General features: G+C 37.9%; 5 protein-coding genes across 7 annotated transcripts; 1 reads left to right on the top strand and 4 right to left on the bottom strand.

Annotated features, from left to right (window-relative positions):
* Positions 1-4,290: 4,290 nt before the first annotated feature.
* Positions 4,291-15,223, bottom strand: nucb1 (nucleobindin 1). The gene is made up of 13 exons (XM_052139569.1): positions 15,116-15,223; positions 14,644-14,767; positions 14,419-14,526; positions 13,006-13,138; positions 12,494-12,597; positions 11,849-12,034; positions 11,632-11,722; positions 11,468-11,526; positions 8,963-9,055; positions 8,610-8,699; positions 7,739-7,912; positions 7,460-7,586; positions 4,291-6,025 (listed from the first exon to the last, which is right to left on the bottom strand). The coding sequence occupies exons 2-13, from the start codon at positions 14,755-14,757 to the stop codon at positions 5,937-5,939; spliced, it is 1,368 nt and encodes a 455-aa protein (XP_051995529.1). The 5' UTR covers positions 14,758-14,767; positions 15,116-15,223; the 3' UTR covers positions 4,291-5,936.
* A 1,764-nt stretch (positions 15,224-16,987) lies between these two features.
* Positions 16,988-40,168, bottom strand: tbc1d17 (TBC1 domain family, member 17). 2 transcript variants are annotated; one of them, XM_052139550.1, is made up of 20 exons: positions 40,107-40,168; positions 39,229-39,324; positions 39,030-39,107; positions 38,718-38,835; positions 32,238-32,424; positions 32,041-32,152; positions 31,776-31,946; positions 31,532-31,657; positions 31,341-31,444; positions 29,559-29,653; positions 28,389-28,505; positions 28,188-28,288; positions 28,008-28,107; positions 27,405-27,502; positions 27,100-27,216; positions 26,902-26,936; positions 18,250-18,496; positions 17,736-17,951; positions 17,259-17,579; positions 16,988-17,128 (listed from the first exon to the last, which is right to left on the bottom strand). In XM_052139550.1, the coding sequence occupies exons 1-20, from the start codon at positions 40,143-40,145 to the stop codon at positions 16,988-16,990; spliced, it is 2,619 nt and encodes an 872-aa protein (XP_051995510.1). In that variant the 5' UTR covers positions 40,146-40,168. The 2 variants fall into 2 exon arrangements, with proteins under 2 accessions (XP_051995510.1, XP_051995511.1); XM_052139551.1 differs by lacking the exons at positions 16,988-17,128; positions 17,259-17,579; positions 17,736-17,951; positions 18,250-18,496 and adding an exon at positions 25,330-26,743 and having other exon boundaries at positions 26,850-26,936.
* An 8,340-nt stretch (positions 40,169-48,508) lies between these two features.
* LOC127653069 (uncharacterized) lies at positions 48,509-55,225 on the top strand. Its single transcript, XM_052139579.1, has 6 exons — positions 48,509-48,649; positions 49,303-50,035; positions 50,184-50,454; positions 50,556-50,639; positions 50,979-51,148; positions 54,028-55,225. Exons 2-6 carry the CDS (start codon positions 49,661-49,663, stop codon positions 54,163-54,165), a joined length of 1,038 nt encoding a protein of 345 aa, XP_051995539.1. The 5' UTR covers positions 48,509-48,649; positions 49,303-49,660; the 3' UTR covers positions 54,166-55,225.
* Positions 55,226-55,961: 736 nt separating this feature from the next.
* Positions 55,962-76,397, bottom strand: LOC127653075 (tripartite motif-containing protein 16-like protein). Its single transcript, XM_052139587.1, has 4 exons — positions 76,338-76,397; positions 63,012-63,074; positions 60,866-61,005; positions 55,962-56,671 (listed from the first exon to the last, which is right to left on the bottom strand). The coding sequence occupies exons 1-4, from the start codon at positions 76,357-76,359 to the stop codon at positions 56,255-56,257; spliced, it is 642 nt and encodes a 213-aa protein (XP_051995547.1). The 5' UTR covers positions 76,360-76,397; the 3' UTR covers positions 55,962-56,254.
* Positions 76,398-91,285: 14,888 nt separating this feature from the next.
* Positions 91,286-96,896, bottom strand: LOC127653074 (ER membrane protein complex subunit 10). Of its 2 annotated transcripts, XM_052139586.1 has the most exons (8): positions 96,746-96,896; positions 96,511-96,577; positions 96,313-96,425; positions 96,093-96,206; positions 94,532-94,716; positions 92,935-93,028; positions 92,194-92,292; positions 91,286-91,561 (listed from the first exon to the last, which is right to left on the bottom strand). In XM_052139586.1, the coding sequence occupies exons 1-7, from the start codon at positions 96,839-96,841 to the stop codon at positions 92,206-92,208; spliced, it is 756 nt and encodes a 251-aa protein (XP_051995546.1). In that variant the 5' UTR covers positions 96,842-96,896; the 3' UTR covers positions 91,286-91,561; positions 92,194-92,205. The 2 variants fall into 2 exon arrangements, with proteins under 2 accessions (XP_051995546.1, XP_051995545.1); XM_052139585.1 differs by lacking the exon at positions 92,194-92,292.
* Positions 96,897-101,167: the final 4,271 nt, after the last annotated feature.

Here is a 101,167-nt window from a genome sequence, read left to right as displayed (position 1 = left end):
TCGCTAATGCAAATGACTCGAACAGAAGCCCTCTTTTACACTATTCAAACTGAATACTCGTTTCAGCAGACTCTTCCTACACCCTCTGAGTCATCTTTCTCGGCTCTTTATTTTATTCCTCTTGTCTTTTACAGACTACAGTACTCAACACATAATTATTTCCTGTTTGCTGATAAACACCTTTTTGTCATTGTGAGAAAACATCAAGCTGCCTTTATCACAATAGAAAACTATATGAATTAAATGTGGAAAAACACATGTCAGTTGTTGTTGTTGTTGTTTTTAACGTTTATATATGGGTAAAGATTTTACAGAAGGTGCTCTTTGGTTGGGTTTCAAACATATACTCTAGAAAAAAGTCCAAGGCACATCTTCTGGTCCCAGAAAATGAAAAAGCCTTTATTCAGATCATGGCTATCACAATACAAACATTAAAATGACTAAAACACTGCACACTGATGCATTTCGTCCTTCAGCCTCTATTTACTTTCTCAATCCTCCTATATAAGAATGGCCGCTTTGCTGTTTGCAGTCATTTTAAACAAGACACAGTACAGGTGTAACTTTTTATTTTTTAAAGAAATTATAACATTTCTCCTTCCCTGAAGTAAAAACAATAAAATGATGTTCTTAATTTGGGATTTTATGTTTTTTGGATCTTATTTAAATATACATTTATCGATTTCACCATTCATTTACATATGCAAATAAGCCTATTTATTTAACTTCAAAACCATAAAAACCATCACTTCTATAAGCTGAAACATGAAGAAAATATGCAAATGTGTCATGTTTTGGTGCAGATTGCTGCCATCTGGTGAAAATCACAGTAAAAGCCAGTAGATGGCTGTTAAATTTTACCACAAGTACTAAAGGATTATTAGGAACACCATACTAATACTGTGTTTGAACCCCTTTCGCCTTCAGAACTGCCTTAATTCTACGTGGCATTGATTCAACAAGGTGCTGAAAGCATTCTTTAGAAAAGTTGGCCCATATTGATAGGATAGCATCTTGCAGTTGATGGAGATTTGTGGGATGTACATCCAGGGCACGAAGCTCCCGTTCCACCACATCCCAAAAATGATCTATTGGGTTGAGATCTGGTGACTGTGGGGGCCATTTTAGTACAGTGAACTCATTGTCATGTTCAAGAAACCAATTTGAAATGATTCGAGCTTTGTGACATGGTGCATTATCCTGCTGGAATTAGCCATCAGAGGATGGGTACATGGTGGCCATAAAGGGATGGACATGGTCAGAAACAATGCTCAGGTAGGTCGTGGCATTTAAACGATGCCCAATTGGCACTAAGGGGCCTAAAGTGTGCCAAGAAAACATCCCCCACACCATTACACCACCACCACCAGCCTGCACAGTGGTAACAAGGCATGATGGATCCATGTACTCATTCTGTTTACGCCAAATTCTGACTCTACCATCTGAATGTCTCAACAGAAATCGAGACTCATCAGACCAGGCAACATTTTTCCAGTCTTCAACTGTCCAATTTTGGTGAGCTCTTGCAAATTGTAGCCTCTTTTTTCCTATTTGTAGTGGAGATGAGTGGTACCCGGTGGGGTCTTCTGCTGTTGTAGCCCATCCGCCTCAAGGTTGTGCGTGTTGTGGCTTCACAAATGCTTTGCTGCATACCTCGGTTGTAATGAGTGGTTATTTCAGGCAAAGTTGCTCTTCTATCAGCTTGAATCAGTTGGCCCATTCTCCTCTGACCTCTAGCATCAACAAGGCATTTTAGCCCACAGGACTGCCGCATACTGGATGTTTTTCCCTTTTCACACCATTCTTTGTAAACCCTAGAAATGGTTGTGCGTGAAAATCCCAGTAACTGAGCAGATTGTGAAATACTCAGACCAGCCCGTCTGGCACCAACAACCATGCCACGCTCAAAATTGCTTAAATCACCTTTCTTTCCCATTCTGACATTCAGTTTGGAGTTCAGGAGATTGTCTTGACCAGGACCACACCCCTAAATGCATTGAAGCAACTGCCATGTGATTGGTTGATTAGATAATTGCATTAATGAGAAATTGAACAGGTGTTCCTAATAATCCTTTAGGCGAGTGTATATATAGACATACTATTTAACAGTTTTGACATTTTTGTTGTAATGCCACATCATGCTTACAGTCATACAAGAACAGGTGTTACAAAGAGAAGACATAAAATAATAATTTTGTTACCAATCATTCATTTCAAACATCAAAATATAATAGCTTAAAGTAAATGTCAAGAAAAGAAGTAATAACAGTAATAAGAAAATTCAATTACTGCATAAAACAGAAGACTCAGATGTGTGTGTGTGTGTGTGTGTGTGTGTGTGTGTGTGTGTGTGTGTGTGTGTTCTGCATTGTTGCTGATTTATAGATTTTATTTAACAAAATGAAAAACAAAATGCTCTGTGTTATAGGGTCACCAGTTGATATTTGTATTTGTGTAAGTGTATGTATGTGTGTGTGTTTTGTACTGTGCATGTTGTCAAGTCTCACCCCTATATTTATTGTGTTTTTTCTGCAATGTGGATGATTTATATTTTGTATAAATAGCTTTTTTGTCTTTCCCATTCATTTCCCCTGGTTTGCAGCAAAGGAGCAAATGTGTCGCTTTTTTCAACCACTTAGACTTTTTGAATCAAGTCCAAAATTATTTTGTGTGTTCAGATGGCAAGTGGAGGAAGAGCCATTAAGTCTTGTACCACTCAGATAAACAAAACCATTTTTATTACATCAGAAAAATATTTCAGTCAAAAACAACCAAACAGAATAGGAAGGCTAATACAAATTTACACTGTTACTACTTATGGTCTTACTGTGAACAATTCATTCATGTTATCCAAAAAAGAAAAAAAAAAAGATTTGTTTTGATCTTTCATAAAAATTTCTTTTTGAATATCTTTTTGCATTTGGAAATGTATTATGGAGGTATAATTGGTTTGTGATCTACTGATTCATGTAGACTCTTGGAGCAAAAAGTAGTGGTTGACTGATAAGGGTTTTTAAATGGAAGATGCCAATATATGTACCAATAGGAGTTAGGGGTGAGATCAGGGTGGCCAATAAAATACTGATGTATAGAATAAGAGTTTTAATTTCTGCAACTTATATTATTTTTCATTTGCAAGCATTATATTGTGTATTATATATATATATATATATATATATATATATATATATATATATATATATATATATATATATATATATATATATATATTATACTGTATATACTGTATATTAGTTTAGTTTATATTTATTGTGTATTATACTGTGTTATTTACATACATACACACACACACACACACACACACACACACACACTGGTGGCCAGATGTTTGGAATGATGTAAATATTTTGCTCTTAAGGAAAGAAATTGGTACTTTTATTCACCAAAGTGGCATTCAACTGATAACAATGTATAGTCAGGACATTAATAACATGAAAAATCACTTTTACAATTTGAAAAAAATATTTCAGAACTTTGTAAACTACAACAGAGCTCTCATCAAAAAATCCTCCACATGCAGCAATGACAGCTTTGCAGATCCTTGGCATTCTAGCGGTCAGTTTGTCCAGATATTCGGGTGACATTTCACCCCACGCTTCCTGTAACACATGCCATAGATGTGGCTGTCTTTTTGGGCATTTCTCACACACCTTACAGTCTTGCTGATCCCACAAATGCTCAATGGGGTTAAGATCCATAACACTCTTTTCCTATTATCTGTTGTCCAATGTCTGTTTCTTTGCCCAATGTAAACTTTTCTTTTTGTTTTTCTGTTTCAAAAGTGGCTTTTTCTTTGCAATTCTTCCCACAAGGACTGCACCACTGACTGCTTCATTTAATGAATCAAACAGCTTTCAACTGTGTTTGATATAATGAGTTTGATATAAAGTGATTTTCTAGTACCAAATTATCAATTAAGCATGATTCCTCAAGGATAAGGTGTTTAAAATGCTGGAAATGAGGCCAGTCTAGATTAGCGATGGTACTGTTTTTTACGGTATTGTCCTGACTATCCTCTGTGATCAGTTGAATGCAACTTTGGTGTACCAATTTCATCTCAAAACACCAAAATCTGTACATTATTCCAAACTTTTGGCTGCCAGTGTGTGTGATTTTTTATATATATATATATATATAGAGAGAGAGAGAGAGAGAGAGAGAGAGAGAATATTACATACACAAATACTACAATATAATGTGTATATAACAATATATAATGGTAAATGAAACATTCAAAAATTTTCAGAAAATAGATGCATTCATTTCTACAAATTTTTATTATACAAATATTCACTCAAAATGCACAAAATATTTGGAAAAAATTAAAAGTGTACTATTACCACTTCTGTTAATCGGCCGAAGCTGATAATCTCAACATGGCTAAATATAAGCTCACTAATCGGCTTGACAGATGTAATCACTAGCAAACACCTTGTCTATAAGGTAAACAATCTCTGTGAGAACGGTTTAATATGTTGACAACATTCGTTTTGGAGCTCCATGCTTGTGTTTGAGTGCAAGGACATTATTTACATTTCTATGGCAGCATCATCAGTGATTGAAAGGTGACAGCTGCAGCACAAGAGGCGGAGCAACCAGGTCACTGGGGTTAGGTAGTGTCAGATAGAATTGGAATGGAATTTACAGCAAGTATGTGCCATGTGGCAAGGAGTGTGAGCAAACCACACTCAATGCAAATCAGTAAATACCACAGAACAATGCCACTGTCACAACAAAAGAGATTACAGACAAGAAGAAATTGGGAGTTTTCAGAGATGCAGAAAAACTTATTGACTTATTGAAAGAGAAATGCAGAATAGCTGACAGTGACATTTGGCGCCAATAAAGTACATTTAAGTTAAGAGACATATGGACTGAGTTATCCTGTGACATTTGATAGTATTTGTTGAAGATCACAGTTTTAAAGTTTATAGTCTCATGCTGCCACACACATAGATTTTCTTCAATGTATTTATTACATCAAGCAACCCACATTATTTTTTAACACCTGAAACTGATGTAGTTAGCAATATTAAAATTGTGCCATGACAATGTAATATGCACAACGAATGGCAAGTTTTTTTTAAATATAATTTATTAAATGAAAGAAATACAATACTGTTATAAAATTATTGGGATTTTGTATTACATCAAGAAAATAGAGTAGATTCATTGCACGTATCTCAATAATAGCCCTTCAGAGTAGCACCATATTTAGTTTCTTGACAGTAATGAAAACAAGGCTGTGAAGGATAGACTTACAATCTCTTCTGAATAAAGCTGTTTAAATGTCCTAGATCAAATCTAATTTTCCCAACTCGAATTTTCTTAGTTTTTGTCTAAAGAAATGTTTTTGGAAAGAGGTTTTTTCAGTGTTTTGTCAGCTGTATGATCAACACCAATTTAAATAACAGTACAACGCATAGAAGACACTGTAAGTCTATTCCTCGTAGCCTTGTATTCCTGTCGAAATGTTATATGGTGCCACTATGAATAAGCTCCATATGTTTGGTTTATGGATTTGTGCTACTCTATCAATAAACCTCATATAAGAAAAACTTGTGATCCACACTATATCATTAAATTGTTTTCAAGAAACAAGCTGAAGCTTTTTCCGAGTATCACTGTTGCACATTAAAAAGCAAATCAAGATGGTAAACCTTAACAAAGAAACCAGGGCAAAGGTGACATTTACCAAGAATTCTTTCTCTTCTCACATCAACTAATACAGTAAGCATACATTTTCCCATGAGAGACTATAACGGTCTTTAAGTTTACCACAGTTTTAGGGATTGCAGCAGATTTGGTTGAGGCAGAAGACAACATGAGAGTGTGGGTTTGAGGAGTGCATACTGAGGAGAGTATGCTATAAAGGCTCAAAGTACTTTCATGTTAAAAGCAGGTAGAAGTGTGTGTTAGGAAGTGTGCTGAAGCAGATTCTGTGGTGGCTCAGCTGGCAGCTTATTCTGAACATCTCCATTCTGATCAACAGGGACTTTAACCACTGAAAGAAATTACAAGCATTGCTTACTGAGCTGAAGCATGAAGTAACTAAAGCAACACCAATGATTCAGAACCAGTTTTATTATAAAAAACAACAAAAAAAAAAACACAGGAACAGATTGATATAAATGACATTTGGTTCCGTTAACAGTTCTTTACCGTCTGACAGAGGTCCCTGGACTGTTCAATCTACAGCATCATGGCAAAATAGTTGTGAGCTTGCCGAGTTATGAGCTTGCAGTCTGAATTGAATATTTTAAGGGAGAATGACTGGTTCCACCATGACAAAAAATAGTAAACAAATCCATTCTATATTCTATAGCGTCATCCTGAATGTTGCTGAAAATGCATTCAGCACAACCAGTGTAGTTCGATTCACAGTAAAAGGACTCTTATGAGCCAGTTCTAATACTAAAATGGCTCATTCTCTCACTGAATCAGATGGAGAAGTTTCTGAATTAACGACTCTTTCACTGAACTACAAGAATTTGCTATCAGTAATATCAGACTCAAAATAAACCACGAATTGTTAGTGTTCTTTTGTAGCTTTATGAGACTGACTGGTCATTCATATCACAACATGTAGTTAAAAATACAGATTTTTAAAACATTTGAAATGTTTTACTGTAATAATTGGTACTTTAATGCTTTCTTTAAACATATTATTACCAAAATACTATTGTTTGTTTTTGTTCAGAATGTATAATAAAATATAGTAAAGCCTTTAAGGTAAATAGTTAGGATAAATTATTTGCCGTTTCCTCAAACGCACTAAAGAATTGCTAATGGAATCTTTATGCAACCACATTTGGAATTTGGAAACGGAACCAGAATCATAAAATTCCTTATGAATATCATCCCTCGTTTAAATACCATTCTTTGTCAAACTAAAACTATTTTGCTAATTTATGTTAAAGGGTTAGTTCACCCAAAACTGATATTTCTCTCAACATTTACTCACCCTCAAGCCATTCCAGATGTTTATGACTAGCTTTCTACTGCTGAACAAAAATGAAGATTTTTAGATGAATATCTCAGCGCTGTAGGTCCATACAAGCAAGTGAATGGTGATCAAAACTTGAAGCTCCAAAAAGCAGATAAAGTCAGCATAAACAGTTGATTTATCAATGTCTCCTAAAGTGATCCAATCGGTTATGGGTGAGAACATTGTTTAAACCACTAGTGTCTTATGGATTACTTTTATGCTGCATTTATGTGCTTTTTGGAGCTTTAAAGTTTTGGTTACCATTCATTTGCATTGTATTGACCTACAGAGCTGAGATCTAAAGATCATTGTTTGTGATCTGCAGAAGAAAGAAAGTCATTGGGTGGGATGGCATGAGGGTGAGTAAACGATGAGAGTATTTTATTTTTTGGGTGAACTAACCCCTTTAACAAAAGCCTGATTCATGGACTCATGTTCATATATTCTCACCTGGACTGTCTTCATTTGTTGGTTTCTGGATCTCTTGTTGAAACAGAAGTTCGCCATTAGGCCCAGAGGGAGGTTGTCTGTTAACTGCCTGTTGCTCCATTTGTTTTTGTGACATCTCCATTACTGCCTGATTAAAGATCAAATCAAATAATATTAAACCAAAATGTAAAAAAAAATTATTAGATTATTAGGAATTGACTTATATATTTAAAGTTAGTTTATATGTTGGTAAGCACTGTATCCGAGGAACCTCTGACAACATTTATTGATGTTCTTTACCTGCTGATATTCTCTTTTCTGAGCCTCCAGAGCTTTGCTTCTCTCTTTAAGAAGTTCCTGTTCCTGTCTTAGCGTCTCTGCCCTTCTCCCAAGATCCACCTCCTTATCCCGAAGTTCTGCCTCAAAGCGCTGCAGCTCCTCTTCTGTGTACACTGGCTTTGTGTCATCTAGTGTCTGGAATGAGAAGTTTAGAAAGGTAATGAGTTCGTACAAAACACCAGTCTTTAAACACTGCCATGTAAACCCAGTATAATAAAGGCAATTATAATTACTTCTCTCCTCACTCTCTCTCAAACATCCTCCTTTTCTGACACACATACTATAGGTATGGCTAAACCATTTCTCTTTCATCAGCTGGACATACAATGCTGTTCAAAAGACAGAGTCCACTTATGAAAAAAACTATATTAGAAAAATGCTAAACTTTTCACATGTTATATTATCAGCATTACAGTTTCAGTGAAAAGCTGAATTGAAAATGCAACACGAAATTCAGACTTTCTTAGTGTTTAGTATGTTCCCTTTTTGCACTATTGGCAGCATGCACTTAAGCTTGCATGGACCCCACAACCTGATGATCCATGTTACCCCAGCATGATTTGAGAATGTTCCAAAGAGCATCTTGTGTGCTTCAATGGAAGAAAGGAAATCTGACTTTGTAAAAATCCAATAACATGGTAAATGTATCAAGTTTTCTTATTTGATCATTTACCTAGATTGAGTCTAGACTCTTCAAAATTTCTTATACATTTTCTGTCTTAATATTTCTTTGTTTTAAATTTGTCAAGACCCTAAATTCTTTGATTATCTGCAGGTTCAAATTAGACTTTGAATGCCAAATTTGTTATGTAAACTGCATTATAAATCTAACCTCCCATTCCTTTGGGTTGTTAAACTCTTTCTTCTCCGTTGATTTGAGAAACTCTTCCAGGCTGACCAACCTATCACGATTGATATCCACCTGCAGCGAGGACAAAAAGCTAAAATGAGCAGTTACAAATTTTTAAGAGAGAACTGAATTAAAAACAAAAAAAACAAAGACACCAGCGCAGACAAGAGAATCACCAAGCTTATTCTTCATCTTATGAAAATGAAGGACAGAACAGATGGAGTCACTGCTGCACCACACATTGTGAGAGAGTGTTAAAAAGCTGAAGTCTGATAGAGACAGACAAAACGGAAGAGAGAGAAGAAGAGAAAGATGATTAAGATAAAAGGTTTTACGTTTTGCATAACATGTTCTCGCATTCTCAGCCTCTCTTCCTCCATTTCCATCATGTCATCCTCTTCATTCTTTGGATCATACACCTTTTCCAGCTACAACAACAATAATAGCGCAATAAAACAACATGAACAATGTCAAAAGGCAAGGGCTTGTGTCATTTCAGTTATTCGTATTTGCATATTAAAAGTAAAGAGTATTATTTTATCTGTTAAAATAGTTTGTCCTATTCTATCTCCTATTATCTTCAGAGGAACACAAAAAGAGTTGTTATGCAGTATGTTAGTCTCAGTCACCATTCACTTTTATAGCATGTCTTATTCCATATAATGAAAGTGAATGGTGACTAAGGATGTCATTCTGCCTGACTTCTCCTTTTGTGTTCCATGGAGAGAGAAAAACGTAATGTGGGCTTTGGAGCAACATGAGGGCGAGTAAATGATGACAGAATTTTCATTTATGGGTGAACTATCCCTTTAATCTTGGATAAGGAAGTCCTTCACTGAAAAAAGTGAAAAAATTGTGGTGCTATCAAAATTTTATTTAAACTTTTAAGCTCTGAGGGCATTTTTTGAAGATTTCCTGCTTCAGTGCCATACCCAAAATTAAAGGCTTATAACTTGAATCAAATGTTTTTTTTAAATGATATAAATTATGATAAATTCTGAGACTCTTGGCCTAAAGGCATGGTCACACATACCGTTGCACTGCGAAGTTCCATGGGAAATACAGTCATCTCAATAGGTATCTGCACAATTGTGAATTTCGCGCAATGGACTTCCGAACTTTCGCAGCATTGACCAATAGGATGTTGGTTGGTTTGGCAGTGACCTCTGAGTTGGTGGTGCTTCGTACACGGCTAAACTGAATATACACAATGGACAAGGATATAATCCTTGTTAACCGACAAGTTTCTTTTAAACTTAACTCTGCCAAAACATGATGTGCAGCATAAAAAAAGGCTGCTTGGCAGATATTTTTTGGTGAATTCACACACACTAAGCATCCGCCCACACCACTTTGGCCTGCAGAATTTCGCTGTACAAAAGGTATGTGTGACCACGCCTTAAGAAACTGCTAAAAAATATATATATATATATATAAAAAAAAAAACTTTTTTAACATTTTTTTTCACATTTTTATGATTTGACATTATATCTCTCTGGGTGTAAATAAGGTAGCCCCAAAAAACTGCTTCATCACGTCACCTACAACCGAGTAAAATGTAATATAGATACGACACAACAATCAAATGTTATAGCATTACAAAAAGAATTATCCTAGTGTCCAAAAACGTCTCCAAATGTCCAAAAGTCCAAAATGTGTAAGAATTACACATGCAAATACAATGACTAAAGGTATGCTCTCTCTCCAAAGCATGCAGGCATGAGTAAAGAGATCTGGCTTAGTTCCATTCTGCGTCATTTGAGCCATCACTGAGTCTGTCATGTATTTGGCGCCATCTCCTGGTGGCCATAAGTAATTAGAGTGAAAGATACTCTCTGCCCATATCTGGATGACTTCCACCTCTGGTTGCAGCAATCTAAATCCTAATACGATTGGTTTAGTGTTCCATGATGCTGGACAACATACTACATCAATTACGATTAAGTCATCTGATCCAGGAAAGCTAACGTGTTTTTAGCCAAATACCACATTATGTCCTGTGTGCATATTGTGCTTTGTGTGTATTATCTAATGATCTATGCATCCAATTATTTTGTGTGTGGGCTGTGTTGTAAAGATAATTGCCACCTCCAAGTAATTGTATGTGACATTTTATGTTCCGTTATGTTAAGATATAAGTGAAAAAAGAGCCATATAAGCAACACCTGTTTACATGTAATATGTATGTCAAAGACATATACTTAGCTATTACTCACTATATTTTTTTTCTGTGAGTAAAACAAATAGGCTAATAGTATTCTACTCTATGAGAGCTTTCCAACAACATGACACGTGGCTATTGTTTTATCATTTTGTGTTTTTACCGATTACAATAAAATGTGCAGTGCAAAATTATTAATAAATGATCAAAACGGAACACTTCTGATTTGTCAGAAAATTTCAAAGCACTTGTTCAGTTTTGGTCATAATGCCTACATACATTCTAATGTACAGATTCTAAGCTTTAATACGACACCTATTTTGTGTTGGTCAAGACTGTAGGTAGTAATATTTTGATAATAATTTTTTTCTCTGCAGGCCAGACCAGAGTGGAATTCTTCAGAAAGCTTTTCAAATTCCACTAGAAATTGCACAAATTACACACTTCAGCTTTAAGAAGAATTATATAAGAATTGATATGCCCATTATATTCATTATATCAAGAGTCATCATGGATTTGTGTGTTTTAGGCATGTTACTCACGAGAACAGGTGAGAACAGCCACTAGAGCCCACCAGAGTCTTAATTGCAGATTCAGTGATGTCACAAAAGAGGCCTCGATCACTGTCAACAATAGATTGTCATTATTCACCAGCCTCAAAGACTGAAAATCTCTTTACCTCTTTAGTGAAGAGGGACTCAAGCTCTTGTTCATCCAACAGACCATCGCCATTTGTGTCTTAATAAGGAGATGCAGATTAAATACATTTTGTCAGCAGTGACTGATTACAGACTAGCTGAGGACAAAAAATAAATAAAAAAACAGATAAATAAAAAGACTGACCGTGCAGCTTAAAGAAAGTTTTGGGATTAAACTCCTGTGGATCCAACCCATCGGTTTCCTCCCAAACCTCACGTAACTGATTCACACTACCCTGAAAAGATAAAGACATAAAAAAGATAAGTTTGAACAGTAAGAGGACTTGTCAATCAAAATAGATTTCATCTTATCTAGGTCTATCTTCTCTTTCTCACTCTCTCTCTCTCTCTCTCTCTCTCACCGGAGCATTAATTTTAGGATGTTGCCGGTGTTTTTCTTTAAGCTCCTCAATTCTCCTCTCCTCCTTTTCTCTCTTCTCCTGGTCCAAACTTTTCAGGTACTCTCTCCGCTCGTGTTCCTTCAGCATCTCATACCGCTTAAACTCTTCATGACGTTCTGCATCGTAATTCTCCAGGTCTTTAGTGGCCTGATAAATAAGCACATACACACAAACAAAAAAAATATATATTACAAGTAAATTATTTATAATATAATCTGAAAGAAATAACAAAAGAAAAAAAATTGTGTTATGTTTTTGACCAGTGGCAGTGCTTTGATTTGAACTGCTTACATCACTTACATTAGCAAGAGTCAAACGTCTTGATATGAACCACATATTACGTTGCAGTTCCTAATAAAATTACTGGCTAACTGGCAAGTTTTTATTTACTTGACAAAGCTTTTGCTGGCAATTGCCAAATGTTTATTTGGGACCCTGAATTAAACCAAGCTGTTGAACAAGTATTCACTGAACACATTATGTCGAGTACTAACAGCGATGAGAACCTATTAGACTCGCTAATACTTTCTATTCATTTCTATTCTATTCAACCTGTTATCTATTCATAGTGTTGCATAGTGTTTTAAAGTTAGGAATGTACGTTACCGTGGCAATAAGAAGCTCTAGGTCTTTGGCCTCAAAAGTGTTCTGATTGTGAGCATCCAGATGTTCAAACTGCTTCAACAAAGAGGCATGATCCATCTGAACACCTGCAACCACATACAAAATTTGCATGAACATAGGCATAAGAGTTACATCAACAGATTTCCTTGCTCAGAAGGATTGCATGAGTAATACATAGGATGTCCGTCACTCACTCACTCACTCACTCACTCACTCACTCACTCACTCACTCACTCATTTACATTTACATTTATGCATTTGGCAGACGCTTTTATCCAAAGCGACTTACAGTGCAATTATTACAGGGACAATCCCCCCGGAGCAACCTGGAGTTAAGTGCCTTGCTCAAGGACACAATGGTGGTGGCCGTGGGGTTTGAACCTGTGACCTTCTGATTACCAGCCTTGTGCTTTAGCCACTACACCACCACTCACTCACTCACTCACTCACTCACTCACTCACTCACTCACTCACTCACTCACTCACTCACTCACTCAGTGCATTGGTGCTGTCCAATTTAGCCTTAAGCAGCATCCTGAGGCGTGACACCTCCTGTCTCTTTAGCTCATCCAGTCGTGTCCTCACATGATGCCCCACCAGATCCAGCTCCTTACTGAGGCGCCCATTCTGAGAGACAGCATTTTCCATTAAAGTCAACATTATATTGCATTCAAAACCCATTTTGTTATTCCATAATGTTATATGTTTCAGAGTAAAAGAGGACACATAATGCATACTGCGTGTCTGGTTGTTTACAATGCAACCTTTTCTAATTTCCCTGTACTTGTTGTTTTATATGGGGTACACTCTGTTTGAAGAGTGGATTGTCTAGCTTCTAATGCAGCCCAGCTTTTCACATAGGATCAATCAATAGTTAAAAGTAAGTATCTCTATGCATCTTTAACGTGGAAATATACAGGACGGAACTAGATTTTTTTTACATCTGGACTTCATTGAATTGTGGAAAGTTGTCTCCTCATTACACCTGGTTGGAGGGAGGGGTTAAAATACAAGTAAGATTGGTGACGCCATCCAAAAAGTAAAGTCATTTCAGAGGTGGAGCAAGTTTACATTTTGATGAAAGATTTAGACAAATGTTTTTTGGAGAATACCAGGCACCAATTAACCATGTATGAAAGTAAATAGGGCCAATTATGATTCCATGTTGATTTTAAAGTTTTTCACTTTTCAGGGAAATCAACCAGTGAAGGAATTCCTAATCCAAGATTAAAAGGATAGTTCACCCCAAAATGAAAATTCATTATTTACTCACCGTCATGCCATCCCAGATGTGTATGACTTTCTTTCATCTGCTGAAAACAATACAAGATATTTGAAGGATATTTAAGATCTTTAGGTCCATACAATGCAAGTGAATGGTGACCAGACCTTTCAAGCTCTCAAGCAGATAAAGTCAGCATAAACATAATCCATATGACCAAAATGTAAATCCTTTTTCACTGTACATATTGACAGCAGTCTCCTTGGTGATCATGATTTCAAAGTTGATTGCACCTCCTATTGCGCCATCTTGTACTCTGCGCATGAGACAAGCAGACAAGCACTTGGAAGAGTAATCGAGCATGAAATCATGATCATCCCTGTACAGATAAAAAAAAAAAGTTACATTATGGTCATATGGATTATGTTATGCTGGCTTTATCTGTTTTTTGGAGCTTCACATTTCTGGTAACCATTCACTTGCATTGCATGGACCTACAGAGCTGAGATATTCTTCTATAAATCTTTGTTCATGTTCAGCAAAAAAAAGTTTTACACATCTTAAGATATGAGGGAGAGTAAATGTTGAGAGAATTTTCATTTTTGGGTGAAATATCCCTTTAATAGCTACATGCAGACATGCCATAAAAATATTCAATGCACAAAGGCAACAGTCAGTGGTTTACCTTGATATCCTCAGTGTTGGCTGTCTGGAGTTTTTCTCTAAAGTGAGGGTCTGTTTCTAACACCTCAATCACCTCCCTCAGGTAGCGATCATAGTACAGACCAGTGTCCTATGAAACATGCACACACCATATTCAGCAAAGACCCGGGTAAAGGTGAAAAAGTTACTTATGTTTAACCCCAGGAGTCTGTTGTAGCCAAAGAGCATGAATTGAGACGAATCTTACCACATTCTCTTCTGCTTTTTCCTCATGAATGGTGTCTACGTTGCGATCTATTGGGACTGTCCACACCACCAGACACAGAGAGAGCAGCAGCAGCCCTTTAAACCCCCCTGTCATCCTCGTATACCTTGAACAAGGCACTTTTACTTTTTATTGATAAGGATGAAACGTAAGACTTTCTTAAGTCATACCTCGATATGAAATAATCTTTATCTGATAGTGTATTTCCTTTATATAAAAAGTACACATCGACCAAGACAAGACGAGAATGGGAAGCCTATGGCTGTTCAAGCCAGTTAGCGAGAAAACATTTTACTTTTCATAGAAAACAATACGGTCATGGACTTTTATAACAACCGCTAAGGCCGTTTGGAACAAATCTCTTTAGTCTATATCAAATCAACACCGTGTTCTATGGAGTCAATTCCACGCCACATATATTTGCAAAAATAAAAAGTAATGCATAGTCTCTTACCAGTGTCAGATCCTATAGCAGCATCAACAACGAATACCTACAATGACAACTACACATTACTTAGCATCGATGCTTGAAAAAGAAAAAATAGCGGCCATGAATTATGACGTAATCCAAATGCGACGCTCTGGTTTCAAAACAAGCATGAACTTTTCTGAAAAATAATTAAGAAATCATAAATTTGTCTATTGTTTGGAAAACACTTTTTGGCAAAAAAATGTGAATAAATGGCAATAAATAAATATAAAAAATTACTTATTATCATTAATTTAATTTACCGAAATATAATAGGCGTACTACTAATAAAAAGTAATAAAAGTAATCTTAAAAAAAAAAAAAAAGAAAAAAAACATGTTATTAACTTTAATAAAGAAAAACAACTCATCATTACATTACATTACTTAAGTTTTGACCTATTATGATAATTTTCTGAAGGTGATGCAGTGAGCATCTGGTGACTTGTCATGTAGGATTATTGAATATCTGAAATAATAAAGGTTCTAATTTTTTTATTATTCTAATTTTTTTTTTTTATATAAAGGAAACCTCAGACATATCTGCAGTATCTTTATGCAATTAAAACACTAAGTGAATGAATGCAATCGATTGTGCAAGTGCCAAGTTAAAACAAATTGTCAGTTGTGGTAACTTTCTGTGTATGGAGCGCAGATAGTATAATTTTTTCAATGTTTTTCTCCTTTTTGTCTGGTAATGGACTCTTGTATTTTGGATTGATTTGTTCCACGTTTTAAAGGAATAGTTCACCCATAAATTTTGTCATAATTTACTCACCCTCATGCCATCCCAGATGTGTATGTCTTTCTTCTTCTGCTGAAAACAAACAAAGATTTTTAGAAGACTATTTCAGTTCCATACAAAGCAAGTGAATGGTGACCAAACATTTGAAGCTCCAAAAATCTCAAAAGGTAGCATAAAAGTAATCCATAAGACCCTAGTTATTAAATCCATATCTTTAGAAGCGATATGATAAGTGTGGATTAGAAACAGATCAATATGTATGTCCTTTTTTAACTATAAATCTCCACTTTCACTTTTACATTCTGAAAGTTAAAGTAGATATTTATAGAAAAATATTGAAAAACTGTATCTGTTTCTCTCCCAAAGTGATTGCATAATTTCAGAAGACATATACATTAAACCACTGGAGTTGTATGAATTACTTTTACTATGACTGCCTAGGCTTTTTGGAGCTTCAAAGGTCTGGTCACCAATGACTTGTATTGTAGGGACCTAGAGAGATGAGATATTCTTTTAAAATCTTATTTTGTGTTCAGCAGAATAAAGAAAGACATACACATTTGGGATGGCATGAGGGAGAGTAAATGATGAGAGAATTTTCATTTTTGGGAGAACTATTCCTTTAATATGAGGCCAGCTAAATGGACAATGAGAGATTCAAGCACTACTGACAAACTATTGTTGATAAATATAGACAATTAATTCGAAAAATAGATTTTAATTTTATCATACACTTCGATTACAAACCGGTTGAAACACTGATAAGCAAAACAAATTAAAATAAAAAAGAATTGCACACAATAAATAATATGATAAATTAACTATAAAATGTGGAAACGCAATACATAAAGTGAAGAAAATAAACCTAAAATACATAAATAGTCACAATTACAGTTATGGCAATAGAAGTAATAAATATGGCACAATTAAATCTTCTCAACGTAAATAATCCTTCAAATAAATAAATAAAATTGTTATAAATTAGATCACTTCAAAAGTTACATAAGACAAAACATAAATGTCACATTGTGTTTAAATCAGTTTTACTGATAAATTAAAGTGAGACTGCAGACAAACAGGCACAATAAATATCACTCATGAATTAACCCTGCTTTAAAAGTCTATTTCTCTTAGGTCTGTAGGAGTGCTGACTCTTTCATCTTCAATATCAGCATCTTTCTCTTCTTGTGCTCCATTTCTCAATCTCTCCCTGAGAGCTCCCTCAATCAGATCAGTGCAGCACTGTAGAACAGCCTGTAGACAGACAGTAATACAGTCAGCAACTGCCACACACAAACATAGAGATACAGTACATATAAATATTGACACACACAGACTAATGATATATATCTCCTACTCGCTCGCAAATAAAAGTTTTGCTTACCACATCAGTCTGACAGAATGTGGCCAGGGCAGAGGTCATGACACTCAGTTCTCCTGCACTCTTGGCCCTTAAACCGCGAAGGGCTGAGTTTAGGGCGGCTGCAGCAACCAGCGAAGGAGGCGTTCCCAGAAAACGAGAGTCACACACACACATGGCAACAAGTGTGTCACTATGACGTTTCAATGTTGAGAAAAAGTCTCCTGTGTTTGTGTCACTATCTTTCAGTTCCCCGATTATGCGAAGAAAGTGTGGTATAAAGTCTTGAGGGGTCACTGCTGCCACATCCCATCGCAGGGTCGCCAGGACAACACGCTCCATTTCCTGTTAAAATATAATATAATATAATATAATATAATATAATATAATATAATATAATATAATATAATATAATATAATATAATCATTTGTAAACCCAGAAGGGTGACTTAAGTGGGGTTTCCTAAAAAACGAATTAATAAGTTAACAAATGAAACTCACCCGAATGTTTGAGGATAGGAAGTCATACTCTGCTGCAGCACAGAGGGTATCTGCACTAACTGTATCACTTTCTGACAGTTTGGAAGCCACCAGGATACAAGCTGCAGCCAGACAGGATGGAGAGACAGGCATAGATAGAGTTGCTGACAGATATCGATCCAACAGGGAGACAGCCAGGGGGAATACAGACTCATTGCAGTCACATTCACAGCACACCTATCACAGAAACACAGAAAAAGAAGGATTTAAACAACTAAACAGAACAGAAAAGCGTTTAGCCCCAGCACACTTGCAGTAAAAGTGCCCCAAGCTTTTGGATCAGAGCAATGACCTAAAGTCTTCAAATAAAGTATATGGATACAGTATATGTAGTATAGAGAGAACTATTTCAAGATACTGTGAAGTGATAAGATGGTAAACCGGTCTATTTTCATGCATAAAAAAGAATTTGAGGCACAAACAGAACCTTTCAAAAAATATCACAAACTTTACAAATCTTTAAATACAAATGCACCTCCATGGTCGACTTAGCGAGCTCCTCTCTGCGCTGAGGTTCTCTCTGGATGAGGGAGATGTAGAGTGGGGAGGGCAAGTACCTCTCCTCTGACTGTAGAAGTCTCTGAATAACCCTCAATCCAGAGGCGCTTGGATCCCAGGGGGCTCTGACCAAAGACTCCCGACACTGAGTCCTGTCCTGGCCCTCCTCCTCTTTACACCACAGAGACACAGACATCACTCCTGCCAGCAGTTGTGATCCAAAACTGAATGTGTTTAACCCAAGTAGAAGAGATGTTTGGGCTGTCTTGAGAATAAGCTGTGTTTATGAGTTTAAATGCACTCTACTACTAGTTAGAGAATGTAAATTTGACTGTTAGAGCAAGTGCCAATTTCTTCTGACTCCTTAAATTGCTTGAGTTATGTGTGAGTGTTTCTCCAAAGTACTCGTGTTGTGTTCTAACCCTTCTTCTCTCTTCTCCCTGTTATATATCCTCCAAGAGACAGAGTGACTGATGACAAAAAAGTGAAGAATAAAAAAGGGGTGTGTAAAATGAATTAAGCAAAAAAGAAAACAATGCTGGCTGAGCAACAATGGCATCAACAGGTGGAGAGAGGGAAAGCGAGAGAGACAGAAAGAGAGAGGGAGGAGAGAGGAGCTCAGACAAGAGAGGGTGTTGCCCAGAGAGACAGAGCAACAGCTTGTCACCGTCAAGTGAGAGAAGAAAAGAGAGAGCAATAGAGAGAGGAGAGAAAAAGGTAATCTCCAAGCTGTGTCAATGGAAATGAATAACAATAAGTCTTGGATGTTTGTTGACCGTAAAGTGTATCAGATAATGTATATCTGTGTTTCAACTAAAGATACAGTACTTCATGTATATGCAGTAATTCATGGACTTTGATATACTTTGTCATGGACTCTGTCAACTGATTCTGAAACGTCAAACAATTTTTGAAGGTCATGGTTTTTTAGAAGTTCAATTTACATATATATATATATATATATATATATATATATTAATATTATTATAAATACATATAGCTGCAAGTAGCAATTAAGGGGCCAAGCACATCAACCATTATTCGGCATAACGATGGCAAAAAATAAGTAATTATAGCAATCTTGTCTTAGGCCAAATGGTTGAAAAACCATGAATACTATCAATTGCATTGGGACATAAAAGCTTATTACTTTTGACCAAAATGTGGCACTGTAACTAAATCGATATGGTGTGGTCAAGGTACAGTCATGATGACACATATAATGTTTAATTTCAATACGCAAAAGCGTTGCCAAGTTAGAGCCTGAAAACCATTCTGGTGCCATGCCATCAAATTCATTGTTGTATTAAATAAAAATGGTTTGGTCTATCAACATGAAATCCATAACTTTTTGTCAGCATGGTCTGAAGGTGGTCTGATTTGATTTTGGTTCAAATTTGACAAATGCTTTAGGAGGAGTTCGAAAAAGTAGGTTTTTAAAGGATTTAAAAATGTTGGACGGGAAGTTTGATTGATCATTGCATAATTGGTATCCACATTCTTGGCAAGACCCATGGAATCTACCAAGACTGGTCTCATAACAATAGCACAAAGTAATCAAATGTTATTAGCATTTTATTAAAATGGTTCTTTTGACCAGAATGTTTCTTTTGACCAGAACATCAGAAAGTGAGAAAGTGCTGGTTTCAGCTCTAACCAGACTTCTTAACTAGCTTAACCAGCTAGATATACTTGGTCAAAAATATTTACCTGAAAGTGATGGTTTCAGCACTAACCAGACTTCTTAACTAGTTTAACCGGTTAGATATCCTTTGTCAAAAAGCTTTACCAGAAAGTGATGGCTTCAGCACTAACCAGACTTCTTAACTAACTTTACCAGCAAAAAATCATTGGCCAACCAGCTTCACCAAAACTGCTGGTTTTAGCACTAATCAGACTTATTAACTAGCTTAACCAGATAGATTTATTGGTCTACCAGCTTCACCTGAAAGTCCAGGTTTCAGCACTAATCAGACCTTTTAACCAGCTAGATTTCCTTGGTCAATCAGTTTCAACAAAAATGACTGGTTTCAGCACTAGACACCTTAACCAGATTAAACAACTACAGGTGAAACTCGAAAAATTTGAATATTGGGCAAAAGTTCATTAATTTCAGTAATTCAACTTAAAAGGTGAAACTAATATATTATATAGACTCATTACAAGCAAAGTAAGATATTTCAAGCCTTTATTTGATATAATTTTGATGATTATGGCTTACAGCTTATGAAAACCCCAAATTCAGAATCTCAGAAAATTAGAATATTGTGAAAAGGTTCAGTATTGTAGGCTCAAAGTGTCACACTCTAATCAGCTAAACACCTGCAAAGGGTTCCTGAGCCTTTAAATGGTCTCTCGGTCTGGTTCAGTTGAATTCACAATCATGGGGAAGACTGCTGACCTGACAGTTGTGCAGAAAACCATCATTGACACCCTCCACAAGGAGGGAAAGCCTCAAAAGGTAATTGTAAAAGAAGTTGTATGTTCTCAAAGTGCTGTATCAAAGCACATTAATAGAAAGTTAAGTGGAAGGGAAAAGTGTGGAAGAAAAAGGTGCACAAGCAGCAGGGATGACCGTAGCCTGGAGAGGATTGTCAGGAAAAGGCCATTCAAATGTGTGGGGAGCTTCACAAGGAGTGGACTGAGGCTGGAGTTACTGCATCAAGAGCCACCACACACAGACGGGTCCTGGACATGGGCTTCAAATGTCAAACGTCTTACCTGGGCTAAAGAAAAAAGAACTGGTCTGTTGCTCAGTGGCCCAAAGTCCTCTTTTCTGATGAGAGCAAATTTTGCATCTCATTTGGAAACCAAGGTCCCACAGTCTGGAGGAAGAATGGAGAGGCACACAATCCAAGATGCTTGAAGTCCAGTGTGAAGTTTCCACAGTCTGTGTTGGTTTGGGGAGCCATGTCATCGGCTGGTGTTGGTCCACTGTGCTTTATTAAGTCCAGAGTCAACGCAGCCGTCTACCGGGACATTTTAGAGCACTTCATGCTTCCTTCAGCAGACAAGCTTTATGGAGATGCTGACTTCATTTTCCAGCAGGACTTGGCACCTGCCCACACTGCCAAAAGTACCAAAACCTGGTTCAATGGCCGTGGTATTACTGTGCTTGATTGGCCAGCAAACTCGCCTGACCTGAACCCCATAGAGAATCTATGGGGCATTGCCAAGAGAAAGATGAGAGACATGAGACCAAACAATGCAGAAGAGCTGAAGGCAGCTATTGAAGCATCTTGGTCTTCCATAACACCTCAGCAGTGCCACAGGCTGATAGCATCCATGCCACGCCGCATTGAGGCAGTAATTAATGCAAAAGGGGCCCAAACCAAGTACTGAGTACATATGCATGACTATACTTTTCAGAGGGCCGACATTTCTGTATTTAAAATCCTTTTTTTATTGATTTCATGTAATATTCTAATTTTCTGAGATTCTGAATTTGGGGTTTTCATAAGCTGTAAGCCATAATCATCAAAATTATATCAAATAAAGGCTTGAAATATCTTACTTTGCTTGTAATGAGTCTATATAATATATTAGTTTCACCTTTTAAGTTGAATTACTGAAATTAATGAACTTTTGCACGATATTCAAATTTTTCGAGTTTCACCTGTAGATTTCTTAAAGTGCAAAGGAACTTTTGCACTTTAATCCAGTTAAGAAGCTTGATGGGACTCCAGAATTCAAATTTTGTCACCAGCATCCAAAACATAATGGTGACCAGCAAGTGTACTGCATGTTTTTAGCATGAGTTAAGCATGGTTGTCTTTCTTATATAGAATAGGTTATGATGGTTCAAGGGAAAAAAAGAGAGAGAGCGAGAGAAGATAAACTGCAACTGATACTCCAGAACACCTGGTTTTTCAGGTCTTAAATGACACCAGGCTCAAAGCAGATGGAAAAGCTTTTTGGAATATGATACAGGAGGCAAGACAGAGGCTGAGACTGTGGGGTAAAACTGGAGTGTGTAACTTTTGTTTTTGTCATACTGAAGTCACACTTACTCACGTGCCACCTAATCGACACTTTTTGTTTCTCTTTGGAATCTCATTGTCAATGCAACTAGTCTCCCATTATGCCTCTCGATCTCACACAACATGCAATGAGCCCCTCCCTGGGCCTGTGGCAATCTGTTGTCCTGTTTAAAGAGTGCTGAATCCTCATGGGAGGGCTGGGCGAGGTATGTGCAACAGACAGTGGAGCCAAGCATGTCAATGAGGTGTATTGTCTCTCTTCACAAATCACTGTCAGACACCAGTGCCTGTCCTTCTGCTCCCACTCACCCAAACACTTACATTCACACACCAGCACTCGACTCATGGATGGTCCACACAGTCACAGCAAGCCATTAAAATGAAGTACTCAAGACTGGATTTTTTCCAGTATGCACACAGGTGTTTGAACATTTAAAATGCTAGAAGTTAGGGTTTTGTAAAAAAATTAGCCATGCAAAATTTATTATGATTTTGTTCAGAACAAATTTATTATTATAATTTTTTTTTTTACTTTTTAAATGCATTCATTTACAGGATAGTAGTTCTTGGTGTGAATTTCATGTGCTAGCTTTTGTGGCCCCTAACATTTGGGATAAGACCTAACATTTATCTATGAGAACTCTAAAAATGAAGTAACCCTAAATAAAATGTGTTTTTAAATGGAGGTCAAAACTAAAATTTGAGAGTTCGGGATTAAATGTTCTAATCTAATCTTGTTTAATCCTGTCTATCACAATCAGTGTCAGATGTAATCTAATTACAAAGTAATTAATTACTGTATTACGGTATTTACTTTTTAAATTAGAAATGGCATTACTTTTTGATTAACTAATCAGTAAATTAATCCGATTACAATTACAGTGAAGTAGTAATTTATAGTTAATCACATTTTTGATTAACCTTGTCAGTGAAACATTTTATTGCTCAGAGGTTGTTCTTTCATGGCTCAGAACAATTCAGTTCTTATTTTTGATTTAAGTATCAACTTCGTCTCAGATGCTTCTACAATTCCTTAGGAGAAACAAAAACAGAGCTCATGTACAGACAGATCTGTAAAAATTATTGGACAGCATAGCCCAGAGTGTCTTGGAAGACAGATGAGAAATGTTCAAGTTCATTTTTAAATATCTGACATTTGATTGTGTAGTTTGGTATCTTGGCAAATCTGAGCACAGTTTGAGACTTATTTTAAAAGTCCAGAGGAGATGCATGTGAGATAATGTTTCTATTTGATTTTGTTTCCTTAGGAGACAGCAAAAGTTTCCATTTATTTCTATTTATTTAATACCATTGGTGTAAAGGAAAAACTATTCAGATATTATAAGATATATTTTTGCTTCATGGACATCAAGCCAAATCTGTTTACCTTCATCTCACGCAAGCATTTTAGAAGCATGTGAACTTGTGAAATAATGATCATTTCTGAGTGGAGTTGGCTTAAGTCATTTTTACAACAGTGGCTAGATAGTATTCGTCTTTTTCTAGAGCACTAAACACTAAATCTAAACACTGAACACCTGATTCTTGGAAAATTGGAAATTAAATGTTGCAATAAATGACCCCACTGCAAAAAAATCATTTTCAAGACAGGTATTTTTGTCTTGCTTTCCAGTAAAAATATCTGAACATTCTGAAAAAAAAGTGATTTCTTTACTTGACGAGCAAACTGGCATAAGATTTTAAGTCTTGTTTTGAGAGAAATCTAATCAAATTTAGTGAGATTTATGCTTAAAACAAGAAAAAAAAATTGTCTAAGGAGTTAGAAAAATAAAAATTCAAAGAGTTTGTTTTGCTTACCCCGTTGGCAGATTTCTTTTTCTTGTTTTGAGGCTAAAGTTCACTAAATTTGATTAGATTTATCTTAAAACAAGACTTAATTTCTTATCCCATTTTGCTTGACAAGTAAATAAATCACTTCTTTTTTTTTTTTCAGAATGTTCAGATATTTTTACTGGAAAACAAGGCAAAAATACTTGTCTTGAAAATCATTTTTTTTTTTTGCAGTGGGGTCATTCTGTTAGACTGCTGTTTACTTCTTAATTCACATTAATTTCTTCCCCATTTTGTTTGAGAAAGAAAGAACAGAGCATAGAACTTTGTGAAAACATCAGGAGTCTGATATAACTCTCACCCAGAGACATATCAGCCAAAGAGCCGCAATCACATGACAATAACCTATTATAAGTGATGAAGTTCTCAAATGCACCAAGAGCGACTTCACTTTGACAACACAAAGCTGCTCAAACACCTTTAGGCAATGAAAGCTAACTAGAGCCTAACTCACAGCAGATTGAGTTAGAATGAGGCACTCTTTTTCCCCTCATCCCCAGTAAAGTGAGGTCATGCTGGTTATAAAGGGGACAAGATGAGTCTCATGAGTAAAAATGTGTTTGTGTATGAGACAAAGAAGGGTGGCAGATCGCAGGGCTGTTTAAGTGCCATGCTAAATTCATATGTTGCAGCTGTATTCAAACAAACAGTGGGAAAATGAAAGAAGGGTGAAAGAGAGACAGAGAAAAGAAGAGGCCGAATGATGGTGAGGAGGCGTGGTTCTCCACCCCTCATTTTCTAGCTCATTTGCCAGGACAGTGGGTAACAGTGACCCCATTTACCCTGATCTTTTAACCCCAGTCAGACACCTGCTGATGGAGTGTGTGAATGTGTTTGTTTGTGTGATGATGGCACTGGTGGTGACTTCTTGGCATATGGGCCGTATCGTTCTGTGCCAAACATAAATTTAGTGGTTAAACAAAACATATGTCAAACATTAGAAGATTTTCCGCTTCATTAATTTATCACTTTACTCTGAGCATTGCATCTCATTTAAAAATAAAACAATTATTTAACTTCTCTACTATAAAAAGTACTAAAAAACTTAGTTCTCATCTCCCAGTTATTACTTTCATTACATATTTTTTTCCTGTACCATTAAAGATAATGACTGATATTCTGCCTAACATCTCCTTTTGTGTTTCACGAAAGAAAATAGGGAAGCAATACTGGTTTGGAACAACATGACAAATTTTAATTTTTGGGTGAATTATCCCTGTGCAAAGATTTAAATTAAATAGGTTTATCTAGGGTAATGAACAAATATAGTGGGAAAGAGAATAAAGAACACATTTAGCAAAGAACACGTTTGACAGTTTTATTTTAGATGCATTAGCAATATGAAACACACAAAAAAGCACCTTGGTTAAAAACAAACAACAAAATATGTCATTTAAATTGTAGTTCATGCTACATTGCATGCAAAATGGTGCTGCACAGCATCATCTAACTGTCATTGAGTTTAACTTTTAGTTATCTTAATGGATGCAAAAAGGTAAAAGGGGAAGAAGCAGACAAAAGTAACAGGACAGAGACATAAAATAATGAATATACATTTAATACAATACATACCTAAATAATAACTAAAACATGTATACTTCAAGAGCTGGGAACACATAACCACACAAGCAATGAGATATACTCTTAAAGGACTTTTCTGGGTTCAATACAAGTTAAGCTCAATAAATAGCATTTGTGGCATAATGTTGATTACCACAATGTAGCATTTAGACTCAGCAACTTTTTTAAATATATAAAATAAAAAAACATTTTACAGTGAGGCACTTACAATGGACGTGAATGGGGTCCATTTTTGGAGTGTTTAAAATGCAGAAATTATATAATATAATTTAATAAAAGCACTGCAAATTTACACAGAGAAAATAAGGTTAGTAAGCGATTGTATCTAACTAAAATTATCTTAACACGCATATTGTTTACCTCTTTTGGCTATACTTTTGAAAAAGTTAGTATTTTAACATCTAACGTTCACTTACATTGTAAGTGCTCACTGGAACCCAGATGTCTTTTTTCAAGAAAAGAAGGAATGAGTCCATAATTTTGGTGGTAATCAACATTATGACAGAAATGCTATTGAGCTTAACTTGTATTGAACCTGGAATATTCCTTAAAGCACAATAGTATCAACAGATGCACAAACAAACCATTACAGGGTGTCAGAATTCCTTCTCTTTCTGAATGTTTCCAATGCCATTCACAGTCATTCACACATCTCAGTTTGAACAGCATGTTGAAAATATTCTGCCCTTCTTAGGAAAATATCACATGAAACAGCTAATCCCCAATTTATTAGATTGCTGCAGCTGTTGATCTGAATCTCTGAATTACAATCACCAATATTTCTGAGGAAAAATGTTAATCATCAATCTTTTGGAATATTCACGATTACATTTAAATTAAAATCCACTCTCTTCCTTCTGCCAATCAATGGAATTAAGGGTATGTAGGACGTGGGCACTGTGGTGACTGCCCATTATATTGCTGGCAGGCTGTAGCTCCCCTGGCTTCTGAATGGATGAGAAGGGCATCAGTATCTCTAGGCTCAGAATCTGGGCTTTCTTCTGAAGAACTTAAGGGGACAAAGAGTCCAAGAACTTCCTGCACTTTCACAGGCAGCTCCTGCAACAAAGCAGTTATCAAGCATTATGTAGTATGTATGACTATGGTTATTTGTCATACTATATCAGCAGTCCTATCTCTTCAGCAGAGCTCTGTCCCATCTCACCTTGCAATTAGCTAGCTGCAAATAAATGGCCTCAGCTCCACAGAGCACTGACTGCAGGTCCAGCTTCATGGTGAGCTCATTAATGTGCTGTAAACAAAAACACACACGTTTACACACATGTAAAGGCATGATTGAAACTGGTTAAATTATTTATAATAATTTTTATTCAACTGTACTTTTTCCAAAAAATACTTTTTCTTCTTGTTTCCATCGGCTACAACACTTTATAAGTTATGTATAGAACACACACCTTAAGAATAGAGTTAAAGTCATGATTTGAGCCAATCAGCTCCTTTTTCTGTGACTCAAGAATGGAGCAGGCCATCAGTAAGTGAAAGTTTTCACAAGGCAAACGGGTCCACATTACCTACAACAAGAATACATTAAGATGTTTTAGTTGAATATTACAGGAGTCTATAACAATATTAAGAACCCAAATAGAACCTTGTTTTTTGCTCAACTTAACATGATTGTTTGTGACACTTTCACGAAAATAAACTGCAACAAACAAAAAAAGTGCTGCATGTTGACATTTACCCATTTGACTTATCTTACCTCCCACAGACTCAAGATGTCTTCAAAAGAGAACTCTCTCTTAAACCAAATCAGTAACCATCGAAAACAGAAGCAAAGTGAACCACTATCCTGAGAGTCTGTGACAGAGAAAGAGAAGAACTCAATAATATTGAACAGGTCATGCCCCCAAACAAGAAGAAATGTACATCATAATAAAATTGTACACATAACTTGTAAATGGTTGTTCATATTTTTATTACTACTCACATTGAGTTATCTTATTTTTCTTTTACACCACAAGCATATACCACTTTATAAATGTATTAAGTATATTTGATTGTTTTTTTTTTTTTTTTATGTAGAAAATTATATTTGATATAAATTATTATAACCGGTTCGTTCTCATTTATTTTTAATGTTGATTTAAATGTTTACATGGAAGCTTGATTAAAAAAATACCTGATTGTTAATAATTTAATTATTAACAAGTGCTGCTGTTGCCATGTACATTAGACAAATAAAACTTTGACTTTGAGACAGCAGATGTTGATACAGAGAGAGAGAGAGAGAGAGAGAGAGAGAGAGAGAGAGAGAGAGAGAGAGAGAGAGAGAGAGAGAGAGCGCATGAGCATGTGTGTTTACCCAGGTAGTCACATAGCTCAGGATCGAGCGCTCTTAGTAGGAGGCTGAGCTGAAGGAGCTGCTGCTTCATGGCCTCTTGAGACTCCTCAAAGTTTTGGTGCTAAAAACAGAGAAAGATTTAACATCCATAGCTTATGTATCCATTAATTCAACCTCTGAAAACAAAGAATGTCTACTTACCACTAGATCCATAAAGCCCGTCAAACACCAGAAGGACTCCACCTCATTCTGGGTGACAAAGAGGAGTGGAGACAGGAGATCACTCATTCCCTGAACATATCCTGAAAAGACAAAGTGTAGGGAGATGAAGAGAAAATGTTAAAACAGCATCCCCTGTTGGATAGAAGTAGAGTTACCATGACGTATGGAGAACACAATTACCTAGATCAAAGTTATACATGCAGTATGTCATCAGCACATCATGGAGCAGGGCAAGTCCTGGGTTCTCATTCCCAGAGAAGAAGGAATTATGCCTGTCTGTTCGATTAACATCTCGTTCTGTCCAAACAGAAAACAATAGCAAATCAGATGTAGTGAATGACCGATTAAGGCCTCCGCATACTTCCCATGAAATCAAAGAACAAATGGGTGTGAAGTCATTTAGAACTAAATCTGGCCAAACAAAAAAGGTATTTTTGATTTTGTTTTGGTGGTTCATAACAGCTAGCCTGGGCAGACCTTTAGGAAAACTTCTTACTGGCTGCTAAACACCTTACTGCCATTGGTCCACATAATAGTTAGCTTGAGGCCGAAAGCTAATTCCTGTTCAGCCAGTCAAGATCAGTCAATATAAACACACTGTGTAGAGTTTTTAGTGAGCTGGTGCAAACTTATCTACATTTGTTTGATCAATCGCGTAAAAGATGTTTCCCAAAACCACGTTATGCGATTTTTTTGTTTAATTTACGAAAGGAATCTAATTTAATCTTAAGTGAACATTTACTCATGTGCTAGTCTCAGCCTCAGACAGCAAGGCCACAGACCGCCCTCAGTCCGTGCACTAACTGTCTGACACCTATAGCATGCAACTTTTTTAAATGCTTCCTCGATCAATCAGTGCAAATCAGATTGGCTGGTTTGATGGAACCTCTGTGAGTAGGCGCACACAGGACGTTTGGCCAGTCTGCCCTGAAGCCGAGTAGTGTTCCCAAAGTTCTGCATTGATAGAATGAGTGAATTTGAGGACAAAATAAATCACAAAATTTTCCCTAATTTTGCCAAGTTAGTGACACCAAATCTTTTAAAGAGTTTTGTTTTCTGCTTTGTTTACTTAGTTATGTCTGTGAAATTCTCTACAGTTCTCTACAGAGGTTTTCTGTGCTGTATTTAGACTAGAAATTGTCTACTACATTCCTGTGTGATTTCTGTGCAATCGCTCACACACCATTTTAAAAAAACATTTTCCCCCATGTTGGTCTTTTATTATGGTAAGATACATCACCAATAATCCTGCCCCTAAACTACTGACTGCGATTGCTCACACGTCAGTTAGATGCACCAGCACTGCCACTGTGTAGGTGGAGAAGGGATATGAAAGACAGCTGAACTGACCTATGAGGCTTCGGTATCCTCTGAAGAGAGAGTTCCTCAATTCCTGCTCTTCAGTAACGGATTTCCACTGAACTTTCATCCTGAAATACTCATCTCTGAAACAGAAAAGATACACATCGTTAAACAAAAGGAGAAAACATCCATCTAAAATCTCATAAAAGCTACGCTCCTGTCTGACAAAATAATATACTATTTTTTATTTTTTTAATGTTTTTAGTACATTTTTAGACAGTTTTTAGACTGAAGTGGGAATGTACACATCTCATAAGCATATTTTACATAGATAGCTAAAATGACATGTAATGCGTTGTGGAGAGGTGAAGAGAATGCCAAAATAACACCAGAAACCACCAAAAGAGCAAATAGATCAAGTCGCTATAGGAGGATCTTTGTTGACATCTTTGTACGCATGCGCGAGTGGTTGTGTGGCAAAAAAACAAACAGTATGGCGGGCTGTAAAGACACGACGAGCACTTTCAAGAGAGTTAGCGGGCGAAATCCACAATATATAAGAACTTTAACATCTGAAGACCGGAGGAGGTTTGGAGAGAAGCTCAAAATTTGTATTGGTGACAAAATCGAAGTTATTCAAAGCCCATATGAGATCTGGGATGACAAAAAACGTTGGTCCGACTCGCCCGTGTCTTGGCCACCAATCTGCTGGGGAGACATTTATTCTTATTTAATAGAAACCCCTGGACCCTTCACTCATGAAAGATTAAAGGCTTTCAAAAGTCTGGAGGCCTATGATTATTTTGTTTCTCGAAAAGTTGGGCCGATCTTTTCTGCCAAACAGAAAGCAGTGATCGTGCTAAAAGCAGAGGTTAGACCTGGCCAAGCAGAGTCACAGCGTGATTCGCATCTCCCGTGGGTGATCGCCAAAGAGAACGGCGAAATAATCACTGCTCACTGCGACTGCAAAGCCGGGTAAGTCTTCATTGATCAGTGTTCTTATTTATTTATTGACAATGTATTGACTGTTGTACCAATTCAATTGTGTTCAGTGTGAGACTTTCAATGGCGTCTGTACTATGGTGAAAAATTGTATATCATACATTTACATTTACATTTATGCATTTGGCAGACGCTTTTATCCAAAGCGACTTACAGTGCACTTATTACAGGGACAATCCCCCCGGAACAACCTGGAGTTAAGTGCCTTGCTCAAGGACACAATGGTGGTGGCCATGGGGTTAGAACCAGCGACCATCTGATTAACAGCCCTGTGCTTTAGCCACTACGCCACCACCACTCCAATAATGCAAAAATGCTAAATGCTGTGAAATGTGTATATCACAGCTTACACATTTCTCCTTCTTTCAAATCCAGTCTTGGAGAAACATGCAGTCATGTAGCAGCTTTAATGTTTGAAGTAGAAGCAGCTGTCAGGATAGGACTTACAAATGCTGCATGTACTAGTGAGGCTTGCAGGTATCAAAGCACAGCTACAGAATGTAATTGCACACAACCATTTCTTTCGTTTTTCGCGATCCTTTTCGGAGGGAATTTGAAAAAACTTTTTATCAGGCCCCCAACGAGCCGTACAATCGACCACACAGCAAGAGTGAACCATCCTCTTCTCTAAATCCTCCTCCAAACGTGCAAAACAATCAAATTACAGGTATCTAGCGGTGTTTCCTGCCACACGATTCCCATGATGCAACGCGACAAACATAAACAATGACGTCACAAAAGATCCGCCTATAGACAAGTCTCTAAAGATGGGTTAAGGGAATGGGGGGGAGGGGGTGTTGTGACAAAACCAGAGGATGGTAAGCTCACGTTTTGACTCTAAGGATTTCCTCCCGCTCCATGGTCGTGCTCTTCCATGGGTAAAACCCTAGCAAGAACTTCCACACCTCTTTCCGCAAAGATGGAACAATGCCCTAGATTGGCAGAAAAGATTCTTTAACGAAAATTACATCACTGGATTATGGCATCTAGAAGTATATGCATTGAAAACATGGACATACCCCTCTAAACACAAGCTCTTTAACTCGCTGTGGATCTGTGACACATCCGTCTGAATCCAAAAACTGATCCCAATTATCCAAAGGTTTTCCTCTTTTGACCTCTGGTCTAAGACCGAGCTCCGCCCCCTGGTGGATTTTAAAATGTTTTCCATTTTCTCATATTTATACTCTTAATTTAGCATACATATTTACACAATACAAAAAGACAACATGAAACAGATAACCAGAACACTCAGTGACTTACGCAGTTAATGAGCTCAAAGCCTGGCTCCTCGTCAGCTAGGCGTGGTGAGTGAGCATCCTGAGGCAAGCGGTTACTGAGGGGTGACTCTGGAGGTCTAAGGGCTCCCCGGAAGAAGTTAGTCACTTTGGAGAACCCCCCAAACGTGGTTTCGTAAGGGTCCTGAATGAACCTCTGTAGAAACGACCAGTAAGATGGTGTGTTTACAGCCAAGTTTATAACCTTACAAAACCACTCTAAAAACACAGCAGATGTGCCCTAGACTTACAGAGACAAGGTCTGAACTGGCATCATCGAAGAGGTGAAGCTCATCAAACGATTGAGATAGTGCCCCAGAATCATGTGGGTAAGCCAGGAATAGCCTACCATCCAGGGGAGATCTTAGACAGAGCAGAAAATTATCACAAAAGTGCCACATGCAAAAGTGGCATTAATATGAAAGAGAGATTTTTTTATTTGACTCACGGGGCAAGTCTTATGTACCGCTGCATGGCTTTCAGCAGCTCTCTGGTGCCCCCTCGATGGAAGTGCAGTGGAGGGAGTGGATCGCCCCCTCTGGTGGTCAGTACTAGGAAGTTCCTTCCCAAAGAGAAGCGAGCCCTCCTTAGGGAGTACAGCTCTGACAGGGGCAGAGAGAAGGAGCCCCACTGACCTGCCAACAGATGGGAGACATAAACTTTAAGGGATTGTTCTAGTGGTCGTCTGATATAGGTTATTTTAATGGTAGATTCAGAGTTCCAGAGAAATAACATATAAAATCACACAATTGTTTACAGTAAATGTCATAAACATAAATTTGCTAACAAAATGAATTCACTTTTATTTAGTACTATATTTACTCAAGTTCATACAACTTTAACTACAAATAATGTTGGTGTTTTAAATGGAAGATAGCAGTTTCTTCAGATGTATGCTTTCATTTGATTTGTTTGTTCTATGTAAAGCTTTTTGTTGTATTTAAAGCTTTTTAAAATGTTTAAACTTAATAATCCTTTCAAGTGATTTTAATAAAGAAAATTTAGGACATTTTACCAAACAACTTGGGCAAATTTGCTTCAGAAAAGGTTGCTGCCAGCATGCTGCACAAGTCTGTGTTTGTAGCTTGCTAACCTGCTTAGCATTGCTTATTCACGTTCATAATTTTATAATTTGCCATTTTTCTACTAGCTTCGGGTTCTTGCAATTTTCTACCGTTTCAACTGCGTGTATTTTACAGCACGCACCAGTTTCTCTCTTTTTTTCTTTTCTTCTGCTTGTCTACATCTCGTGTCTCCTCAAACATCTGCTGATTAGGAACCCTTGCCACTCAAGAACAACCATATCAACAACAACAAACAATTGTGGTAAATCATGGCACTCGCTCATCTTATTTCTTCCTGCATTGCATGCCACATGTTTAATATAGCTTATTTTGTCAGCATGGAGGGATTTACATTTGATAAAATTAAGGAATTAGTCAGGCTGATGGAGAAGATTAATGAGTTAGAGACATGCATCCGAATGCTAGTAGAGGTCAGTGAGAAAGAGAAGCCAGTAGATACGGTTTCTGATGCGGGTAGCACAGCGAGCAACACACACACTTTGGTTCAATCTCTAGAGCCCCCACAGCTGGGTGTTTGGGTGACATCTAGGCAGCATACTCGCTCAGCAAAGCAACACCTCTCTCCTGTTCCTGTTAGGGTTTCCAATCGATTCTCCCCATCCCGTGATGCACTCACTGAGAATCATGTTGAAAGAGCCTTAAAAATAGGTGATTCTGTAGTAAGGAATGTGGAAATAGAGACTCCAGCCACTATTGTAAAATACATTTTTGGGGGCTCGGGTGTCTGACATCAGATCAAATTTACAAGTGCTGTCTAATGCTAAAGGTAGACGTTCTAAAATTTGTATTTATGTCGGCACTAACGATGTCCGGCATCATCAGTCGGAGATCACTAGAGATAATGTTAAAGAGGTGTGTGAACTTGCAAAAATGATATCAGACAGTGTAATATGCTCTGGCCCCCTCCCTGCTCGTCGTGGTGACAAAATGTATAGTGTCACTGAATGGCTGGATGTCTGAGTGGTGTCCGGAGAAAAGCATAGGATTTAAAGACAATTGGAAGAGTTTTTGGGGTAGACCTGACCTGCTAAAGAGAGACAGACGCTTTAGTAATTTGGCTCATAGTCTTAATAGTGATAGTATTTCTATAGTATATAGAGGTATTTCGTGGTGCATGGAAGGACAGTGTCTGTAGATATAGACAGGCGCTAAAAGCTGCGAGGTCAGCATATTTGAGCATACTCCACAACAATCCTAGGTGTTTATTCAGTACTGTGGCTAAATTGGTTAGGAATAAAGCATCGACTGAACAAGATCTTCCATCGCAGCACAATAGTAATGACTTCATGGAGCAGTTTCCCATTAATTGACTAGACTATGGTGGCCCTCCACAGTCTAATTTGCCCTGCTATGGTCTTTTAATGAAACGAAAATATTTTTGCACTTCTCAGTCTCATAATGTAATAAAAGGTTGTGTTTTGAGCTCTCTCTCATGCCCCAGTCAGCTCTTCCCCCGCTGCTGTAAACTCATGCGCGCACGCACGCACACACACACACACACACTGGAGTATACCTGGATTCGTCTAACGTTATTTGCTTGAGGAGGATGACACATTTCTTAGGTAAGTAACGTTAACCAAACCTCTACATTGTGAGTATATCACTCGCATATGCGAGTAAATTTCGCATTATGCGACCAAAACATTTCTGTTATTAGCCAATGGCAACAAGTAAATATTAACATTTCACTCGCCAGTGATAGAGTTCAAAGCACAGAGTCCCTTTTACTAAATAAAAAGCAGTTGATTAAGAAGCTGGATTCAGCCTCGTCTTTCCCTGCATGATGTCTCATGCGTGCAGGAAAAAACACTCAGAGCATCTCAGGGAACCACACCGCGGACGTCATGTGATGAACCACTTCTCAAGCGCTCTGATATGCACGCCGTCTACAGAGACTTGATCCAAATTCCCGCAAAAATATAAACAAGGTAAAGTTATTAATTTTGTGAATGCAAAGCACTCCAGTTTCACTTAACAGCCATGTAATGTCAAATATCCATGGGTTTATTCATGCAGTGTTAATAACAGGCAGTGAGACAGAGGAGATGTCCTGCTCTATTTCTGTGGAGATAACATCCAAGAAACAGAATCTCGAAGTCTTCCTTCAGGAGAAATAAGGGCTTGTGAGTTAATCAGAGAGCCTTAAAATAATGTGTGAAAGTGAATAATTAAAAGGCAGAAATATTTTACTATTGCATAATATAATAAATTGTAATGTAATATAATATCTATACAGGTTGGCTAGGTTACAAACGAAGCAAAAGAGAACTAAAAAAAGTTACAATCATGATGATAAACGTAAATTAAAGTTTTACTAGGTTAATTGGCATAACGTTACACTGCTTACGGCTTCACTAGCTAGCTATCGTTAGCAGTCTGAGGTAATGTTAAAAGATCAAAAGCTGAAACAAACATCACTAGATGGTACCCTGCTTTTAAAAATGGTTAGAGCACGAAATTGTTAAAGCTACAGTAGATAGTATTTATTCATTGATAAAATTGTTTTCTATATAAACATGGTGTCTAATGAGGACCTTTGAGAAATTAGCACCACAGACTCAGTGAAAGGCAGGCCTTGGCTCTGTTTGTGAACAGCTGTCAAGTAACCCTTGCTGGGGGTGAAGAGCATCATATATATAAGGAAGAATTGGCACTGTTTCTCACAATTAAATTTATTTCAAAGTTGCCTACTGTAGCTTTAAGAGCACAAAACTGTTTACAAGAGCACAACACTAGCCTTTTAAATTTGCTCTCAAAGTGCACCAGATGGAGGTATTTAACTTAAAATTTTTGTACAGGGCAGCATGCCCCTGGACCCCCCTAGAGGGTCGGAGGTCCACCCCCCATAGTCTCACAAAATCCTGTGGGAAACACTGATGAAGTTCTTTACCGATAACATTTTAATAAACTTTGGAACTATGCAATCAACTGCCACAGCACCTCAGAAAACAGTGTCTCATAATTTTCCAGCAACTTCAATCCTTTGCTGTCATAGGTCATGAAGAGCTAACAAAATTTACTATAGTTCCAACACCAACTAAGCTCTAAGAGGTATTCCCTGTAATCTCAGAACCTCTTCTTAATATTAGCGTTAGGTAGCGTCCTCCAACTATGTTCATTTCTACAGAGAAATAGTATAGTCAGGATTTAGGCCCCATCACAATACACTGACTGCATTTATCAGAGTTACAAATTACTTGCTCTTATCATCTGATCGCAGCTGCATTTCTCTTCTAGTGCCTTTAGCTCTTAGTGCTGCCTTCGACATGATAGATCATGACATTCTCTTGAATAGGCGAGAGAATTATGTTGGCATTAGTTGACTTGCATTAGCATGGTTTATGTCCCATTTATCAAATCGCTACCTCTTTGTATGTGTAAACGAAGAATTGTCAAATCAAACAAAAGTCAAGTATGGAGTGCCACTGGGATCAGTTTTAGGGCCTCTGTTTTTCTCCTTATACATGCTTCTCCTGGGAGATATCATCAGGAAACATGAATAAGTTTCCACTGTTATGCCAGTGATACACAACTTTATATTTCTTCTAAACCTAATGAAAATTCACAATTCTCCAAATTAACAGTGTATCAATGAATTCAAAGATCGTATAGCCAGAAATGTCCTACAGCACAATTCTGACAAAACAGAGGTACAATTTATTGGACAAAAAACCTTTAAAAATAAGCAGCTAAAATATAATTTGATTCTCGATGGATGCACCGTTACATCGTCTTCTACAGTGAAGAACCTAGGAGTTATATTTGATACCAATCTGTCCTTTGAAAATCACATTTCCAATGTTTGTAGAACAGCATTCTTCCATCTCAGAAATATAGCTAAGTTATGACACGCGCTCTCTGTTCATGACCTCAAGACTAGATTATTGTACTGAATTACTGGCAGGATGTCCACCGAGTTCAATAAATAAGCTTCAATTAATTCAAAAAGCAGCTGCCAGAGTGCTGTTTTCAACCAAGAAATATGATCATATTAGCCCAATTTTATCATCGGTACATTGGCTACTTGTTAAATGTTGTATTCATTTTAAAATTTTGTACTACATACAAAGTTTTGAATGGTCTAGCTCCACAGTACTTTACATATTTGGTTCCTAATCTATGGAACAGTCTCCCTAACACTGTTTGGGATGCAGACACACTCACTCTGTTGAAGTCTAGACTAAAGACTCATCTATTTAGCCAAGCATTCACCTAATTTATCCATGAACTCACAATTAGGCTGCTTTAGTTAGGTCTGCTGGAACCAGAAACATCTACCATGATCTATAACTCTGCATAAAATTGAATTGCATCTACACTAATATTATTCTATTTGTTTCTATGTCTCGGGATATGAATCCCAAGGTTACCAGAGCCGGCAAGATCCAGCTCCGTTCCTGCTTGGTGTCGGACTCCACTGCTATGTGTCGCTGAGTGATGACCACAAACTAAAGCTGGTGCAAGCCAGACATCACTTCAGTCTTTTGACTTCAGAGGATGAACTGATGCCAACTCCAACTGTAAGACATTGGACACTTCATATGCCACTGCCTGAAACTTGGACTTCGGATGGACCCCACCGAACCTCACCGAAATGACCTGCCGGTTGAACTGCAATGTACCACATTGATTTCTGCCTGCATCACCTTTGCCTATTGATGGACTACACTCTTGAAATGGAATACATAGACTAGCATTGAATTGCCAACAAAAGCCTTCATCAGCCAACTAACAATGCACAATGCATATATGTGAACATCTGCAGTTAATCCAGGATGGAGTTCAAAGACATTAGTCATTAATCTTAAAGTTCATACAAATCTTCTTTTCTTTAGACACTGGACCTTAATGCTTACTTAATTTACAAATTTGAAACCATGACTTGCACTGCACACAAATAACTAATACTGGCATTATATTCATGGTGGTTAGTCAGAGGGGAACTGGCCCTCACAGTGAGCCTGGTTTCTCCCAAAGTTTTCTATCCATAAACCAACATCTTATGGAGTTTTGTGTTCCTTGCCACAGTCACATTCAGCTTGCTCACAGTGGTTCTAAATGCAATTATTATTTAATTACTATATACATTTTACAATAATTTAATCAAACTACACAATGATCACTCTCAGACTTTATAGATATTACAGACATTTTTTTTTGTTAATGCATGATTTCCTGTAAAGCTGCTTTGAAACAATATGTGTTGTGAAAAGTGCAATACAAATAAAAATGACCTGACTTGACTTGACTTGACTTTAGCTGAAAGGTGAGTAGTTTATATCCCTGATAATTGTAGTAACACAATGGTACGTAACAACAAAACAAATTGTGATTGGTCATTTACATGTCTCCGATGACTCCTTCACATGCAAGCAGGCGATTCTCGGAGCCCTTGCGGCTTGAAAAATTAATTGGCCAAATGAGAACATTTATTGGCTGATGACGATCATATAAAAGTAAAAAAAAAACTGTTGATTTATCGGCCATTGCACAATATTAACCGAACACTAGATTATTCACCCCAAAACTTACAATTCTATCAACATTTACTCACCCTCCTGTCATTCCAAACCCCTCCGACTTACATGTACGAACACAAAAGGTGATATTTAGCAGAATGTCCAAGCTGCTCTTTTCCATTCAATAAAAGTGGATGTGGACCAGGGACAGCTATTGTCACCAATTTTACAGCTATTGTCATCATTTACTTTCGTAAAATGGAAGAGCATCTTGGACATTACAATAAATAACTCCAACATGAAGGTAAGTAAAATATTAAAACATTTTAATTTTGGATAAACTATACATTTAAATATAATGCTGATAAAAGTGTAGCACAGCACCGGTTTCTCTGACTGGTGGACACTCTTCCCGTCTCTCCTTCTTGACTGTGCTGATGACGGCCCAGTCTGGCTCATAGCCTTGGTCAAACTTAGTCTCCTCTTCCCCTCCGTCCCCATCCTTTCAGGGAACACACAGTTCAGAGAATTGGGAGAGATTTAGGTGGCATATGTTTTTAATGTCAAGTTCAGTGTTGATATTAAAAGCATTTTGCTGTCTTCCCAAAAGTGCATGTGCTAAGTGAAACTTTGATTTCTGAAGAGCGATTAGAGTTTCCCATGGTGAAAATCTCATTATGTCTTTCTCTTACCAACCTTTTTGGTGTAAAAGACAGCTGGAGCGTTCCTCACATCCTCCTCAAAGGGACTCCATTCAAGTGATGGCTCTCCATCCTACACATGTTCAAATGTCATAAACAGATATCAACAAAGACTCTGTTTTAAGACAATAATAATATATTTTTTTAAAAACTTACTACAAAAGTATTTTAGATAGACTATATACAGATCTTACCCGCTCAACTATCCGAATAAAGCCAGGGATGGTTGTGTCCTGATTGCTTCTCTTGGCATTGGTGTGGAGATAAACCCCCTCCTTCTCAAAGATCAGCTGATTAATGACATAAAACATCAAACTTTTAGAGTATGACCAACTGTCAACCAACTATATAGATAATCTGAAACAGCAAGCCTTTGTATAATGATTACAATAAATGGTTTGATCATATCAAAAACACTGAAACAGATATAATCAATGTAATGTTTGTTTTTCACGATAATACACCCATAAGGCATTATTAAATACTAAGATAATTTTAACTGGTAAATATCCTATGCTCCAATGGTTTGACAATTCAGCAGCTTACATAGGATTTATTTCTGAAGTCAGATCTGAAACATAAATCTGTTCAAATTTGCTTAATATTTTATTAGATATAACAGCTAATTACGACGACATTCATGTCATATCAAAGGGAGAAAGCGGCAGTGGAGATCTATCTGATGTGTCGAGAAATACATCTAATAGCTTTTCTTTAATATCGAGTAACTTGTGACCAAAGCTTCTAGTTAACTGGTTTAACCAGTAATGTCATGCCATGCAATTCCATTCCGCTGAGCTGAAAGTCTTACCCAATACATGACAGTGATATTGTAAATGTGAGTCCATCATAAAGACATAATGACAATGCCTAAAACATCAGAACTGAACGAAACCATGTCAAAGCCTGCGTACTCGCTAACTAGCTACAGCTGTGGAAAACTGTTAGCCATAATCCAGGTAAAGTAAACAGTTTAAAAGATAATATATATTATACAGAGGTTCGGTTGATGTCATGTCAGATATTAAATCGACGACATAACTCAATAATACTGATAACTATTAGTACTCACCTTGTGACTCTCTGGCTTCGTCTCCATTCCGTTGCTCATGTAGTATGTCCAAAACAATCCCACATCCGTTTTTTTTTGTGGAGGGCACCGCCTACTTTCGCAGCAGCCAATCAGATACTCAGTAGTTATTTAGTTGTCTTTTTTTATTGATATTGGCAACTAGCATATTTTGCATGTTCAAAGTTCAATACAAATAGAACACACACAAACGTCACAATATTCATGGATATAAAAAATGTATATATAAATAAATAAATAAATATATATATATGTTATATATATATCAGATCTGTGATTAGCAAATCAAATCAATCAAATCACTTTATTGTCACACTACCATGTACACAAGTGCAACAGTAGGTGCAATTCTTGTGTGCAGTTCCGAGCAACATAGCAGTCATGACAGTGACGAGACATATACCAATTACAGTAAACAACATATTTACACAACAATAATTTACATATCAAATGGACACATACTTACACAACACAATAATTATATACAATGTACAGTAAACAATACACACAAATAATAATACACAATATACAATAAAGTAAAGAGTATATGAAATATATATATATATACACTCACCTAAAGGATTATTAGGAACACATACTAATACTGTGTTTGACCCCCTTTCGCCTTCAGAACTGCCTTAATTCTACGTGGCATTGATTCAACAAGGTGCTGAAAGCATTCTTTAGAAATGTTGGCCCATATTGATAGGATAGCATCTTGCAGTTGATAGAGATTTGTGGGATGCACATCCAGGGCACGAAGCTCCTGTTCCACCACATCCCAAAGATGCTCTATTGGGTTGAGATCTGGTGACTGTGGGGGCCATTTTAGTACAGTGAACTCATTGTCATGTTCAAGAAACCAATTTGAAATGATTCGAGCTTTATGACATGGTGCATTATCCTGCTGGAAGTAGCCATCAGAGGATGGGTACATGGTGGCCATAAAGGGATGGACATGGTCAGAAACAATGCTCAGGTAGGCCGTGGCATTTAAACGATGCCCAATTGGCACTAAGGGGCCTAAAGTGTGCCAAGAAAACATCCCCCACACCATTACACCACCACCACCAGCCTGCACAGTGGTAACAAGCCATGATGGATCCATGTTCTCATTCTGTTTACGCCAAATTCTGACTCGACCATCTGAATGTCTCAACAGAAATCGAGACTCATCAGACCAGGCAACATTTTTCCAGTCTTCATCTGTCCAGTTTTGGTGAGCTCTTGCAAATTGTAGCCTCTTTTTCCTATTTGTAGTGGAGATGAGTGGTACCCGGTGGGTTCTTCTGCTGTTGTAGCCCATCCGCCTCAAGGTTGTGCGTGTTGTGGCTTCACAAATGCTTTGCTGCATACAGTTGTAACGAGTGGTTATTTCAGGCAAAGTTGCTCTTCTATCAGCTTGAATCAGTCGGCCCATTCTCCTCTGACCTCTAGCATCAACAAGGCATTTTCGCCCACAGGACTGCCGCATACTGGATGTTTTTCCCTTTTCACACCATTCTTTGTAAACCCTAGAAATGGTTGTGCGTGAAAATCCCAGTAACTGAGCAGATTGTGAAATACTCAGACCGGCCCGTCTGGCACCAACAACCATGCCACGCTCAAACTTGCTTAAATCACCTTTCTTTCCCATTCTGACATTCAGTTTGGAGTTCAGGAGATTGTCTTGACCAGGACCACACCCCTAAATGCATTGAAGCAACTGCCATGTGATTGGTTGATTAGATAATTGCATTAATGAGAAATTGAACAGGTGTTCCTAATAATCCTTTAGGTGAGTGTATATATATATATATATATATACAGTGAGGAAAATAAGTATTTGAACACCCTGCTATTTTGCAAGTTCTCCCACTTAGAAATCATGGAGGGGTCTAAAATTGTCATCGTAGGTGCATGTCCACTGTGAGAGACATAATCTAAAAAAAATCCAGAAATCACAATGTATGATTTTTTAACTATTTATTTGTATGATACAGCTGCAAATAAGTATTTGAACACCTGAGAAAATCAATGTTAATATTTGGTACAGTAGCCTTTGTTTGCAATTACAGAGGTCAAACGTTTCCTGTAGTTTTTCACCAGGTTTGCACACACTGCAGGAGGGATTTTGGCCCACTCCTCCACACAGATCTTCTCTAGATCAGTCAGGTTTCTGGGCTGTCGCTGAGAAACACAGAGTTTGAGCTCCCTCCAAAGATTCTCTATTGGGTTTAGGTCTGGAGACTGGCTAGGCCACGCCAGAACCTTGATATGCATCTTACAGAGCCACTCCTTGGTTATCCTGGCTGTGTGCTTCGGGTCATTGTCATGTTGGAAGACCCAGCCTCGACCCATCTTCAATGCTCTAACTGAGGGAAGGAGGTTGTTCCCCAAAATCTCGCAATACATGGCCCCGGTCATCCTCTCCTTAATACAGTGCAGTCGCCCTGTCCCATGTGCAGAAAAACACCCCCAAAGCATGATGCTACCACCCCCATGCTTCACAGTAGGGATGGTGTTCTTGGGATGGTACTCATCATTCTTCTTCCTCCAAACACGGTTAGTGGAATTATGACCAAAAAGTTCTATTTTGGTCTCATCTGACCACATGACTTTCTCCCATGACTCCTCTGGATCATCCAAATGGTCATTGGCAAACTTAAGACGGGCCTTGACATGTGCTGGTTTAAGCAGGGGAAACTTCCGTGCCATGCATGATTTCAAACCATGACGTCTTAGTGTATTACCAACAGTAACCTTGGAAACGGTGGTCCCAGCTCTTTTCATGTCATTGACCAGCTCCTCCCGTGTAGTTCTGGGCTGATTTCTCACCTTTCTTAGGATCATTGAGACCCCACGAGGTGAGATCTTGCATGGAGCCCCAGTCCGAGGGAGATTGACTGTCATGTTTAGCTTCTTCCATTTTCTAATGATTGCTCCAACAGTGGACCTTTTTTCACCAAGCTGCTTGGCAATTTCCCCGTAGCCCTTTCCAGCCTTGTGGAGGTGTACAATTTTGTCTCTAGTGTCTTTGGACAGCTCTTTGGTCTTGGCCATGTTAGTAGTTGGATTCTTACTGATTGTATGGGGTGGACAGGTGTCTTTATGCAGCTAACGACCTCAAACAGGTGCATCTAATTTAGGATAATAAATGGAGTGGAGGTGGACATTTTAAAGACAGACTAAAAGGTCTTTGAGGGTCAGAATTCTAGCTGATAGACAGGTGTTCAAATACTTATTTGCAGCTGTATCATACAAATAAATAGTTAAAAAATCATATATTGTGATTTCTGGATTTTTTTTTAGATTATGTCTCTCACAGTGGACATGCACCTATGATGACAATTTCAGACCCCTCCATGATTTCCAAGTGGGAGAACTTGCAAAATAGCAGGGTGTTCAAATACTTATTTTCCTCACTGTATATATATATTTATATATATATACAGTGGGTACGGAAAGTATTCAGACCCCCTTACATTTTTCACTCTTTGTTATATTGCAGCCATTTGCTAAAATCATTTAAGTTAATTTTTTGCCCTCATTATTGTACACACAGCACCCCATATTGACAGAAAAACACAGAATTGTTGACATTTTTGCACATTTATTAAAAAAGAAAAACTGAAATATCACATTATAAGTGTTCAGACCCTTTGTTCAGTATTTAGTAGAAGCACCCTTTTGATCTAATACAGCCATGAGTCTTTTTGGGAAAGATGCAACAAGTTTTTCACATCTGGATTTGGGTATCCTCTGCCATTCCTCCTTGCAGATCCTCTCCAGTTCTGTCAGGTTGGATGGTAAACGTTGGTGAACAGCCATTTTCAGGTCTCTCCAGAGATGCTCAATTGGGTTTAAGTCAGGGCTCTGGCTGGGCCATTCAAGAACAGTCACGGAGTTGTTGTGAAGCCACTCCTTCGTTATTTTAGCGGTGTGCTTAGGGTCATTGTCTTGTTGGAAGGTGAACCTTCAGCCCAGTCTGAGGTCCAGAGCACTCTGGAGAAGGTTTTCGTCCAGGATATCCCTGTACTTGGCCGCATTCATCTTTCCCTCGATTGCAACCAGTCGTCCTGTCCCTGCAGCTGAAAAACACCCCCACAGCATGATGCTGCCACCACCATGCTTCACTTTTGAGACTGTATTGGACAGGTGATGAACAGTGCCTGGTTTTCTCCACACATACTGCTTAGATTTAAGGCCAAAAAGTTCTATGTTGGTCTCATCAGACCAGAGAATCTTATTTATCACCATCTTGGAGTCCTTCAGGTGTTTTTTAGCAAACTCCATGCAGGCTTTCATGTGTCTTGCACTGAGGAGAGGCTTCCGTCGGGCCACTCTGCCATAAAGCCCCGACTGGTGGATGGCTGCAGTGATGGTTGACTTACTACAACTTTCTCCCATCTCCCGACTGCATCTCTGGAGCTCAGCCACAGTGATCTTTGGGTTCATCTTTACCTCTCTCACCAAGGCTCTTCTCCCCCGATAGCTCAGTTTGGCCGGACGGCCAGCTCTAGGAAGGGTTCTGGTCGTCCCAAACGTCTTCCATTTAAGGATTATGGAGGCCACTGTGCTCTTAAGAACCTTAAGGGCAGCAGAATTTTTTTTGTAACCTTGGCCAGATCTGTGCCTTGCCACAATTCTGTCTCTGAGCTCTTCAGGCAGTTCCTTTGACCTCATGATTCTCATTTGCTCTGACATGCACTGTGAGCTGTAAGGTCTTATATAAACAGGTGTGTGGCTTTCCTAACCAAGTCCAATCAGTATAATCAAACACAGCTGGACTCAATTGAAGGTGTAGAACCATCTCAAGGGTGATCAGAAGAAATGGACAGCACCTGAGTTAAATATATGAGTGTCACAGCAAAGGGTCTGAATACTTAGGACCATGTGATATTTCAGTTTTTCTTTTTTAATAAATGTGCAAAAATGTCAACAATTCTGTGTTTTTCTGTCAATATGGGGTGCTGTGTGTACAATAATGAGGAAAAAAAATGAACTTAAATGATTTTAGCAAATGGCTGCAATATAACAAAGAGTGAAAAATTTAAGGGGTCTGAATACTTTCCGTACCCACTGTATATATATATATATATATATATATATATATATATATATATATATATATAAAGTAGTTGTATTAAGGAGAATATGTTGACAGTGCAGTGTGAGATTATAGATTATAAAGTGCAGTGCTAATTATTGATCCTGATAGATCAAGTGTTCAACAGTGTGACTGCTTGGGGGAAGAAGCTGTCATGTAGTCGGCTGGTGCGGGTCCTGATGCTGCGATACCGCCTGCCTGATGGTAGCAGTGAGAACAGACCATGACTTGGGTGGCTGGAGTCTCTGATGATCCTCCGAGCTTTTTTCACACACCGCCTTTTATATATGTCCTGGAGGGAGGGAAGCTCACCTCCGATGATGTTTCTGGCAGTTCGCACCACCCTTTGCAGGGCTTTGCGGTTGTGGGCGGTGCTATTGGCGTACTAGGCGGTGATGCAGCCAGTCAGGATGCTCTCTCCAGTACTAGTGTAGAACCGTGTGAGGATGTGCTGGTTCATTCCAAACTTCCTTAGCCGTCTCAGGAAGAAGAGGCGCTGGTGAGCCTTCTTCACAACGGCCTCAGTGTGGACGGACCATGTGAGTTCCTCAGTAATGTGGACACCGAGGAACTTGAAACTGCTGACTCTCTCCACCGGTGCTCCATTGATGGTGATGGGGCCGTGTTCTCCGTCTTTCTTCCTGAAGTCCACTACAAGCTCCTTGGTTTTACTGACATTGAGGGAGAGGTTGTGATCCTGACACCAGTGTGTCAGAGTGTGCACCTCCTCTCTGTAGGCTGTTTCATCATTGTCAGTGATCAGACCTACCACCGTCGTATCATCAGCAAACTTGATGATGGCATTGGAGCTATGTGTTGCCACACAGTCATGTGTGTATAGTGAATACAGGAGTGGGCTGAGAACACAGCCCTGCGGGGCTCCAGTGTTGAGGGTCAGTGATGAGGAGATGTTGCTGCCCATTCTAACAACCTGATGTCTGCCTGACAGGAAATCCAGGATCCAACTGCACAGCGAGCTGTTTAAGCCCAGAGCCCGGAGTTTCTCATCAAGCTTGGAGGGCACTATGGTGTTGAATGATGAGCTGTAGTCTTCAAACAGCATTCTCACATATGTGTTCCTTTTTTCCAGATGGGAGAGAGCAGTGTGCAGTGTAGATGCAATGGCATCATCAGTGCAGCGGTTGCGGTAGGCAAACTGCAATGGGTCCAAAGAGGGGGGCAGAACAGAGCAGATCAGAGCAAAAAAACTGTGTCTTTGTATGACCCGACCAACACATATAAAGCATTGATTAATTATATTTCTATTAGAGATGTGCATGAGTAATCGTTTGATTGAGTGCTAGTTCAGCTTTAAATATTTGACTAGTAAAAAAACACTACTCGAATATTGTAATTTGATTATTCTGTGTATTGCCTTTTGTGGGCAGCATTAAAACTGCTTCTCCACCTGCCTTTACAACAAATGCATTGGTTGGTGCTGTCTGTGGATGCATGACATTGTGAAAGAAATAGTTCACCCAAAAATAAAAATTCTGTCATTATTTAAAGTAATTGTCGCTTTAAAAGACTTGGAATGTATGTTTCTACAGTGCACCGGAAAGTATTCACAGCGCTTCACTTTTTCCACATTTTGTTATGTTACAGCCTTATTCCAAAATTGATTAAATTCATTATTTTCATCAACATTCTACAAACAATACCCCATAATGACAACGTGAAAGAAGTTTGTTTGAAATCTTTTCAAATTAAAAAAAATAAAAAATGAAAAAAATCACATGTACATAAGTATTCACAGCCTTTGCCATGACACTCAAAATTGAGCTCTGAGCACTGATCATCCTTGAGATGTATCTGCAACTTGATTGGAGTCCACCTGTGGTAAATTCAGTTGATTGGACATGATTTGGAAAGGCACACACCTGTCTATATAAGGTCCCACAGTTAACAGTGCATGTCAGAGCACAAACCAAGCCATGAAGACCAAGGAATTGTCTGTAGACTGCCGAGACAGGACTGTATCGAGGCACAGGTCTGGGGAAGGATACAGAAAAATGTCTGCACCATTGAAGGTCCCAATGAGCACAGTGGCCTCCTTCCACTCTTCCTAGAGCTGGCCGCCCTCCACTCTTCCTAGAGCTGGCCGCCCTCCACTCTTCCTAGAGCTGGCCGCCCTCCACTCTTCCTAGAGCTGGCCGCCCTCCACTCTTCCTAGAGCTGGCCGCCCAGCCAAACTGAGCAATCAGGGGAGAAGGGCCTTAGTCAGGGAGGTGACCAAGAATCTGATGGTCACTCTGACCGAGATCCAGCGTTTCTCTGTGGTGAGAGGAGAAACTTCCAGAGGACAACATCTCTGCAGCACTCCACCAATCAGGCCTGTATGGTAGAGTGGCCAGACAGAAGCCATTCTTCAGAAAAAGGCACGTGACAGCCCACCTGGAGATTGCCAAAAGGCACCCGAAGGACTCCCAGACCATGAGAAACAAAATTCTCTGGTCTGATGAAACAAATATTGAACTCTTTGGCCTGAATGGCAAGTGTCATGTTTGGAGGCAACCTCATCACCTGGCCAATACCATCCCTACACTGAAGCATGGTGGTGACAGCATGATTTTGTTTCTTTTTTTTTTTTTTTAACTTGCAAATATTTCAAACAAAATTTTCACATTGTCAATATGGGATATTGTTTGTAGAATTGAGGAAAATAATTAATTTAATCAATTTTGGAGTAAGGCTGTAACATAACAAAATGTGGAAAAAGTGAAGCGCTGCGAATAGTTTACGGATTCACTGTATATGTGAGTGCAAATGGGTTGCAGCATAAAGCATTTACCCATGTTTCTGGGCAGGTAACCTCTCCCCATCCCCATGGAATCCGCATCTACGCCCATGCATTGTGCTAATTCTTAAATAACACCGGTTCAAAAGTTCATGGTTGAACTTAAATTATACATTTCAAGTAATCGTTTACTAATTTTCTTATGTTAGATTTATTCGACTACAAAATTATTTGAAATGCCCATCCACAACTTCCATAAACACTATATATACCACTCCTGCTTATTTTCGGACATTGTGTGCATTCTTATGAATTACAAAAAAACTAAAAGAGCATAAATCCCTCCAGCAAGCACCGGGACAAGCAAATCCTTGGAGAAATGGCAGCAATTTGTGTGTGTCATAAATATCTCCACAATTAAGTTGAGGTGGCGTCTGAGGTATTGCAGATTATTATGTATCACATGTCAATGTCAACCCTAAAATGTTTATTGTTCATTCTGGATGTGTTGCATCTTTCAGTGTGTTGACGCATGTGCGCGCGCACGCCTGCTGCTACTGTAAACAGCGCTGTGCGCGTCGCAGCGCTGGAGTCTAGGGGAGAGACAGGCTCAGGTTGTTGAGGCGCTGAACAAAAGAGGGTTTCATTAAGTTTGCAAGCGAAGGACGGTTGTGACAGAGACAGGAGGATATTAAGCGTGTAAGTCAAATACTTATTCTTCCTTTCTATATGCAGCCCGATTCACGTTTGATTATGCAAAATGTTAAAACGGAAGACGTGAGTTTTTGTATTAGCTGCACTGCTAACGCTGGAGCGGACTGGCCTGTTTTTTTTCTTCGCCACTTACCAGTAAACGGATCAACAAGCTCAATAGCGTACTGCAAAGACCTTGCTGCTTAGCCCCTGATTCTGGCCATTTCTATAGCCTATAGATTAAAGCTGCCATTGACAAACAAACAAAACAACACCAGCAATCCCGTAGGGTTGGTTGTACATCAAGTTGCACCAAAAATACTAGAGTCAATCTAGCTCTGCTCTGCAGATCACGCAGCAGCACAACAGGCCTCGAAATAAAATTTAGGCTCACACTGCAATTTACACCTGAAACAGATGTGAAGTGTGTACGTGAGCGTCACGTGCGAAGGAATGGAGGTGTAGCCCTCAAAGTGATTGGGTGTTTGTGGCATTTCAGTTGATATGGTTGTTGATCAGTCAAGCAAACTGCTTTCTAAGCTGCCCTGTAGTTACAAATGTGGTCATATTAATTGTGCATGAACGAGCTTGGATCTAATCTAGAAAATCTATATGCATTAATGTGTTTTTTTTTTTTTTTTTTCTGTTTTCATTTTTAGGTAACAGCAGCAAGTGTCATCCTCCCATCTCTCCCCTAGTTCTCTCATGCATGTAGACACTGTCATCCATTTACAAATGTGCCTCCTTTAACAGTCCCATCAGCATATAATAATCCAAGTTCTCATTACCAAAGAGTGTTAACCACACACATTAAACAAACAAGGAATTGTGAAACGCACAAGGTGACAGTTCAAACACACAGGGAGAAATACATTTATACAAGCAGCTAGTTCGTGCCGCAGATAAAACATATCTAGATTTATTGTCACCAGCATTTTAACATTCCAAAACAAGTCATAATTCCCCCCAAAAAACAAAACGTTTCAACAGAGCCATTAGTTGTCACATAAACCCATCATGGCCTCTGTCACCAAATCCTCCAACCCTGAGATCCCAGATAATCACAAGGATAGCTGGCTGGCTCTGCTTTCTACAGCTGAGGCTTACAGTCAGAAGTCTGGCTGTGATTTGGCGATTCTGACTGCATACAAGAAGTTCCGTCCCTCCGGTGTTGAGGGTGAAGTGGGCAGAGTTCTGCCCTCCGGAGGCAGGAAGTGGGATTATGCCTACCATGTTTGGGGACCAGGGGCACTGGCTGAGTCGTCACGGCGATATATGGATGACATTGCAGTTCTGCACTCCACCACTGTACTGACGGCACAGAGACACATACGTAGGAATGTAGAAGAGGGAGGAGCCAAACTGGGTGTTGACATGCCTTCTCAGAAGATGGTAAGTGGTCATTCTTTACTTTCAGAGCTTATTGGTCTCCGCTCAGTCATGCAACTTTTTTAACTGAGACTGCCAGTCCCTAACATTCTGCCTAACATCTCCTAATTTTCTTTGAACTAACCCTTAAATGTTTCTATTTTTCACAAAGAGCTTGACTGTGGAAGGAGTCGGCACTGTAAGTCCCAACATGAGACTCTATTCGCAGAGCTATCCATCAATCTATAGTGCGGGCACTGCCATTGGCCAGCCAGCTGGACAGCATGGAAATGAAGAGCGGGAAAGAGAGAGAGCAGTGATGGAAGAACATGAGAAAGTGAGAGAAAGAGTGGATATTGTGGACTTGGAGGATGAAGATGATGATGAGGAAGAGGATGAAGAAGATTTGGATGGAAGGAGACGTAACCTTAATGAGTCAGCAGGCAAGTTTATGATGTCCTTGTATGGGAGATATTGTTTGTTCTTTGCTTCTGCAGTGATGGTCAAAATATAAATTCAAATTTGATCCCTCTCTCTCTCTCAGGAGTCTTCTCAATGGATGAGGATTCCCTGTCCCGGGACTGCGAACCCTTCTTTGAGTCTGATGGAGAAGAGGAGAGCACTGATGGTCAGTAACCACGTTATGAATAATTGTTTCAAACACACATGACTCTTCATGTAGTAAATGTCTGCGCAAATGGAATTCAACTCTGTTGGTTTGAGTTGACTGTCCGTACATAACAACATTGGCTGACTCAACCAATTGCATAACTTTAGGGCAGGACTACCCTTAATCAGTGAAAGATGGTGGAGTGCTTGAATCTAGTTTTAGGATGCCATCATTTGTGCCATCATGATGTTCGTGGCACAGAAATGACACACTCCGAGTTGTGTTTTTTTAGACTGTAATGTGATGCGTATGTTCTATCTCTCTCATTCCCAATTCTATTCATTATATTTCTGTCAGGCTCTCTGAGTGAGGAAGCCCCTCCCCCTCCACGTGGCTTGGCAATGGGTCACCTGGCGTCTCGCACTTCTCACTCCATGGCAATGGCACGTTCACTACCGGTGTCTGTACCAGTGTGGGGCTACAGGAACAACCATGCCCAACAGGGTGACTCTCACAGTGGAGAACGGGTCAGTTACACTGCCACTTCATACATGCCTTCATTCACAAATGTACCTACAGCTCAGTCGCACAGAAATGTGAGTTGCCTTCCTAGTTCGATATATATTTATTCTTATTATTTATTTTTTTATCGTTAAAGCCACTCTTCCAATGCAAAGGCTGTCAAAATATAAGTACAAAATGATGCCACCTTCTAAGATTTATAATTTTGGCCAGATTGAGGCAAAATTACATGAATTCTTTCTGGATAAGGCAATCCCATAATGTGTTGCCACAGGCTAAGCAAAAAATTACATATGGTGTGTCCCAAATCCCAAACTATGTTATGCAATTTTGTAGTGTAGGTAGTGCGAGTAGCATGTTCACACTTAAAATGCAACAAAAAGAAGTGCACTGGAAGTACTGGGATGATGTACTCTTATAATTGTTTGGTAAGTTATTAATTGTAATCCATTACAAATGATTAATTATTTCTCAAATTGTAATCAGATTACTTTACCAATTTCTTCATTGGAAGTTATCACATTACTAATTACTTATAAGTTTCTTTTCTAAAACACTTTTCCACTCAACATATTCAAAATAATGTCTATTTCTTTCTTGTCATTGTTACACACAAGTCATTCACTCAGCACCTCACATTTCTCCTTCACAATGACTCATAATTAATGTATTCTACATAAGTAATGTATTAGAAATAAACATAACCATATAATATACTTAAAAGTAATTACATTTATTGAAAATCAGTAACTATAATCTGATTACAAAAACGTAAATTGTAAAACATTACACTACTTTTTGACAATGTAATTAGATTACAGTAACTAATTACTTTTTAAATGGATTACATACTACACTGACTACTATACCTGACAAAACGGAGTGTGGAATGTTGGACACTTCATGCAATCGCGGCTTGCACTACAGTAGGGCTTAAAGCAACAAGATGGAATGGCTAGCCAGGTATTCAATCATTCTCACATTCTTTTATTCATACCAAAAAAAATAATAATTGAAAACCGCAAGTGAAGGTTTGCTTTTAGTGTTAAAGGAATAGTTCATCCTAAAAGGAAAATTCTCACCTTTTACTCGCCTTCATGCCATCCCAGATGTGGTTGACTTTTTTGTTCTGCAGAACTCAAATCTATATTTTTAGAAGAACATCGTGGCTCTGTTGGTCATCACAATGCAAGTGTATGGGCACCCAAATTTTGAAACTCCAAAATACACAAAGGCAGCGTAACAATAATCCATATGACTCCAGTGGTTAAATCCCTGTCTTCAGAAGTGATATGATTAGTGTGGGTGAGAAACTGATATATATTTAAGTCATTTGTTACCATAAATTCTCCTTCCTGCCCAGTATGTGGCAATATGCACAAAGATTGCGAATTGCCAAAAATAAAACAATAAGAATGTAAAAGTGGGGATTTATAGTAAAAAAATGACTTCACCCACACTTATCATATAGCTTCTGAAGATATACTGTAGATTTAACCACTGGAGACTTATGGATTACTTTTACACTGCTTATATACACAGTATGATTTTTGAACCTTCACCCATTCACTAACATTGTGAGGACCTACAGAGCTGAAATATTCTTCTAAAAATTCTAAACGCTTGTGTTCTGCAGAAGAAAGTCATACACATCTGGGTTGGCATGAGGGTGAGTATATTATGCGAGAATTACAATTTTTGGGTGAACAATCCCTTTAAATTACACCAACTGTCAGGAGGAGAGTTTTTACTCTTGAACGATGTCAATATAAAAAGCAAAAAGTGGCATTCAAATAATTTTTTTCATCCAAAAGTCTATTCTAACCAACCGTGGGTAATAAAGTCAACATATACGTTTTATAAGAGGTTGTTAAGGGGAAATATCTCTTGTAAAACATGATAATTACTTCCCTAATCTGTCACATAATATCGACTATCCCGTAGAGAGTAAAAGTCATGCATGCGCAATTTTACACTTAATGACGTAGCAGTGCTGTCAACAGTGGTTAAAGTCCCTAGTATTTAGCGGAAGGGGTAGGATTACATAGCCGCCGCGATGCTTGCCTGGCAAAACTGTTGTTATAATTTTAAATGTAGCAACTATGAATCGTCTGTGAAGATGGCACTATACAAAAAAAATTGGATGCTTAATCTTCACCCCACGCTGTGTGAATATGTAAGTGGTTTTTTAAAATTCTTTTTAGATATTTGCGATGAACGGAGTTTGGCTAACGCGCTAAAACTAGCAGCAGTATGTAATGTTTATTTAAAACGTCACTTCCGTCAACTGAAAAACAATGAATGTTCAGTGTAGTATCAAATGTTATTGATTAATTTGGGACAATAACACACTTTTAAAATTCATACTCTAGATGGCTGAGTGTATAGTGTAATGCAGCTATAGATATGTCAATGCAAGTATGTTTTTATTTGATACTAAAATCCATCGACAGTCAACAGTTCTATATGACTAAAAATGTGCTATTTTCACCAACATTATTAACTTAAGAAGCACCATTTGTATAGTTGTTAACAGAGTGGTCATCTACGAAGAGTTACTTATTAGCTTCTTAATTGGTATCTCAAATCAGTCTCTTAATAGCTTCCATTTTAATAATTGTACACAAACTGCCCATTTAGAATTACAAGTTTGCTCACTAGTTTTATACAGCCATCATGTCAAAACAAGATCTATTAGTTTGTTACATCAAAGTATACTTGATTATCCTCAAGGGGAAATTTGGTGTGACTCCATGTTGCTACATGTCATTGAACATTAAAAAATACACACAGTACAGCACAAACACTACAATAATTTGTTAGCCATGTGTAATTGTTTATACACTTGTGTTTAGCTTGATGGAAATGGGCTCTTGTTTTGTAGGTGGGCTGTGCAGATCTGGATCACATAGCTGCCAGTATGAAAGCCCTGCTGGTCCCAGGTGCCACCGATGGAACTGAGATGTTTGGAGCACTGCCACGACCTCGCCTTAACACAGGCGACTTCTCTCTTAAGCAATGAGAGAGGGCCGATGTTTGTATGTATGTTCGAGTGTGTGCATGCATGGGGAAAGAGAGGATGACAACCTGTGAGCTTGTTTGTGTGTGTGAGTTAATTGAGCAGAACTGGAGTTTAAAAGACACAATTAAACATGGTTTAGTGGATGTTTTTAGCAAAAAAAATTATTGCCAAATCTGAAGATTCTCTTGCATATCTTAAGTATTTCTATTGTGCTGAAAGTGGCAGAACTTTTACCAAACATTATATTCATATGAGAAGCAAGATGAGAAGGGTTGAATAGCATGGTCTAAACAAACTTTTTGATGGCTTGGACTGAATGGTTGTGGCAGACCTTAGTTGTGTAGTGCATTTCATTATGAGAAACACTAACAGAGCAAATGTACATTGAATTACTTGTCACACCCAGTAACTGTCCTCTGCAGTGTGGGATTTATTGATCAAATATGAACCTATTTACCCACCGAGATACACATACATCACCAGAGGAGCATTGTACATGAGCAAACACTACATGTGCTTAAAGATATATATATATATATATATATATATATATTACACTACTGCATTCAGTGGTTAATATTCATGGCAGGATTGCCAAAGCTGACTAGATGTTAATGTGAATGCTTACAAATGATGTCACACTCTGCCACACTCACCTGCATTTAAAATACTGTCCCGAAGACTTTCTGAATCAATGCTTTGTGAAGCAAATGGACAATGAGAGGAGACAGGTTCTTTCAGGGCTGTTGCTTGTAAATGTTCTGACATCATTAAGCTTCAAAACATGAATGTTTGGGGATATCCACTGCAAAAATGAAGTGCATCTCTGCTATTTAACTGATGTGCTTGAACAGTGATGAAGCAGAGATGCCAAATGTTGCATTGTTGGATAGTGTCAAGCTTCTCTAAAAAAAACCTTGCCAGATTGAAGGAATAAAGATTTTAAATATAAGGGTTTACAACACTACAAAAGTAGCTATGTGTCCATTTTAAACATTTCCCAACTGTTCAGTGTTTAGGTAATGAGTGTTTTTGAATAAACAAGTTGTTCGTTGTTGAACCCTTTTGTTTTTTGCCTTTTAAATGTCAGAAATGTCTGCCTGACTTAAAAAGTGAGTTACGAATCACTTTTAAATTACACAGCTCAACATTTCAATCCTCCGAAGCTCTCACAGTTTAAGGAAAAATCTTAGAAGGGTATAGGGATGATCACTTCTGAATGGAACGCACCCCATAACTCTACTGAGTAAAGTCATCAGCATAGCAGTGATAGGAAAAGACATTTGCCTGAATGACGGACCCTAGTGATGACATGTACAGTATATGGAGAAGAGGAGCGGCCCAAGCACTGAACCCTGAGATACCCCAGTAGCTATTTGGTGAGACTTAGACACCTCTCCCCTTCAAAACACCCTGAAAGACTTACCTGTGAGGTAAGACTAGAACCAGTAGAGTGTGGTTCCTGTGATGCCCTTTGTCTTAAGGGTTGACAGGAGAATCTGGTGGTTTACTGTGTCGAAAGCAGCAGACAGATCCAAGACTTGTATCTGTTTTTTATAACATGCCAGCATTAACCAATAAATAACACATTATTTTTTGTCAGCTAGTTTATTTGATCACAGAGATTCAATACATTTGACATCATATGGAATTAAAAATTATTCAGACCCTAGAAATAAAATGATTCAAAATCATTATTACGAAGATTAATGCTACACAAATAAAAACTCTTATTAAAAATACTAAACTAATACATTTTGAGTATACACACTTTTTGCCCAACCCAGTTATTTGTAACAGCTGTGAATTCAGAAATGGATGGCAATGAGCTACATTGATATTTTAGAGCAATCATTAAGAATTTATGGGTCCATTTAGGGTTTCTTTTGTATATCTACACTGTGTAGTTAATTAAAATACAGGATACCTTATGTTGTAGAGCACATGAGTTCTACAAACAATCAAAAGGTTTCAGTTACTTAAATTATTCCCATGGATATGACAAGATTTGGCACTTCTCTTGTCCTCTACCAATAACTCTTTCTCCTTTAAAATTCTAGCACAGCTCTCCTCTTTTCCTAACGTCACCCTAATCCATTTCCTGGTCCTTTTTTCGGATCCAACAGTAGGATTTCCTGCCCACCCAGAAACCAGGAAAGAGCTTCTCGTTGAAGGTGGTTGTAAAACGATGAATCGGTCTGACTTCTTTGGAGCCGTTCTCTCCCTCCACTAGGAAAAACTTGATTATGCCAGCTGGCTGGTCTGTGTAGATCCCAATAGTGGGGCAGAGGGGAGCCTGGACTTCAGTGTTCACCCCGCTGTGCCAGACATGGTAGCAGGAGCCAGCCCAGCCCACACCCCATGACAGGTCATTCTCACCTAGGCCACATGGGCCATCCTTTGCTTTCCGTCCTGCACTTTCACACACGGCCCCTATCACCACCCAGCCCTCGCAGTCCACTTCCCAGTACCCACGATTGCCCAAAACACCCTCCTTACACAGCACCTTTAGGAAAACATAGGAAAAGAAAGTTATGCTTGCAGATAACTCTAACAATTATATTCCCCCTATCTATTGACCATAGCACACTTACACATGAAACCTATGATGAGAGCATTTTACTTTAAAGGTAATTTTTTGACTGTGATTTCTGTCCGATATGGCAATCGACTTGGGCTTCTGCTGACACAGATACAATATTATGCAAATGCAAACTTTTTCAGTAACTGATTCCATTAAAAATTTGCTATCAATCAGCCATGATTACTTTAACTCATTACAATGAGTGAAAGTGTCCAATAATAGGGGGGTGCACCTTTAAATGTAGAAGTACATGAAAGACAGCATTGAAAAAATACTTTAAGCGATACATGAAGTGATCTACATTTTAATAATATCAGGAAATAATTACTTTTGGTCTGTTCCAAAATCTAGAGAGCTGCCTCCGAGGGCAGCATTTTAAGGCAAGGAAGGTATCTTAAGTATGTTGCCTCCTGAGATACCTCATCTTGGCCAAATTCTAAGGTATCATAATATGTATCCTTCCCCAGGTAGACTATCCCAGAATGCACTTTCTGTGATGAACTTGGTGGAAAAATATATCCAAGATGGCAGACGACATGAGCTACATTTTGATTATAAATATCCTTTTAACCATACAATACCGGAATGTATAGATACAAAAATAATAGAAAACTGAATATTTCATGCAAAATGTGTATGCTATGCAGGCACGGCTCATCTATATGGGCAGATAAGGGCAGAACCCCACCTAAATATTCATCCACTTGAAAACATAGAACCATATCATAAACTAACAATAATGTAATTTGTTTGCCTCTAAATGTGTTCAAATTGCTTACATATGTATTTCAAAGCAGTCCTAGTATACGTTTTTAATCCTATTTTTAAGTCATTCGTTAAGTAGCTGAAATCTCTGTTACACAGTGTTTAACACCATGGAAATCTAGGCCCGCGGACGGGCCCTTAAATGTACAAAATAAAAGTATGCGATAAACAAAACAGCTGTGTGTTACATTGGTACACATGCCACATATCTTTGGAAAGCTACATTTCTTGATTTTCTATTGATATAAACCATTTTAAGATACAATCACAACAGCAGGTACAATCTATATCTTTGTCAGACCACCAACATATAAACAACCAATAACAAAATTTAGGCAACTCACCTATGATGCCTCATAGTTGTACACTGAGCCATAACTTCCCGACAAAAACGGTGTTGTTTCATTGTCAAATGTCCAAATGATCAAATCAAGTAAAATGTTTAGTCCAAATCACATTATTACATCAATAAATATCCACAGACTCTTGTTGCATCATTTCAAAGCACCTGGCAGCTGTGCCTAATCTTTCACATATTACCGGTAATAACTTCAGTTCAGATGTAAACATTTCCTATATCCGGTATCAAAATGGAAGCACGCACTCTGACCTTTCGATTGACACCTCATTTGACCCAATAGGAGCTTCCATGTCCTGTCCACAGCCTTCAATACCCAACCACCATCTGTGTCGAGTGTAAGGGCATACCCACTTTCCTTTGTTTACTGATCAAACCAATTACATTGAAGAGTGGAAATGACTGACGCATCGTATAGCCAATGAAATTCTGAAAACAGTGATATGCGGCTTTAGTGGAACGATTAGAGTACGGCTCTGTTATTCCTGTGCGCAAAGTTTCCTCGAGTTTACCCACTGCTGTGCGCCTCCAGCGTAAATGCATGCAGAGCTGCTTTGGAACTGTTTACACATTTGGCGATTTAAATATGGTGAAACGGACGCGAAAAACAGGATTTTCACCCCAGGATGCGATATAAGAAGGCATTCATTGTCAAAATTCTGAGTTTGGAGATGAAATTTCTGAAAACAATACAGATGATTCAGAGGCAGATGGAGAGATGAGACATGGCTCTGGACAAGTAAGTGTTTTCTTGTGTTTATAACATATATTACTGTATATTCCGCATAAATAAGCTTTAGTTTGAATAATGAATACACATTTTGTAATTACCCTTTGTCGTGTGTTTCCTCAGTGAGTGTTTGAACCGTTTGTGCGTGTTTTTAGTTCATTGTTTGTTTCAGATCTATTGACATGCTATATAGATGTTTTGTATATTTACTGTAAATATATATATATATATATATATATATATATATATATATATATATATATATATAGTAAATAAATCAATAAATATAAGTTGAAAATAAGAATATATGTTTGAGAGTCTATTTGTTACAATGCGGGAGGTGGGGGAGGTGTAGGGCCATCTATTTGTTACAATGCTGAATTGATGGGGGAGGTGTAGGCCCATCTCTTTGTTCCATAGTACATTGGCAAAGTATACAGTATTTACAGTAAATATACATACAATAATACATTTTTACACACTCGAAAAGAAAAACTAATATATATATATATATATATATATATATATATATATATAGAATACAGAAAAGATGGAAAAGTTGTGTCTAGCTTTGTAAATTACATTTATTTATTCTCCCCACTCAGCAAGCGGCCACATAAAGTGGAGCAGCAGGACAGCACCTCATCAAGAGAGGAGGGCTTTCAGAGAGACCCTTGCTGAGGAGCATGGCAGAGTTGGGGTCTCACTCCACAGCCAGACCCGTATCTCCTGCTCCACGAAGAGCACATCACAGGCCGTTGCACATCACCAAATCTTGCACCGCTGGTCGTCTGAAGTGCAGGCAGTGTCATGCAAAGACACCAGTGAAGTACTCTCCTGTGTTGTGCCTATGTGCTTTGTACACAAATGTGACTGCTACAATGACTGGCATGTTGCTAGAAACATGTACAATTTTATAATGGTTTGTAAATACTTTATGTAAAAATTAATGTAAATAGTTTGTTGTGTATTTTTTATATAAACAAATTGTCCACCATAGCACTAGTTTTGACTCTTTTATATGCACAACATTTAGTTTCAAGAAGGAAAAGGCACTCTAATGTGTTTATGCATCAGTTACTCTGTGTCAGCAAAACTAATAGTGGATCTGGATATGGAATATGATAGCTCTAAGTGTCATCTTTCATTAGAGCCCAAAATTATGACTGTACGTTGAAGCGTTCAAAAGTTGCAGCCTTTTTGTCCTAGGTTTCCAAAGTGACCTTTTGGAGTATCCAAAAGGCACTTTTGTAAAACGCCTGGGTGTACCCTTAGAAAAACATGTGTAAAATATTCATTTTTTATGATATTGTTATAACATTTGAACCTGGACTAGGTAAGGATTCATGCTGTGATCCCATTGTGTTCTCAAGCTAATAGCTACAAGTTATAGTCATCTGCAGGCATCTGTATGCAAAAAAAATTTCAGGCGGAAAAAAAAAATTCTATTTCATTGTGTTCAAACTTCTATTACTCAAAATCAGTAGCACTTACAGTAATTCTGACAGCTGGAGAAAAAACTTCAGAGTGCCCCCTTTCAAATGTGACCAAAACCATGCATGTACTCCAAACGGTTCAAGAACAGCTTTAAATTTACTTCGGGTATGCCTTGATTAGGCGTTTTAGGCTAATTTTACAGGATTGGGACAGTAGATATACAGTACAAGCATGTGGGGCAGAGAGTCTGCTGCCTGAACTCCACAGCGCTCCTCAGTTTTTCCAATGGAAATCTGTGGTCGAATATGGTACTGCAACGAGCTGTCTTAGAGACCCTTAAATTAATCTCTCCATAAATGTTAGTGCCAAACCAAAGTAAACTTTAGTATTAGTGCGTGCCAGCAGTGTGACAGATTTCAAACATGGCAAGCACTATCCATAAACGTGTATCTAACAAGTTGCCGTTTCTATTGCAAATTCAAAACAAATTGACAATCAAAGAACTTGATCCTGACAAGCCAGACAAAAATAGTTTGGTAATCAAAAGATAACCGTTTGTGATAAGACGTGTTGTATGATGACAAATTGTATGTCAAAAAGCAGTGGCTCTTGAAATTTCCGGCTTTAAATTTACTGTGATTTGAAACATTATTATCATTATAAAGCATTTTGTTTTTTAGTTCTGTGGAAACATATAATAGATATGCACATAGTTCTTTTTCTCTTTTGCATACACACACGCACACGCACATGCACACACACACACACACGCACCCACACGCACACACACACACACGCACCCACACGCACACACACTCTTCTATACCTGTGGTGAATGCTCATATCTCTCAGGTCTGTCCAGAACTGGGCACATGTCTTCTGTCATACGTGACACTTTGGTCCCTTCTTCTGAGAGCCACAACAGTTTCTGAGCAGTTCTATCATCCAGGGAGAGATTCATCCAGTCTGACAGAGATGAGAAAGACAACTCAAAATAGCATCTCAGATGGTAAGAACCTATAAACAATAATATAAAACTACAGTGGCCCCGAAAGTAGCCTATTTGGACACTTAACTCCAGGGACAATAAATGGTTTGCGGAACAAAAAATTAAAACAAACAGAATTATTTGCAGAATGTAACTGAAAACAGGAAGTCCCTTTCAATTGTTCCGGAGTGAAAACGACAAAAAGTTATTTATTGAATGCTGGATAATAACCGGTTAATTTCGTTCCGATAATTTTTTTTCATGAAACCAAATGATTTATCAAAGTTCATTTTTGGAATTACACCACTTCCTTTTGTCCAAAAAATTAGGCTTCTCTCTTTTTTAGTAGAACATAATAATCATGTGCTTTGATCCTAAAGGAAACTGCATCATCACAAATTTCTTTCCCTTAAAGGTGCACTCTGAAATTGAACTCCAAAAGACATGAATTGTAATTGTAACTATAGACCAGTCGTGTTTGCCTGGTCTACAGTTCTGTGCGTTATTTATATTATTGATTACCCTGTGTTTGACACCTGTTTGTTCTTCCTATTCCCCAGCTTGCCTGCGTATGTTTGGATTTATTGCCTGTTTACTGGATTTCCAATATTTGCATTGTTAGCCTTTCTGGACTGCCTACCTGTGTATCGATCCCTTGCCTGCCTTTTCTTAATTTATTTTGTTTTGTTACTTTGTTTTTACTATTTATTTGTCTTTAATAAACTGCACATGGATCTTACCAGCGTCTTCGCTTCAGTAAGGTGTCAGTGTAAATCCAAGATGACACAAAAGCAAAAGTTACTGAGTGCACCTTTAATCCACGTTGTGGAAGTAGTCTTCCATGACATGTTGAAGACCTTTTAGACAACTATATATAATTACTATGTATAAATGCACGTTTAATCCAGAAACAAGTAAATATATTATAGTAAAAAGTTAGTTGTTTCCAAGTTTTAACTGAATTATTGCTAGATATGATGCGTTAATACAGATTTGATGCCGCAGGGATTTGACTCAGAAGCAGATCTGTAATTAAAATAAAAGAATTGAAAAATTATTATATAATTAAAATAAAATAATTAGCATAAGATGATGTTTAGTCCAAACATGCCTAGTGTGCATGCATGAGATATTTAGGCTATTAATTGATTTTAGATGGACAGTATTTTAAAAATATTTTTTGGGGTAATATTAATATGAAGAATACATAGAATATTAAGAATACTGAAATGAGATGAAGACAAGTCATATCAGCATCCTTATAAAAGTTGTTCTATTCTACATGGTGAGGGTCCGCACATGGGGACTACCATGTTAGTATCACATGACCAGCCGAATACAACTCACTTAATCTCAGTAACTACCCTGATATTGGACACTTTTACCCATAGATTAAATAACTCATGGGTGACTGTGAATATTACATTTCTACAGTGGCATAATCAGTTACTGAAAACTATTGTGTTTGAATGATGCTGCATTCACACCCCTAAGTGTCAGTAAGATAAATAAAATGTGAGTCAATTCCCCTCAAGTTCACACATGTCCTTGCAGAGTACCAAAGATCATCACATTAACTATGGTCAAGTTTTACAACCAGGAAATGTCAAAATATTTATCTTAATTTTGAACAGTAAATCTTATGTTTTAATTTAAATCATGAATTGGAGTTCTAAAGAACTTTCAGTAGGAGAACGTTCATATGATCTTGCAATCACCAGAATAGTATACAGAGGCTTGCATACCTCTTTCCAGTGACATTTCTTCCAAACTCATGAAGGACATTTTGAAAGTATGTTTGTACAATTTCTTTCTTTAAAAAAAATAAAATGATGCTTAGTTTGGCGTTACAATGACATTCATACATTTTCAAATGTGTGGCTAAAGTGTTTAAATACTTAAGGCTACTGTATATTAATGGCAAGAAAAAAAGACAGTCCCTGTATGTTCATGGAATAAAGGTGTTTGTTGGTATCAGATGTACATTTTATCAGCTCAGCTCTCGTATTGGGCTCAGGGATGTTGGGCTCATATGGTGGTGCCTTTTCTGTGATGGAGGAAAGAAGAAAGAGGTAATTATGTTCTATATATCATGATAACATGATCCTGTTTAAATCACAGCACCTGTCTAATGGAGGCTCAGGCTTTATGTGATTCCACATTGTGTTATTACTCCCTCCCATTAACACATTTCAGACAGAGTGGTGTAAAGATGTCAGCAGAGTTCCATTCACCTTCAACAAGTCATGCTATCACACATGCAAACCATATTATCAGATTTTCATGGCATGTTGATCTGAGTGTTAAGCGTTCAGGTGTGAGGTCTAAGAATACTACATATACTGTATGATGTAGTGTGTAAATTTGTGATTAAAGGTGCTTTAGGTGATACTTTACCAAATTCCACTGTAACTTGACAGATATAGCAGAATTAGGTGTATTGAGAAATCACTCTTGAAATCTATATGACACCCCTGGGTTATGTAAACTGCATTAAAGAATATAGAAGCACTTTTTTTTTTTTTTAAATCCAATCAAAAATGCTCGCTTTTTGTGCATTTGGTTTACTAACATCTGGTTTGTTGATATGTCTTTGGAGGGTGTTTGAAAGGATAGGAGGCGGTCTAATTCAGTGGCAAGTTTGGTGGAAGAGAATATATAAGATCACTTAGCACCAGTACAAGTAAACTTTTTCAATTGAGACTGTGAATACTCAGCAGAATTGTTTGTCCTGTATTCAAACATGTGCTGCAGTTGTTCTCAGTTACCTGCAGTTTTCCCATTTGCTTTTGCTCCTTTAAAAAATGCTTAAGTAAGACATATGAAGGTTGATTTCCGCCAGCGCCACACAGTGATAAAGACATGATTTAATTAATTTTCAATAAGAGCAGAGTGACTTCTGGCAACACGAGCAACAGCGACCGCTGGTGACAAGATTTGGGCATGGCAAGTGACACAAAAAAGTTTAGAGACTGCCAATGGGACTGAAGTCAAAATAACTCACATCATCCAGCTCCTGTGAGATACTAGAGTTGAGTGCAGACAAAATGGAGAAGATAAAGTCTCCGTAAAGGGCAATAAGGTTTGGTGTTTTTATGTATTTCCTACTGAAACAGGAAGTGTGTGTGTGTCTGTTGGGGAGGGGGGCACACATACACTTTCCATCATGCTGCTAATGTCAGAGCTGCTTACTGGGGAAACTTGAGAAGTGATCTCAACACTGGTCAGCTTTTCATAAGACTTGAGAAATTAAAGATGATCTAACTAACAACATGAATCCATAACCATCCCACAAGCTTATGATAAGATGAGCCATTGTGCAAGTCAAAATGAATGAGAAACAAGCAAGTAAAAGATCATATATCCATCTTTTGAATCACAATACTCTAAACATAAAAAATAAAGAACACTAACTAGAGCTGTACACAGGGCCTTTAGTAATTCTGTGTCTATCCCTGACTATATATTGCTCTGGGCCACTTAACTATTAAAATAATACAGTTTTGAATTTGTCGTGGGCCCCCTGGACCTTTCACCCCACTATAAACTGCTTTGGCTGTACAAAAAATATAAGTAAACTCTAGCAACTTTCCTCATGTCCAGCTCCCAAGTTGACGCATCCCATTCAGAAGTGATCATCCCTATTCCCTATTCCCTATTCCCTTTGAAGACGGTCATTCAGAATTTCATTCAGCAATTCTTATTGGAAAATCCTTTGGAATGACCCTACAGCATGGATTATGCTCCCTTCGAAGTTCCCTGTGCAGGCATGATTAGTGCCAGTTAGAACACAGCCAGATGCGCTGAACAGAAGGGGGAGGATGCGTTTTTGTCCAAGCATTTGATTGGACAAGGTTTCTCAACCTTTTTGTAAAATCATGGATGAGTCTTTTTAAGTTGAAAGAGAGTGACTGTAGATTATAATTTCTTATATCTTCTGAAAACAAATTCTGTCAAGTACACCAGCATATAAATTACTAATAGATATGAACTAAAAGCTGCCAAACTTTAATTTTGAAATGCGGTATTTAAGTTACTGAGTGCAATTTCACTGTTTTATTTGATTGTCTGTAACCACAGTCATGTTTATAATATAGAAGTGTGTGGAAAGCGTGTAAGAAATTGTCTGCATTCTGAGTGAGTTTGATTCATGCAAACATTCATCTTGATTTTATGTATTGAGCACTGCTACTGTTTATATAAAAACACTTTACCCTGCAAAATGTTGATTTTTTTAGCTGCAAGAAAACTGATTCCTAATGAAATTATCTTGATATCATAGTTTTAGCAGCAGTACATCTAATCTGTGATCAGAATTTGAAAAGCTATGGGCAGTTTAGCAGTACACCAATAACGTTGGAGTGACAGCAGTAGGAACGCCCACTAGCAACATACAGTACATGGAGTGACATCAAGCGACAATGTTGCTGGCGTAAATGGGGCTTTACAATCCAGCTATCAGTCTGTGCAAGTATACAGTGTGTACAATGTGTAATAGAATATTTGAAGAAAGGATGTCAGCTGAGGAAATGACTCAGGGCTGGTAATCTGACATACCGGGCATTTTCCCAGTGGGCCGACGCACTATTGGGCCGATCAGGGGTGGAATGTCCATCGGGAGAACCGAGCAGGCCGGTGGTTTGGCCTCAAAATTTGCTAAATGGGCAGCGATAAGCAACAATGAGCTGCTGAGTTATGCAGAACGGACCACAAAACGGTGCCACGATATGCTGAAAAGTACAGTATATGACACAATGCGTAATAGAATATTTGAAGAAAGGATGTCAGCTGAGGAAATGTTAGCATGTAGCAATGGTGAGACTGGTTGTGGTCCATGCCCAAGAGGGTTAAACAGTGCTGGAAAATAATGGTGGCCACACAAATTATTGACACTTTGGGCCCAATTTGGACATTTTCATTTAGGGGTGTACTCACTTTTGTTGCCAGCGGTTTAGACATTAATGGCTGTGTGTTGAGTTATTTTGAGGGGACAGCTAATTTACACTGTTATACAAGCTGTACACTCACTACTTTACATTGTAGCAAAGTGTCATTTCTTCAGTGTTGTCACATGAAAAGACATAATCAAATATTTACAAAAATATCGTCTAGGTTACTGTTGTAACCTCCGTTCCCTGATGGAGGGAATGAGACATTGTGTCGAATAAAGCGACACTAGGGGACTTTCTTGAAGGCCTCGACAACACTAGGGGACTTTCTTGAAGGCCTCGGTTACCTCTGAACTTGAGAAATGGCCAATGAGATATTGGTCCCTCCCCTGGACATACGGGTATGAAAGGAGGGAATCGTGCATCTGTTCATTCATGTTTTGCACTGAGGAGCCAAGAAAACGGTTCCGCCATTACAGTGGCTCGGTTCAGCGACGTGCTGCACAACGTCTCGTTCCCTCCATCAGGGAACGGCGGTTACAACAGTAGACATTTCCCGTCTGTCACTCGTTCGACATTGTGTTGAATGAAGCGAAACTAGGGCTCCCTATTCAATCACGGCAGGCGCTGAACAGTGTAGTGCAGACAGTTGCATGCCAATGCAGCAGGCTGCATCAGACTGCATATACACTTCCCCAACGCCCCATAAAAAAACATCATAAACGTTTTAGGTTCCCGACATCACAAGGGGGGGAACAAGTGATGTGCCAAGCATGGGCGCAGGCCGCGCCAGCCGTGAGTTTTCTATCTCTATGTTTCTCGCATAGAATTAAAGTGTCTGGGGCCATTTAACGCTATAACAAGCATCGGGGAAGGCGTTCTTTTCCAACTCCTATTCTTTCAGGAGGAAAAGACCCCGTGGAGACCACATCCTGCCCAGGCTGGGGGGAGGTAAAATGTGGCAAATACATCACATGGGTTTTCAGGCCATATGTGGAAGTGGCACAGTGGTAGATCATACCTGCTGTGAGGGAGGAGTGCCCAAGGGAGACGCAGGTCCGCTTGTAGGGGGACCATACTCCGGAAAATACACACAGGGGGATTAATCCATGAAGACCCATCCTGTGGAGCACCTATTCCATTATAGAGTAATTAGTTCCCCTAGTGGGGACCTAAGAGAGAACATGGGACAAGACCGAGTCAACCCTGCGATTGTAAAATCTCATAAAGGTATTGGGTGTTGCCCAGCCTGCCGCTCTGCAGATAGGGATAGGCATGTGCCATTGGCAAGTGCCCACGAGGATGCCACACTTCTCGTCAAGTGTGCTCGAACCCACAAGGGGGTGGGCATGGCCTGGGTGTGATAAAGCGATGACAACCCAGTGGGCTAGCCTCTGTTTGGAGACAGCGTTCCCTTTCCGCTGTCCACCAAAGCTGAAAAAGAGCTGTTCATAACATATAAAGCTCTGCGTGCGGTCCACATAGGTACGCAAAGCATGCACCAGACACAGCAACGATAAGGCTGGGTCTGCCTTCTCCCGGGGCAGCACTTGCAGGATCACTACCTGGTCCCTGAAGGGGGTCGTAGGAACCTTGGGCACGTAGCCCGGTCGAGGTCTTAGGACGACATGGGTGTCTGCTGGACCGAACTCCAGGCAAGTGTCACTAGAGAACGCTTGCAGGTCCCCTACCCTCTTGATGGCAGTGAGAGCGATCAGGAGGGCTGTCTTCAAGGAGAGGGCTCTGAGCTCGACTGATTCTAGCGGCACGAAGGGGGGTCTCTGGAGGCCTTAAAGGACCATGGAGAGATCCCATGAGGGGAACAGGCATGGCCTGGGAGGGTTCAGCCTCCGGGCGCCTCTAAGGAACCTGATGATCAGGTCGTGCTTTCTTAAGGACTTACCGTCCACTGCATTGTGGTGAGCCGATATAGCGGTTACATAAACCTTCAAGGTGGAGGGGGACAGCCTCCCCTCCAGCCTCTCCTGCAGAAATGAGAGCTCTGACCTGACTGCCCATCTCTGCGGGTCTTCAGATCGGGAAGAACACCAATTCTCGAACAAGCGCCACTTCAGGGCATAAAGTTGCCTGGTAGAGGGAGCTCTGGCTTGGTTTATTGTGTCTACGACAGCAGGTGGTAAACCACTTAGATCTTCTGCATCCTTTCAGGGGCCAGACGTGGTGGTTCCAGAGGTCTGGACATGGATGCCAGAGGGTACCCCGTCCCTGAGAAAGAAGGTCTTTCCTCAGGGGAATTCGCCAGGGAGGGGCTATCGCGAGGAGCGTGAGATTCCAGAACCAAGACCGTGTGAGCCTGGTTCCCAATCCCAATTGGAGGCGTCTGTGGTGACCAGAATGCGTCGGGACACCTGCTGTAGGGGGACACCTGTCCGCAGAAAACAGAGGTCTGTCCAGGGGTTGAAAGTCTGGTCTAATATATATATATATATATATACAGTGAGGAAAATAAGTATTTGAACACCCTGCTATTTTGCAAGTTCTCCCACTTAGAAATCATGGAGGGGTCTGAAATTGTCATCGTAGGTGCATGTCCACTGTGAGAGACATAATCTAAAAAAAAAAATCCAGCAATCACAATGTATGATTTTTTAACTATTTATTTGTATGATACAGCTGCAAATAAGTATTTGAACACCTGTCTATCAGCTAGAATTCTGACCCTCAAAGACCTTTTAGTCTGCCTTTAAAATGTCCACCTCCACTCCATTTATTATCCTAAATTAGATGCACCTGTTTGAGGTCGTTAGCTGCATAAAGACACCTGTCCACCCCATACAATCAGTAAGAATCCAACTACTAACATGGCCAAGACCAAAGAGCTGTCCAAAGACACTAGAGACAAAATTGTACACCTCCACAAGGCTGGAAAGGGCTATGGGGAAATTGCCAAGCAGCTTGGTGAAAAAAGGTCCACTGTTGGAGCAATCATTAGAAAATGGAAGAAGCTAAACATGACTGTCAATCTCCCTCGGACTGGGGCTCCATGCAAGATCTCACCTCGTGGGGTCTCAATGATCCTAAGAAAGGTGAGAAATCAGCCCAGAACTACACGGGAGGAGCTGGTCAATGACCTGAAAAGAGCTGGGACCACCGTTTCCAAGGTTACTGTTGGTAATACACTAAGACGTCATGGTTTGAAATCATGCATGGCACGGAAGGTTCCCCTGCTTAAACCAGCACATGTCAAGGCCCGTCTTAAGTTTGCCAATGACCATTTGGATGATCCAGAGGAGTCATGGGAGAAAGTCATGTGGTCAGATGAGACCAAAATAGAACCTTTTGGTCATAATTCCACTAACCGTGTTTGGAGGAAGAAGAATGATGAGTACCATCCCAAGAACACCATCCCTACTGTGAAGCATGGCGGTGGTAGCATCATGCTTTGGGGGTGTTTTTCTGCACATGGTACAGGGCGACTGCACTGTATTAAGGAGAGGATGACCGGGGCCATGTATTGCGAGATTTTGGGGAACAACCTCCTTCCCTCAGTTAGAGCATTGAAGATGGGTCGAGGCTGGGTCTTTCAACATGACAATGACCCGAAGCACACAGCCAGGATAACCAAGGAGTGGCTCTGTAAGAAGCATATCAAGGTTCTGGCGTGGCCTAGCCAGTCTCCAGACCTAAACCCAATAGAGAATCTTTGGAGGGAGCTCAAACTCCGTGTTTCTCAGCGACAGCCCAGAAACCTGACTGATCTAGAGAAGATCTGTGTGGAGGAGTGGGCCAAAATCCCTCCTGCAGTGTGTGCAAACCTGGTGAAAAACTACAGGAAACGTTTGACCTCTGTAATTGCAAACCAAGGCTACTGTATCAAATATTAACATTGATTTTCTCAGGTGTTCAAATACTTATTTGCAGCTGTATCATACAAATAAATAGTTAAAAAATCATACATTGTGATTTCTGGATTTTTTTTTTTAGATTATGTCTCTCACAGTGGACATGCACCTACGATGACAATTTCAGACCCCTCCATGATTTCTAAGTGGGAGAACTTGCAAAATAGCAGGGTGTTCAAATACTTATTTTCCTCACTGTATATATATATATATATATGGTCTGTATAGGGAGTTCTTACCAAGTGTGCCGCACAAGCCCTCAAAAGTGAAGCCAAAACTTCTCGATCGCCCCCCGGTGACTGGTCCTAGTATAGGTCATAAACCCAGCCTCCCCATGTTATTCAACGGGACGTGAGACCAACTAAACAATTAAATTACACTTTACATATCTTTTTTCCAAAGATAGTTTCTGTCATTTACTGTAGTTTCTATCACGTTGATGTAATTTCAAGTGTTTGTTTTCAAAATAAGTTTGTTTTAGTTAGTTATTTGATGCTATAAAAACGGTGCTGTGACATCATGATTGACAGCTGTGACTGACAGGTTCTCTGAGCGAAGTAGTCACTGAAGCACCAACGGACTTTTTTTCGGGATCTTCGGAGGACTGAGGAGATTGGAGCTTTAAATGTAATATCTAAATTTCTATAATTAATTATTTCACACCATCATAAGTCAAAATTCTAAAGTGCAGGGGCATGTGCTTGCAATTGATTCAGCGAGAGTGAGGGCGGGGCCTTGATTTCACGGCTTTACTTCCTGCTTACTACTGCGCAGGTCTGGTCCCAAAATCGCAACTGCGCAGTCTCAAGTCCCAAGATGTCAGCGCCATATCGGGACACTGGCAGCTTCAGTTCTCACCAATGGAAAAGAGCAAAGGGGCGTCGTCCATCTTTTTTTACAGTCTATGGTTCTTACACACTTCTGCACTGTTTGTGATCCTGCTGACAATTACAGGGAACAGATTGTACCTTTATAGTAAAAAGGATTCAAATATTATTCTGTTTCTCACCCAAAGTGATTGTATTGCTTCAGAAGGCATATCATTAACCACTGGAGTTGTATGGATTACTTTTATGCTCCCTTTATGTAATTTTTGGAGCTTCAAAGTTTGTTTTCAGCAGAAGAAAGTCATACACATCTAGGGTTGTAAATGATGAGAAATTGTCATTTTTGAGCAAACTATCCCTTTAACATCCTTAAACCAATACCAATTTATCAATTTAAAATTGTATAAGACCAGTTTTCAGAGAATGTGTCTTGAATTAAGTCATAAAAATAAAAATAATTCTAAATAAATTCTCTGAAAACAAGTCTTAATATCTTACAAGGAAATGTATTGTGTTTTATGGACATTTTTACTGGAAAACAAAATACAAATATTTATTAAGAAAAAAATCTTTGCAGTGTGTCCTTGTAAGTGTAAAGAAACATATATGACTTGCTATTATCAAAGAAAGACAGGCTCCACACACATTATGGCAGGGAGGCCCATTAGTCCATCAAGCAATTATGAGATACAATCTCGAACAAATGGAGGGTAATGCATATGACAGGCAGAATTTAGCTCTGTGTTCTGTAATAGACTGGTATCATTAATCTTTCTTATTATTAGCCACGTACAATGAAACCTTAGATATTAATCCAAGTGGAATGATAAATCCATCAATTGGTTTGCATTTTTAGAGGGCGATATGGAGGAGTGAATGGTACAGGAAGGGTGTAAACGGAGGTGATAAAGAGATTAGCAACTGCTGTTGGCAGGTCACTCCATCAGTCAAAGCTTGTTTCATAGACACTTCAGACCTCTACCTTATAGGGGCTGGTATGGAGGGAGTCAGGAAGAACGGTAGGGAGGGAGCAGGGCATGACTGCCAACATAGTGTACCCATGATCACCAAGCAGGGCGCCAAAATAAAACAAAAATAAAAATTTGAATGTCTTAGATGTTGATGACTACTCAAGTAGCCACTGTTTACTGTAGGTTTCTGGGCATGCTGAAAGCCCAACAAGTCTAGTTTGTCCCTGGCATATGACTTAACCTTGGTGTTTTTTAAGTGGTGACTTTTATGGAGAATGACCCTGGATATGAGAATGCTGTAAACAAGAGGTACTTGGAAGGGGGTCTGGGTGAAAGCCTTGTTTCAAAATCCCCTAAATCCAGAGAGGGATCATCCACAAAGCTTTGCTGCACATATCTATGCCTAGATAAACACATCGTTGTACAAGACATATGGTCTGACAGAGAGCTAGAGATGTACAGTTCAGGTAAGCCCTGTTGGAGAACATGGGCCAGAGCAATTGTCAAAATGTATGTTATTAAATAATTTATTTGTTTTTTATGTTATCTATCATGTAATACTTTATAAAATTAGTGCCTCTGCAGACATGTCTAGGTAATATAAAATATTTTGTTGTTGAAAAGCAAAACAAAACATAAAATACATTTTCCTGAAAATGTATTCCAGGAGGCAGATACAGTATATCTATCTAAAAGAATATTTCACCCAAAAATAAAAATTCTGTTATCATTTGCCCACCCTCATGTTTTTCAAATATTACTTTTTTTCTTTCTTTTGCAGAACATAAATGTAAACAATTTCATGAATATCCCATTGACTGAATTAAAAACAATAGCTGTTGTGACTCACTTTATTGCTTAATAAAGTGGTTAAATAATAAAGTGAGAGTGAATAACGACTTATATAATGGTCTCTTCATCATAAAATGTGATTGTACATCTTCAGAAGACTTGGTTTATGATGCACAATTTGCATGAACAACTTTTATGATACATTTATCATTATTAAGAATTAAAGGGATCTTCCGGGTTCAATACAAGTTAAGCTCAATCAACAGCATTTGTGGCATAATGTTGATTACCACAAAATTTTATTTTGACTTGTCCCTCCTTTTCTTTTAAAAAAAAGCAAAAATGTGGGTTCCAGTGAGGCACTTACAATGAAAGTGAATGGGGCAATTTTTTGATGGTTTAAAGGCAGACATGTGAAGCGTCTAATTTTATAAAAGCACTTGCATTCATTCTTCTGTTAAAACGCATGTATTATTTAATCTGTAAAGATGTTTTCTAAATTTCACAACTGTTTTAGGGTTTGTTGACATCGTCATGGCAATGAAGCTGTAACATTTGCAATAACTTTACACAGAAAAGGTTAGTAAGTGAGTTCTGACTGACCGTCTTAGAAGGGAACAGGGCATAGGTATAATCACTTCTGAATAGGATGTGTTAATGTGGGAGCTGCACATGAGGAAAGCTGCCAAAGTTTACTTATATTTTTTCTTGGAATGTACAGCTCTACATGCTACATGCATATTGTTTATATCTTGTGGCAATAATAAAAATAAAATTGGCCCCATTCACTTCCATTGTAAGTGCCTCAATGTAACCCAGATTTACGTTTTTTGTTTTTTTTAAATGGGGGACAAGTCAAAATTAAAATTGTGGTAATCAATATTATGCCACAAATACTGTCAATTAAGCTTAACTTGTATTGAACCTGGAATATTCCTATAAATTGAGTCTCTATGTACTGCCATTGCACTGAATTCCGCACACGGGAAATTCATTAAATTATTTCCTTTTGTGAAAGAGGGTGGGTTTGGCGTGACATAAGGGTGACTAAATGATAACAGAATTTTCATTTCTAGGTGAACTAATCCTTTAATATTGCAAACATTGCCACTAAAATAGTTAATTTTGAATACTGCGAGGAAGAGAATGAAGAGAATAAAGTGACAGAAAGTGACAGAGAGACACTGCAAGTAGGAAAGCATCATGGGAAATCCATATCCTATTGTGTTTCTTCATTATAATTGGTTAGTTAAATGCTGTTAGAATTACTGTTAAAATCCAATTAAACCTCATCCAACTTTGTTCCTCAAACTTGGTCAGATCCCTAACATAATACTGGCATCATAAAAACTGGAACAAAGGTGATATTAGCTAATCCTTCTATACCATCTTCTACTGTTGTGTAATGACATTGCACTTCACCTCTTTTTTAGCATCAGCAGCTATGGTGACACTATGCAAGATGATTTGAGAGGTCAGGGGATGGATATGATTTAGAAGACCCAACCAAAGTGTTGAAAACCCCATGCTGAGTGTCGGCCCTCTGTTGAATGCTTACTTGAAACATGCCCGATGGAAAATAACATGAACGAACAGATGCACAAATAGAGGGTTTCATGTCTGTACAGGGATGATATTCTACCCGGTCAAACAGGAGATAGTCTTGTGTATTGGTTAGATCAGATCTCTCTGAACATGAATTCCTTGTTTACTTAAATTGCTGAGAATTGCAAGCTCATGTTATGTACATTTAATCTTGCCAGATACTGCCATATTCAGTAGGGCAAAACCCAACTAAATCACAGAAGGTATAAATAAAACAAAGATGGCATCCAGAACTGTGGAGATGAGTTACTACTGTGAAATGTTTTACACTTCATTACTACTGTGATCAAGAAGATGGCATGCCATAACTGATAAGTTAATAAGAATCAAGTAGATGACTACTTGATTCCCTATATGTGCTACAGTATTTGTTATTAAGTTATCGTTATACAGTATATACAGTATAACTAATGTTTTTTAGTACAGAAAGTCAAAAAGAATGGACAAAATTAAAATGTTTATGTTACATATTTATTTATTATATAATTTATATTTTATTTGCAGTGTTTCAAAGTAATTAGTTACTGTAATATAGTTACTTTTGTAGCCAAAAGTAGTGTAATACATTACATTATACAATTATTCCAATCAGATTACAGTTACAGACTTTAAATTAAGTTATTTACTTTTGAGGGGAAAAAACAAAAACTATTCTGTGAAAGTTACTTAAAAGTAAAGTAATTTGTAATGTAAATAATTGTGCATGATGTAATCATTAAAGCCGTCTAATTACAATTTTAGGTCAGTAATTGGTCATTTGTAGTGAATTACTATTTTTATTTATAGTTGGCAATATAAATGCTCAGTTTTTTGTTATGAGAATAAAGCACATTTATTTAAATTGAATTTAAAGCTTAAATTGAGAGAGAGAGAGAGAGAGAGAGAGAGAGAGAGAGAGAGAGAGAGAGAGAGAGAGAGAGAGAGAGAGAGAGAGACATGAGAGTTGTTGAGATAACAGATGATGGGGAAGTGTTAAAAGAGAAGGGTGAAAGAAGAGGCACCATACAACTAACTTGAAACACATCGTAGATTTAACATAAATTACATCTGATGGATACTAATGGATTGGTTTAATATACTGTTTAAGTGCAGAATGATGTAGTTTAATATATATCTGTCAGTCTCACTGTCTAAAACTATCTTTACAATTAACTATTTGAAATGCTTCTAACATTAGCAAAGTAAATCAAAATCAATGCATATTTATTCATTATAAACTTTCTGTAAAAATGCAGTGATTATAATAATATGATTATTATTTAGAAGCATTTAAAATGGTTACTATTAATATTATTTATTGGACTCAATAAAAGAATATTAAAGCTCTTATATGTGTAAATAATTTTGCATATTGCATCTTGTCCACTCATGTGTCAATGTACTTTAAATAGAATATAAGACACCTTGAGTCTCCATAAAGCCTAGAGGATTATTGAAATGCTTATCTTAAAATGTATGCAGGACAAAGAGGGAGTGTACAAGGTCTTCTGTGACCATCTTTCCACTTGATTAATAATAATTTGTTATCAAAAGATTGAAAAGAGCTGCTACACTCCTGCACTCTGTAAAGACTATTATTATTTTCCTGTGATACTTTGAGCTGTGCACAAGAGCTGAAAGAGGTATGGAATGACATTAATGTGCAAGGTGCCCTGTTCTCATGCAGTCTACAATCAGTGTTTTATGTTGCCCTCTGATCTCAGAGTAAACGCAAGCACACAACTGTCATAATAACCTTAAATCAAGACAGCATTGTGGTGACACTTTTAGTTTGGGTACTGTCACCAGCGCTGTAAATACTGTACTAGACATGTAGTTTGTGTAGTATGAAAATTCTAGAAGGATGTCCGAATGCATCAGGTGTGTACCATAGTCTGAGATTAAGTATTACATTTTAGAGACTGGACACACACACACAATATATTTTCCCTTGTGATCAATTTATACTCATCAGTGAGTTTCATTTCCACATTCATCATTATGTATGATAACATAAAAATGAATATGCACTATTGCTGCTGTTTTTATTCTTGCGATATTCCAAAAGAAAAAAAGAGAACAATTTTAAATTTAATAAAAAATATACTATAATTTATATATTATAAAACATTTATAATAATACAAAACATGGAATCCATCTCAATGCCAAATTACACACATTCCACCATTTGTTTAAATAATTAAATTAATACATTTAATAGCAACATAAGCAGTTGTGTGGACTAAAAATATAAAGCAACTTCCACTGTTGAATTTGAAGAAACTTGCAGTTATTCGTTTCATAGAAGCAGTTTAAAAAATATATTTGAACTGGCCTGACAATAACTAATGAATATAGGTAAGGTGATGAGAGCAGATCTTACCTGCTTTCTTGGCTTTGGGCATGATTCCGATGGTGGTTGGGGTACTAATGGGTGAATGAGTGTCTTTTGACTCCAAGTCTCTCTCAGTCTCCGAGTTCCCTCTTATTCATTCTGAAAAAGGAGGAGGACAGGACGCTGCCTATGGGCAGGGGTGTAGGTACATGAGGTGTTGACCATGAGGTTAATCCTGTCACCCAAAGCAAGTTACTCATGTGTACCATGAAAAATTCTGTTTTGAATCTATATATGCAGTGCAATGGAAAACTGATCTAGACCCATACAGAAATTGAATTTATGACAATATATGTAAACCACTTTTATAATATAAATGTCCATATATGGTATTTTACTGATAAAAAAGGTCACATATTTGTACATAATTGCAACATATATTTTCGCAAATAATATAGGAATTTGAGCATATACATACAGTGTGGTAAATGGTCTGCACTTATATAGTGCTTTTTTTAACCTTAGAGGTTACCAAAGCACTTTACACTGTGTCCCAATCACCCATTCACACACATACTCATACACCAATGGTGGCAGAGCTGCCGTGCAAGGCACTAGCCTGCCATTGGGAGCAACTTGGGGTTCAGTGTCTTGCCCAAGGACACTTCAGCATGTGGAGTCATGTGGGCCGGGAATCGAACCACCAACCCTGCGATTGGCAGCCGACCCACTCTACCACCTGAGCCACAGCCGCTTACTCAGAACTTTAGTAGGGACAGTATGGTCTTCTGCTGTTGTAGCCCATCCACTTCAAGGTTCGACGTGTTGTGCATTCTGAGATGCTATTCTGTTCTCTCAATTGTACAGAGCGGTTATCAGAGTTACCGCAGCCTTTCTGTCAGCTCCAACCAGTCTGGCCATTCTCCGTTGACCTCTTTCCATCCACAGAACTACATTTAGCAATGTAATAGGCAAAATGGCAAAACATTTCTCTACTATTATACATATATGGTCATATATAAGATTTCTATAGTGGTTTGATAACAAATTTTTTTAATGGATTTTTAAACTCATAAAAATAAATAATTCAATAAAACTCAATCAATGTTACAACTGTCTGTGCATAGTCAGGTGGGGGAATAACTGAATTCATGTAACGGGATTATGTATTTAAAATCAAAATATAAGAAACTGTATTCCACTACAGTTACAATTTAAATAATTGTTAATTAGAATACAGTTACATTCGAAAAGTATTTTGATTACTGAAGAGATTACTGTGCATTTTATTGTCATTTGTTTCATTTAATATTTAGTCCTTTCAGATGCACATTTATACATATAAATGATGCAATCCAAAGTGCATTTGAACAGCAGTGAAACGCTTTATTATGATGTGTTACATTCATATGTGCAGACAGAGAAGTACGTTTGAAGTAAGTCTGGAGCAGAAAAACAGAAATAAACCTTGTGTAAATTGTCAGCTTTACGCTAAGCTAAATGCTAATTCTAGCCATTTTACATGCACGTTACCAGACGCGATCAGATTTTTTATCAAGAAAATTAATTTTGGATCATAATTTCTTTTTTTCTAGTAAGACATTTGATGTTTGGGCAAAAATTGTATTCTTGATGATAATATTTGTATTGTTTTCCTGTAAAAATATAAACAAATCCTTAAAACAATATCAATTTGATTTATCTTGTTTCAACAAAACAAGTGAAAAAGTGCTGAAGAAGTAATCCAAAGTATTTAGAATACGTTACTGACCTCGAGTAATCTAATGGAATACGTTACATATTACATTTTACAGCATGTATTCTGTAATCTGTAGTGGAATACATTTCAAAAGCAACCCTCCCAACCATGTGCATGGTGCAGCCCAACAAAATCTAAAACTGTAAAAATTCAAGAGAACACAAAATTACCATATGGGTTTTAGCTGATTTCATTGAAACTAAAAAGTTATTTCAGTTAAATTAGTTAAAGATAAATGTATTGTTTATACAAAAAGAGGAAAGAATAAGTTATCTTATCTCCAAAAACCTCAGTGATATGGAATGCTGCAAGCGTAATAAATGATTTGCGGAAATAGCAAGTGTTGCTGAGATTTGGCAGCAGGTCTTATGTCAGTTATTGAAAGCAAAATCATAGAAGGCCTCTAAATTTCGAATAGCATGAATTGCTTGTAAATGTGACAATTAATGATGCAAGGGGTGCAGAGAAACAGTGAAGGCTTACTAAGCTGGGAGAGAGGCCTTGACCGATATCGACGCAGATTATCACTCCGTAATTACATACATATTGATTCATCACACAGCTCAGACTCTTCAATCACATTGTAATTGTTTTAGCTTCTTTAATTCTTGAAAGCAGACTGTTGATTATGTCAGTATCTGAGACAGGTATATTCCCCATACACCAGGCACTCATTCCTTTCACACTCCTCTCTTAGCACGTCTGTTATCTCTGTAACGTTGTAATAAGAAATAGCTTTTCCTTTCCGCAGATACCTGTTTCATTATCCATTTGCTCTTTGAAGACTCATAAGTTATCCAGTAGAATTTTAATAGATGGCACCTGTATGTGGAAGTGTCGGTTGTTAAAAGATACCCTAACCAGACCTCCCTCTGAAATAGAATGACAAATGATTTAAGAGCTAACCTGTGCATAGTCTCAAACTGTTTTAGTCTGTTCTGCATAAATCACAAGTAACTAGTATCAAGTGAAATGTATTAAATCAATAGAAATTATAATGAACAATAACATTTTTGATAATTTGTTAAATAAAAAAAAAAATCAATTAGTTTGAAACTTATATTAGTGCAGTGCATACAGTGGAGTCTAAGTTCACATTGAAAATCTGGTATTCAAAATCTAATTTAATTCTGGCTATTAACAGATAGTTCAAGGATTTTGACAAATTTTAAACAAAGAAACGGTATAATATAAAATGAAAAATAAATATTTAAGAATCTGCACTATTTATTGGTCGCTAATTAAATAAGTGACATTGACCATGTTAACTCATGTGTAAAAAAGGTTTCCTTGCTTCCATTGAAGCACATAAGAAAGATGCTCTTTGGAACAATCATGCTGGGATAAAATGGATCTTCTTGTTTTACACACTTTTGGAGTCCATGCCAGCTGTCATTAAAGCAAAAGGGGGACATTCCAAATACTCAGGGTCGAAAATACTCGGGGGAGGACAATCAAACACTTTCACCAAGGGGTTTCTTGTTGTTGCCCCGTTTACATTTATTTTATTTCTTAAACAATTATTTTAAGAATATATAATTATATTATTTACAATACACATATTTTAATGATATTTTAGGGGGGGACAACCCTCAGATAGGGGGGGTCCTGACCCCCCCGACCCCCCGCGATTTCCGCATATGCAAATACTATGATATTATGAAATTCATGATAATTTTTCAATTCAACTGGTCACTCACACACTGTAGTCAATTTAATGAAAATTAAAAAAATGTAATAAAAAAATAAATAATAAAAAGTGGAAGTGTCCAACATTATGTCCACCAAAGTGAACTATTTTCACATGTGGTTAAAGACTTTCAAACAACATTGTATGTCCACTAATTCTTACTAGAAAAAGAAAGAAAAGAAAAAATACAAGTATTTTCACAAGTGGACATTATGTCCACCAACTTTTAAAACATAAAATAATAAATTAAGCATTTTCACAAGTGGACAAAGACTTTTAAACAGCATTGTATGCCACCAAATGTTAACTCCCTCTTGTGTGCTGTCTTGTGCCATATTGTCTTGTGCGTTCAGCAAAAGCAGGTGTGCCTATTTCGGTCAGTAGTTCGTTTGCTCTCTTGTTGGAGTTGTCTGTTTTCTGCCATCCCATGCATTCCTCCCCAGACCTAGTCACCAGTTCCACTTGTTCTGCTCTGGTTTCTCTTAGCCCTCTCAGATTAGTTCCTGTATGATACTTACCCTTTTCCACCAGCCTGAAAACTTCTGTCACTGTCCACCACTGAGTAAGTGGTTGCCGCCATCTTCGAAAATCAGCCTGCGGGACTGCCCTCCTAGAGACTTCCAGGTCCTTTTCCTCAATGTGGGTCCAGTTGTTTCCCCTCAGCCACATTCCTCCATCTCCACTCTCCAGAACATCCGATCTCTGATCTCATCCTTCACCTTTCCCGTTGGTTTATCCAGTATTTTCCCTGTGTTTGAGTCTTCAGTAAATCAGGTTTATTTTTACAGTTTTGGATATGCCTCTTCCCTCACCTTAACAGATACTATGTCCAACATTTTGTAATAAATCATAAAAATGTGAAGCATTTTCACAAGTGGACAAAGACTTTTGAACAGCATTGAATGTCCACCAATTGTTTAAAATAAATAAAAAAATGTAAGCATTTTCAAAAGTGGACAAAAACTTTTAAACAACATTGTATATCCACCAATTGTAAAAAAATCACAAGTGGAATCACAATTTGTGTAATATTTCCACCAATTGTAAAAAATACAAAATACATTTTTTTAAAGTTTTCACAAGCAGACAAAGACTTTTAAGCAACATTGTATGTCCACATCCACTGTTAATAAAATAATAAAATAATAATAAAAAAAAAATTACCAAGTGGAATCTGCACTGTATTAAGATCACATTAGCTATGTCAATAATATTTTACTTAAAATTATATAATGCAAACATTAGATAATGCCATAATCTCCATTACTGACTACAATGCCAATGTTAATAAGGCAAAAACTAAATGTTAGTCCTCACTAAACCTTCACTCAATACGCAAGCTCAGAATACTTCAAAATTACAGCGGCATCCCTGGTAGGTGCTCTATGAATTTCAGGGGTAGTCATGATGACACAGCTGGTCAGACAGTTACAGAAAGGCAGATTTATGATTTACCATGGACTGAGGCCTCTTCTATTTCCTTTTCCTGTGGTATTTGTGTGCTTTTCTCACATGTCATGCAATTCATCTTCTGCTTGTGTCTGATGTGGTCTGGGATTGAGTTCAGACTCAAAAGATTGATATGGGCAAAGGTTGCACCACACCATGATGCATATTCAGGCACATCATGTGTACTTTGTTTTGGATGGGGCACCAGCGGCAGTCCTGCTCACTTTGTGACAACTTAGTAGTTAATTGTTTTGCTGTATGGCATGTTAGACTAGTGGTAATGTTTTAATTTAGTGTGCAAGGAAACTGGTTTAAATTCTGGCTATGGTACATTACCTTTTTCTCTCAACTGAATTCAACTGGCCAAGGGTCAATTGAAGATTTCAGCCACAGAATTTTATACAAACACTTTTTAGCTACTCTAATTGTGCAACTTTATTACATTTACTCATACAATTTTTTTGGAAAGTTGCACTTAAAACATTTTGCTTAAATAACAAAGTGTGCACTTTTGAAAGGGCATGATGCCTACTTATGCATAGGCTATTCTATATTTGTATTCCCTACATTGCTCCATTTTATGTGCCCTAAATGCATGCAGAGAGAGAGAGAGAGAGAGAGAGAGAGAGAGAGAGAAATATCCTCACCATGGTACACACCAATGTTCTGTCTCAGTTTCAACCATGTGCTTCTTGGTATCCAAACATTCATCAAGACTGTGATGATAGTTCTTCACTGAATGGGATCTATTTGTAGAGAAATTCACAAGTTACCCAGTACCAACAATTCAGCAAGGGATAAACACCTTGAGATATGTATTTTTGCCAGTTATTTGTACAAAGCCTTCTCTTATACGTTTAACACCCCTAAAGCTAAAGAAACAAATGAAGTTGAACCAGGGCATGGCTGAACTTTGAGCTGGTACATTTCAAAACATATGGGAGCTGTTTACAGAAGCCTATAAGCACAAAGGTGCAAGACCTTGTTGTACCAGCAGATCCCTTTACTTACAAATTACTTTGTTTTTCTGAAATTAATTTAATCTCTAAAGTTTAACTGTGGTCGTGACTTTGACTGCGGTCTGGAAAGGAACAGACTGATAGTGAATGATTAAGGTCAGTGATTGGTAGACATCTTACCCTGCTCCATGTGTATATGAAATCTTTCAGAGAACACATGGGTGTTGTGTTTATGGATTTAGAGGAACACGGCAGAGTGTGGTTTGCACTGAGCCTTGCCATTTCCAGATTTACCACACACTGCCAAAGTTACACATGAACAGACCCAAGACAAACAGGCCCACAAGCTGAGAATGACTGACAGCTGGCAAAGATAGTCAAAGAGATGAGACATGAACATATGGTGTGCAGGCGTCTATCTAGAACAATAAATCTCTTAAGTTCAGGACAGTACACACAATAATAGCCACGTGATAAGCAACTTCTTATGAAAGGAATATTTTTACAATGAGATGAGGGATAAAACCTCTGTCTTACATGTCTGTTAAACAAACTGCAGCGATCAGTTGCATTTTGCTGAATCTAGTGAACAAGTGAACATTGTGTAGAAAGTCCAAGAAACACTGTAATAAGACAGGATTCATTTTTTGTACAGTTTCCCTCTATTATTTAAAGGACAAACCTATAGAATAGATTTTTTTGTAGGTACGTGGGTACACATTCTGGTCTTAAGCACTTAGCTTTCGAACAGTTGATTTATTAAAGACTCTGGAGTTTTGAGTATTTTAGTTCATGTCTTTAGGTTTAAGGTTATATATGTGCAAGTGGACTGCTAAAAATGGACAAAATTAACTTAAAACGATACGTGCATTTAAAATGTATTGTCTTTCTGGGAAAACAGTCCAAAAATGTTATGATATCATCTTGCACTCATTGGCTTATCTTAAACCAGAATCCCTCTACCAAGGGGGAGCATATAAGGTTATGCTGGTTCTCCAGTCTTCTCTGTAATTAGTGGAGAGCTCACCTGCAAGTCATAATTAATGATTAGTTTGACCATTTAAATCATTGAATTGTCGATTGAACTCTCCGACTTGTTGGACTCTGCTAACTTCAGATTTAATGGATTATTTGTTGGACACATTGACACTTCAAACTGTGCCTGCTTCAGATCATTATTTTAATGACTACTTATATGAACTTTGAGTCTCTACATTGAACCTGATGTTGAATTTCATTAATCTAATGTTACCATGTGCACTCGCCTTGTAGAACCTTTCTGCCCTATTGTCATATGGATGCTATTAATTTGATCACATTAATTTGGAAGTTTTTATTTTCAATAAACTCTGATTTGTCTTGTCTCAGTTCACCTTTCTGATAGTACAGTAGGTATCAGTTTACGGCTGTCTTCAATAATTTGTACTTTATCTGTAATTTACTGTCAAATATCGGTTCGTTGTGAGCAGAAACAATATATTTTGTTTCCGGTTCCTTTCCAATTTGTAACTAGTTAGAACAAAATCAAAGAACTGTTAATAAAGTTCTTTTTTTTTTATGACTTTGTGCTAAGGGTGGGTGATGCATCAGTTGCAGTGTTACCAGATCTCTCAAGAAAAAAAGGGACCTGCTGCCAGATTCACAAAACTTTCTTAAGAAAATTCTTCTTAAGTAACATTTTCTTCTTAATTTCTAATTTAAGAAAAAAATTCTTATTTCAAATGTTTTTTCTTAAATATTGTCGTAAATAACATCTAAAAGTTAGGATAACCTCACAGTTGTCTTAAATTCTAAAAAGAAAGATGTTTAATTAAATGGCTGGGTTGTTTTGAATGTGATGTGTTCTATAATTTTTTTATGTGTTTAGATGTATTTTCGTTCATGTTTTGATTCCATGTCTTTTATTTTGAAAAGTTGAGTTCCTGTTAATGTCATGTGTTCCCCTAGTCATGTGATGTCCTGCTTTCCCCTCCATTTTCATGTGTCTTGTTTTCGTTGGTTTATTGTTTAATTATCTTGTTTAGAGTTCTCTTTGTTTGGTTTATGTTCCCCCATGTCATGTATTTAAGCCCTCATGTTTGCCATTGTCTCTGTGAACTGTATGGGGCTATGAGCGAACTGCAGAACGCTCACCCTGACGGAGTGTTTATTGTCACCGGAGATTTCAACCATGCAAATCTCAAGACAGTGCTCCCTAAATTCCATAAGTATGTGGACTTTGCTACTCAGACCACATCTCTGTTATGCTAATTCTAGCATACAGACCGCTCGTCAGATGCACAAAAATGCTCCAGAAGCAGGTGAAAACCTGGCCAGCAGGAGCCATCTCTGCTCTTCAGGACTGTTTTTAGTGTACTGACTGGCACATGTTCAGGGAGGCTGCAACATATGGTTACTCTACCAACTTGGAGGAATACACTGCATCTGTGACCAGCTAAATCAGCAAGGGCATTGATGATGTCACCTTCTCCAAGACCATCACCACACGCTACAACCAGAAGCCATAGATGACTGTGAAGGTGCGTGCGCTGCTGAGGACCCGAGACTCCGCCTTCAGAGCATGCGACAAGGCTGTCCTAAGAACAGCGAGGGCCAAACTGTCACGGGCCATCAGAGAGGCAAAGTGCGCACATGACAAGAGAATTCACAGTCACTTCCAGGACAGCGGCGACACGCGGCACATGTGGCAGGGCATCCAGGCCATCACCAACTACAGGACAAGCTATCAGTTGCCCTTGACAAAGATGCCTCCCTTCCAGATGCGCTAAACGACTTCTACGCTAGGTTTGAAGCACAGAATAACGTGGTAGCGAGGAAGACCACCCCTCCTCCCAACGACCAGGTGCTCTGTCTTACCATGGCTGATGTGAGAAAAACTCTACATAGATTCAACCCACGGAAGGCTGCTGGACCAGACAAAATTCCTGGCAGAGTGCTCATAAGATGTGCAGATCAGCTGGCAGATGTTCTTACCGACATCTTCAACATCTCTTTGAGCAGCAGCATACAGAGAGGAGATGCAGTGGCCGGTGGTGGACTGGTGTAGAGCCAACAACCTGTCTCTGAATGTGGACAAAACAAAAGAGATGGTTGTTGACTTTAGGAGAGCACAGAGTGACCGCTCTCTGCTGAACATCGACGGCTCCTCTGTGGAGATCGTCAAGAGCACCAAATTCCGTGGTGTTCACCTGGCGGAGAACCTCACATGGTCCCTCAACACCAGCTCTATTACCAAGAAAGCCCAGCAGCATCTCTACTTTCTTCGAAGGCTGAGGAAAGCACATCTCCCACCCCCATCCTCACTACAATCTATAGAAGGACTATTGAGAGCATCCTGAGCAGCTGCATCACTGCCTGGTTTGGGACTTGCACCGTTTTGGACCGCAAAGCCCTGCAGAGGATAGTGAGGACAGCTGAGAAGATCATCGGGGTCTCTCTTCCCTCCATCAAAGACATTTACAAAAAATAATGCATCCGCAAAGCAACCAGCATTGTGGATGACCCCACACACCCCACACACAAACTCTTCACCCTCTTGCCGTCTGGCAAAAGGTACCGAAGCATTCGAGCCCTCACGGCCAGATTGTGTATCAGCTTCTTCCCCCAAGCCATCAGACTCCTCAATATTCAGAGACTGGCACACACACACATGTCCTGAGTTGCACTTTAATTATTGTCACTTTATACTTGGCTGCTACCTCAATAACTGCTATGTGCATAGAACACTATCTCATAGTATGTTATGTTTACATTTGGCATTTTTAGAAACTGTCATCTTTTTGCACTACTGTGTACTGGTCGGCGCTGCACTGTCTCTCACTGTGCCCATTGTCCTGTTAATTTGTAGTAATTTATTGTACTGTCCCGTACTTTTTGCACATGTTTGCACGTGTACTTTATATAGGTATGTTATTTAGTCTGTGTAGTCTCATGTGGTTCTGTGTTTGTCCTATGTTGTTTTATGTAGCACCATGGTCCTGGAGGAACATTGTCTCGTTTCACTGTGTACTGTACTAACTGTATATGGTTGAATGACAATAAAAAACCACTTGACTTGACTTCATTGTGAAAAAACCCCAGCAGAGGTTGAACTTCTTTCACCAGTTGAGGAAGTTCAACCTGCCACAGGCCCTGCTAATCCAGTTCAACTCAGCAGTCATTGAGTCTGTTATCTGCACTTCAATAACTGTCTGGTTTTGTTCAGCTATGAAATCAGACATCAGAAGACTACAAAGGACAGTTTCGACTGCTGAGCGGATTATTGTTTGCCCCTTACACTCCCTTTAAGAACTACCCTTCCTTTAAGAACTGTACACTTCAAGAGTGAGGAAAAGGGCTGGTAAAATCACTCTGGACCCCACTAACCCAGCCCACTACCATTTTGAACTGTTGCCTTTTACGCTACAGAGCACTGAACTGTCAAGCACAAGAACAATTACTCCCCTCAGGCTATCCATCTCATAAGCAGTTAAAATGATACTATAATTATGTGCAATGCACAGCTAAGTCAATTATATTATTTAACATATCCTACATTCTGAATTACATTCCCTTGCACTGTATATAACAGATTTGTATATACTATATGTATATTTTTGTCTTACTGTGTATATATACTAACATTTTAAGTAAGTGTTTTTTAAATCTTATTATTATCTCTGTCTTGGTGTTGTATTGTTTTTAATCTTAATTCTGTCACCAAGAATCATTCTGTTTCTGAAACTTTTTACTTTGATATTTTTCCTTGTATCTGGATTAACCATGCATGTATGCGTAGTAAAAATAAACAGAGGTGGACAAAGCACACAACTCCATTACTTGAGTGAAAGTACAGATACTACTGGTCAAATATTACTCCATTACAGGTGAAAGAATGAGTGAAGTGGCGTAGTGAGCTAAAGTACATAACTGTTAATCAGAAGGTCACTGGTTCGATCCCCACAGTCATCACCATTGTGTCCTTGAGCAAGGCACTTAACTCCAGGTTGCTCTGGGGGAATTGTCCCTGTTTAGGAGTGGTGGTGGTGTAGTGGTCTAAAGCACATAACTGGTAAACTGTTAATCAGAAGGTCACTGGTTCAATCCCCACAGCCACCACCATTGTGTCCTTGAGCAAGGCACTTAACTACAGGTTGCTCCGGGGGGATTGTCCCTGTAATAATGGCTCTGTATGTCGCTTTGGATAAAAGCCTCTGTCAAATGCATAAAAATGTAAAAAAAAAAAAAAAAAGTAAAATGTATTAAGTGCACTGTAAGTCGCTTTGGATAAACGCGTCTGATAAATGTAAATGTGAAAGATTTAAAGACAGATTTTTACTTAAGTATCAAAAGTAAATTTCCTTTTTTATGTCAACACATTGTTTTATTATTGTTGCATTGTTGTATGTAATACTTACAATACCTTATGCCTTTGCAGCAACCTACTGAATACACTGACTAGCTTGTAGTATCTGTGTAATAAAGAGCTTTTAGAATGTTACAAAACCAATAAAAATAAAACAACTGAATTGACAAAACACACTATTTAACCCTCCTACCCACCCTTACAAAACCAGCACAGTGGTGTTCTCGCGCAGTGTGTCCACATCTACGGTATGTGTATACATTCATCCACATTTGAATCAAGTGGACAGTGAAATTGCCGTAAATACAGACATGAACACACTCTTTGGCTATTAAGTCCAGGACTAGGAAAGACTGTTTGTGAAGCTGTTTCATACATGATAACTGCTCTCTCTGGCTCAGCAGAGGCACCAACGCAGATTTGAATGTTCCGGTATGATTTTTGTCAAAGACAATCGTTATCATTTAGGAAAGAGATCGTGTGGGTGTTTGAATCGAGATCATGATCTTTTGTGCAGCTCTACACATAACTATAGTAATTATACAAGGAAAAAAAACAACAAAAACATATATAAAAGTTAAAAAATATGAACTTATTTAACTCTTAAGCTCATTTACATTTGAATTCACGCTTTTGCATGCTAACTACCGTCATTGTCGAACCATACCTATGTGTTAGCAGTGTATCCACAAAGCTATGACCATCCTTCATACTGAAACTTTAGCTCTAAAGCACAGATCATTTCAAGCTTTCACAAGAAATTAAAAGTTTACATACAGTCCTTCAATATGCTTCGACAGGTTGGACAGTGAGTTTCTGAAGGCTGTGATATGGTTTGTATTAGGCAAACAAAGCAAACATTTAAAATGAAACGAATCTTTAACATTTTCAGAAAACTGGAACATATTTTATAAGTATGGCTTATACTGCACTGCGCCGAGGAACTACCATCTTCCATTTTGCCAACTGCTCAGTGTTCAAAGAATATTGGGAAATCATTGAACTTGGATTATTGATAGGCTGTCTGTCACCTGCAAAAAAAAACAATCATGTTTTCAAAGCTGCTACATAGTAACACCTTTCTACTCGAGGACCTTGATAGAAATGTAGTGGAATGAAAACTATGAAATTTGTCTTTCAAATGTAGTGAAGTTAAAGTCACAAGTTTCCAGGAAAAATAATAATCAAGTAAAGTACAGATACTCAAATAGTGTACTTAAGTACAGTACTCAAGTAAATGTATTTAGTTACAGTCCTCCTCTGATTATATATATATTTATATAGTTGTCAAAATGTCTTCAGCATGTCACAGAATGCTACATCCACAATGTACAATTAGGCAAAGAAATGCGTGATGCAGCAGTTTCATACACGATCAAAGCACATGCTTATGGTCAACTAAATTAGAGAGATGACTAATTCTTTGGGTCAACTAAATTTTGGTTTCATGAAAAAAATTATTGGAAAGAAATTAACTGGTTATTAACCGGTGATTAAAATTACCAACATTAAAAAGTAACGTTTTAACTCCAGAACACTTAAAAAGGGACTTCTTTACCATTTTGGGGAACGTTTTCAAAAAAATGTCATTTTCAGTTTTCGTTCATTGGAATGTTTTCAGTCCCTGATTGGCTCTTTAAAAAATAAACGTATTATTAGCTCCATGTAAACAATGATGTAATAATAATAATAATATAGTTACAATAATGGATAGTTACGTCATGCTGGTATCTTTGCACACATCATGTAATAATTACCTCGTCAGGTATCAGGTAGCGGGGAGTAAGAATCTGGCTGGGAGTCCAATTTCAGTGACATGACATGAAGGAAAAGTTATTGGATATAACTACACAGAGAAGAAAAATGATTTTATCTAAGTAATCCCATGTTAACACATATGAAGTTTAAGTGTGGTGGAAATTCATTCATAATGTGTATTTTAACCCTACAATTCTAGTCAAGAAAGGCTGCCTACTTTACTGTTCGTGGAAACAGTACAGGTGTAACTTGTTTGTTACCAATTATAACATTTCTTCTTCCCTGAAGAAAATAAAAAGCACTTTTGGTATTTTATGTTTAAAGATCCTATTTACATATATATTTCTCAATTTCTACCATTAATTTGCATATGCAAATAAGCTTATATAACTTCAAAACAGTAAAATCCTTAACCTTTAGAGACTGTGTCATGTGTTGGAGGCAGATTCCTGGCATTTTGTGAAAAATAAAAATAGCATGCTTTAAAATCGTGTTTTGACAATAATAGCAAGTAGATGGCTGCAGTGTTATCTGCAGCCACCAACTGTGTATACATTTGGATATATATTTAGAATTTTTTTTTTTTGTGAATGTTAAGCTCTTACATTTTTTTCAACTGTTTTGAAGTTTCAATTTTTGCAGTAGTCACATTTTATTTACAGTCATACCTGTTACCCAATATCAAAGCATCAAAATGCAATAAAGTAAATGAACAATCAAGTCAAGGAAATTAACAGTAATAAACAGAAATTGAATGTGAAAATGAAATGTGTATAAAACGGAAGTCTTGTTCTGCCTGTGTTATTCTCACCCATTTATTTCTGCCTTCATGTGTGCTGCATTGTGAGTGTGTTATGGTTTTACACCCTCATTAATGTGTGTTCTGCATTGTGGCTGATAAACAGATTTTGTTTAACAAAAAATTGCCTTTTTAGTCTTTTCCATTCATTTCCAATGGTCGGTCAATTTTGACCACGAACAGTAAAGGTCTTTTTTTTTAATGACAACACAGACTTATCGAATCAAGCCCAATTTATTTACAATTACATAAAAAAAAAGTGATTTTGGTAAAAAAATAAGCAAACAGAATAGGAAGGTTAATGTTTATGGATCCTTTTCAAATATCCAGGTTTGGAATGCGGTTGTAAACTTTAGTGGGGTAAACTTCTATAGCAGTGAATGGGACAACATAGAATACATTATTTTTGCTCTAACAGTAAACAGTTCACTATACTTTCCACAGCTTTTCAAAATAAAAAAAGGGATTGCACCAGTCAGAAAGATAATAAAAATTACAATATTGTCTGTCACGCTGTATTAGAAACACCATTGCAGCAGTGGTAACTATTTGTATTTTTTTATTAATGCTGGAGTTATATAACAAAAACGGTTTATTTTATATAAATGTACATTCATTTAAAATAACTAGTTTTCTTAATTTAACCTGCTAAATTAAGGCAGACATGTGTCATCAGTCTAAGAAAAGGGTCCATTCCGATACAATGGCTTGTCCCATAGACTTCCATTGCAAGTGTAACATTGCATAGGGGATTTTTGAGGGACCAGAATAATTTCCTTGCAAATAAACTTGTGTTAACTAACAGTATGGTGATAACTTCTATTGACCTTGTGAACATACCTTGAAATTAAAATTAGTTCACAAAATACAGACTTTTTGCTTATATGGAATTTTAGTAACATATTAGTTTAGAATGGGACAAATCTATAGCATGAGTCACTGTTATGGTTTGTACAATCTTTGGTTTACAGTACATTACTTAATTTTGCCTAGGTTCATGCCGTTATTTATGGTGGTGAGATGCAGAGATGTATGGTATTACCAGCATCATCATAATTCAAAACAAACTAGACCAGATGGCACTGGGTCAGGAAACAAGACTAAGAGCTTTAGATGAAGGCTAAACTATCACCTGTAAGTTTCTGAAGTGACATGATGTACTGTAGAATTATTATAAATTAAATCACTTTACTCCATTACATTTTCTATTAAATAACAATGGCAACAAATTTTAATGGTCATCAAATGTTTTATTAAATCAGTAGTAGAAATGCAATACAAGAAGTCACAAGTTATTTCTCTAGAATAATTTTTCTTCCGTAAATGTATGCCTGTTGTTGTGTGTGGATTAATTCAAAATCTGTTTTAAATTACTATGTACAACACAGGGATTTTTGTTGCCATGGGAATCATCGACCTCCACCACTGGCTGCCCCTCCTCCGGCTCCACCTCCCGACTGATCCTGAGCACCAGACATCATCAAGAAAAGAACAAGAGGGACAATATACATCCACTGAAAATAAAAGAGAAAGGAAAGAGAACAGAAGATTTTAACATTTGTTTTTGCCGGTTTGTAATGCTTCCTCTTCGTGTCAATGATTAGGTGCAGGGCGATTACGGGTGATTTAATTCATTGGCAAGTTTTCAAGCAAATCATTTTCAGTTTCATCCTTCCTCACTCTTTTGCTCTTTCTCTCTATATGTACAACCTCCACCACTAATTGCTTCTAACAAACCAAATTCCTCTGGGAGGGAGAAAACAGGAGAAATGAGACTGAAAAATAGGAAATAGTGAAGCAAACAGAATAGGTCATGAACATAAATTTACCTTCAAGAGAAAAGCTTTGCTCACCTGTTTGAAACTAGTGTCACCTTGTTGATTTCATTAAAAAAAATCACACAACACTCAAAAATCCTCCAAAATATACATCAATACACCACTGATTTGGTCATGACCCAGCAGGAAAAAGGACATAAAAAGCAAAGAACCACACAGACAACTGAATACCAAGCTGAGAACAGAGGAAAGATCAGAGGATTTGAGTTTGTAAGCATGTGGGTGTGCGCAGGCCCATACACACACAACGAGAGAAATGGAACTGGATTGACAGAGTAACCAAATAGGCTGAAATGAGAATTCAGTACTTGAAATGGAAATCAGCTCTGCTCTCTGGCGCCCCCTGGTGGGGTCTGTGCTGAACTGGTGGCCATGAGGAACACTGCACCTCCCAGAATCAAATACCACTGGAACACAGCACAGACCAGCACAACATCAACACACACAGCAGTCACAGCATAGTGAACACAGAATAGCCGACCACAACATGCACTGCTGAGAGATCAGTCACACACAGGGGAGTTAGTCCTGTTAGAGGAACACTCAAGGACTACAGTGTTGCAATGCAGGACTGGACAAACTGCAACTCAAACATGGAGCAGTGCAGCAAATGAAGAAACAGTTAGCACACAATACAACACCCAATAACAAACAGTTACGGTGAGCTCAGACAATACAGTCCATTAGTTCCATAACTCAAATGATAAAGAAAAAATATACTAATTCCAAAGGGGCATAGTAGAGCAAAAACTATTAGCAGGAATCAAAGCCATTTGGAAAGGAGTTAGATTCCACAAAAGGATGTGAAATGAAGGATGTGCCATGAAGGATGGTAAGGAAATAATACAAAGGTTGTACACCTTTACTATCTACATGACTAGAAAAAATTATCACATTAATAATTAGTCAAGACTGAAAACAAATACTTCAAGTATGTGAACTCCTCTTTGACAAAAATGTGAGGTAAAAACGGGCACAACCCAAGTAACCATTTTTCCATGATTCATATTGTTGCAATTAAATTATTGTGTTAAAGCAAAAATACTCACATATTTGGCAAAGAAGGATTTCTGCTCTTGTGGGTTCTTTCCTTTCTTTTCCATTTCCTGTTCCATCCTCTCAATGAATGGTGCCGTTTCAGGTCTAAATCAGTGCAATAAGAGACAAACAAATATAAAAATGAGCTTGCAGCACATGGCATTCAGTCGCATGCAAGTTGTGGGTGCAATGGTTACTAGAGGTTTTTTGGTTTGCCAGTGCCTAGAGAGCATGGTGGCTGACAGGCCGATATGTCATACAATTTAATATAGGGTAATTGCAAAAGACTAAGCTTGGGATCGATGCCTTTTTCCTCGCATCGGTAATCAGATTTTTTATCTCAACACAACTTTTGTAAAGTGTGAGCGGCAGGGTAACTTGGGGGGGGGGGGTCACACCAAATGTGACTTTCGGATGACATGTTACACACCACCAACTTTCAGCATCAACATTCTGCAGTGACATAGAGCTCAATTTAGAGGTTCCCATTAAATCCTTCCCAAATCATTATCAAAGGACAAATATTATTTACTCTAACCATTACTGGATGAGACATTGTGTATATGTATCGTTCATATAGCCTACACAATGTAGCTTCAGTTACAAGTATGTCTTTAAGTAGATTAACAGCTTGAATGAAATACCTATTCAAGGCTACATACAGGAAAATTGCATTATAAACATTGCATTTCAAATCTTTCAGTTTGCACAGTTACACCAGTTTCATACACTAACCTGCAAACTCATCAATGCCATTTTGGCTGTGTTTACACTGTCACAAAAAAATCAGATTTTTTTTTCTCGCATTTGATACAGATATATTGTTGCACACTTCTAAACATAAAAATCTGATTTTTTTGCATCCGACTGAGCCACTTCCAAATGTGGTTTTAAATCAGATATATATCTGGATATCTAAACATATGTCTAAACACGTACATCAGATTCCCCTAGACTTTTCTTAACGGCGTGTCTTTATGAAGCAGATATGCCTGTATGGGCTCGCAAAAAAACTCAAATCTTCTCTTGTTGAGGCAGAACTTTTGAGCCCACTCCCTGTTGTTAAACGTATGGACTTGGTCCCACCACTCCTGACTTCTAGCCCTATTAGTTTTACAAGGGGATGTGGGGTAATGTAATAATTACCTGAGCTTCTGAGTAATTTAAATCCTGTGCGATTCGGTAATGTCAGTAATTTTCCCTGACTTTTTCTGGCCCGTGCATTCCTGCGCCGGTAAAAATAGCATGTTTGCCTACTATAAAATGGCTTGTAAAAATAACCCCTGGTAATATTAAACCACTGCGAATAGACATGTTAATAAAAAGCCCATCAATCTACACTTTCCAGCATCTTTAAATATTAAATATTTACCTATGTAAAACAGAAACAAGCTGTTTTTTATTATGTTTTGAGCAGAGTGAGTGAGGGAAATTATGTTGCACCCTGTGTTTCAGAACATAAAATTACAATTTATCGGCCGACCACTAATTGTAACAATAATTGAAGTGTTTATGTAAGGCTGGAATTTGTTGTATAGTCTACACTTTTACTGTTTTAAATGAATCCTAAAGTAACAAAGGTAGCGACGCAAGCATGTGTATACTCACGCAGGTGCAGTGACTGGTGCCACAACGCTTACTGTTGTGTTAAACACTTCAAGATCAACCTCATCCTCCACCTCTATACCACGACATGACCCAGGGATTGTCACTACAGAGATGCCGATAACATATCCGCTGACATCAGTGTGAAGGGTGATGACATCACTGAGGTGGGACTCCACTAATGAACACTGTGGAGAAAAGATGACACAATGCTGATAGCTGAAAATATCTATTTTTTTTAATAACAGAGGTATAGTTAATCCAAAAATGAAATTGCTGTCTTTATTTACTTGCAAAAGAAAACGTTTAGCAGAATGTCCATGGTGATCTTTTCCATAAAATTAAAGCATAAACTGAATGTGCGCAAGCATGAAAGATATCTGAAAGCAGTTCTGCTCGTGGATATCTGCTTTACTTTCTGCTACGTGCCTCAAACAAAACTCTGCATGTCTTTAAATGACTTGATGTCTATCTAGTCATTTAGCAAACCTGGCAAACCTGGACAAATCTGGTGATTCTTTTGCCCTCATTCAATAAATACAAACTTTGTGAACACAATTCTGTTTCTAGGCGTACTGATAAAAATTCCTCTGTGCGTCTACACATGGAAGTTCCATCACACCAGCCAATCAGATTTACATTGAGTGATTCGAGAAACCATTTTTCAATTTTGTGTGCTATGTGCATCAGACAGTTATTGCACGGACTGTGGGCAGTAAGTGGCCATGCCATCTGAGGTTGAGACTACAGCGAAGGGGAAGATATTCAGTGAATAATGATTTATGTTGTGGTCTGTTCCTCACTTATTAAATTGTGTCTTTCGTTTAATAGTCCCTTATCAACATTCAGATTCATAGTATAGAAAACAGCAACATGATCTCATCTTACAGTCCAAAAGGTTTGGAACAACATGACAGTGTGTATATAATTACAGAATCCACTTTTTTTAGCGAACTAATCCTTTAAGAACATATGAAATGGACTAGGCTAATATCTTAAATGTATGTAAATGTTAGTTGTGGTAGGAGCTTTAAGGAATAGTTCTCCCAAAAATTTTAATTTTCTTATCATTTACTCACCCTCATACATCCAGGTGTGTATGACTTTTTCTTCTCCACACAAATGAAGATTTTTAAAAGAATCTCTGTAGGTCCTTTCAATGCAAATCAAATATCTTTGAAGGTTCAAAAATCACATAAAGGCAGCATAAAAGTAATCCATAAAACTGCAGTGCTTAAATATGTATTTTGAAGCAATGCAATCACTTTGGGTGAGAAATAGATTAAAAAAAATGTCACTCCACTTTCACTTTCAGACTTCAAAGTCTTGCTTCTGAAGACATGGATTTAACCACTGGAGTCTGGATTACTTTTATGCTGCATGTATGTGATATTTGAACCTTCAAAATGTTGGTACCCATTCATTTACAGAGATTAAATATTCTTCTAAAAATCTTAATTTGTGTTCTGCAGAAGAAAGAAAGTCAGACACATATGGGATGACATGAGGGTGAGTAAATGAGAAGAGCATTTTCATTTTTGGGTGAACTATTCCTATAACTTACAGCTCTAATGAATGCAGTAAGGTAACCCTCAGATTGTCTCTCTGTCTGTCGATCTGCCTGCAGATTGACTCTAGGGACCCGGATTCTGTATAGACCATCAACTGCTGCAACATCCTGAAGGACACAGCGAAAGAGTACAAAAATATCAGAACAGAGAGGTAACATGCAGGGTTAAGGCCAACATATGTACACCCCTAAAATATAAATCTTATATTCTCACCTTAAGTGTATTCCTATCTTTCTCTGTCAGCTGGTTTTGGGAGAGATACACACTGTTCTCTCTCCCACCCCTGAACTGCAGAGCACCACGAAGTCGAAACCTGGGGACATCATCTGCCAAAAAAAGACGAGCAGTGATGACTGTACAGTAGAGAAACACGTTTATAAAGCAATTGGGTGTTGTTACTTTAATACTCACCCACTTCAAATGAGTGCTCTAATGGTACAGAGAACCCACTGAAATCTGTGTCCACTACATCTTCTGACTGAGAGAGACAAAATCATACAGTCTGTCAGTGTCACAAATCAGTTGCATAGTTACATATCAGACTAACAACCTAGCATGCTAACAAGCTTCCAATTCAAGACATCAGCAAGCCTATGCAAAAAACACATTAAATTATTGTGAGATAAAACAAAAACTCTTAACATACAATTCGGCCATTATTGCATTCGCCCAATTCTGTCCATAACAACGTTATAGTTGACAGGACAGACAGTAAAAGGGACATGGCTCTTTTCGTCGCCATTTTTTATCGCGAGCCTCGAAAGACTTTCCATCCGCCCAGCGGAAATACAGTTTTAAAAAACAAAAGCCAGTGAGACATTAAACATTTTCGTCAAAACGGATTTCAGAACGAGTGTATTTCAGAAATAGTGGATTTTTCTGGCGTTTATAAATCCTTTGTATTTTTGTATTCTAACAATGACATAGTTCACGAGACCTGATAATACATTTGGACTTCATAATAAAAGTCTTCAGTTATCCATTTTCGCATGAACGTATGGTTTTCAATCACCCGATTGTAAACCCAAAATGCAGGTACCATACAACATGCATCTGAAGGAAAACATTTGCATGCGCATTTTCTCAGTCTATGGCTTTTAAAGTAAAAATGCTGCAGTGTTTTTCGGTACCGCTAGTGTGGACTAGAGATTTCATACTTTTCATCCACCACTGGAGGGCAGTCTGTGGATTGATGATACAGAAACATTGAAGAGCTGCTCAGATCTCGTATGTTATCGCCGGGCGCAGTGGCGTGCGCCTGTAATCCAAGCTGCTGGGAGGCTGAGGCTGGCGGACCGCTTGAGCTCAGGGGTTCTGGGCTGCTGTGGACTATGCCGATCGGGTGTCCGCACTAAGTTCGGTATCGATATGGTGCTCCTGGGGGAGCTCGGGACTACCAGGTCGTCTAAGGAGGGGTGCACCGGCCCAGGTCGGAAACGGAGCAGGCCAAAGCCCCCGTACTGATCAGTAGTGGGATCGCGCCTGTGAATAGACGCTGTAGTGCAGCCTGAGCAAAATAGCGGGACTCACCCTTTTGGACAATTAAACAGTATGTGATTTATTTGTTAATATAATATTATATTGATTAGCATATTTAAGTCTTTGTCTGAACATTCAACTATGTATGCTCCATTAGGCAACATTTTCTATCTTCGAAACGTCCATTAAATTACTTTACAATATTCTGTTAAATTTAGTTAATTTTAAATGTTCAACATAGGCTAAAAGGCTAAAACTAAGAGATTTACTGTCCCATCTGTTTGAAAGGGTGTATTACACCTGTAATTTGCGCAATATGAATCATGACCAGCAGGAGTCACTGTTCTCATCTTTTATTAACCAATAATAACTCTCATGGTTATTCCATACTCAGCGGTCTTGAAAATAAGTCACTGTATGATTTATTAGATTTAAGTTTCGTATCTCCATAATTAAAGGTGGATCTCCAAAATACATTTAAGGAATATTTTGGCAATAGACCTTTTTCATATTATGCATTTTTTAAATATTGAATAAGTGAATATTATAACATTATGCTTATATTACGCTGGAATTAGTTTTAATATATGAATTACCACAGCTGTGAGTGCGTTTCTGTTACAGCTGCTGAGTGAGTGACAGTAAATTTGACATCTTCTTGTCCTTATTTTGGTTTTGGAGCAAATGGGTAAGTGAACATAATATTTGCAGTGATCTCCCATTCACTCTTAACGCCTGCAAACATTTACCTCTGCGTTCCAAATCCTAAGAGTGTGAAAAATGTCTATGTGCATTTGTGGCATAATCAAACAAAATGATCCGATGATCAAACAAACAAAAAAATCGACTCATCCCTCCTTTTCTTTAATAACAGCAAAAGTCTAGGTTACAGTGAAGTACAACAGTGTATGGGTCAATCCGCTAACGTTAAAATACTCACAGTTTCAAAAGTGTAGCCACAAGATGTAAAAATATGCATTTTAACATGATTTATTGTGATAAAATAGTTCTGTGTAAACTGAAATCCAACTTTACAACTTTGTTGCACTGATGCCATAGCACTGTTATGCAAAAATATTCTGCAAAAATAACGATTTATATGCTGCAGTTCAAATAATACACGAGTTTTAAAAGAGGAATTATTGTAAGTGCTTTTATATTTCTGCCTTTAAACCCTCCAAAAATGGGTCCAATTCACTTCCATTGCAAGTTCCTCACTGTATATTAGATTTTTGCTTATTTGTTTTTATATAAAGGAGGGACGTTAAAATAAATGTTTGTGGTAATAAACATTATGCCAGAAATGCTGTCGATTGAACTTATTGAACCCAGAATATTATTTTAACTGTTCAAAAACATATTTGAAAATCCTATAGAGAAGGCCCAATAGATGCCCAGTATAAATGTACTTTTAAAAAGGGTGGCCCCTGCTGTGTGTTTGTAGCTCATGTTTCTGTTGAGGTCATGGTAATAGGTAATAGGCCCACAGGTACATACAAACTCTTCAATTTACTTTTTAATATTTAAGGCCATAAAAAGTCTTAAAAAGTCTTAAATCCCAAGAAGTCTTTAAGTTTCGTTCGTGGAGGTCTTAACATTTGGTGCGTGAATAGAGGAGAAGCTTAACAGAATCTGTGTGAGTAAATAATCTCTCTCTCTCTCTCTCTCTCTCTCTCTCTCTCTCTCTCTCTCTCTCTCTCTCTCAATCATGTAATCAACAAAGCTGTCTCTCATCTCCATTTCTCTAGAGTTCCATTTGACATATACAGGTATTTTCTCTGCCATGCAAATCAGTCAATTTAAATAAGTGTCTAATAATGTACATAAATAATAATTATATAATTATGCAAATATTATCATATCAATAATATTCATAATATGAAAATATATGATCTTTCTTTAATATATATTATACAGTCTGTTTTCAATATACATCATAACTTAGTTATACTTCACACAAAAATTACAATTGTCATCATATACATCATAACTTAGTTATGAATGTATAACTTCATGCAGTTGCAAACCTGTATAACTGCTTTATGTGGAACTTAAAGTGAGATATTAGGGAGAATGTTAATGTTGCTAAAGGACCTTAGGTGTTAAAGGTATCTGCCAAGTAAAACAATATAAATATAATTTAGCACATGATTGCATCATATCTATTATATTATTTAAAAATGAAAACACATAAATGCACAACATAATATAATAAACATGTCCAGAAGTAGCCTCAGTGGTTTTGTATTGACCTGCTAGTTAATTATTTTATGTGTTTTTAAAAAAAAAAAAATTCATTGCAAGATTGGTCTAAAATTGGTCTCTTTTCTTTTATTTGAAGATACCCTGGGTGAAAATTTGCAATAGCAGTTGGACGCTAGAGAGCAGTTTAGTAACACAGGATATGCCGGCCTACTCAAAGACAAATGTCAAAAGTCAAAGGCTTAACTGATTGAGGATTATATTTTACTCACTTCACAGTGAGAGCCAGCCGTATTGTTCTAAAATCTTACTGTCATTCTGCAGAGCCTGGCAACTTATGTCAATTTGTGCACGCTAAAGTTCACTTTTTGTTATTAATTTCATAGTTATGTTTTTCATGTGTAAGTCATGAATGCAATACAACGTTTTATGGTTTAAGTAATTACAGAAATGACTTTTATGTCTACACAAGTTTTGTAATGTCCCCACACCACCAGAGAACTTGCTAGTTTTCCTGAATAACTGTCGTTGTTGGAAATTAATTACAAACGGTCAATAAGATAATAGCCACCACTGTCACAGAACGATCAATTGCTGAGATCAGTTACTATCAATTACACTAGTACACCGTTTTTCTATTGTTCTGTAAACCAAAGTCAATGATTATCTTACTCCCTTTCTCTCCAATCGATACAGTACCTGCTCCACACAGTGAGGCATCAATGCACTTACGAACTACCATTAAGAACCAAGGCAAGAGAAAAACAAATACACACTCACACTCACACACCCTTTCCATTACATTAATCAAATGACTCTGGAGTAAGTGATACAGCATAGAGTATTAGCATTTCCATAACTGAACACATCCCTATGAGAGAGTGTGTATGATGAATGGACCATTTCAGCAGGAGGACTAAGGTTCCGCACGAATGCAGGCGATGTAATTTCCAAGACATTCTTACTTTGAAATTAATATCTATTCCATTGATCTGTCAGCAAGCTCTCAGACAATAGTGCAGCACAAACTCCTCCATAACCATAATTGGCCATCTCACAAGCATGAAGGCATGCGCATGTGTGTGTGTTGTAAGATTTGTGCTTTAACATTTTATTACAAAATAGTGTTATTGTATGCTTATATTTCATGATGGAACAAGTTGTAGTTTGTCCAATAGTTCTGCAGTTGTTCTACATTTACTTATGACTGTCATTTCTTTACCAAGCCCATATCTGAAGTTCTAACTGAATCAAACAGATTAAGTTAGCACTTGATAAAGTATCTTGTTTCCTGGCTGTTGCCTTCTTGTATGTTTGTCAAGTCTCTCTTCTGTCTCCACTGTAATTTCTCTCTCTCTCTTTCTTTCTCTCTCTGACACTTGCCTCT

This window comes from Xyrauchen texanus, chromosome 12, assembly GCF_025860055.1.
Source record: "Xyrauchen texanus isolate HMW12.3.18 chromosome 12, RBS_HiC_50CHRs, whole genome shotgun sequence".
In the NCBI taxonomy this organism is placed as follows: Eukaryota; Metazoa; Chordata; class Actinopteri; order Cypriniformes; family Catostomidae; genus Xyrauchen; species Xyrauchen texanus.
This window is presented reverse-complemented; position numbering and strand designations above follow the sequence as displayed.

What these genes read in the sequence shown, in the direction of transcription:
- tbc1d17 (XM_052139550.1), bottom strand. Translation starts at nt 40,145, where the DNA reads ATGAGCAACGGAATGGAGACGAAGCCAGAGAGTCACAAG. An exon ending in ACCATGAAGCTGGACCTGCA is followed by an intron (nt 18,497 to 26,901) that starts GTCAGTGCTCTG and finishes AAACACATTCAG; the next exon opens with TTTTGGATCACAACTGCTGG. An exon ending in CATTCTGTCAGACTGATGTG is followed by an intron (nt 17,129 to 17,258) that starts GTAAGCAAAACT and finishes GTCTGTCTACAG; the next exon opens with GCTGTTCTACAGTGCTGCAC.
- LOC127653074 (XM_052139585.1), bottom strand. Translation starts at nt 96,841, where the DNA reads ATGGCGACGAAAAGAGCCATGTCCCTTTTACTGTCTGTCCTGTCAACT. An exon ending in AATGCAATAATGGCCGAATT is followed by an intron (nt 96,578 to 96,745) that starts GTATGTTAAGAG and finishes TGTCTCTCTCAG; the next exon opens with TCAGAAGATGTAGTGGACAC. An exon ending in TTACTGCATTCATTAGAGCT is followed by an intron (nt 94,717 to 96,092) that starts GTAAGTTATAGG and finishes TTTTCTCCACAG; the next exon opens with TGTTCATTAGTGGAGTCCCA.
- LOC127653069 (XM_052139579.1), top strand. Translation starts at nt 49,661, where the DNA reads ATGGCCTCTGTCACCAAATCCTCCAACCCTGAGATCCCAGATAATCAC. An exon ending in ACATGCCTTCTCAGAAGATG is followed by an intron (nt 50,036 to 50,183) that starts GTAAGTGGTCAT and finishes TTTTTCACAAAG; the next exon opens with AGCTTGACTGTGGAAGGAGT. An exon ending in ACTCTCACAGTGGAGAACGG is followed by an intron (nt 51,149 to 54,027) that starts GTCAGTTACACT and finishes CTTGTTTTGTAG; the next exon opens with GTGGGCTGTGCAGATCTGGA.
- nucb1 (XM_052139569.1), bottom strand. Translation starts at nt 14,757, where the DNA reads ATGACAGGGGGGTTTAAAGGGCTGCTGCTGCTCTCTCTGTGTCTGGTG. An exon ending in GGACAGCACCAATGCACTGA is followed by an intron (nt 12,598 to 13,005) that starts GTGAGTGAGTGA and finishes ATGTGGTTGCAG; the next exon opens with GTGTTCAGATGGATCATGCC. An exon ending in ATCCTAAAATTAATGCTCCG is followed by an intron (nt 11,723 to 11,848) that starts GTGAGAGAGAGA and finishes TTATCTTTTCAG; the next exon opens with GGTAGTGTGAATCAGTTACG.
- LOC127653075 (XM_052139587.1), bottom strand. Translation starts at nt 76,359, where the DNA reads ATGCCCAAAGCCAAGAAAGCAG. An exon ending in GAGAGCTGAGCTGATAAAAT is followed by an intron (nt 61,006 to 63,011) that starts GTACATCTGATA and finishes CATCTCTGTCAG; the next exon opens with ACTGGATGAATCTCTCCCTG. An exon ending in GATATGAGCATTCACCACAG is followed by an intron (nt 56,672 to 60,865) that starts GTATAGAAGAGT and finishes GTTTTCCTAAAG; the next exon opens with GTGCTGTGTAAGGAGGGTGT.